Source organism: Lissotriton helveticus, chromosome 6 (assembly GCF_964261635.1).
Source record: "Lissotriton helveticus chromosome 6, aLisHel1.1, whole genome shotgun sequence".
Classification (NCBI taxonomy): domain Eukaryota; kingdom Metazoa; phylum Chordata; class Amphibia; order Caudata; family Salamandridae; genus Lissotriton; species Lissotriton helveticus.
The window spans coordinates 999,742,935-999,887,113 of NC_136067.1; the positions used below are offsets into that span (position 1 = coordinate 999,742,935).

The 144,179-nt window shown below is 43.7% G+C and overlaps 2 protein-coding genes across 2 annotated transcripts; both read left to right on the plus strand.

Moving 5' to 3' along the window:
* Window positions 1–33,810: 33,810 nt before the first annotated feature.
* On the plus strand, window positions 33,811–93,696 carry TMEM242 (transmembrane protein 242). The gene is made up of 4 exons (XM_078648639.1): window positions 33,811–34,029; window positions 45,410–45,510; window positions 54,897–55,034; window positions 91,475–93,696. The coding sequence occupies exons 1-4, from the start codon at window positions 33,924–33,926 to the stop codon at window positions 91,586–91,588; spliced, it is 459 nt and encodes a 152-aa protein (XP_078504765.1). The 5' UTR covers window positions 33,811–33,923; the 3' UTR covers window positions 91,589–93,696.
* ZFYVE19 (zinc finger FYVE-type containing 19) lies at window positions 91,845–93,696 on the plus strand. The gene has a single exon (XM_078648638.1). It carries the CDS (start codon window positions 91,845–91,847, stop codon window positions 93,129–93,131), a length of 1,287 nt encoding a protein of 428 aa, XP_078504764.1. The 3' UTR covers window positions 93,132–93,696.
* Window positions 93,697–144,179: the final 50,483 nt, after the last annotated feature.

Sequence of the window (144,179 nt, forward strand, 5' to 3'; positions counted from 1 at the left end):
TTTCTCTGCTAGCAGAATATCATAGCCTTTAGATAGGTTCTCCCAAAAGAGACCTTTTATTTTCCTAATTTTGTCCACTTCTATACGTAATGTTATTTCATATAATTTATGGGGCACACTATCTCTGGTGTCTGCAGTTTCCACCTGAATGTATTAATTCGTGTCCACTGTCTTCAGAAGATTCATCAGGATCTTGCGAGCTATGGTCACTTCTGCTGCGCTGTCCAGCATTGTCTGGGCCGTTCTTGAGTTGTGTCCTCAGAATCCTCGGCATGTTTTATTTTAATACTGGCTACCTTCTTTTTGGGAAATTGTAATTTTTTCCTTTGATGAGCAGGTTCCTTGTCTTTGGACTTGACGGACTCTTCTTTGTGTTCTGACCGTCCTCTTCTTTCCGATTTCTGTGAGGAAGTCTGAAAAGATCGAGAGGGACGTGTATCATTATCTTGATATCTGTCAGGTTTTCTTAAATTATCCCTATTTCTAAGGTTGTATCTTTTTTCAGAGGGCTCACGTTGTGGAGACCTGCCCCCCCGTTCTGGAGATCTATTTCTCCGTTGGGGAGACCTTCCTCTGGACTGGAACTGTTTTTCTCTGGGAGTGGTTTGTTTGTTACCCTCCCACTTATTTTTTGGAGTAATGAGATTATTTTTAATAAAGCTCTTTTCAGGATTTTCAGTTAGTTGTGGTTTTAGTGGTTTCCCACCCAAACTATCTCTACCTAATTCTTCATAGGATTTTTCAATTATTCTGGCAAGTTCAAAAGGTTGTTCTGCTATATCTGTCTCTTTCAATTTTTGGCGGATCGCCGTACCATCAATTGACAATATTTACTAATTCTCTATATGCTTTTGTTAATTCTTTTAGTTTAACTAAAAGTTCTTCGCTTGACATTCCTTCAATGTCAGGATGTGGTGTATAGCTGGCTAGAACCGGCCCTGTGGCTCCTGGTCTACCTAGTGGACCGAGCCTGGTGAAGTGATTTTTGTGTTTTAGGGCGCCATTAAACCAGAGCTGGTGTTCTTGGTATGTTAGTGGAATTTCAATGTCCTCGAAAGGAACGTATTCCGTTGGAGATTCCCCTACTTTGTAGTAGTGAAAATCGCGTGTCACAGCATGTGCTGCTGGAAAATGTATCCAGGAATAGAATACCTCTGTCTGCAGATATTCATGGGCCTCTACCACAAATATGACTGTACCACCTCTTGATGATACTCCATTTTCTATAAGTTTGTAAGTTACACTCTTCCTTACATTGACTGGTATTAGTATGGCCTCCGGGTCATCTTGCCGGAGACTTGTGTCTTCCGCTAAAAGTTGAGCTGCTATTTTTAGCTCTCTCCCTTTCGTCGTCACTTTCTGACATGTTTTCTGACAGAAAGTTTTTGCAGGGCAAGTATCAAGGAAACAAAGATTAGGTGCACAATATTTTGGAACACTTTATCCTTCAACGTTGACTAAACCAAGAACTAATACATAGGATTCTCATCCTACTAAGTTTTGGCGGATATTAACCTTTCACCCACTCCAGACGTCTATTGGAGTTTTTATGGGGAAAAGTGGTCTGTATGAAAAGCTCGACTGAGTTACTCTAGTATCTAGCGTTAAATTATCGCCTTACCAAACGTTGGGCGCCATGTAGTGTAGTTCCTATATTCCCAATAGGCTCTGTGCATTGGGAATATAGGAACTACATAAACGATAGTTTAGATGTAGGACTTAGGTCGACTAGGTCTCTATTGAATATGTTAATTATGAATGCCAGCTAGCTCAGAGGTCGCTAGAAACTTTCTCGAGTGAACAAGGAGGTGTTAACTTCCTTGAATAGACAAGAAGGGATTAGTTTCTGACAACCGCATAAACATGACAACTTTGCTCCCTCCAGAATAAGGAGTATATCTCCAGAGTCGCGGAAACAATAGATAACTATTTCACTCAGTCAATCGTGCATGCTTAGTTCCACCAGAAGTGCAGAGAAACAGAGAGACAGGCGTTTTCAATAAAAGTGGTTATTTATTGAGCAGTCTTCTTTCTCATGCAAGAGAAGTGAGTTGCTACAATTGCAATACTTGTCATAAAGTAAAGTGCGTACAGTAAAAGGTGTATTATAAAATAATACTGTAAAAGCATGGTATGGTTTCTAAGCCATACGTTATCTAAAATAGATAAAATATATACATAGATAAAATCATGACTAAACGTACTCAACTGGTGCTTCTAAGATACGCCTACCCCGGTGTACCTAACCTAAGCCTAGTACGTGGGAAGGAGTAAGTGAGCTGCAGTTTAAGTTAAGATAGTTTTTGCCAAGAATCTGAATCAAGAATACTCTAAGGATCTAATCAGCTCTGTACCTTGGTTATAGAATGAAGGAGGTCTTGTATCTCTCTCTCAGGACTCGATCTCCCAGCAACCCGCAAGGATGACTGGAAACACTGGAGCTGGATTTCTCGGCAGGAGAAAAGACAGCGTCTCTCTCAGTGCGTCAATTGGAGGGTCGGCTTCCTTCGGCACTTGCCACAGCAGGGCGTCGGGCAAGTTGATAGCTGATCTGCTCCAAACCACCGTGTGTTTTGCTAGGGCAGCTGCTGGTATATTTATACCTGGAAGGTGCCGAGTTTGACGTAAGATTGGACATAAGACGTCACTAAGAATTCGCAGTTCTTTCAGGACTCCAGGAGTTCTTGGACAAATCAAAACAGAAGCAGGGGGAGTTTTCGGGCTGCTGGAGGTTTGGTTTGTTTTAAGAACGCGTTGTACTTTCTAGGAGTCTATGGGAGTAGCCTTGCCGTATTTGGACTGCATTGGCTGTGACTTTATATGGATAGGATTCTTATGCCTTTATAAGGACATGATTTATTATAACCACATAAGGGCATAAATCAGGAATATTTAAATAGGGTCCTAGATACGTTCACAACAATGGATAATCATGATACTGTATTTTTGACTAAACAGTAGGGATCAAGTGTCAGAAATTGATTGTTAAAACATAAATATGAAATAGGATTTTGTTCACTTCAGCACAAGTGATTCAGACTAGGATGTAAGAGATCTAGAAGGTTGTGAGTAATGATAATAACTGTATTGTGCAAAATGTCTAGTTTGCAGACAAGTATACTGTCTAAACTTAGTATTCTTTTTACCATTTCGATGTTTAAACTTTGTTAGTCCTGAAGAAGGCATCAAGGTGTGGAAAAGTAAATTTTGCCATGTCGTATGTGCCTACGTGTTCCCCATGTTATGTCATATGTGCATGATCGATATGCATGTATTCCCCTATGATCGATTAAAGACGCAATTACAGTTGTGTCCATCTCTAGTATGCCAGTTTCCAGTTATCGTGAATACAACGAATATTAGGCCTATGTAAAGCTACGTTGCCACGTTTTACAGTGTGCACGTTAATTCATTGAAAAGTCCCCGTTTCTAGGCCTCAAAAGGGCCCGGACTCAGATTCAGCTCCTGTTTCCTGAACCCTCTCCGAGGAGCGATACAGCCCCCACCTGTATCCCTGACCCTTAGCTTACTTTCATGCCTCGCAGTGCCCGGCTCGGCCTGGCTCTGCCTCCGAGTCTGCCAAGAGTATGTTATGATTCTAGTTATCAGTCCAGCTCTCCTTCTCTGCATTCCTAAGCTACTGAATCGCATCAATAGTTTCCGTCATGATCTAGCCTTTATGTCTCCATGTAAGAGAAATACTGTATTAGTATTATTTAATATTCCTCGCACACACACTACATATAGGATTATGCATGCACCAGTCTTAATGTCTGTTAGCCTTTGCCCTGATAACTTTTGGATTCTATCAACATGTTCTCTAAACACCAGATACTAGATAGGCTTTAGGTACATGTCGCTCTGACACTCCAGACTTTCGTCTCCTCTTCTAGCGCAGAAGTCATAGCCCCCCAGTTCTCCCTAGTAACACGTCATCGCCAGTTTGCGCGCACCACTAGGTTAGAGGCCCCTGCTGCTCAGGTAGCCCCCTCCATGTTTCCGCCCCTTTTATGACATATTCTGTTACGTTTGCATCACATGTTTATGTATACGCCCTGTACACGCCTTCTTGTTACCCACTTTATGCCTTATCTTTTGCGACTGCTACAAACTCCGCCTACTGCTACGCCTACTGTATTGACTGTAATGTATTTGTTTAACTATAAATATTGTGCACTGTTATTAAAAGTTTGCTAGCCATTCCCAGATCCTGCCCCGGCAGCTGCCGGGCCCTGCCATCCCATTCCCATGCAGGCTGTCCTGTTCCAGTCCTTTATGCTTGATTAAAGCCTGTACACTCTAGCTACCTCGTATCTTGACTCTTATTTATTGAGCTAACCGTTTATTAATTATAGTCAAAAATAGTACCGGTAATTAATTATTTATTTACCACATAATGGCGCCCGAATAGGGACTTGCTCTTTCCCCACGCGCCGGAGAAGCCACGCAGGCCCCCTGATCCTCTGCAGCCGTGACGGAACCATACCGTGCACGTGCAGATATTTCTGCTTCAAGTATCCCTCAGGCCCACGGAGGAGACGGAGGTTGCGGTCCAGCGTCCAGACGAGGCGGTGGAGGAACGCGGCGAGTCCCGACCAGATCCCAAGCCGAGAGTCCAAGGTCCGAGGTATCCGGAGGCCCACCTGTAACTGAAGTCCGAAGTTCGTCCGTCCGTCGTCGTAGCAGTCCAGTCCAGTCCGAGGCCTTCCGTTTTTGCTGCCCGGTGAGTACCGTTGCTGGGGTAGTATCTAGACAGGGTCAATTAATTTGTCTCTGGTCCTTGGGTTTGGGTACACAGATCCAACACGAAGTGTCCACTTAGGTGGATGCGGGTCCTGACGTGTCTCTTTATGAGACCGGTAAGTTTCGTACTGTTTTAGCGGTGCATCTAGTCATTCTAGTAAGTTCTGTTCTCGAGAAATTCATGTGTTCTGTTCTCAGTATTCCAGGTAGTATTTTGTCCGAACTGTTATTTTAAAATGTCATTCCATGTGTTTTCAATGTCGTGGTATGAATGATTTGTTTTCTTAAAGTTATTATTGTGTTTATTGTGTATTGTATTGTGTCCAGCCTTAGTTATGCCTCTGTTCACGAAGTTACGTCAGTTAAAAACTAGAAAAGGTCTGCTCGAAGAAGCAGTTCCTGTCCCGCCTAGGGACAGCCCAGGTCATTTTATGTACCAAAAGCATGGCATAAGTGCCATATTATATCTAGATTTATGGGTGGAGTACACCAAACAATTAGAGGAAAAGTATAGATGGCCCGTATCAGGTACGTGGGATGCCGAGTGCATCATGCGAGTAGAAGAAGCATTATGGAAAAAGAAAGCCAGACAGTCCCAGAAAGATGCCATCGAGTTATGGTGCAAAGAATCTCATAAAAGAACAGAGAAAGAAATCAGAAAGTCAGAATTAAGTAGAGAATCCTCTGAAAGAGCCCAAGAAAGGGAATTAATCGAAATAGGTGAACGAGTTAAAGCCGAACAGTCAGACAGACAGAGAAATGCCCTCATTAAGGGTATGTATCCTCTTCTTGCCGAGGGCTTGCCGAAAGCAACCCCGGAAGCACCATGTAATTTTCCACCGCCATTAGTTCCGATTAAGCTACGTCACAAACCGACCGCAGCTGATATTTTTCTCTCGTCCTATTTGGACGACACAGTCCCAGAATATGCAAATCCTGTAAATAATGTAATTCCTGTTCTTCCAGCCACCGGGGCACCTGTTACAGTACCTGTTACGGTACCCCCGGTCCAGCCCATAGTACAAGTTCCCGCTACATCGGTCACTCTGCCAGCACGAAGAGTATCAGTCGATGATTCCAGTTTAGGGGCCGCGGGAGGAGGTCCTCCTGGTACCCCGCCGCCACACAAACGTGTAACGTTAGTCGAGTTACATGAACGTGCGTTACAGCGTACGCCCAAATATCAGTCCGTCGCAGATATCAGACGAGCTCTTACCGAATGCCGTTATGATCCAGTTCCAGGCGATGATAATATGGTTATATATTCATTGCGTGTAAGACGGGTGACCGAGTATTTGGACACCCTACCGAATATGAAAGAAGATCTAGACAGAATATATCGTTTCATCCGTACAGGAGACGATCCAGAAAGTATTGGTGAAATCATGTCACTAAGGAAAGCTGAGACCCAGCTCATGCTATTAAAGTTTTTAATCAATTGTTTAGTAAGGGAACAAGATTGTCCGACTAAAGATCCGACCGAAATGAAAGTTCTGACAAGGTGGAGTGATAATATAGCCGAGGGTAGACACAAGACACTCAGTAGTATAGAGAGTATGTACAAGAAAATTCGTAAAGAAATAATAAGGTTACACGTGCAACGTAAAACAGCACAAGTAAGCGAGAAGGAAAACGACTCTTCTACTGAAGAGGTAGACGACGAGAATACCACCAGAATAGCGTATGTAGGTAAATCTAGATTTCCAGACCGACATTTACGCCTAGAACACAAGAAAGTTTTTCCTCCTCCAGCACCAGAACAAGATTCTCTAGAACAAGTATTTCAAGCTACCGATCACATTTTGAAATCACGAATCGGTTATAGTGAACTTAGTACCATGCATGAACAAGAACTAGCCCGATCAGCAGTCCGATGGATTACTGATTCTACCACTTTTCCAGACGAAATAGTGGCACAAATGTTTCTGAAACTGCCCCCAGCCGAGCAGCGACTGGTGGGTATGTATATGATCCAGCACCTCATTACACTGTATGAGGGACAACATTCTGATCCAGGTCCGTTACATGATGTTCTGAACGAGTTACTCCAGTATAAATGGAAAGGTTTAGGTACCGATTTAATTAGTGTTATTCTAGAACAGCGCCACAAATATAGAACGTTTTTGAATCCGCATTTTGTTCACGTCTCACCTCCAGAAAGTAAACCATTTTACATAGATAGACAGCATCCGTTACGAGAAGTACATCCAGTTAGGACACCGGATGGTGAAATGCAACGAGTATTTGTTTACACCCCTGTCACAAAGATGGAACTCTTAGAGATGAAGAAATTAATTCCCTGTCACGACAAAGATCCAGCAGGGTTCCATCGAGAATTAAAAGACATGCTCCGTATGGGAGAATACACATATCCAGATATCATTAAAATGCTAAAGGTCCTGTTGCCCGCAGGGGTATATGAAAAACTCAAGGAAAAAGAATGGGAGGTGGGAGAGAAAAAGATTGATTGGACAGCTCTAGAAGCTGAAGATAAAATACGAGTACCAGGTACCGGTCTTGGGGACAAATGTAAAGAATTGCCAGAGTTATTGATTCAGGTTTTGCCAAGGTTACTAGCCACGAAAAAGGAAGATTGGGATGCAATCTCAGCATGCAAACAGAAACAAGATGAAGATACTAGTGATTTTTATTCTAGATTCGAGAAATGTTTCATTATCAACAGTGGTTTAAAGACAGGTAGCGAGTCATACCCTCATCTTTTTGTTACTAAACTAGTCGAGAATTCAAGCCCACAAGTTAAAAATCGAGTTTTGAAAGTCGAAAGTACTTGGCAAGCTAGTACCCCGTCACAGATGCTCCAGATGCTCCAGTATCACCAGAATAGAATCAGGGAAGAGCAAGAACACGAAAGGAGACGTATGAAAGATACGAAAATGAAAGTACTAGTTGCACAATCTGTTCCACAAGACAGTCAGAAGAGGGGTCCGAATCAAGCCAGTCATCCTGCAGCTCCCGTTAACGGGACTTGCAATTATTGTAAACAGCCAGGTCATTTTATAAACGAGTGTGCAGTTCTGAAACACAATATAGCTACTGGTAAAACTAAAGAAAGGCCACGTCCGCCTAGACAAGAGCAAGTTTCACAGACTTCTCAGTCACCACAGAATGCACAACAGACAGTTCCAGCACCGCAGCCTATTGCTGCAACACAGCATGTTACACAGCAGATGTACCAGTATGCTCAGTCCGAGTATCCAGAGTATCAACCGTATTCATGAAACAGCCTAGAGAGGGAGGTAGGCTTGCCTCTCATCGAGATACCTGTAGATCAAGAGGGTCCCTATGTACACAGTCAAGTATTAGGGAAAGACAGAAAGTTTTTGATTGATACAGGGGCAAGTAGGACTACTATCAGTCATGACGAGGTTCCAGGGGCTCCGCTCTCAGGCTCTAGAAATGTTTCCCTTGGATTTTCAGGAAAGCCTATTGTAAACGAGATATCAAAGCCAGTTACTCTAGAAGTTGGTCCATTGTCCCGAACTACTGATTTGTTACTTACGAAGTCATGTCCAGAAAATTTGTTAGGCATCAAGACGTTAAAAGAATTAGGTGCAGTTATTTGTTGCTCCCCAGAAGGAATACGCTTGTTTTTAAGGGATTTTAAAGGTCACTATGTATTACGAGATTTTGATCCAAGATTGTCAAATGTACCGCAGCATTTATGGGCGCAAGGTCCAACTGATGTAGGTTTTATGCAAATCACACCCCATCGTGTGACTCTCAAGCAAGGTATAGTCTTGCCACGAATCAGACAGTACAGATTGCCACCTGAGGCTGTAGCAGCCTTATCCAAAATTATTGACGAGCTCATTGCTCAAGGAGTGGTTGTAGAAACTGACTCCAATGTATGTAATTCTCCTATCATTCCAGTCATGAAACGTACTGATCCAAATGCACCTCCAGTATATCGATTAGTGATTGACCTTCGAGAACTTAATAAATGTATCATACCCCAGTATCCAGTAGTCCCAGATATTTCATCTCTGTTGACAGCTATTGATTCTGAAGCTGTATTTTTTACTGTAATCGATCTCAAGAATGCATTTTTCAGTGTTCCCATTCATCCAGACAGCCAGTACCTTTTCGGTTTTTGTTTAAATGGAAGGAGCTATAAATTCACACGAGCTCCTCAAGGTTTCACAGAAAGTCCTAGCATTTATAGTCAAGCACTTAAGAGACAACTAGACAATATTCACATGCCAGCTGACACTGCCCTGCTCCAGTATGTTGATGATCTACTGATCACAGCCCGTTCTGAACGTGATTGCGAGCGAGCGTCACTTACAGTTCTGTATTTCCTAGCCGAGATGGGGCACAAGGTGTCCCCTTCGAAGCTCCAGTTCTGTGTCCAGCAAGTGATCTACTTAGGCCACTTACTGTCCAAGTGGGGTAGGCAGTTGACACCAGACCGTATCCAGTTAATAGCGAGTCTTCCACAGCCCAAGACACAGAAGGAGGTACGTGCTTTTATTGGCCTTACTTCTTACTGCAGACAATGGATTCCTCAGTATGCATTTCTAGCAAAGCCACTGATACAGTTAACGACACAGGAGGCAGCCGTATCGACTGTTCTCCCTTGGACATCTGAACATACACTTAGTTTTAATGAATTAAAGAAAGCCTTATGCCAAGCACCCGTTCTTGCTACACCGAACTACAGTAAGCCTTTTACACTTTTTGTCACAGAACGTAATGGTACTGCATTATCTGTTCTCACACAAGATCAAGCAGGACAATACAAGCCTTGTGCTTATTTTTCGAGCACATTAGATCCAGTAGCCCAGGCTTTGCCTGCGTGCCTCAAGTCAGTTGCAGCTACAGCTCTAGCAATCAGACAAAGTGATTCCATAGTATTAGGACACTCCCTGACAGTACAAGTTCCACACTCCGTGGAAGTTCTTTTAAACCGAACCCAGACTCAGCACTTGACAATTGCACGTTTAACAGGTTATGAACTGACACTGTTCCAGCCACACATAGAAATTAGACGCTGCAACGTTTTAAATCCTGCTACACTGTTACCGTCAGTTACTTCACATTCTGCCACACATGACTGTGTGGAAGTCATTAACACTATGACTAAGCCAAGACAAGACCTGACAGACATTGCATTACCTAATCCTGACCTGACACTTTATGTGGATGGTTCATGTATGAGAACTAGTACAGGAGAACTAGTAGCCGCGTATGCAGTGACTACTGAAACAGAAGTTATTGAGACACACCGTATTGACACCCTGTCTGCTCAAGCAGCAGAGCTAGTTGCTCTGACCCAAGCCTGCATACGTGCCAAGAACCTGAAAGTAAACATATATACAGATTCACGTTACGCATTCGGAGTTGTACACGACTTCGGAGTGCTCTGGCAGGAGAGAGGTTTCATGACTTCTCATGGAACCAAGATTCAGCATGGTCTCCTCATTCAAGCTCTGTTAGATGCAATACATTTACCGACAGCTATTGCTATCATGAAGTGCAAAGCACATACGAAAGTTACTGACATCATTTCCCAAGGTAATGATCTAGCCGATCGAACAGCCAAGCTTACAGCTCAGACTCCAGACATTCCAGTTAACAAGACACAGACATCCACTCCAGAACAGACTACTTGTATGACAGTTAAAGACCCTACACAAGATGTCATAGACATACAGTTACATGCTACTCCTGAAGAAATCAAGAAATGGTCCGAACAAGGAGGGGTCCAGACAGATCAGGGATGGGTGACGAAGGGAAAAGCCACATGGTTTCTCCCCGACTCTATGGTTCAAGTCATTATTAACACCGCACATAGTCCAGCACACCTAGGAGAAAAAGCTATGTTAGACAGTATACAGAACCTTTGGTTCAACAAGCATTTACGAGCTGCAGCCAAGCAGAAAGTCCGTACTTGTATGATATGTTGTCAATTCAATCCAGGTAAAAGTGTCCCGGTGGAACAAGGTGGATTCCAACCCCCTGACCACCCTTTTGAAGTCCTCCAGATGGATTATATTCAGATGGAGCGATGTCGAGGTTTCAAATATGTCCTTGTAGTTGTATGCGCTTTGTCCAGGTGGACAGAAGCATACCCAGTTCCAGATTACACAGCCGCGACCACTGCCAAGCAGTTGGTTCGTGAATTCTTCCCCCGTTATGGACTCCCTAGGGTCGTGTATTCTGATAACGGCCAGCCATTCTCATCTGAACTCATGAAGCATGTTTCCCTTTTATTAGGGTACCAGTGGAAGTTCCATTGTGTACGCCATCCCGAAGCAGCCGGTCTCGTAGAGAGACATAATCAGACCCTGAAAATCCGTATTGCTAAGATATGCAAAGAGAAAGGTGTAGACTGGCTAGTTGCCCTGCCAGTTGCTTTATTCTTTATGAGGATGGTTGCACATTCCAGATCAGGTCTGTCCCCTTATGAGGTCGTATTCGGCCGCCCCCCAAATATGTGGGGTACACCTAGACCCCGCAGTATTACAGATGTTTCCAGTAATATGCTGACAGATTACCTAGCTTCCTTGATGTCTGCCCTACACTCTTGTCGTTCACAGGTTGCCGCTGCATTTCCAGACAATACCGAAGTGAAACCACATGAGGTCATTCCAGGCGACCTCGTGTTGGTCCGGAATTTTGATCGTTCAAGTCCGCTGGAGCCCCGTTGGAAGGAGCCACGACTTGTCCTTCTGACCACCCGTACGGCCGTGAAGTTGGAAGGCCGCAAGGGTTGGGTCCATCTGTCGCATGTCAAGAAATTTCATGGACTCCGTGATAAAACTTTTGCCAAGAACATTTCCAAGGACTGTTCCTTTTCTAAAGACTGCCTGAAACCAGACTCTAAATCAGACATTAACACAAATCCAGAACTGAAAGTTCCTCTGTTAGAGAAAACTCCGCAGCAGGAGTATAAATTAAAACTCCGGTCTAGTAAAATAAGTCAGCCAGTTTAATTGTCTAAGTCCCCCTCGGGTGAAACGGTTAGACAGGTATCTGACATGTATGAGATAGACCCCCATAGTGAGAGAGTTAGTCAAAACTCTATCCGATGTATCGTTTTTCTAAGTTTTCTATTGTTTCTAAGTTTGATGGTTACCTGCACAAGTTATGCATTGCATTTATGTTTTCCAATTTCGCATGTAAATAAGTTTTCTAATGCTACAGTAGAGCACACATTTAGTGATCTGCCTCCTCACGAGTTATCCTATCGTCTTGCTATGAGAAATAACACATTCATCAGAATGTTACACTATTCACACCAGACCAGCAATGCCACTAATTGTTGGGTGTGTGGTCGACTCCCCCCTTTCCAGACACCGAAGGGAGTTCTGCCACTCTTTCCTTATCCGTTTTCACATAATGGTTCGTGTGGAGCATGGTCCACGTTAACGTCATCCTCAAATGATATGTCCCTTCTGAATAGAACATGTTTTCCAGACAAGCAAGGTCTCTCCCATAGAACAGGGTTAGATCTAGAAAATGACGTATATAATTTAGGTAATTATTCTTCGAATTTTATGGTCCTGAATGTTCAGTCTGATACTACTCCAGACTTACCTGCTATTTCAGTACTACCAGTCAAAGGCGAATTATGTGTTAGAAAGAATGGTTCTGCACATGTAGGACATAGTGATTGTACTACTACTGTCGAGTATAGTGACAGTGGGAAATCTATTTTCAAAGCTTCACGTCATTCTTATTTTGTTTGTGGTCAGACCGCATATGTTCGTCTGCCCCTCGATTGGGATGGAACATGTTACATTGCCTTCCTACTGCCACCAGTTTTTCTAGCCCCATCTGATTATCACAGAAACACACATCTAGTACACGTTAGACATAGAAGGGAGATTGAGTCCCCAATTGTCGATCAAACTGAAACTACTCTAGAACAATATCAAGACTTCAATAAAGGTTTCTTCTTCTTTATAGGACCTGTCCAGAATAGTAAGTTAATACGTAGATTAACCAGAACCCTTGAAGCAGTAGTGAATGAGACTACTTCTGCTCTAGGTAACTTAACCGAAGAGCAATCTGCTGAGATTTGTCGTGCTCCAAAATCGTCTCGTTCTTGACGTCATACTGGCCGATAGAGGAGGAGCATGTAGAGTCATCGGATCTAGTTGCTGCATTTTCATTCCTAATAACGCGCCGTCTGTTTATTCAGCTATAACCAGACTTCATAAAATTGCCCATCAGTTACACCAGAATCCAGGCACCTGGACATGGTCCGGTTGGCTCTGGAGTATCATATCTGCATGGGGATGGAAAGTATTGTCATTTCTAGGTATTGCAGTAATGATCATATTCAGTTGCTGCCTCTGTATACAATGTGGCCCTGCGATTTGCGGCATTTGTGCTACCTCTTGTATTCCTAGTCCTAAGTCCCGTTCCAAGACAATTCGAGACGAGCAAATGATGCTGTATGAAATGATAGATGGTATCATGAATATTGATGTTTCCTGATGGAAACGTAGGGCACAAGGAGGGAATGTGGAAAAGTAAATTTTGCCATGTCGTATGTGCCTACGTGTTCCCCATGTTATGTCATATGTGCATGATCGATATGCATGTATTCCCCTATGATCGATTAAAGACGCAATTACAGTTGTGTCCATCTCTAGTATGCCAGTTTCCAGTTATCGTGAATACAACGAATATTAGGCCTATGTAAAGCTACGTTGCCACGTTTTACAGTGTGCACGTTAATTCATTGAAAAGTCCCCGTTTCTAGGCCTCAAAAGGGCCCGGACTCAGATTCAGCTCCTGTTTCCTGAACCCTCTCCGAGGAGCGATACAGCCCCCACCTGTATCCCTGACCCTTAGCTTACTTTCATGCCTCGCAGTGCCCGGCTCGGCCTGGCTCTGCCTCCGAGTCTGCCAAGAGTATGTTATGATTCTAGTTATCAGTCCAGCTCTCCTTCTCTGCTTTCCTAAGCTACTGAATCGCATCAATAGTTTCCGTCATGATCTAGCCTTTATGTCTCCATGTAAGAGAAATACTGTATTAGTATTATTTAATATTCCTCGCACACACACTACATATAGGATTATGCATGCACCAGTCTTAATGTCTGTTAGCCTTTGCCCTGATAACTTTTGGATTCTATCAACATGTTCTCTAAACACCAGATACTAGATAGGCTTTAGGTACATGTCGCTCTGACACTCCAGACTTTCGTCTCCTCTTCTAGCGCAGAAGTCATAGCCCCCCAGTTCTCCCTAGTAACACGTCATCGCCAGTTTGCGCGCACCACTAGGTTAGAGGTCCCAGCTGCTCAGGTAGCCCCCTCCATGTTTCCGCCCCTTTTATGACATATTCTGTTACGTTTGCATCACATGTTTATGTATACGCCCTGTACACGCCTTCTTGTTACCCACTTTATGCCTTATCTTTCGCGACTGCTACAAACTCCGCCTACTGCTACGCCTACTGTATTGACTGTAATGTATTTGTTTAACTATAAATATTGTGCACTGTTATTAAAAGTTTGCTAGCCATTCCCAGATCCTGCCCCGGCAGCTGCCGGGCCCTGCCATCCCATTCCCATGCAGGCTGTCCTGTTCCAGTCCTTTATGCTTGATTAAAGCCTGTACACTCTAGCTACCTCGTATCTTGACTCTTATTTATTGAGCTAACCGTTTATTAATTATAGTCAAAAATAGTACCGGTAATTAATTATTTATTTACCACAAAGGTGTCACCAAAACGCTGCGTTGAATGTTTTCTCAATAAAGTTTTTAACTGACATTTTTTTTAGATTGTAACCTCTAGTGGGAGGAATATCAGTCTGTTTATCGAAGCAAGAAATAGCTTAAATTGTATGTTTTTACTATATTTTTATGGTCAATAAATTGTTTTGAGATTTTTTTAACAAATTACTTGTTTTTGTCTTATGCTAGATCAGTTGTTGGTACTCACATAGAAACTTGTGCAATATGAGATGACAGATTGACATAGACACTTGGTCCAATGTGAGGGATTTCTCCTCTTGATATTAGAATATAGGGATGTTGTTTACTTCTGTCCCAATGGATGGATTGACACAGTTTTTCCTGAACATACTCATCAACTAAACTGATATGAGAGCCTTTCCATATTTGAGAAGATTTCGAGCTTTGCCATAAATTTGAGTGCTAAGACTTTGTTGAATTTGCTCAAACCACTGCTGCTATTTTTGATTTTCTGCAGCTAAACGGTCAGAATTGTTATTATCCATGCCATCTGACACTGGAATCTCTTCCAAATGCAAGTGTATATACACTGTGATTCTTTCTATTATCGTTTTGATATTATTTGCAAAGCTTATTTTCTTAAACCTGCCATATTATGTTTCTGTGAAAGACTATAAATCTACTGCTACTATTTGTTCCAGAACAACTAAAAGAAATAATTCTGATTCTACTGATCTGAATGACGACTCTTTAAACAATGCTTTGGGAATATATTTTATCTCAAATGTTTATACTAATCTGTTTAGAAAATATGTAATTACTCTGGATGTTGGTGATTGCACATTTGTACAGAAATACCTTCATCTGTTGCTGAAGGTGTAATGTACCATAGTTTACCTTTAATGTATGGCATTTCTTGCAGTGTGTTAGCTAGCCTGTTTTATCGTACTGATCAATTGCAGTATCATTACTCTAATCAAGATTGGATCTTTTCGGAAATTACCAAGCTTAAACAAGGAAATACGCCTTCTGAAGCTTCAACAATTGAGACTATGGGTTATGTATTCAGACCAACTCAATTCTTGGGCATGGCTTATGCAGTTAGAAATAACCTAACATGTAAATTAGTGAGAGCTGAAAAGAACTTTATAGATTTAGTGGAAACTAGAAGAGAGAATGTCAAAAATTATAATAATGCATTGCCTAAATAATTCTATGGAGCTTACCGCAAGATGAAAAGAAATCACAGAGGAAATAGTTTCATTAGCTTTAGACTGGCAACATAAAGGCAAACTTTTTATATAAAGACAGAAGTCAAATACCAATGCTGTTTTTGTAGTACTTAGCGGATGTGAGCATACATTTAAAATGTATCAAAACTGGTGAAGTTATTTAGAGGTGTAGATCCTATTTTCCCTGGAGTGTACTATATATGTGGGAAGAGTGATTTTTACAAATTGCTGAAAGGATGGTACAGAAGTTGTAATTTGGGAATAGCTTTTCCAAAAATGTATAATGTTACACGAATTAAAGAAGACTTAGTGGGTACAAATACAAGAATGAAAAGAAGTGCAAGTGCAAGTGAGATAGTAGGTGACATACTTGGAGTTCTAATACTTTAAATAGGAGTAGCACTAAATTATCAGAAAATTTGAAAGCTGTCTGCTATTGTTGGTAAACTTGCTACCAGTACAACAGTTTTTTTTGTGTTGCAAATGAAGAAATTATAACAATAAGATTAATGGTGACTCAAAATCGAATTGCCCTTTATAGCCTTCTCACGAAGAAAGGTGGAGTCTGACGATTCTTAAAAGTCCAACATTGCTGCTGTAAATGCCAGACAGCAGTAACGATTTAGAGGGTTACATTATAAACATTACTGACTTAAACAAGGACTTGAAAGCAGATGGTGCCTGGGAAACGATAGGTAAAGGATTGTCAAAAGTTAGCAACTGGTTGGGAAATTTAGGAACTGGATTGGTGATTTCCATCCTGAGACCTTTAGTGGCGATCTCTTTGTGCATAATGCTGCTGATATTTAATCAATCAAATTTTGCAGATATAAAAAGAATAAAAATTGTGGAGTGAAAAGAACAAGAGCTAATCTTGAAACGGAGGATGAACAATGTAAATACTATAATGAAATAAAAGCTTTGGAGGAGAGTAGAAGGAAAAGTTAAAGACAACACACCCATAATCTGTGACAAGATCTGATGTGATAGATAAGGTAATAGCTTGATTTGCCATCAGAGGTGGACCTGATGTAGCATGATTTTAAAAATCATAATACACAACACATTTACTAATTTAAGACATGAAAAGCTGAATTTGCACTTTGCATATGTTAGATATAGTGTCAAATGAAAATAAGCCAAGTGCAACAGAAGGAACGTAAAAGTGTGCTTTAAGATGCAAGATGAAGAAAATATACATAAAAAGTAATACAAATACATATAAAAGAGTTTCAGTAATAAGTTTCTTATGAAATGGTGCTTATTAATCTGTATTGATGGAATTATGCCATTAATAAAGTGGCCTAGTGTTTCTAATGCTTTCTGTTTGAATGCACCATTCAAAAGGCGGTACAAAAACGTGTAGAAACTATATATGATTTTGAAATTATACATAGCAATACTAGAGATTCTAAAGTTTAGGAAACATGAAAAACAAATTTTGTGACGTGAATTTAGAAAATTATACACAAAAATCGTGACAGTAGGGTATTTCTAACGTTAGCTATCTTCATGTAATAATCTCTGATCAAAGTTCTATATATTTTCTATTTGAATGGATTTAATTACATTATATTTGATGTTGGTTTAGAGCTTATTTCATTTCAAACATGTGATGCTAACTTGAAAACTTTTTTTTTTAAACGCTTTTTCTCTAATGTTGACCGCTGAATGTTTCTTCAACATTCACAAAGAAATATTCCTGTGGAAATAGGATTTCAGCTATTGCTATTGAGTGAGTTTATATCTCTTTTTCACCGATGTTAGGTCTATGTGGACTTCCAAATCTCACTTCTCATGATCAGCATGTGAAAGCATTTCACTGTTGCAAGTGTCCTAGGTGACATTATGTGAATTTGAGCATACAACAATTTTTGATGGTGGTGGGATGCTACATCACCGGTATGCTGTTAGAGGCTTTATAAAAGAAGAAACCTCAAAGGAAGGGTATCGAAAAAAAATTATTTTCCTTTGGCGAGAGAATGTTATGCAGACCCCCCAGGATTTCGTGATTTGCAAAAATAATCGTGAAAACAGCACTTTTGCAAAAATGCAGCGATTTTTACAAAAGTGCTCACAAAATATGTTTTTTTTTTAAACCTGCTGTTCACCCTCTCTTTACTGGCTCTATGCTGCCACTGAGCCAGTAAAGAGAGGGTGAGCAACAGGCCAGCAATCAGCAGAGGTGTTAAATTCCACTGCTGTCTGCCTTTGAAATGCACCTCTTCCCCTCCTGAGCAAAATAGCTTGCAGGCCACCTCACACATTTGTGTGCACCATGCGGACCCTTGAATGGCTCTCCTGTCACCCACCCGCCAGTGCACTTTTCTCGCTGGGCTTCCCATTGTCTTCCGTTAACCCCTAACCTCCCAATGTCTACTAATTGTTTTTTTACCTACCCTCAACCTTTTCTGCCACCACCCCTCGAACCCTGCTGCCCTGCATGCATAGGATTATGTCTGATGCTAAAAAGAGGTTTCATGTTGTAATCTGCTCTCTTTGACATCAGACACCCTCCGATTCCAGGCGCTGTGCTGCTGGAGACTCTGCAAAGTTACAGACTGTGACATCGTGAGGTTTCGAGCAGGGACAGAGCAGAAGCCTTTGTTTTTTTTGTGGCAGGCATATTTTTTGCCCACCACAAAAATACCACACATTTTGAGATTTTGGGCTGCATATTTTGCTTTTTTGGCTGTGAAATTTGCCACCCAAAGCTGCAAAATCCTGGAGTTTCTGGCTATGCTAAATAGAAGGGGGATCCCCAGCTAATACAAAGCAGGTAAGCCGGGAAAATACAAAATGCAAAAAGGAAGAAAAGTACCTGCCGATCAAAATCAGACATAGGCCTAACATAAAGGTCCTTCGATAAATTAAATACCCCCGGAGCCTAAATGAATCATATCAGAACATGATAACGAATATATAAAAGTTTTATTACATAGAAAAAACTTTTTTTTATCAATACATAGTTATCATGTCACATAGGGAGAATTTTTTTCATATAAATAAGGACCAGATAAATCAACAGTAAAGTCCCACATACATACGGCCTCTCTCATACCATCATACATACCAAAATACCATATAATTCATACCACACATAAGCAACACATCCATAGGTACATAGCAGTCAATAACTGATCTGATTGTGAAAGATGGAATACAATCATCAGGGTATAAAACCAAGGTCGGTCAGGTTGTCCCCAGATGAGAAGAACGCCGAAACGCGTTTCGGTGTAAGGCCCCTGGCGGGGCTACACCTTCGTCAGGGCAGAGATGTACAGTTTCACAGTGGTGCAAAATATCTGTAGAAATAATGCACAGTTCAGAAACAATCAAAACTGACTAATTCATTTAGTTAAAGGGCATAGAGGTTCAGGGGTAGAAGTACAAGGATATCTTATATAAATAAGGAACAAATAATGGAAGCCTGGAAAAAACTGCAAGATTCACATTAGGTACACACACAATAATTTTACATCAAAAGAACAAAATACATCACATCACCAATAAGTATAGCAGTGTAGGGGTAAGAGAAAAGGTACAAATTAGTAGAATTACGGGGATTGCCCCTGTTTAGCGGAGGCGGCAAAGAGTGAAAACCAATCCAGATTATTAAGATTTAGAGCTCAGATGAAGAAGCCAAATAAAATATACCAGACACCAATGAGGTGACAAAGACAAAAAAGGATAAGTGCAGTTCATAACAACACCCTAAGTGATTAAAACAAGCATGCAATAAAATATTTAGCTCAAATTAATATATACCAATTAAAATGGAGGCACGCCAAGTTTCAAATAAATACACTGGCCTCACGGGGCCAGACCATTATGGGATCCAAGCGTTCGAGGCTTCAAAGCAAGATCTGTAGGGGGAACATAGGCCGTTGAATGTAGGAAAGGATATTTCTCGGGGTTCCGGCATAGAGATGGTCAAAACAACCCAATAAAGGCCTTAAATAAATTTTTATATACAGAGAGAACCTACCATGAATGGTCAAAATCGTTAGCAGGGAGTCCGGTCAGTTAGGAACGGGCGTCAGGAGTCGGAAACGAATAAGCCGATGCGTCTGGAGGCACCTTTCAGGGATAAGTGGCGTTCATAGGAGTCTTTCAGAATTCTATAAGATAATGAAGAACTACCTAGTAAATTAATTCAAAAATTGCGGCCAAGGAGCGTCGGGTGGGCAACAAGAAAAACCTCGGAGCACTCACACGACTAACTAATTACTTGTAGGCCAGAGCTCATCACAGTGGTTAAAAAAACGTCACCTGCACTAGAAACAACCAGACTATTGGGAAAGCATAGGCCAAGTCATCCCAACCTATATACAATGTAGTGCACTTTTTATATACTAACAAGGTCGTAAGCCTGCTCGGCACACGAGCAGTGGCCCTAACTAACATCGCCTGTCAATAAAACGGCCTCAGGTGTTGTGACCGCGCACACACGGCGCCCAATATATCTATCCCATTCGTTTTGAATAAACATTCGCCCCACAAGTTGGTCAGATAGCAGCCAAAAACGTGCGAAGGATGGCTAAGACCCCCCTCTCTCGTATCTCACCAGCGCAAAGCCCAAATATTAAAAGAGTTACGGTTGGGCCACCATCTGTGCCGACTTCCCATCCCGCCACAGTACATCCAACTCACCGAAGATGCGTCGATGATATCCGCAATATATACACTTCAGAGGGCCGGTAAGTCCACTCGAAGTTTCTTGCAGCATCAGGTGTCGAGATAATGTAAAATCGGCATCGGATTTAAAAGTCACGGACAGGCGTAAGAAAACGTCAGGAAGCATCAGAATAGAGAACATAGAGGGAGGACTACAGGGCCTATGATAGCAAAGTCAGGTCAAATGGCGGCCATATCGTAATTTCAGCTCAACCTATAGATAAAGAGTCAAAGGACCGTAATATACATGCTCAAAGGAACAAGAGAAAGGGAAGGGCAATCGAGCTGTGTAAGAGGAAAAGTCGCAAAGTGAACACCAAAACTCTCCAAGTCAATAGAGGAGAGAAAGCCAACGCCCACATGGGGGCTACAATTCGATAATTGTAACTGATAAGAAGCTTCTAGATCTACAAAACCAACAGTTGGGGATTAAGCAGGGTATTCCCAGAATACATCTATGGGATCATTAAAACACAAGAGGGTGGGGGGAGGGAAAAAGGGAAAAAGTGGAGAGTGGGAGGGACGGGGGAATGGGGGGGGGAATTGGGAAAAAAGGAGACCGGCTAGATCAGATATTCCAGCATAATTTACCAAGGGGCATAGCCCCAAAGGGGCACAAAATGTAGGATAAGGACACAATCCCAGCCGGGGGGGTCCGTTACAGGATAGCATTAGCCCATGGGCAGTCCTCATTGAGACCCCTTTCCACTGTGTTGAGGAGGTATATCCAGAAAACCTCTCTCTTCTTGCGTACGGCCGTGGGGTCAGAGCCAGGGTGCACCTGAATTTTCTCCAATACAAACCACTTAGGGTCATTCTTGGAGTGATTGTTCTGGTGCCAATGAGCCACAATGGGGGCACATAATTTGTTTGTCCGTATATTAGATTTATGCTCCCCTATCCTAAGGTGCACCTCTCGTCCAGTTTCACCAACATATGGGAGATCACACGGGTACATAATAATGTAGACCACATTATAGGTGCGACAGTTGGCCATTTTAGTGAGGGAGATGGTACGGGAAGAAGTGATAATCGTGTCCCCAGTAAGGGCATTAGGGCAGGCCTGACAGTTACCACATCGGTGGTTACCCAAGATAGGGCCCAGGCCATCGATGGATGTTTGGGATGGCTTCTGGGGTTCCTGACGTTTTCCTCTAACAAGGTACTTCTTTAAATTGTTATTCCTCCTGAACGCAAAAATGGGTTTAGGCAGATGTTCTTTTTCATTGCCTAGGTTGAGGAGATACCAGCAGGAATTGATAGCTTGTCTTAATTTGTAGTTCAGATTGGAATGTCTGGTTATGCAAACTATTTTATCCAAGGGTTCTCGGTTCTTAGGCTCAAACATGGACTCTCAATTATAATACCTCGCCCGTTTAAACCCTTCCTTGATAAGTTTATACAGGTATCCACGATGAATCAGCTTCTCTTTGAGGATATCAGCTTGATGGAGAAAGTCCTTGATAGCAGAACAATTTCTCCGAATGCGGAGGAATTGGCTAAACGGGATACTATCCCGCTGGCAGCGCGCATGGAAGCTGCCATACTGCAATAGAGTGTTCCTAGCAGTAGGTTTAGTGAACAAGGATACGTAGATTTCGGCTTGGGGGTTATTTAATTTATTGAAGGACCTTTATGTTACGCCTATGTCTGATTTTGATCGGCAGGTACTTTTCTTCCTTTTTGCGTTTCTGGCTATGCTGATCGATTTTTGAGAACTTTCCCTTCTTTGGACTGCCTTGCTGATGCTACAGTCGGTAACTGGTGGACTGAAACCTTCTTTGCTGAACCATTTTTCATTTCCTTTATTCCCTTAAATAGACTTGAATTTGAACCCTTTCCCATTCTTTGTAGGATTCAAGCTCTTCGAAAACGAACTATCCTTAATGGTGGTGGGACTCTGTAACTCTGATTTTATAATAACCCTCTGATAAAGCCTGCCGCAGTGTTCGACATTTTTATACAAGCTGTGATATTCTTAACTGAAATTCTCAAGTGATTGGTTGTGGCAATGAACTCCCTACCTATAATACCATAATCATATTAATCTAATTTCTGTCTGAGTCTATTTTGGAGTCTTGTTGGTTTTTCCACTTGAACTGTGCTATTCTACAAAAAATGGTAATGTGTTGTATGGAGAATTAGCGTGCTCTGACAGAACATCAAGTGTTATTTCTTTTGTTTTGCGTTCCTAACTTGACTTAACTTCAGGAGGTTGGGCCTTCCTGTTGACCAACCTCGAGGCAGTACCAGGACCGAACAAGGCTGTGGTCTTGTCGGCTGCCGTGCAACGTGAACGCCAACGTCTTGTCGAGTCTTGTGTCACATGCACACTTCCGGTTTCGGATTTGCAGCGGGTGAACGCAGGAGTGGAGAACAGCTGGGAGGCTGCATCAACGGGTTACTACGTCCCCGTATCCGAAGAAAGCGCAAAGAGAGCATTTTAGGAAACTGGAAACGAGCTACTGGCGAAAAAGGGCGTTGAGGGTGTCCCAGCCACGGGAACCCCCTGGAGGGGGAAAGGAAGGCCCTCGCATTCAGGGGGGAGCTGCAGAAGGGAAATAACCTCGAGAAGGGGCTATTTAAGACGGTCAGAAACACGGCAAGCCTTATACACCACAGCAGAGGTCAGCGAATTTGGGGATTTATGGAATGCCCCTCTTAATTTAATGTCATAATTTCTTAGCAGGCCAGAGAGCTGTACTGGACAGGGCAAAGTGGAGGTGGTAATTGGTGCTGTTAATTAGCGGAGGAATTAAGTAACTGAGAGTGGGCAAGGAGGCGGAGTATTACCAGCACTGTTGAAGTGGAATACGAGGAGAATACCTCAAAAGAGCTGCAAGACCAGAAAGATACTTCGGACTTGGACATAAGGTCAAGTGCAGATACAGGTATGGGTCGATGGGTGAATCAAGGTTCCAAGTCACTAGAAGAATTGGTGCACAATAGCTCATTGGGCTTGGATATATCGGCAACACCCTCTGCCTCATTGCTGGACATAATGTTAATGTTGCAAAAAAGAAATTGTTTAAGGAAGGGCACTCCTTTTTTAAAAAGTTTTTCTGAGTTGTTTTAAAATAAACTACTCTATGCGTGCTACTGAGGTTTGCACAATGTCCCAATTGAGCTTAATACATAAAATCAACAAACCAAGCGAAACCGCTTGCCCTCAGTGCACTGTTGCTTATCCCTGCTGGGAATTCTAAAGCAAAGCTAATCAAATTTCTTTCATGACATTTAGCAAAATACTCAACATTTGGTTTTTCTCAATACTTTTTTACTGAAAGTATACAATTGATCAGAACATTATTAAATTTCATAATATTCAGTTTACATTTACGATACATTCCTTTAACAATCCATTGTTTCTTTCGAGAAATGCCCAGTTGCCCTATGCATTTCGGGCTCCACGGCCCTTCGTAACCATGGAGGTCACAATCTATCCTCGTTCCTATCTTTAAAAAAGGGGATCGCCAATTGCCCTCTTGTTACCGTCTTACTCTTTGCTGGACTCTCTGGAGAAAGTGGCTGGGCGGGTTATTTTAGAGCGTCTCCAGCAGTGGGCGGATGACAACAAAGTTTTATCAGACTTACAATTTGGGTTCCTTGAGGGACTGGGCACCACAGAGCAAGCCCTTAATTTGTCTCTCCTAATAGGTAAATATGTAAATGAAAAAGGGGGGGCTCTGTACATGGCGTATGTTGATTTGTCGGCAGCTTTCGACTGTCAGCCATACCAAACTATGGTCCATTCTATTGGACATGGGGTAGAGGCGTCACTCGTAAACTTTTTACACAAATTATACTCCGACGCCACAGCTAGAGTGAGGTATGGCGTGGGGGGTGAGTTAACAAAGTCGTTCAGGGTAGAGAGAGGAGTTAGGCAGGGCTGTGTCCTGGCCCCGTTTTTATTCAACCTTTATACCAAATTCGTCCTGGGCTTCTACCTCTGCTCCTCCCAATAAGCCCCCCATATATTGTAATGCTGATGCCCAATAATATAACTTTATATCGGGTAGCGCCCATCCTCCCCTTTCACGTGTTAATGACATAAATCTGAGCGCTCTCCTTGTTTTCCCCTTTGCCCAAATAAACCGGTTGATCATATGTTCACAGGTCTTAAACCACTTATTCTCAACAAATAATGGGATCGCTCTGAATATGTATAAAGATTTTGGCAATACCATCATTTTAACAATAATTGTTCGCCCACCAATTGAGAGGTGTAGATTATCAAGTCTGTCTAGTTGCTTCCCTACTTTAGCAATTATTGGGGCTATATTTTTTTCCACTAAGATATCCAGCTCAGCCGTAATATTAACTCCAAGATACACCCCTGTTTGAACCACACAGATGTCATTACACTGTGCATAAGAATTTTTAATTATCTGTGTCTTAGAGGTATTTAAAGCGTATCCCGAAATACGACCAAACCTCTGTGCCTCGAACTCTATCTGCCCAATAGCCTCCGTCGGGTTTGGTGTGATCACTGCCACATCATCAGCGTATGCAAGAATCTTACAATGCCCCAGATGTGTGGGCAAGAGAGTAATTCTCTCACAGATCTCTATCCTACGGATTAATGGGTCCATATACATTGCAATTTGGTACATTAGCTATTTACGGATTAGTTATGGGAGCGGAGGCAGAACATTTACTGTTGAAATTTACAGACGCAAGTTATTACAAAAGGACAAGATTCAAGACTATTCTAGCAGCCTATAAAATATGGAAGTCATTCACTAAGCGGTTTGGCATTGGAAAATATAATACTTATACAAGGTTAGAAGGCAACCCAACTCTCCCTAGTGAGGTGTTTTCTGATACAGTTTTTAACGATTGGGGGAGGAAAGGAATTCGGAAGATTGGTGATATTTTAGATTCACACTGCATGGTTCAATTTTCAGAGCTACAGATACGCTACGGCTTAGACACAAGACAGTTTTTCAAATACCTTCAAGTAAGAAATTTTATTAATAAAAAAAAGGGGGGCCCTGCGGGCTTTACAAAGAATCCAATATTGGAGGTCATACAAACAGGTATAGACTGTACGATTAAGAGGTTCTATTTAGAATTATCCAACTTAAAGAAAGATGATTTGGAAAAGTGGGCGGATAAATGGGCAACTGGTCTAGGTATAGACCGGGCCCAGTTTTTCCTATCATTAGATATGGGACAAAAAACTGTTGTGCTCAGCCTCATTACAATCCCAGCACTACAAAGTACTGTACCATCTGTACTATACACCAGCGAAAATTGCCCAATGGGGAGCTATATCAGGTACTAGATGTTTTAGATGTGGCAGCTTACAGGCTGATTTAGTACATGTCTTTGCATCATGTCACCATCTGGAAACAACCAAGAAGGGTATAGAGAATTTTCTAAACAATGCATTAGGAATCGAGAGTGTATTAACTCCATCAATAATATTACTAGGAGTTGAGGCAGAGGGGCAGATACAGAACGGAAGATTTATTTTCTTAGCAATGGCAGTTCTGAGGTTATGTATAGCTACGGCATGGCTTGATCCCCTGCCCCCAACATATCATCAATGGTTAGCCAAACTACTCTCAATTTATAAGCTAGAATTAGCTATATATGCTAGGAAGGGGAAAAAGGGAAGGAAACTAGGTATACAATTTTGGGAACCGATTTCTCGATGGAAAGAAGGAAATGTTAGCTGATAGACATTGTGTTGAGCTGTTGGTGTTCGGAGTTTTTTCGCTTTTTACTACCTCTTTTTTCTTTTCTTTTTTCTTCCTGATTTCTATCTCTCTCTGTTGTTTTTTTTTTTCTTTCTTTGAGTATTAAATTGTAATTAGATGATTATGTTCTCCAGTAATTAAGTCGCGATTTAAGAATGTAACAGCATGTAGATTAATGCATTTATGTAATGAGTGATTTTATATATGTACTTTACATAATCTTATTTGTTCTTATTTCTTGATTGTGCCCTGTACATGTCATATAAAAAGGGGTAAAAACTCAATAAAAAAATACAAAAATAAATTAAAAAAAACCTTTATACCAATGGCCTGGAACATGCCATGGTAACAGGGTGTCAGGACTTTCCTACCATTAACAATCGCCCAATACCGGCGTTACTCTACGCCGATGACGCTGTGATTCTAGCCCGCACCCCCTTGGAATTACAACGTGCTCTTGTGAGATACAGCACTTTCATGGCCAACCGGGACCTGAAAATGAACATTAAAAAAACGTTGGTCATGTCTGCAGGCCCCAGGATTAAGAAAATGAAGGCCATTTTATAGACAAACAAAAACTTGAGAGCACAACCACATATTCGTATTTGGGAATTGTTATTGATCACAAATGTTCTTGGAAGCATGCCATTGAGTCGAGGAAATTGCTCTTCATGAGGGCAACAGTTGCCTTGGTTAATTTTACAAGTAAACTGGGTAGAAGGCCTACTGTTGAACTCATAGAGATATATAAGGCTAAATGTTTAGCCACTGCAATATATGGGGCTGGAGTGTGGGGATACGGGTAGGTTGAAGCTCTATAAATGGTGGAAAATAGTTTCTTAAGATTCCTTCTTGCTGTCCCACGGGGCAAAGCAACCTACGTATGCCATTTGGAACTATTTGACAGACTTAGTTAAAATCCAACCTCTTCTCCTATGGCACCGTATCTGGTCCTCTAGTGAAACTATTTTCTGTCAAAGGTTTATACAGGACTGTATTTCCTTAGAGAATGCCCATAAGATTGGATGGATAGCCTACATCAGTAAATTTCTTAATGTCTTGGGCATGGCACAATATTCAGACCCTCCAGTGTTTCGCGATTTCGCGATTTGCAATAAAATCGCGAAATCGGCAAAATAGCGCTATGACCGCGATATTTATGTTTTTTGCCGCAAAAAAAGGTCTTGACAGACAGCTCACAAAACGGTGACCTCTGATTGGCTGTACGGGCACACGTCATTACGTCGTGCCGTACTAGCTAATTTAGAGGTGATTGAGTAATTGTACACGCATTGTGGATTAGAGAGGCCAGGACAGTTTATGGCTCCAGCAAGACTGCCACCTGTGAGTGGGGGCATTGATGAAGGGGGCTCCCGACACCTCGTCTGAAAGCGCAAACACGTTACATTCAATTCAGCCGTTGCCGGCAGGACTAAACACCAATCTTGCTGCTTTACAGCAATCACAGCCAACAATGTGCTTTCAGATTAGCACTCACGTAAATTTTACAGGAGGTGCTGTTTTTAACACGCCCTGTAGAAAAGATGAAAGGTGAGTCAGACACAGGCGGGCACCTAGAGCCAAATTTCGGGCGGGGGGGGGGGGTGCTAATTATTCGAACCATAGTTAGAGTGCCTGAATTTACATGTAAATGGTCTTTTACGGACCTGTTAAGTACTCGGGGGCGGCTGCAATTAGATCGTCTTGGATGCAGGCAGCCTGACCTTGCTCTCGCCTTCTGATGTGTATAGAGAGAGGGAGGGGGGGGGGCTGAGCAGGTCGCAGGTTTGGCCAGTACAGGAGAAACAAGTATGTACGTGGCCACATTTTACTGTGAGCTGTTCCAGCTCAATCTTTCATCCTTCCGAGGGCGATAACAACTGAGTTTCAATTGGTTTATGCGCAGACCATGTCATTTTAATTGAGAGCTGTAGGTCGACTAGAGATGAAACTGTGGGACTGGAGGATGGATGGGTACACTTTTAGGAGGGAGATTTTGGGGCAGAAGTGGGAGAATTGTATTCCGTGATTGTAGAAAGGAGCAAGCAAGGCTTTAATCAAAATATCAACTTTCCAGTGAAAGTAGTTTATTGCTTTCTTGCATAGGACTTATCGGCGTGGAAATCCATCTTTCTATTTTGGAATTTTAAGAGTTCGCGTTGCCCAGGGCAGTATTTGCATTTCAGATTTGTGCGAGTGCATTGCTTCTTTAATTGTGTACAGACCAGCACAATACTTTGCCACAATTCAAGGTTGACTACAGTGGTTACATTCTTTTGCTTGCTATTGTTCTATATATTCTGTTGATGTATAGGTTTGTGTGTGATAAATTAGCAGTTTGTAAATAGCTGTTTGAAGGGTAACATTTGCTCAAATTGTAATATTGATCCTGTTTAATAGGGTTATTAGACTTTTCCCAAAGGTGGCTGCCAATCTTTTTTTGCACGTTTCTTTGTATTTGTTTAAAGAGAATGGAGAATCATGCACATCCACCCTCATTAACCCATGCCCGACGCCAGGCTGCCTTTTGAGGAGCATTTATATGTGCTCTGCATGCACCAGTAGTCCATAGACAAGCCCTTCATTCCCAAGTCCAGGGACTGATGGGCCCCACATATCTTCTGGATCGGGGCTTGCAGTGGTCACTAAGGGTGGAGAGGAACTCAACCCCGCTCCATAACACCATCTAAGTGGTGCCTGCGGGCTGAATGGAGGACCTCCAGTTGGATGTCACGACCTCATGAAACTAACACCAGCTCACCCAATATTTTAAGGGTTTGTGGACCTGGCACATAGAATCCTTTGCTCTGAGGACCCGCAACTAAAACACTTACGCTAAAAATCTGTGCTTAGCATAGTGTGCTGCCCGACTTGTATTTTGCTGTTTCTGTCATTGCATCCCGATATGTGATATAAAGTAACATCATACCTACAACAAGGCAGGACTATTGGCTAGGTCAATGGTTATTAGTTGCATAAGATAAATAATTGCAACTATGGCTTGTTACATGTAATATTGAAAAAGCTTCCACTTAAAGCCCTAGTGACACTACAATGTTGCTGCTCTTGCGTTTCAAGGAGAGAAGGGAAATCCAGAATGAAAATGACTCTTTAAAGGATTTCCTTCCCTCACAACGCTCACCTGGCATGACGTCAGTAACTTCTCCACTATTCAGATGCTCCAGGATTTCGTGATTTCGCGGTTTGTCGCTAAATCGGCACTTTTGTAAAAATGCCGTGATTTTTACAACAGTGCCCACTAAGATATCTGTGTTTGTTGTAGGGAAAACTGCCAAATAAAATGCCGCAAAATTGCAGCTAAATTTCCATATTTGTGCCGCTAAATTTCCATTTTTGTGCCGCTAAATTTGCTAATCCATGCCGCTATATCCTGGGGGGTCTGAATATTATCATTCTCCCATCCTAATCGCTGAACTCCCGAAGAAAACGTTTAAAAAACTTTGCTTGCCGCATTTAGAATCACTGCGGCTGGCAAATGAGGTCAGCAAAACTACAGTTCAACATTCGTTATTAACCCAAACAACTTTGATTATCCAACCTTACCTAACTTTTAATTTTTCAAGTCATGAAAGACTTTTACTAACTAGGTTTAGATTGGATATTTTTCACCGTCTGGTCACCTTCCCTACAATTAACGATTGGGCAAAGTACTTACAACCATGTCCTTGTGACGACATCTCCGTCCAATCCACACAATCCTATTTTGTAAGTTTTACCGCGCACCAAGGAGACTCTGGCTTATGCCGATTTAAAAAATTATGGGTTTTCGAAGGTGTCGCCCCGCTTTCCTCACTCTCCAACTTCTGGAAATAGAGTGTTTTGCTAAACCCATAGAAAAATTCTTGAGTTTTATTAGGCATAACCTAGACTAAATTGGGATTTTCGTTTTGACATTGTCTTGTTCAACTGCCAAATTTGTATCTGATTTTATTTGAATTCAATTAACTCCAGGAAGAGCATGATGTTTCAATGCAACAAATCACTTGCCCTATGGCTGGAGTGACCCTTTTAATTAGGCACCTTGCACTTTATGTTTTGCTGAAGCTTCGCGCGCTGGAGTTCTGTCACAAAAAATCACTGCTATGATTCTATTACTGCCATTAGGTGAACTGACGGACCCTGTGATGTTTTAATGAAATTATTATCCAAATGATATCTTATTATGAATGTCAATCTTTTAAATTGTATTTATATGTAACATGAATGTATACTGTGCTTATATGGCTGTTTGATACATCCAATAAAGCTTATTATTGAATTGAGTTATCCCTGCTGGTTTCTGAAAGGTTAAATGACCGTGTGATTGTGGTGAACACCTATATACAATGGGCCTCTCAAGAGGAGTATGAAAGAGAAATGGGGCTATTTATACCCAAAACATCTGACTACAAAATTAACAGATTAATCTTTAGTGAAATTAGCTAGCTTTCAACAGAATGTAACCATGGAGGGAGCTAATGATCAGACGGTTTGCCCCCACAACTGCAGTATGGAGCAGAAATTCTATGTCTAGGAGGGAAAAGTAAGTGGGACAGTGAGGAAGGGAAATGATTAAATGCATTTATGTCATTAACTAGCTCATCGATGATACAGGCAATTATGTTGGAGCTAGACATGACATCATGGAACGTCCAGGTCCAAGTGTGATAATTTGAAGGTGAAAATTGATCCACAGTCCTTGCATATTGATGAACCAAAAAGTGCACTCAAATCTTTAGGGAAGGTAAAGTCTAGACTCATTGACATAGAGTACCTGATACAAAAAAGAGTCAGGGCAATTGATGTTAAATAGTTGGAGGAAAGAAAACTGGTATCCCTATCTAGACACCTAATCAATGGCTCAGAATGGATTTATTAAGGGTGAGAGTTGGTATTAATCCTGCTCGATCAAATGACAAAATAAAAAGGGAACTGATGCAACCTGATGGTAGATGTTCATGCAGAATAGGCATGAAATGCAAATGTTTACACATTTTAATGGATTGTCAAAAATTGTTAGACCTGCTAATAGTTTTTACGACCAGTTTTCTTAAAGTATGGCACTAGGTCACATGCGCAAGCAATTGAGCTCCTTATGGACATGCATTATCTCTATATTGCAATAGCTGTGGCAAAGTTTAGCCAGGCTGTTAAAGGTTGTTTATGGAATAGGGATTGGAGGATTGGACTGAGTAATGATAAATAGAGATTTTAAACTGTATAATTGTAAACGTTTCTAAATAGAATTTTAGTATTTTGGTTCACATATGTGTTATTTGAATATGTTCATAAATTACGTATGGAATTGTTTCTAACAAAATTAAGATTGATGCTAGGAAAATTATTTTTTTATAATGTAATGAGATGATGAATTTGTAATAATTTGTTAGAATTTTAAACAAAATGCCATGTTTTATGCGGTTTAAAGACTAACGGTCTAAATAAACTGTTGCTATTCTTTATTTCTACAATATGGTTTTAATAGTGGTGTACCTAAATCTGATCTCAAAGTTGTGAGTCGGCTGCCAATTAATGACCCTCATTGGACAGCTAATGTGGTGTTTGGACACCCTGACTTCCACCCCTTTTCTCGGCGGAGAAAGATTTATCAGAGGATCATTGCCTCTGTGGTAAGTGGAAGTGCTGCAGATTGTCTAATCGTAAGGGGCCAGGTACGGTTAGGAGAGTAAGGGTATAATAAAAATGTTGCCACGCTTGCACTGCAACATTATGTTCAACAAACCCAAGAAATTTACTGAGAAAAAAACCCACATATGTTAAATAGACATGGTAATGTGCTCTTCCCGAATAGTAAAAAACAAAAAAGGGAAATTAACTGGAAAAACTAAAAGTTAATGTGTTGCTATAATTAGGTAATATAAGGTGCAGCTCGGTTGTTGGATCTGGCCCAGGTATCGTGTGAACTTAACCCCTTGGCTGCGGCGGCAATTCCGCCGCAGCGCTAGGGGGGAGGGGGGCCGCGCGGCGCCCACATGCTCATGACGGAACCGCTCTGTCACGAGCCTCGGGTGGGCTGTGCTTGTGACGGAGCGGTTCCGTCACGGCCTCGCCCGCTCAATAGAACGCACCGCACAGGCACGCGGAGCGGGCCGTGACAGGACCGCTCCGTCACCAACACAGCCCACCCGAGGCTCCTGACGGAGCGGTCTCGTCACAAGCATGGGAGGGGTTAAAGAACCTACACACCCCTACATATCCCGAAGAGTCTGTCGGATGTAGTGGGATAATGCTTTTGTGAATCGCTCATAGACTGGAGATTACAGATGAAAACATTGTCACAAATAGCTGGTTTTCCTACTCATTTTCATAAGTTTTGTATTTCAACAGTTTATTTGGGTACACATTGAGGGATCTACACACATGACCCTTTGATGAATTAGAATCTTGTCTACTTTATCTTTTTTTAAGAAATGTATAGCTTTCGGGGATCACACTTCACACCTGTTTCCACAACAAACTGCAATTAGGCTGAACCACAAAAAATGAAAAAAGATCTATCTCTTAGAAAAATGCAAAAGCTCTGGCATTTTTTTACAGGTCTGCTTATTCTTCAAAACTAAGAATATGGTAATCCTAGCACAGCAAATATTTATTTGATGCCCTTTTAGCAAATAATACCAAATGCTTTCTTACACAGCACTTTTTGACCACTTTTTCTCATAAAAAACGAAATTCATGTGGCATATCTGTATCTCCATGACCACAGGTGAGTGTTCTATGTTCTATGATGCATCACCTGGTTTCTTATGTATTCCAGAATAGTGGGTGAGAGATCAGTTGTCTGTTGGACCTGTTGGTAGGATTACCTTCTCTGTACCTGCTTGAATAAATATACTACTTAACCTTTTCCATGGAGCAGTCATCATTACAATTCACCTTTAGAATCTTCTGCATGTTGGAAAAAGAAAGCAAGTTTGATGCGGATACTTCTTGTTGAAAAAATATGAAGATTTAAAAAATGAGCTACCACTAACCCAAAATGACTGACTGTTAAGCAGTATAAGCTTAACAGTCCCGGGTTCCAGCATGCTACCTTCGCCCACCACCACCCGGCCGTTTACCCATACAGCTAGTACCAGTTGGGGGATCCCTCCAGGCCCAAGAAAGCCACCGGCGAAAGCACCTCACCCTGAAGGCCTGGCTGAATGAGAACTGCAAGCACCCCAGCTAGGGTGAGAAGATCATACTCAGTTATAATGTAATATATATTTGTCCAACCCTAATCACTTCAAATTGTCTTCATATGTAATCTTTAGTGAATTAGCAACTTGCATATCTGTAACTCTCACCACGAGTAAGTGTAGACGTGTCTACAGCATGTATCTGTTTCATACCCCTCCCCCGTCGTGTGTGTCAGCCCGGGATGAGACAGCTTCCCAGGCACACACAGCCGAACCCGAGCACTTCACAGGTCTTTTAAACAAATGTTGACTGTTTAATGAGGCTTTTGATGCCCCCCCACCCCAGTGCCTGCAGCTCCACTCTGCCTTTTGCGTGAATATTCACCCCCCCCCCCCCCCAGAGATTTTCCCTCAGTCCCCCCCTTAAGACTCTAGTTGCGCCTATGCCTTCGGTAAAGCACGCGCTATTTCAAAACGCATACATAAATAAACAAACATAAAAAAACATGGCTTCGCAACAGAGGTAGAAAGCCCTAGCAGAGGTTAACGTAAACTAAACATATCTGCGTTCAAACTTAAACTTCGCCGCACTCTACTATCAACCTAGACGCGCCCCCTTTCCCCTCCTGATTTGGCACCTGCGCAGTGACAACCGGGGGAGCCAGCAAACTAAAGGCGCCTGTGCGGGCGCCATATTGTGTGTGCTGCTGGAGGGGCGGAGGTTCTTCGGGTTGCCACCCCCTGCCTTCATGGGCTGGGCAGCGGGTATGGCGTCTGCTGAGTCGCAGGGAGATACAGCAGACGCAACAACAGTGTACCCCGACAAAACCAAGGACAAGCTGCTGCTCGTGAAAGGTAAAGAGCTCGAATTAAGACCAACCAATAGGAGAGAGCACGATTGTGCTTTGTCATTTCCTGTGCGTACCCAGGGCGACTTGAGTAGGAACCGTGCACAGCGGCAACGGACTGCCTACGGCTCACATTCAGTGCTGCGCTCGATGTGCACTTCCTCTTCCGGATTCACCTGACCCCATCAAATATTTAACGAGTTTTGAAAGTATTTTGCAAACTGGGTTTCCTTCCGTACATCCAAACAGCATTAAATCCAGAAACGCTAGTTTGTTCCAAAAATTGGCCATCGAGTACGAGGGATTAAGGTGGAAGGTTCAGGTTCAAGATAAATGTAAGAACAAGCATTGGCAAAACCAATGTTTCACGGCAATCCGGGACCTGTTGGCATTGTTAGTGTTCCTGTATTTTAGCCCCGTGTTATGGAGTGGCTTAACCTGTTGGCTTTGCTTGCAAAGACGGGTGAAAGCAGGATGTCTTAAACAGACAGATGGCAAGACGAGAGGGGCCTCCGGCAGACTATAAACAAACTTCACGTGTGCTCTTCACAGTCCAGATAGAGGAGGCAAGATGATGGTATCTGTTCTCCATTGTGTGGGTTCAGCTGCAATGCGCCTTGAAACAGTACACGATTGTAACTGTATTTATTTAGTGCTTACTACCCCTAATGAGGTGTTGAAGCATTTTATACTGCAAGAAGTACACTGCTCTAACATAGCTGCCAAGGTTTCAGATTGCTATGTGTGGCATTTTCATAATTCCAGTGTAATTAGGAGTGGCATTTCAACCACTATGAGTGACACTATCCGGCGAGGAAAATAAAGCAATAAAGACGAGGAAAACATATAAATATCAGAGATTACACCCATTTGAGCAACAAGAAACTAAGAAAGTCTTAAAACTGCTGCAAATCACCAAAAATGGAAGGGCACTAACCTAGTGCTTTTGTAAACTGTTACTCGTATAGCCTTAATTTAATAATACCGTGTCTCTAATAAAGTCAAGTGAAAAAACAGGAAATCCCTTGAGAACCAGTACACACAAGTAAATTTCACACAAGTATACTATTGTTTATTTTCATGCGTAATATAGGATGTACTTTTATGAAATATTAAGTAAATCCCATGTTTTTTAATTGTTAACCAATGGCTGATATTTTGCTGTGTTTTTAACTTAAGAAGATACTGTATTAGGCTTAATAAACTGTGTCTTACATTTTTTAATTGAGTAGTAATATAATTTTTCTTTGTACTTTGTGGCTTTATTGTGGTATGACTGGATGTAGTGAATGTGATGTGAATTAAGTAGACTAATAGTATACTTGTGTGAAATGTACTTGTGTGTACTGGTTCCTAAGGGATTTCCTGTTTTTTCACTGTACTAGTGCCCTAATCCCTTTGGCGCTAAAGGGGCCCCTCTTTTCTACTTTTACGTCTAATAAAGTCACAACACTACATTGCTGCACAGAGGTGGGGCAAAATAAAAACAAATGCAGCTGCCGATGTCTTTGAGAAGTGTCCCTGTGAGTCTGTCTGTGTCACACTCACTGGCTCATGGCTCAGCCCACTGCCTACACTCAGCTGCTGTACAGTAGCAAAGTCAGTCTGTCCCAAGTCACGACCATGGTGAGGAGCCCCCAAGAGCTCTCAATTCTTAACTGGCACTGCTCGGCTAATGTGAGAGATGTTCCTACCCTAAACACCGTCTGCTCAGCCTCTCCCGGACTTATGGCACGTGTTCATGCGGAGTTCTAGCGTTGCCAGGCCATAGCAATAATTACTGGTGGCCCGGGCTGGGGCGCAGGCTGACAGATACACTGTGCATTGTCGTGATGCCTGGTGCGTACTTGCTGTGTGTGTCTCCACCTCCAGATCCAAGTGACCAGAGACTGAGGCTGGTTAGGTGGGGCAGGCTGCAGTGTTACGCGGCGCAGCCAGCCGCCTGCCGCAAATTAATCCATTCATTCCCCTCACCTGGAGCACACCATCAAAAAACCGGGCCAGTACTCTCAGCTTTCCCATAGCGTTGCGTCTGTGGTTTATGTTGCTGAAATATGTTGTTTTCTAGGCAAGAGTTATAGGTAAAGATCTTCTTTTATTCCAGATGAAGAAACACCCACAGAGAAACACCGCCGCTCGACTCCAGGACTCCGGGCAACTGACTATCGTTGCCCAGAGCGCTAGAACCGAACGGAGTGACAGAACATCAATAACAAGAGGCAATCCCTCGTGCTGAGCCCAGCACGAGGGAAGACATATACTACAACTTCTCCCTCTTTACAACATTTCAAAGCAAAGAAGGAAAAGAAAGCAAATAATAAGAAAGCAAATACTTGTGAACAATGGCATCAAAAACTCTTTGAATTGAAACATAAAATTAAGTTTCAACTTAAAACATAATCATTGAACCTGACAGGTAACCTCCTACATCGAACAGATGTAGCAGAGGCTTGATGTGAAACCTCCCCTCCAATTTCAGAATGAATGGAAGAAGGTAAGGGAGACAACAATGAAGAGGAGGGAGTTGAATAAGAAGGAGAGGAATCAGTTAATGATGCAGATGCATCTGACAAAGGACAGGATGAAGGTGAGTTAGCAGAACAATGGGAATCTAACCAAAAAGACCAGTCACACTGATCAAATTGTTCTTTGTTCATACTTAACAAGGAGCGAGCCTGTGAGTCGGACAAATGAACCAAAGCTCTCTTGTTCCACCATCCTCTGCTGCCAAGTAAAGCAGAAGCCCTACTGACAGCAGTTACCTGAACTGGGGTGGAGAATTTAGATATACCTTTAGCAACTTTTCTTGGGTTTTTAATGGGTTTTTAATGAGTACCCAATCACTAATTTTTAGGACAATAGAATTGAAACGTTTGCCTGAATCATGTTTGTTCTTCATGACAAGTTGTTTTTGTGAGATTTTTTCAGATAAAGAAACATTAGAAGGTTGAGAGATCTCAACATTTTTCTCAGATAACCACTTGGGACACAATTTGGTGTGAACATTCCTATTTCTCAGTAAGGAAAAGGGAGACATCCCAGTTGTACACCGAGGAGAAATGTTGTATGACCAAAATTTTTCTTCAACAAAATTCTTTACATCATTGTGGGAGGAAATGGCGGTTTGAATAGCATCTTTGAGAAGTCTATTAGCCCGTTCAACTAAACCGTTTGAAGTGGGCGAATAAAGTGCGACTTTGAAATGAACAACATCATGTTCTAGTAAAAATGAGTCAAATTTTTCGGATATGAAATGGGAACCATTATCGGTAACTACAACAGAAGGACTACCTTCAATGATGAACAGGTTCCGTAAAAATTTTATGGCATTGGCAGAGGAGGGAGAGTCACAAAACATGTGATACAACCATTTAGAATGATAGTCAATCAAAAGAATGATATATTTCATGCTATGGGGAAGGACATCATACGGACCAGAAAAATCCAATCCAACCTTTTCCCAGGGTTTGACCGGAAAAGGAACAGGATGAAGGGGTGTATTAATGAGTTTCCATTTCTTATCCGATAGTAAACATTCATTACATGAATCAATGTAAAACTTAACCTGGGACTCAATAGAAGGCCACCAATAATGGGATTTGATAAGTTGAGATGTCTTTGTTATGCCCAGATGCCCTTGATGTGCAAATTTAATGATGTCGGGTCTGACGTCAGAGGGAGGAACAAAAACATCATGTCTCATTATCAAATTGTCAACCAGAGAGAGTTCAGGAGCAACCATGGAAAAAGCTTTCAGCTCATTAGACAATTTCCTATTCTCAGGCCAGCCTTTTGTAATGTATTGTGCAACCAATTTTAAAGTGTGATCATTCTCATTGGCTTTGGACCAAGATTCTTCTGTAATGCGAGGGCACAATTTGGTGGCATCAAGAGTGGCGACTACACACTCCACGTCACCAAACCCTTGAAAATCAGATGAATCATTGAGTGACATACGGGATAAACAGTCAGCACGAAAAATTTTACCACCCGAAATGTGCTTAATATTAAAGTGAAATTCATGCAATTTGGACAAGAGCCTGACAAGTCTAGAAGAGGCTCTTCCTAGGCCATCCCCATTAAGAAGTTGAGTGAGTGGCTTGTGATCGGTAATTAAATCGAATTCTCGCCCCCAAATGTAGTTTTTGAATTTTTCGATGGCCCAAACGCAAGCCAAGGACTCTCGTTCAATGGTGCTATAGTGGGTTTCAGAAGCTTTAAGTGTCCTAGAGGAAAAAGCAACTGTGTGTTCTCTACCAGAAATCCACTGACCTAATACGGCACCTAAACCAGTCAAACTGGCGTCAACCATAATGAAGCATCTGGCAGAATCTTGAAAAGGATGTAATGCGGGAGCACCGACAATCATGTTTTTGATGTTGGTAAAAGAGGCATCGATATCTTCAGACCAAGAAAATTTAGAGCCTTTGCGAAGCAAGGAACGAAGAGGCTCAACAATTTGAGCATAGCCTTTTACGAAACGGGCATAATACTCCGCTAAACCCAAAAAGGAGCGGAGGGCATCCTTATCTTTGGGGGGAGTAGCATGAGTGATAGCCTCAATGAGAGAAGACTTGGGTTTAATGCCTTCAGGAGTAAGAGTGTGACCCAAGTATTCCAATGATTGAGAACCAAATTTGCATTTGTCAGTTCTGACAGTCATGCCGGCTTCATTGAGCTTACTCAGAACAGAAGATAAATGAGACAAATGGGAATTCCAATCAGGCGAAAAAACCAAAATGTCATCCTGATAGGCCTGTACTCCAGGAACAGACTCGAAAAGGTGGTCCATTATTTTTTGAAAAACACTAGCTGCACTAGCAAGTCCAAATGGGAGTTTTAAGTATTTGAAAACACCAAATGGGGTCACAAAAGTCGTGAGATCTTGAGAAGATTCAGTTAGGGGCACCTTATGGTATGCCGAACGCAAATCAATTAAAGAAAAATATTTTGCACCACCTAGATTGGCAAGGAGGTCGTGAATTTTGGGGAGGGGATGGCAATCAACCAAAATACTTTTGTTTAATGTGCGTAAATCGGCACACAGCCTAACCTCACCATTCTTTTTGCGAACGATAACGATGGGTGAAACCCATTCAGAAGAGTCTGAAGGTGCAATGATACCATCCTTTTTAAGAGAATCGAGTACAGATTTGAGCTCATCCCTGGCACTAATAGGGACAGGGCGAACTTTATGAACAATGGGCTGAGCAGAAGTTTTCAGCTTAATCTCATGACGAAAGCCTTTGACAGTACCTGGTTGATTGGAAAAAACTTTAGGAAATTTGTCCAAGATTTGTTTAATGTCTGACTCATGATCATTAATGAGAAGACAATCAGGAACAAAAGGTGGAACAGGAGAATAATCCTCAGGAGGATCACCTACTCTAATGGGATCATCCGAACCAGGAACTAGGTAGATACCCATTTTGGCGAGATCTTGCCAGCCAACAATATTGCGACCCTTAATTGCGACATAAATCTTTGTAATGATAGATCTGCCAAAACATTCTAGTCTATAGTCAAAATAGCCAAGCATGATGATATCTGATTCACCAAATGCCTTGGGGCTGAGGTCAGATTCAACCAAAGAAATGGAATTGTTCCATTTTTCATGAAAGAATATATCGTTAAGAATGGTTATTGGAGATCCAGAATCTGCCATTACTGTAACTTCAATGTTCCCAAATAGTGCAGAGCAGTATGGACCTTTGACTAATTTGGAAGCATCAATGAAATTGCAATGGATAGATACAACCATGTCTTGGAATTCATCAATGCAATCATCCAAATCAGGACATACAATATTATTAATAGAAGGTCTGGATGTCCTTTTGACAGATTTGCACATGCCCTGGAAATGACCCAATTTTTTACATACAACACATTTTTTTTTTGCAGCAGGGCAAGAAGGATTATTGGCAATATGGGATTTAGAACCACACCTGTAACAATAAGGGTTAGGTTTTCTTTGTATTTGTCTAAAAGACTTATTCATACTAACTAAATTAACAGAACTAGAATTATCAAATGAAGAAGTGTGAACAGAAGTATGAGGTTGATCTTTCTGAAGAGCATTGGATGTATTGATGGATCTTTCAATGCTCTTAGCAATGTCGATAGATTCTTGAAGAGTGGGCTTCTTGCAACTTAAAAGGCGTTGTTGAATCTTTTTTGAATAACACGCAAATACAAATTGATCCCGAATGTATATGTCAGGATTAGATTCAAATTCACATGTAGACGCTAATATTCTCAATTGGGCAATGAACTCTTCAACCGACTCATCTTCTTGTTGTCTCCTTTTAAAGAAATGGTGTCTTTCCAACATTTCATTTGGTTCTTCACCATAGTGACGAGCTAAGCGAGACAAAGCTTCCTTATATTCGTCCCAACTATCACCAGCATCACCAGATGGAGGAGAAGACCTTGGAAGATTCTCAAATACATTTTGTGCAGCCACACCTAAGCAACCATATAAAATGCCAACTTTCCTTTCAGGAGCAAACTTGACTGCGTCAATTGCCACCATGTGATTGGCAAAAGCTCTAACCCACTGACGCCAAGGAATAGTTGGTTTGCCAGGAAGTTGTAAGAAAGGTGGAGGTTGAGCAAATTGTTGATTGGAAGCCATTGGAGGTGAGTTGTGGTTATTTTAATGAAATGAAGTTAAAGAATTGGTAAAAATAATGACATATGTCAATTAAATGAAAATATTATTGAAACATTAGATGAACTGTGATTGTCATTGATGCAAACAAGAATTAATAAATTTGTCATACATAAAAATGTGGCGAAAATACCAGTATTTGACTCCTCGATGAGAAGAAATGTCAAGGAAACGAAGCGAAGGTCGTGTTGTAGCGTCAGGTATCAGGAAATTGACTCCGTGTGAAGATTAGCGCGGAACGTGTATCTGTTAGCTGCTGTAGCTAGGCAACCAGCTAAAATGGCTGCCGCGCACCAGCGTGATGACGTGGAGGCGTGATGAGGTGGAGTGCTGGAGCGTCGAGTGTATTAGCGTCAAGTGCGCGTAAGGATTGATGACGCGCAGTAGGTGATGACGCTGAAGAATGCTGTGTACTCACGGGCTGAAGCTCGAGCTCAAAGCAACCGTCACTGTCAATGGCGAGCTGAAGGGAAATCCATGGAAATCAGGCAGAAAGCAAGTTACCGTCGGCTTGAAAAGCAGGTAGATGCGAAGTTCTTGAAGAGTAAAGAAGCGTCTGGTCGGAGTGGGAGGGCGGGTGTAGAGGGAGTAGGCAGAGTATCTCCTGGTGGGTGTTTAGTAGGTTCAGGACCCGCTCTTCGCCAAATGAAATATGTTGTTTTCTAGGCAAGAGTTATAGGTAAAGATCTTCTTTTATTCCAGATGAAGAAACACCCACAGAGAAACACCGCCGCTCGACTCCAGGACTCCGGGCAACTGACTATCGTTGCCCAGAGCGCTAGAACCGAACGGAGTGACAGAACATCAATAACAAGAGGCAATCCCTCGTGCTGAGCCCAGCACGAGGGAAGACATATACTACAGTTGCTTTCCCTCGGTGAGAGCGATAGAAGGAGGTGCCTAAGCCAGTACCATAATGGGGCCTCATAGCGCAGCGCAACATCGCGGTGTAAGGAGTCTTCTGCATGGGCTTCTATGAGGCCATGCCCGCTGGGGCCATCCAATGCACAGGGACCGGAGATCGATATTGGCGTCTCCTGCGTGCGCTGCCAGTAGATGGATGACTGCCTGCACGCTGCCATTGCCCAAGGGCCGAGTCGGCGACTCACCTCTATGTTACTTAGCATCTTGCACGGCGGCGGGCGACCATTAGACTCGAGTCTGTCTCTCGTGCTGCCTGCTGCTCACTCTGATTTCCTCTTCCTCCTCCAGATGTGACGGCACTCTACCGCCGGCACATCCGGATTAAAATCCCGGCCCCCATGGTGCCACGGTGATTTACAGCAGTATCGACTGCTGAGAGGGCAGCCCCTCCCCCCTAATTATTGTGAGAGAGTGTGACGAGTCTGACTGAAGCCGGGCGCCGCGCCGGCGTCGCAGGTTGCCGCATTCATTGTTTCCAGGGAACAGTCCCAGCAGGTAGCTGCCTTGGCAGAGTCAGTGCACACTGGTGGTGCACCTGGCAGGTGGCAAAATGCGTGACAATGCATTTCAGTGCGGTGATGCGGATCACCGCACTGAAATGCGTGAGCGTCACACCTGATGCGTGACGCTTGGCAGGACTGCTCTAAAGCCCCATGATTAGTGTTTTTTTTTTTGTTAATATTGGTTATTGAGATTAGTATTATGCCCGCAAAGAAACTTCTCCATGGATTTATTCCAATTTCTTTGTGCCAAGTACAGAATAAACAAATGGTTCCTGTGACAATAAAGAGTAGCAGCTTATTTTTATTTTATTTTTATTTTTTGCATATTTATATAGCACGACTTGACCCGAAGGTATTGGAGCGCTTTACATGAGCACTATATTTACATTACACAGTTGTGCACAGGTAGATTAAGTGATTTGCCCAGAATCACAGGATGTGGACGCGACCCCGAGGCTTGAACCCTGGCTTCCTGCACCGTGTGTTCATCGAAACAAAGTACAGTGAATTTTTACAACCATCATTCCATATGTATTGTACAATGCAGGACTTGTTTGGTAGTAGGTTGTGCGGATTCCAGTAATGTTTCAACTCGCAGGGTAATTACTTTGAGAGATGCTTGATGTAGCAATAGCATGTAGTGGGGATTACTGGAATAGCGGATGCACCTGTGCGTAAGTTTGAGTGTGCATAGAGGTGGCTTTTGGAATACGTATAAAGATGAAAGGTATACCCTTCTATGGGTTTAATATTTGTTAAGAAGGGGGACCTACTGTGTTATGAGCCCTCCGAGGAAGTGAGACAAAACCACTTAGATAGAGCAATGGAGCTTACCCATACAAACCACATATTCTGGAAATTTAGTTCTGTGGAGAAAACAAAAAGAGTGCAAAAATCAGAAATAAAATAAAAATTGGCTCAGACATGGTGGAAAATGAGACCACAACCTGCATCAAGTGCTAACCGGCAATTGGAAAAAAAGAGTAACTGAAAATCACGCCTGAGCATGAGCCACGGCAGAATAGAACTACAAGAAGAAAAAAGTTGTTCAGGTGGAATGAGCACGTGCATTTTGTTTGTGTGATTCTGTTAATTTCTGTAGCTTTAGAAAGTATAAGAAGCACAGCAGGCTCCCATGCACAATTCTTTGAGAGTGTCTCTTGTCTAAAAGCTTGCACAGTCATTAGGCTAAAAACAATTCAGGCACTGTCACCTTCTGAACTTTGCGCCTCAATGTCACAGATACCATCTTGCACGAAGTGAGGACATCCCCAAAGAAAACCAAGCAATGATATAACAATTGAGCCTCTCAGAAACCATTCTCAGCTGGCAGAATCTCATGTCACACAGACAGAAGTACAGAGCAGCCTGAGACGGAGGCGCATTATAGAACATTCACTGCCTGCAGGCTTGGAGAGAAGAGTCACTTTGCAGTTAACTCACAAGCACAGACTGCAGTTTTAGAATCCCGAAAAGACAGTAGTGTTTGTGTGTGAGTTGTCAGCAGTAGTCACACATATGGATAGTGCCATGCAAAAGTTTGCCCCTTAAGGTGCTTTGCACCGAGTTCTCAAAACAAAACCGTGAAGCAAAGAAATAGAAGTGCACCTCCATTTTGTGATGTAGAACGGGTAGATGTTTCAGCTTTTGGGATCATCTGCACTCTTGTGTCATGGCGCCTTTTGAATTTGGGGGACTTGTTTGTCTTTTCTGATTTGTGTGATCTTAGAGGGGTTAGGTTTGAGCTGTATGCATTATTTACATCTTGCACGTTTACATTTTTTATGCATCAGATGTGTGTTTTTTACATCTTTCAATCTTGCATATGGATCTGTTCGCTAGGTATTTTATGAATGCGCGGTCCCACCTAGCATTCATTATTAACGTATTATTTCATGTCCAACTTCAATTTATTTTCCATGCATAATCTTTATGCGGTATGCCCCTATTACATCTGTTGTTTTCTTTTTTATTTCTAAAGAGGGAAGATGTGTTGTATCTTGTGTGCTGCAATACATTCTCCCCCAGTGCTCTGTTCCTGGCTACTCAGCCAGGGTAAGTGTGATGTGTGCCTGGTTGAGTGAGTGTCAGTTAGTGAGAGTGGGCTGAGCAGCATGGAGGCTGCTCCTGGTGGGGCATACTTTCCATCTTACCAGTTACTTGGAACCAACTGTGACTTAAACCTTTCTCATGACCTACTTTACTGCCTACTGGATTATCTACATGCAAGGAGGTTACTTCCATTCCAACACATTGCCATAGAATAAAGTTTGGGCTGGACTGTTTCCAGGAGGAGAAGTGTCAAGACTGATTTGCATATGTTGGGTCCAAAGTGGGTTGGCATAGTGAGCAAAAGAATGATGGATTTAACCCAGATGTCTTGACTGGGGGTGAATGTTTGATTTATTCCGCACTCCATCCATCATTTGTTGCTGTAGCACTTTTCGCCCTAAGTGGGCTGGGTATGCCCAGACTTGTGCCCTTTGCTCGCAGGGCCACTGGATTCAAGCTAGCCTGGCGACTGAGGTGTGAAACCCCGAAACTGGACCCAGGATGCTTGTTTCCGGTCCAGTGATAACCCGGCTTGGCAGTTCGGCCTGGACTGCTCCCATGAGGAGCAGGGTCAAGACTGATTTGCATATGGCTGGGGTGGCGTAGTGAGCAAAAGAATGATGTATTTAACCCGGTGAATGTTTGACTTGCTCAGCATTCTGTCCATCATTTGTTGCTGTAGCACATAGTATAACATTCCACAGACCCCATGTTAAACCTTTTTATAGCGTTCTATCACTTAAGTACTATAATAATGTTTGAGATTGGCCAGAGAGTGCTAAAGACATGCTTTTCTGTGCTAAACCCTGTTTTGATTAAATAAAGCAATGACTGGACAATTATTTGTTTCTAAAGTGATTGTTTTATCTTGTTGATCTCTAACCACATCCTGGAGTAAGCCTTTGACATCTCAGTTGCGTTACTTTGAGAGAGTCCAGTGCTAAAACAGAGAACTTGGTAATGCAATTTGGGGTTCAGTAGTAGTTTTTCCCCAGGACACAGATGCAACACACCGTTGTAGCACAGTGAACCCTGTCTGCCCTTCGATACCAGGGACCAGGCCTTTAACTTTAGCATCATTTCTGTGTACTTATCGTAACTTATATTTAAAAAATATTACAAATAGAACAGTTTTCAGCAATGTTTTTTTTTTTCTCTCTCGCTATTCTACCTTCTAGAGTGTTCTTCAAACAGTATAAAATGTATTTACATCCACATTTCTTTTGAATGCTTTTCAGGTGGACTTTTCCTTGCTAGTGCGGCCGCAGTTGGAATGGTGGTGGGCTTCGGTGCAACACTCTCTCTTGCAAAAAGGAAAAGCCCTAGTTGGTTCAACAAGGTCTGTTTTATACTAATATTACAGTACATTCCCTCAGATATTTTCCCACTGCATCCGCTAGATCTTCAGTGAGTCCCACAAAATTAAAGGTCACCATTGGATAGTTACTTTGAAGAGTTCTAGGGGTACATCATTACACATATGTTTGAATCTGGTGCACTAATAGAAACATAGATTTTACCAGTGATTATAACAGATTTTCGTTACTGGCCTTCAACCCAGATTATATTATTAATCTCATTTAAAGGATAGATTTCCACAGGGTGTCTGTTTGCGATTTGCACAGATACTAATGTAGTATTTTCACAAATCTAATTTTGTCTGATTCGTAGGGGGAGATGCTCTATTTTTTGACTGTCAACTGCAGGACCAGTTTTGGTGGCTATGATCTCTCCTTAGAATTATGCCACTTCATTCTTAAGTGCTGGTCTGATATCTTCGGTAGTGTCTCTTGGTTTTGTTCTATCCCTCCTTGACAATAAATACATAATTTGGCATTTTAAAACTGTTTTGTTATTAAATAATCCAACCCTTTAACTAGTGCCTCAATGTTTTTGTTTGAATGCAATGGTTAATCTGAATAACCCTCAGTATGCTTGTGTGGTTTATTTTTTAGTTTTAAAAACCTATATTTGTTTCTCCCAAATGCATTATGCATTTGGAATTTTCACATGTTCTTTAAAAGCCTTGAGAACTCATCTCCTCCCTCCCCACTCTCAATCGCATTTGGAGCCTAAATTGCTGATTATCAGACGAGGTACAATGTGGCCTGGACTTTCTGTCTAGCTCCAGTTGTGGAATTTTAGGTGGTAAACTTGTGAGTTTTGTCAGGAGTATGGGGCTAGCCTTCTGTGTTGGGAATGCACAAGTGGAGATCAAAGGTTCTTCCCTACGTCTTTCAGACAAGACTTTCAAAGCACAGTTGACCACTGGGTTAATAATAACTCTGTTGACATGCAGGTAACTTTTCCTGTCCTCTCCATTGTGAAACCCATTCTAACTTGAAAACAGGTGAATGTAGGTTTCGGTCAGTTGGAAATATTAGATTCAACACTGCTTTGTAATCTCGTGCGTATGTGTTGTACCTCGACTAGGTTCGTGATGCCCTATCCTGGCTTTCAGTGCTAGTCTGTGTTTAACTTTGACGAATGCATCCTTACAAATCTCTTGTTTCAGTTTCCTCTAGGATCAGTTGAAGTTTTGAAAGCTATTTTTCATCGGATTTTTCTGTTTTTTTTTAAAGGAGCACGTGTCTTGGAGGCAGGATGAAGGGAAACTGACCTATCTATCAGACAAGCTCGTGACCGTGACCTAGTTCTCTAGGAACAGTAGCTTACAGATTCCCACAGTTTCATCAATGAGACCGTATTGTCAAAGCTGTTGTGTGGCAGCTGGTTTGATGAGAGATTACTGCAGCGCTTGTCTTGAGGCTTTGGAAGGGTTTGTGCAAACATCATCTGACGGCATATTTCCAACGCCACAATTAGTATTGGTACAGAACACCCTAGAGGCGCTGACGTGTGACTCAGTCAATGTTTTTGCACTCTTTTCAGCCTTTTCTCTTAAGCACGACGAATCTTAAAGTGGCTTCTTCAGAACAGTTTGCATTTGTAAGGGGCGAATCTACCAAAAGTTTTGGAATTTTGAAATTGCTATTTATAGCATTAAATGAGTGTCCCATACCGTAAACACAGTGCCCCATTGTGCTTTAGCTTATTGAACATTGTCCCTTCAAATGCCCACGTCCTGCTATACAGGAAATCTCTGCCCATGATAGCATTTGTCTGGAGTTCTGCTGTTTCTTAATATGTAACGGTTCATGTCTCGGTTGACCTCCAGTTTAAAGTTGTTTTTCTTTCTAGGAAAAGGCGCATTTAACATGTTAAGGAAGTTATTTGCTTTTCTAACGTTAGCCAGTGTTCATTATTAATGCCAGTGAGCCCATTTTTGACATTTAATATCACAGATCACATGCCGATTTATCAAATATGTTTACTCCGTATAAAGTTATCAAATGCAACTCGCCATTCTTTTTGCTGGATGCCAATGTATGCTTTTGACTCTGTTTATCTTCTCTTGTGCTGGGTTCTCTTATGCTGCATATACTTTCTATGAAAACTCCAATAGATGCAACCTGTATTGAATCTCATCTTTCTGTTAGTGTGGTCAGCAAGCTTTATTTCACAGCTAGCAAGATGGCAGACTTTATTGAATGGTGGCCTGTGTTAGAGGCTGGCTTGTGCTGCCTCTGGAGAGGGACAGGTCATCATGTCTGTGATTCAGTGTCTAAGTAGAGAATAGGACTTCCTTCAGTTTTAATTTTTTTCAGAGGCTGAGCAGTGAGAAAAAGTTGACCTAATATTGGAAGTGCAGATACAATGAATGACAAAGCCTAGGTGTGCTTCTGCTTTTAAAGACTGCCAGTTGCGTTTTTTTAATTTTAGTTTTAAATGTATTTTATTGGTTTTTCCAACACAGGAAATAACAGACATTTTGGCATCTTGCAAAGACTGGCGGTATGTGATGCTAACGGGACAGACTAGCAAGTCTTCCCTAAGTGAGATATAAAGAGCGAAGCACATACGCCAACTACGGTAAACAGTATCATGAAGGCAGATATTATTCGATGTAAAAAGGCAGAGCAAGATAAGGAGCAGCCAACAACCCTTGAACATCCCGAATCCTCCCCCCCCCCCCCTCCTCCCCAACCATCCCAACCAGTGTGCCATGCGTCAAAAAAGAGTCTGTACTTCGGCTTAGAGAGGTTAACTTCCATGTGCCGGGGATCACCCGGGATTAGGTGTGGGATCTGTGAGGCGCAGAACTCGGAGGTATTTAGGACATGTGATCTCATTAAATTCCTTGGACAACAGGGACAGCAGTGGCTTCCACGTTGTCTGAAAGGTGGCTGTGGAGTGTGTAAGTGTAGCATGCATGCGTTCCATCCCAAGAGTGAACCAAAGTTTATGTAACCACCCTGTGTGAGTGGGTGTAGTCGCCGAGCCCCATAGGGACAGGATATGTTGCGTGGCCGCCTGCATAGCAATTCCCATTTGACGGCCCCTTAATGATTTCAAGGGGAATGTGAGTGCATTGGGAAGCCCCAGGATGGTATAAGCTGGGAAACGCGGGACCTCGGTGTCAAAGGAGGAGTCGATGTCATCTAGTACCGCCTCCCAGTACCCGCGGACCTCTCGACATTCCCAAAGGAGATGAGTTAAGGTGCCACGTTCCCCACAGTGTCTCCAACATTGTTCGCTACGTGATGGGTTACCCACATGAAGTCGAACGGGGGTGAGGTGCCAATACATTGCTAACTTCACTGCGGACTCTCTCGCTGCCGTGTTGCATGTGGTATGTGAGGCCCTGTAGTAGATATCCTGCCATTCCCTTGACGTGAGCGTTAACGAGTCCAGGTCTAGGATGTGGCTGAAGGCACAACTGGGATATGTTAGTTTCATCAAGTCTGTTTTCAGTAGAAGCTCACGAGCTAACAGGACTTTAATTTTGTTTTTTTTATGTACCCTTACATGACTTACCATCAAGATGATGTAGGTTGCTGAGAGACTTTCAAGATGTTGGTGACATGCATAAAAAATTATGGAAGGTATCAATCCTATCAGAAGACTTGTCTTGCGTAGTAGGAAATGCAGAACTAGCGTTCATAGATCATAAATGTTATATCTGTACAATTTCCTATATCGTATGGAATGTGACCTGCATCGAGCAGGCACGTTAAGATGTTTCGCTTGTTAAAACCTACACAGTGCTTTCTCTGTCTGGCGTTCAACAGTATGGGAAAGTCTTGTGCTTCCTGACTGTAATTTGTTAAAGTCTCCTGGTGATGCCAAATGTGGGTGAGAAAATCACTGTTGACTGAACGCCGCATCAGTGTTGTGTCGCATCAGATATTTTTAGACAAGGATGAGTTGAAGGAAATAATTGAAGACGGTGGCTTCCATAAGAAGATTGAAGGAATTTTACATCCGCTGTGGTTTCCATTCAGTGTACCCTCAGACTTGGTTCTAAGTAATGGAATGCGATTCTACAGAATTGCTTTTCCATTTCCCTCTTACATCTGGGAAAATTGGGATAAATTAAGAGTGCAGTAAGGATTTTCTATAGATTTAGCCTGCCGACTGAGCCTGTGCCTCAAAAATCGGTGTTTTCAAGATTTAATTTCCACAACCACCTAACCTAATGCTGAACCTTCAGTGCTTCAGCATAAATGTATGCTAAGCCAAGAGTACCACACATACTTTGGTGTTTAGTTCTGTGGACTGTTTATCCACTATTTGCTTACCTTTTTTGCAAAGATCCTACATGGGATAGCTGCATGAGGGAAACAAGGATTTAAGAGGATGACATGCCCTCAATGATTTTCCGAACTATGGGTAAGGAAAAAGGAAGATTCTATCAAGTAATAAGGATCACGCTATTCTATATTTTTGTAATAGTCTCTGATAGGTCATCAAAGCCCTCATTAGTGCACAGACAGTTTGTTTTTGTAATCATTTGAATGAGTGGGCGTGAATGGTGCGGGTTCTATGGGGTTTGGTCGTAAGTTAATTGTCCTTTCAAGAGATAGGATCTTTTATTAAGCTCTGCGACCTAATTTGTCTATCAATCTAAGATGAGGATCCAGTGAGTTAGAGAGGATGGTTGCTTTGATGGTTTTCCCACCATATTTGTCTCTATTGTGCTTTGTGGGGCAATTCAAAATTGTATTGCTAAATCTAAGCTCCTGGCCTCGTTGTAGAGGGTCATGGTTTTAAGGTACTTGAGAACATCTCCCGGAACGGATTAAAAAAATAATTCCAGAAACGTTGAATTATATGCACCAGTCAATTGAGTACTTTAAGGGCTAGAGTAATCAAATTTCCTCATATTGATATAGTCTTGTAGCTTGCCTTTGTATTCTGTCCCTTTTTTTCCACGGAGAGCATATTGCAGTCGACTAGTGAAAATAAAACCATTAATCTTGCAACTTCATTTTTGTGGTCTGGATGTAATAGAGAGACACTTTCTCAGCCTCAAATTGTGAAGATATTCTTGGTTACTACATTGATTTGTTGACTAAACAGAAGCTTGCCGTCGAACTAGACTTCTAGAACGTATTGCTATACATATCTTACTTGTTTTATGGCATTTCTTTCTTCCTTAGGCCAGTTGAGATGTAGGCCAGAGATAATTAGGTTTCGTATAGTCCTAACCTCTGTTTCGGAGCCACTGCAGCATAAAAGTTTTCCGTATATTAAAATATATATGGCTTATTATGCCAGTCTCCACCCCACGTATAAAAAAGCAAGCATAATTACTGTGCTTACTGGGTTCTCTGTCCGCTTTCCCCCCCCCTCCCCCGGGGAGGGGGGAGATCAGGGGCTACTGCCTCCTTGGGGGGAGGGGAGGGGGCGGGGGCAGAAAGACTGCCATCTCTTTTGGGGGAGTGGGGGCATTGGCATTCCCATTCTGGGCAGCCCCCACCCCTGAATTTTAAACAAATGTACCCCTGGTGTCTAGGTAGCTTTCTGCCCCCTCAAGGGGGCATATAAGTGGCTGTTGCCCATCTGCCTCCCAGGGGTGGGCAGAAAGACTCTGGCAATTTTTTGGGGGTGGGGGTATTGGCATGCCCATTCTGGGCAGTCACCACCCCTACAAATAAATACATAGTCCCTAGTGCCTAGCAGAAAGACTGTGGCAATATTTTATGGGGGAGGGGAGCAAAGGCCTTTGCCCAAGGGGTTGCTCCCCCCTCCCTGTAGGCTAGTGGGTGGATCCCTGCTTGGGGATCGCCCTCCTTGGGTGATCCCCAGGCAGGGATTTACTAGGGATGGGTACCATTGGAAAGGGGAGATTCTCCCCTTTCCAACAATACCCCTCCCAAGTGTTTCGGTGCTCGGATGCTGAGAGACACCCCCCCCCCCCCCCCCCGAGCACCGAAACATTGAAACTAAAACTAAGTTTCTGTTTTGTTTTCAATGTAATGACTACAGCGCTCCATGCACACGATCATCATTACATTGAAATTCCGAAACTGGCATCCCGAGGCCCTAGAAAAAAGGAAATCCCTCTGCTGTGTGGATTTAGTGCGCCTGTGCACATGACGGAACAATTCCGTCATGAGCACAGGAGCAATGGTGCTCATGACGGAACGATTCCCTCATGAGCACTGAAAGGTTTAAACTATTAGCTAGGCAATAGCATTTATGAAATCTCCTTAGTCTGTTAATAGTCCAAGAAAGAGAGAGAGAGTGAAAGAAAGACCTTCCTCCCGATTGATGTTTTAGGAGTGACCAAAAGGAAACCAGCCAGTTCATAAGAGCACAAGCAAGTTTAATTCAGTGGGAAATCGTGTACCATGCCTGTGTTCCAGGATGTGGAATTTTCCCTCCTCTAAATCTTCCTTATGCCCTTTGAAAGGTCTCTGGTAATATCACCAGCCTACCATAGACTCTAACCCAATGTGGGAAAGGCATCCAAATCTCCCTGGTTTTCATGCTTCTTCACTCCCTGAAGCCTAGCTGTTCTTCATAAAAAAAATTAGTTCAAAATGTGCTTTTATTTGCCCATACAGGCAGAAGTGTTCAGATCAAACGTGCTTTTATTTGCCCATACAGGCAGAAGTGTTCAGATCAAACAATATAATCTGAAACTGTTACCTTAGCCCCCCTCTCCCTCATTAGCACTAGTTGATAGACCATCGTACTCCTCGGATCCCTGCTCCACTCTGCTCTGACTTTGGGAATTGAAAGACCTTTCATCCTTGTGAGATAGCAATCCCGTCCTGGCTGCCATGCCTTAATTTGGAGATTTAGTCAGAAAATGGTAATGAAGAGAACCAGTCCTATGCCAGCTCAGTTGTGCCCATAAAGATAAATTCTTCAACACCGATCACTGCGACATATTTTTGCCTGTATGGTTTCTATTCGACTATTAAGTTACCATGGGGTTCCAACTGTGGATTATAATTGTGCTTTTAACTTTGATTTTGCCTCTGCTGCAGTACTATTAGATGAGAGCAGAAGAAATGCTAGAGGGTGCATAAGTAGTGCTTCATTTTTTACTCCTCCGATTAGTAGGTATTGACACCAAGGTGTGCACACACTCCACGAAATAAGTACACTGAACCGGACAAGTTGATTGTGCCCTTTTGCAAATATAACTACCTGGCAATGACGTTAATTCGGTCTCTGTAAATATAGTACGTAGGGAAACAAATAAGTGAACATGTTATCCCACAGTCCTGTAGCCTATTACCCTATCCCAGCCTTTGGTGAAGTGTTTTATGCAAATACGATCACTGAACTCTTCTTTGAATATGCATGACACGATAATCTTTTCCTCCTAAAAGTCAAGACGTTATTTATGAGCAAAAGGTAGTCTAGCAATGACTAACAGTACACAAGAGTACCTTCCTTCATGTTCAACATCACATACTGAATACGTCAGAATGCGTCTTCACTTCCTAATTAATCGAAATGTCATTTGAAAAGTTAAACCAGTTAATAGCTCAGACATGTAACACTTAATCAACAAAAACCTGTCTGTTGAAACTCTTGAATTGTTCTAAGCCACTGGTATTTACTCGGGCCACATTCGAGGCCAGTGTTATGTTTGCCCATTATGCCACTCCCGCCAGAGAGCAGCCAAATGCAACTGTGAGCTTGTTCTTCTCTGAGCGGAAAAGTCGATTCTGGGCTACCAGGACATGTTCCATCGAGATGGCAACCTGTGACCGGGTGTAATTGCATTTTCCCTTTTCAGTGATGTGAGATTGAGCCCCATGGCACAGTGAACTCGGAGCCCACAAAACCATATCTCACTGGTGCATCTGGCTGTATCTTAGAGAATGTGGTCATGTGATCAACCTTATGTGATGTGTGACCTGTCTTAACTCCTAGCTTGACCCCATTGCAGGGGTCAAGGGATCCCCTGTTTTTCAATGTTGCTCACAGACTTAGTGTTTCAACAAACATGTTTAGACTCCTCAAAAATCTGAAGTCTGCGTTTTCTTCCAGGCAGTCATTGACGTGTTTGCAGTAACCAGTAATTACTGCAACAAAAGTATGGAAGGAATGCTTGAATTAATCTCTGGCAGAAAGATTGATTCAAGCATTCCACCCGTGACTCTTTTGTTTTCCTAAGTGTAATTACTAGTATGCCGGATGTGAGTTCTATGCTCCACTTTGCCACAGCACTAAAACCAAACCCCACTTACCAGGCCTAGCTCAGCCGAAACTGTTCTGGGGTTGCTTGTGTTGCCGTTCATAGGGAACCTGGCCTGACAGCTTGGGCTGGGCTGTTCCTATTGGTCAGGACCAGTGCTGATTTGCAAGTGGCTGTCATGATGGACAAAAAAAAACAATGGACTAGAAAGCAGCCTGAGTAACTACTAGTAACTGAGATTACTCTCTCGCTTTTGTTTTCCTCAGTAGCCAGGAATTGCACCACGGGGTCAAAATGCATTGCCTCGCTAATCCCAAAATTCATCACAAGATACAGTTCGTTGACATTTCATCCCAGTTGGCCTAATGTGTATGGACGAGGTATGCAATATGCTGCCTCTGGATGGCATGTCGCAGAGAAAGACCTCACTGGCTATGCCGTTAATGGACGCTGTTTCTCCTTGAATGTTTTTCAGAGTGTAGTGAGGACTCCATGCAAGAGTTGACTGCACTCTGAACAATTCTAAAGATGCGGCCGTAGTAGCTTAGTATGTTAGACCTTGACCAGAGTGTGAAGTCACCAGCATTGAGGTCCACCCTGTGCTGCATGAGAGGAGGACCGCACTGTGCGGTTTCTTTGTTAATCAGAAAAGCTCTCTGAAACTTTATCCATAATTGCTGACAAAGCAGGTCCTGTGACTAGTTACTCTACTGATGGTCATGTGCCTGTCACACAGTATATTACTAGCTTTAGCCATTTAACAGGAAGCTTTCCTGCAAACTTATCATAAACTTGCTTTCCCCTGCCTTCTAATATGGGGTGTTACGAGGCCGGGCTCTCGGCTGTAGTCTGAGCATAAGCAGGTTCGAGGGTGTCACCTGGTGGAGCCAGATAAATAATTTATATCATAAACCTATGAATGTAGTCCATGGAGGTGGCCAGGTCATACATTGCGACACCTTCGATTTCAATTTTAAAAACATGGAAAATGAGGTTTGAAATGGAATGCTGCAGAAGCCCTGCTTTAAGGTGTTTAAAGGAATCTGAGATTGAATTGAATGGTCAAGTTACAGTCTTTTTGATGTAACTAAATCTGCTTCATTTGAAGTAAAAGACGGTTGTTGAGGATGGAAACGTGCAAGAGATGTATGCAACAGTGTTTTGCTTTGTTTAAAAATCTTTTTTTAATTTTGAACTGACTGTATGCCTCCTCATTCTAGGGTATTACTGCTACAGCGGCCTTACCAGAGAGTGGTTCATCTCTTGCTTTACGTGCCCTCGGTTGGGGATCACTATACGCCTGGTGCGGAGTCGGACTCATTAGTTTTGCTGTCTGGAAGGCACTAGGAGTGCACAGTGTAAGTATTGCACCGGTGTGTGGAACACTTCACTTCAGGTTGTACACATTTTTGCATTTGAACAACAGGTCGGTATGACGTTTAACGATTCATCGATGTATGCACCGCACTTATGGACCTTGCTTGAAGCTTTATACATCCATTAAACTACGAAACCTATGTCCTCACTACTTCATATCCTCATTTCCATGATTATTAGGGGGGATTGAATAGAATTATTCCTACCATGCAGAGAGTTTTTAAAAAGTGTCTGTGTATGTGTGTGTGTATGTATATATGTGTGTATATATATATATATATATATATATATATATATATTGATAGTAATGTAATATGTGAGGTCATAAGTAGTGCATTGCTGGGTTGTAAGTTATAGTTAGCTCAGGTAACTCTAACTGCTGAATTTCACTGGTTTTGTTCATGCGAAATCTGAGCTTAACTGGAACGTCCCTGTAAACTTTGTTTTTTTTCGGCTAATGACTATGGTTTTTGAATTCTATTTCCTTCCTATTACGTGCCTGTAACCTTTTCTTTTTATTTTTTTAAAGTGAATTAAGATTTTATAAAATTTTCATAACATTTGAGAGTGTGTGAGTGAGTTCATGAGTGTGTCAGTCTGTGAATTGGTGCATGAGTTGAGTACTGCTTTACAGATTGCGTGTTACAATTACTTTACACGTGTAATCAGCTCTACTAGTCACAAATTTAACCACTTTTACACTGGTTTTGTTTAAATATATTTTGTTAAATGCACATAAAAATGCCATGGCATACACCTTATATGCAGATACTCAGAGTATAATAAGCTATTTATTACCATTGTTAATGAGGGAGATGGGCACTTAGTAGGCACCTACTTGTGTACCTTAATGATGTAAACATTCATCTTTATGGCTTACAGCAGCAACATGTTTGTTTAGTTTGGGATAAAAAAGAGACTGCTTAGTGAAACAAAGTCCGTTATAGAACTGCACAGTCTAGCCTTTATCTATGTGGTCTTCAAATTTATTTATGCACAAAGAGCATTTGTCCTTGCACGCATTATCTACCTGTACAATAGCTTTCAGCAACCACATATTTAAGGAGAGATTGCTGGCATTGTTGTGACTATTGGTTTAAGCTTCTGTCTCATGACAGAAGTCACTTGTAGTATATGCATTGTTGGCTTCATTTTTCTGTATGAGGTAAGTGGAAATAGAAGATGCCCAAAGTAAATATTGCAGTTTAATGTGAAATAATTACTGCCTTCAGTAAAGTGAGCTCCGATGTCCAACTCCTGAGTCTAAAGGGTGGTATAAGCTTATTACTTTACCTCAAAAGGTGAAGAGACTTAAATATTAAAACGCATATAAACATTGTCAATAGAATGCTGGGAGGGATCAGCCCATCAGAATGATTGGAATACTGACATTCTGAGGCTAACTAAACTCTGTTTATACCCTGAGCCGAGGACAATAATCCTTACATTGCATAACAGGTTCTTAAAGTAAAATGTAAGGTTGTGCCCTGGTGCATTCTAAGAGTCAACTCTGCAGTAGGTGGATTTGTCCACTGGTCTTTCTTATTGGAATCAGAGCCACTTACCTGAAGGATATACACTCAGAAAAGTTTGTTAATTCACTGGTCTCCCTGGGTTGCAAATTGGTGACCTTCAGATTACTCCTAGATCTCCGGGATTTGAAGAGGTGACTTACTGATTAAACCTAAATCTCTACAGTAGGTACATTTGTACACTGTAATATCTGTTTTAACCTACATGCGGTGTTTATTTTCAATAAACTTCAATAGGGGAGAGAATCCCCGCGGCCCCCTCACTGGAACGATTTTTGCCCCGAAATTTCCATCCCCTGGGCTCGACCTCTTGCTCCTGTATGCCCAGGGGACTAACCAGGGCACCCAGTGTAGTATGATGGAAACTGCGACGAGAGACTGAAGGCCCCGCTGACCCTGCTGCCTCATCACCTCCAGCTGGGCCCAGCATTGCTCCTGCATGCACGGAGCTACTAGAAATGTAGCTTCCTGTATGTGGGGGCACTCTTTCATTTGGTTCCCTGCTTATATGAAAGTGGGCAGTTAAACCGAAGAATACAAAGTTCCCAGCAAGCGGAAGCAGTTTGAGAGCTCCCACCATCTGGGGGTAGTGTTAGTGTTTGCTCTCGCTTGGCAGTGGCTGTCATAGCGTCCTCCAAGCAAAAGCTAACTGCTATCTACAGAGGGTGGGCACCTCAGGAGATAGCAGGAGCCTGCCCCGAGGGGAGGGAAGGGAGGTGGCGGTCCCCAAGACCATTCAGTACCTCCCAAACTCCTGAAAGGATTTACACAAAATAACAAATATGGCGCTTTCTGGACCAAGAGCTACCTTTCTGCCAAATTTGCTGTAATTCCGCCCAGCAGGTCTGGCTGTAGGTGTGTGTAAAATCCCTAAGGGAATTAACATGGGAAATGATGCACTTTTATTTTACTTTTACTTTATCTCAGCCCCCGTTTGACGGATCGCCAGAAACGTTCCATGAACAGCAACAATCAGCGGGGCACTTTTTTTATTTAAATTTCGTAAAGATTCGTCAAATGGCGCCAAAAGTATGGGCAAGTCAAAAAACTCTTTTCCGATGGAAAATAGGTCCAACTATAACTACCTACTGGCTCCTTCTAGTAGATTGTATGTATGTGGTGAGTCTGTCTGCAGCTGGCTTAGCTGAACAATTTGGAAGACAATTGACCTAGTGGTTTGTGTGGTTTTTTTTCTTCATCTTATTGACTTAGGTTTGGCATTGATGAGAAGTGTGATATAAGGCAGATCTCTTAATCCCCATGTTTCTCATTGTAAATGTGTACTGTGCAGATACCATCCCGTTGTGGTAACATCATAAAACACAAGATCAAGTTCAAGAGGGTTGAAATTGTTACCAGTACCCAGAGATGGAAAAGTGGGATCATATAATGCATATTTATTTTAGTGTAGATAACCTTGAAAACACAGTTTTCATCAAAGTGCAGCCATCAGTGGATTATGACTGTAATATAAAATATCCTACTTTTCGTAACGAAAAATGTCAATTCTCTGAAGGACACAGAGGCAAGGATTGTGCTAATATTTCTAAATTTCATTACTACAACAGCCTTAAGCACAGCTGTAAAAACTATCTTTCCCAGAAACTATAGGAAAAGAAAGTAGGAAAAACTCTTTATCCAATCACAAACTTTGGTGTCTTATAGTCTCTTGTCAACTCTTTTGCCTTCTTCTTTCTTCGTGCAGTGGTTGCCATCCCAAACCTCCTGCTCATTCCTGTTTGGAAGTTTCATTTCCTGCAAAGATAAAATACTATCATTGTCCTTGCTTCAGCCACATGCATATAATGAGCAAAATATTATCCCTAAAAACATTTTACCACTTCATGCCTTCATCCTGTTCCTTACTTGAACATCCTTTGAAATCAATAATTACTTACACAATATGTTGTGATAAACTCGTTATCTATTCTCAATCTGCCCTATAAGAACTGTTATACTGTCAACCTTGATCTTCTGGAGGTATAATCATCGCCCCCTGGTCCTTAAAAGAATTTAAACTTTCTGTTAAGAAAGTTAGGAAATGTTTTATTCTGTGTCAGAACCAGAGGCTAGCATTATGCATGTTCAAAGCTTACATAGCACTAAAGTTGGCATGTTAATTACTGGTTTAAAATAAAGCCTTTTAAACGTAGAGTGTGTAGACAAATGTACTGCATCAAATATTTCTTTGTAGAGGGCCAAAAGCGAAAACATTTGAGGCCATAGCTCAATGAGCAGAATGTGCCAAATAAACTGATGTACCTATGCCCGCTTCCCTCATAATCCACTTGATCCACCTTTCTATTGGGCGAGGAGACCACCTTAAAAGGTTTGGTGATGGAATTCAGCAACTGTCATTTTCCCTGGAGGACAAATCTTCTCAGTCATGCAGTCATAGGCTTTAATACACCTGACCACATACAATTGGAGTACCACCAAAGGCTCGATATGAGACCACACTGGAATTACATTTTGTTCTCCTAGAGATATGGAAAGTTACCTGGTCTGGGGTAAATTCTCTACCTTCTAGTTCTAGTGCCTGAAACTTTCCAGTTGGAGATTAGACACAGAGGCATGACTTGCTTACCCCATGATTCTTTTTGAGAGAGGTATTAGTTGCTCCTCCTCCTCCTAGAGAGAAAAAGTTTAAGTACTTTAGTGACACCCCAGAGAGATAAATATCTGTGATCTTTCGGAAGGGATAGATTTATTCCCCTCATCAACTTCCTCTCTAGTGGATATTCTCCAACCTGAGGGCCTTCTTTCGCAATATGTTATGGGTGATTGGAATGTGTTTACAGAGCTGGAGACTGTTTCCTCCAAGACTATGAAGCACAGGAACTTTAGTATGTAAACAGCATTGGACCCCTCAGGTTAAACACCCCTCTGCAAACACAAACCCATCTGGGTATCACATACCTGTTATGTCTGCCCATGCCTTTGATCAGAGACTTTTAGCGTCTTAGGACAATCCTGGGTCTTTCCATCATTTCCTTTAATCCTCCAGGCCATGAACCTTGATTCCCCATCCATCACAAAGTGGTGTGGATTCCATAAAGGAATCGGGAGAAGTTCTTGAAATAGGTGGGGACTGATGGGAGAATTCCAAGAAAGTTCTATCAGAACTCGATACCATTATTGTGATCTCATCCACGAGTATTACTGCCACATTTACTTTCTGCCTCCTTACCTGAGCTAATAATCTTGTGATCATTGCGAACTGGGGTAATAACTTTTCCATCTCTTGAAGACAGTCTTTGAGAAAGGCATCTTATCGCTGTGCTTGCATATACGTTCTCCAGCTGAAATACTTGTTCACTTGATGATCCATTCTTGAAGCAAACGGGTCTAAAGCTAAAGGACTCATTCTGTTTTTTATCTTGGTGAATATTCCTGCATCTGGTTTTCCTAGGCTCCTGTCCTGTGAGTGCCAACATAGCCAATCTGCCACCTTGTTGGCTGTGCTAGGGAGGTACTTCACTATCACCGAAATCCGGTTAGTCAGAATTGCCAAAAATTCCTGGCCAGACCTGATAGGGTTTTTGATCGTAATCTCCCTAGATGGCGGATATAAGCTCCGATGAGATGTTGTCCATTTTCAGCAGGATGCTACATTGTATCTTCTCTTTGGTCCAGCATTGCATTGTTAAGGTATCTGCCATTGGTTCTAGGCAGTTGATGTGCAATTGCTGTTCTGTGTTGACCACTGTACTCCTGTGGATGATAACCCAGTTCTGGCTTTACTCCTGTGGATGATTAGCCACAGGCACCTTTGCTGGTGTCCTAATATATGATCATATCTGGATTTGATTTGAATATTGCTCTCCCTTTCCATGCCTCCATCTGAGTAAGCCACAACCTCCTCTCTTCCTTTGCGCCTTCAGTCAGCAAGACTTCCTCCGAATACATCCGGCACCTGTGCAAGTGTTTTACCTTTTAGTCTTAGTAGGGCCCTGTAGTGGAGAAGGCCCGGTAATATGGACTTACTTGGCTATGAAAGCAGTTCCACCAGTCAGGCGATCTACTTTAATAAGGTGTTCTGGTGTGCCATTGACAATTTCCTAAACACATTGCACGTGCTAGATTTACTTTTGGATATGGGATCTCCTAGACACTTAATGTCCCACTTGTATACACTCTTAAAGATAAACAATGGACAGAGCACCATGCGAGATTGAGGTGGGATAAGGACCTCACTGAGATGTTGACGTACAGGGAGTGGGGTGTGTGGCTTGTGACCTGGTTCAGAGATTACTATTACAAAAAAGGCAGCAATGGATCAAGATACAACCGCACAGGTACCTCACTAATGCTGTGGTCCGTAAAAGAGAAACTAAGTTGTACATTGCTACCACAGATTGCACTCCTGCTGCTAAAAGGTGCAAATGAGTCCACTGCAAAAGCAAATGACTTCTATAACATACCACTGATGCCTGGAGTACATAGACATTCAAAATAAGATGTAGTCATTTGAAAAACAGACCTAGTTGTATTTGAAACTTTGACATTTAAGAAGGCGTAGTGAACACAATCCTTGAAAGTTGCTATTTATCCACAAGATGTAATAGTTTGGATGGAATAATACATTTGGTTGAAATCAGCACACCCAACAGGTGTTTCATTAAAAAAGCCTTCCTCGGGGCTGTAATTGTGTAGCACCAAAGGAATATGTATCAAGTTTGAAGCTGCAAGTGGAAAAAGTAAGTAAGTCTCTGAAAAGTGAAGATGCTGATGTGGTGTGTGGCACCCATTCACGGTGGAAGGTGTCAGTCGTACGCAACTGATGTATGTCACTTGTTCAAAATGCACGTAGATACTGGACAAGTAAGTCACTGTGCAATAAAGCCACTGATGTGGTGATCCACAAATCCACGGTGAAGGAAGTCACTGTAATGAACAGTAATGTAGAGTTCACAAGCAATCCGCTTGATAATGGGTGTCCTCGTGCCGAATCCACTCGTTAGTCCGTAGCTCACGTATACTTCATAGGCCTAATGTGTTTATGTGTGACTGCAGCTCATTTTGAATGTCAACGTGCTCTGGGCATCATTTGTATGGTTCAAGGAGTGCCTACTAATGCCTGTGTCAAATTAGCACACTTCTATGTATCGCACGACACATACCTCTCACCAATGCAGCTGAGTGGCCTATAACCGGTTAATAAGATGCATGTCCCAGATGCAGAATGAGGAGGGTGTATAATAGGGAAGAATGCATGTAGAATCATACTGGATATGGGGGGTTAGTGAACGGTCTCTGGAGCGACACCCACATACATCTTCAATTCAATTTTGGGCAGTCTCCTAGATCTCTTTGCATGCATAAAGAAATGTAAAATGAAGTACAAGATGACTCTTCTATGATTAGCTCTAGCGAAGAGGAGATTGGCTGTCCTACTCTACACGAATGGATAGAGGAGAAGCACATACAGGAGGTTAAGACTGATGAAAAGGTAGAGGAGGATTGTCAGATGCGGGCAGAAATGTTGCACAAACTGATCCGGCTGGATGATGACCAGGTATCATCGGCCACACCCTCAAGTTCCATCCACAGTAAACACTGGGGGCAAGTATGGATACAAAACAAGACTGGGTGCTTCTGGCAATTCAATACCACATTCATAATATATTCACAGTATAATGCAAATCCCAGAACAATTACATTAGCATGGACTGGAGGACCCCAGCATCAAACTTCAGACCTTGGACCTATAGTCTTTGCAGTCTATAATGAGACAAAGATCCGGAAGGATGGCTAAGTGGCTGTCCAGCAAATCTGTAAAAGGAGAACCCCATGGACCTCTGTCCGAAAGGTCGCCATACCTGTCGTATACTAATCTGTAGTTCATGCACATCCATCTAATGCTGTCCGGTTCAATCCTTAAGAGTTCTGTTCAGGACTGAAATTTTGAATTAGAGATGTGGTTTGAGCAGGAAGGTAGTTGTGTTGCATCTGAGATAGCTTACCTATTATGTGTGAACACTGAATTCACAATCCGTTGCTTTTCTAGGATGTGCAGCCATAATTACTTTTCAACACTTTGTGTCACAAGGGTCTACTAATATTTTGTTACTAGACCTTTAGAAAGCAGTACTCCAAAACTTTAGTTTTGGCCTTTGCTTGAACCTTTAGATTTTTCATTCATTAAACATTCAACATCAAAAACACAATATTATCACTGATAAAGGTCCTCTTTGAAATTAACTTTCTTCTTTCTTCTGAACTAATGATTCAAATTTTAAAGGAAACTTGAACACGGAATACAGTTTATTAGACTGAATTTCCTCCATTGTAAGGAAATTTTAGAAGAGGAAATTCAGACTGTATTTTATTCCGTATTAAGATTTTTCTCCAGTGATGAGTATTTTCATTTTTCTGAAAACTCTATAAATGGGTCTGTAAATCTCACACAAATATGTTGAGTGCTCCAGGTGGGAACACCTTTGAAATTTGTTGAACATCCACACACTTGCACGTTTTATCGGTATTTACAAAACAGTTGCGTGTACCCAAAACCCTGAAAACAGTGGTAGATTTTCTCATGATAAAGGGCAGCAGTAAATTATTTTCATGGAATTACTTCAAAATTGCTACGAGTGTAGTGAAGAATTGTCCCCACAATATTTCTCTTATGAATGAAAAATAAAACCGCAAAAGTGAATGGTCGGTTGTTAAATTAATGAATGTGTAAGAGTTTAGGCACGTGAGGACACATGGGAAGCCGTGACAGTTAACTTTTCAGATGTAATCCAGAAATTCTTTGCAAGTTCTAAGAAAGTCATAGGTTTGCTTCAAACTTAGCATTATTTTTTCAGGGATCAAATTTCTGCTTGCTTTATGAATCTGGCCATTAGAGTAAATAAAAGCTTTCATCTATATACATATACAATTAACCTTTTTTTGGGGTGAAGATAACTTATTTTTATATTTAGAAATTGTAGCATACCTGCTCTGAGGTCCTCTTCAGTGGGAAAAGCATCTACTATAAATGTGTTTATTTCATTGAATATAAAGTTCCAAAATGTACGACCTATTAGCAGAAATGGTGGATATACTAAATAGTTGTTCTGAATTACAAAAAAAACCTCAATGGTTCACTCTTGAATCCCCCAGTCATTGTACTGCTTCCCATTTTAAGTGATAACTCGCTGACTATAATCGCCTACTTAGTGACTCCTGGCAATCATCATTTTTGCATACCACTGAGAAAATTGCATCACGACCATTATATTGCCATACAAAGAGAAAAATAGAGGGAGCATTGGTCCTTAACCTACCTGGCCGAGTTAACGGGCACTGGAATAGCTACCATTGTGATGGCGGAGCAAGGACCTTAATAAATATTTGGTTTATGATTCAGCAATTGTCTCTCAGCGTACCTGAAAATGAAGTCTCTGCTAATACTGGGCTCAAAGGCTCTGCACCTTGGACGCAGGTAAGAATTAAAAGCTGCAAATCAAACCTCAAATTACTCACCACAGATAAATAATCTTTTATGAAGAGTCCAGTATGAGATTTTGATGCAAGTTTCGAAGGTTTTGTTTAAATATTTTAGTAAGTATTTCTTTATTAAGCATTAATTGTTTATTTTCAGTACACTACAGAACATACAGCATAAAGTGTGTTCCATGTAAGTAAAATCCCTATTCTAAATAATAAGACAAGAAAAGTATCTCAAACACATAAAGAGTTCAAAATTGAGAGGTGAAAGCATAAAGCTTTAAGAAATTCAATTAGCACTTCTCATGACCAATAGTTTGGATTATTCAGTCGAGTCTCCTAAATAAAGCATGGATTCTGACAAGGGGAAATGCATGGGTCTTAGCAAATAGCTCAGTAAAGAAGTTAGAAAAGACTGCTGTAGCGCCAAGCTGCAGAGAGTCTGGGTGGCCGTATGAAAGAAGCCTCCGGAGTGTGGAGAGTGGGAAATCTGCCACGACCCTAGTCTAGGAACACACACCAGTATAACATTTTGATATCTACATCTAATAAAAACGTTGCAGAGGTTCAGCTTTTTCATCTAATAGGGACACATTGACTACATAGGAATGGAAAGCTTCCATTGTCTACGTTGTTGTCACTGTCTCACAAATTCTAACTTACAAATCTTATTTATGAAGAAACATTTAAGTGAATTTTAACTACATTATTTATCGAACTATGGTATTGTATGATTACTATCTCTATGGGAGGATCGAAAACTACCTTTTTTCTATTAAATCATGTTTGTCCAGCACATTTTATCATTTAACTCTTTACTAAGAATGTAGAACTACGGACAGTAAATATGAAAACTAAAAACTGCATTCAGAAACATTTCTAACTTGACTTGCCATGCTATGAAACGCAAATTCCTAGTGGGGTGATAGCACTTAAACACTGATAAAGGTGCTTAGGACCTTTCCCCTGCAGACCTTTATAGGGTAAACAGCATATTTGGAATACTATTCTTTTCTTTACTGGCAGGCAGTGTAAAGATCTTAGAAGGGAATGGAGGCCGTCTAGGAGGCTGATTACAAATCAGCCGTGTTTTGTACCTCCTGTAATTTAGACAGTATTCACTCTTTGGCAGAGGCCAATAATGCGTTCCATAATCCAACCGACTCACCACAAGAACCTGTAGTTAATGTCTTTCTGGCTGTCAAAAGGAGGAATGGCAGAGCTTTCCTCAGTAAACGTAGCATGTGCAAACAGGCGCCTGTTGTGGACAGAACTTGATCTTTCATACTAAGTTTCTGGTCTACCATCATTCCAAGGTTTTTTACTACCTTGCTTGGAGTTCTTGCCTAACTCTGACGGCCACCAATCCAGAGTCCACAGATATTGGGCTTTCCCCAAACAGAATAATCTGTTTTCCCTGGATTCAGCTGAAGAAAGTTATCCGACATCCATCCTGAAATAGTTTTCATTCCAGCCAAAAAGCGGTCCTTCCCTTTTTCTATGACTTCATCAAAGGTAATGACCAACTATGTGTCATCCGCATTCGACAAATCAAACCCTATGCTTTTATAGCTTTGTCCAGGGGTGCCACTTAAATGTTAGTGATGTACTCAAACATGAACCTTAAGTACCCCGCCCAGCCTACTCTTTGTGCCATGATAATCGCACCAAAAAAGGGTGATGCTGAAACAACCTGGTTGAAAGCCAGTGGTTCACCTTATTTTTGAGCTGCTCATAATTTTCTGCATCCCTGCCTTTTAATGGTGAAACATTTGTCATAACAAAAACAGAAGGTGTCAAAGTAGTAGCTGAAGAAACACCTTACATTAGTTTAGACTCCATGAGATCGTTCTGAAGAAGTCAGGGGCTCCCCTCAAGGGACCAAAAGCAACAGGGTCAATAGGGTTTGGAAGAGAATAACCGTGAGGAAAAGGGGACAGGGGTTGGAAAGCAACTATCGACTGAGGATTTGGCTGGGGGACTATCCGCTTATTATGAGAAGCGACCACCGTTAGTCTTAGGGTTGGGTCATTTGGTCCCAAATCTATTGGGCCGGGGGGGGGGGGGGGGGGCGGAATAGGGGGTAGGGGAGTGAGGTTACAAATCATTTGCCCAAAATGGAAGTGGTTGGAGTTTTTTCAGAACATGAATAGTTTTAGCAATTGGCTCATATTAGCGTTGCTTCATTGAACCAAAAATAATGCAAAAGCATACTAACCAATTGGAATGCTAGGTCGCCATTGAAGACAGTGGGTGCTGTAACAGTGGACACATAGTGACTAATACAAGGATTCAGATTATGCATTCCGATATTATTTTGTTCCTTTATTTGTAAAATTATGGCCACTATGGGTTAAATGTAAATAACATCTTGTTCCTTGTGATTGCTGTTTTGCTTCTTCAGTGCCCTAATCTGCAACTCAAACCTATAATTCAAGGAGAGAGCATTTAAGAATTGATTTTCCACTTCATGTACGATTGTAATGCATCTGAGCGGTGTACAGTGCACCGAAGAATACAAAATAGACATTTCAAAGAACAGCAAATTAGTTCTTTCAATTGTAAAGAACAGCAAACCGGTCATAGTTACTTAGCATATAGGAAATTTCATTTAAGACCCGAATAGAGCATCCTGTTAATAAAAAATAAAAAAATCCTGATCTAATCTATATGATGGTGTGTTGGAATAATTGAAGAGGCTCTTCGAAATATTGAACAGTTAATTGTAAAAAATGTAAATTACTTTTTCCGGAATGTTTGTGTAGCTAAGAAATCATCTCACTAAGTTAATTTGAAAACCCTGGCGAATAAACTGAGAAGAGCCGAAAGCTGGCAGTTTAACTCAAAGCTGGAGCAGAGGTTTACAGAGCTCACAGTAGAGCAGCAGTCTTCAACCTGTGGGGCGCGACCCCCAGGGGGGCCGTGGAGTCCTGGGAAGTTGTTCATGCATTTCCAGGTCTAACTTCTGCCTGGAATGCAAAATGTGCTTTTCCTTTTGGACAAAGGCCGGGACCCTTCATTCGAACGTTAACATGCTTTAGCTGAGGTTAATTGACTCTTATGTGCAGCAAAACGAAGAGGCCTGGTAAAACAATCCTTCGAGTAAGTGGTCATGCCAGGGTGTCTGCTTGTCTGAATGACATGCAAATAAGCGCTAGGAGTTAATCTGCAAATGTAAAGGGTGCTTGAGAGTGGTTCTTGCTTTAATTGCTTGAATCACTTCAAGCATGGTGATGGCAGATATGTTTCTTGTGTATTTGTTTTTGTTTTGCTTGGTGGTGCAAAGAGTCAACAGGGCCGTGAAGTGCACGCTTTTAACCATAACTGCATTTAAACAGTGCTTAGTACCCCTGGGGAGGTGTTGAAGGGACAGGTATGCATAAAAACATTATTTATGGTCTTATATTACTCAGATCTACACTTGTAAAGCTTCATTGTATTTGAAAACTATTTGCACAGTTTGTAGCCGTCTATATTATAATGTGTGTATTGCAGGGAAAAAATAACTACTTACACATTCACTGTACTTTCTGTCACAGGCTGTGACCGCATAGCACTAAAATACACAAGTCACTATTCTCCACTGTGCAAGCCAAATTTAATTCTGTGTGTATATGGTGACAAACAGACCTCTGCAGTGCATTAAATAAAAGAGGTTTCATAATGTACTACAGTGCATTTCCCATTGAGTAGATTTATTTTTTATTTAACCTACCTATTATTTCATTAGTAGCTACCTGATGGTGAAAGACCTAAAAAAACTAACAAAATATTTTGGGGCTGATTTATGAGAGGCTTGCGCTGCCGGCGGCACAAGTGCACAAGTGTCTCAATCATAGCTATGAGGCGACGCAAAGTCCCCTTGCGTGACTTTTCATGGCTTCATAGATAAGGAGTAGGACAAATCAGCACAAGTCGCTGCATTGCCTTGCACTGTGTCAAGTAGGCGTTCCATAGGCATTGCAGTGGGTGTTCTCACGCAACACCCATGGATTTTGACGCTGCCCCAGATTTGGAAAACCATGTAAACCTAGGGAAGCGCCAAAACCTTACCCCTCTCCACAGCAGGTGTAACGAGGAGAAATGTTTTCATTTCTTCTGGTTTTTCCTTTCTATGTGTCTCCCTCTTTCTATTTGTGCTGCATTCTGCAGCACACATATAAAGAGGAAACCCCCTCTCAGGATTATTTTTTTGCAGGAAGGTGGCCCTTCCTGCACAAAAACAGGACCTACCAAGTATCACACATCAGGTGTGATACTAGCGCATTTTAGTGCGGTGGTCCGCATAACCGCATTAAAATGCAAGGTCACGCATTTGTAATTCCTCCTTGACACCACTATCTGTGCAGAAGACGAGACAAGCGGGACCGAAATCTCAGTCCTGACCAAACACCTGTGACTCCTGATGAGTAAGCAGCACAGATGGGACCAGTGCTACTCTGGCTGAGTGTGTGATTTGTCTCAAGTGTGCAGTTCTTGAATAGCAGGTCAGGAGTGTCGCGCTGACCTGGTGGCTCATTGCTGCGCTGGCTGCAGCAATAAGCATTCATTATGAGCCCAGCTGCTGCGGGCCAACCGGCACGGCATTCACGTGAAGTGGGGAGGTCATGTGAATGCAACTAACAATGTATCGATTACTCTCACTGAGTGTGCGGCAAGGAGAGCGGCAGTTATGTTGCTTTAGTTTGCCGCTGCCCGCCACGCGTCGCCGCAATAATTATATTGGTGCCTCGTCGATCATGGGCACAGCAGGTCACTGGACATTGAAATTGATCGCACAGAGGCAGGATCAGGTAATGATTACAATAGGATCTAACTGCCTCTGGTGCGTGCTGCAGGACTCGTCACAGCCGGGCTAACAGGTGTGTGAGAATTCTGATTGTATTGTTGGGAATGCTTCCTTTTACTGTCAGCCTGATTCTGTAACTCTCAGCTGTGCTCTCCTAAGCTGGTGCCGCGAAAAAAAGTTAAATAAATATTGGTTAAAAGGCAGCAGCTGAGACCTGCGCTGGTACCTCTCAGCCTACTTAGTCAGTCCCACGTGGACAGAGGCTGCCTGGTCAGACTCAGTGATGCGTGAATTAATTGATTGTGACTCCTGCAAGGCACCTCACATCAAGGAGCTGTGCATTTAAGTAGCCAGCGTGCGTGCTACGTCTCTTACAAATTCCGGTATCTCAAATAGGCGGCAACAATATTATTTTAGTTTTGTGCCTGGGCAGGGCGGTACAGCCGAGCCCTGTCTCTGTTTTTGCTCCAGCCTCCACTGACTGCAACACGTAGTTTCACAGCCGGCGCGTGATAAATAGAACTAATACAGGACCTGCCTGTGCCTGTTCTATATTTAATTTAGAGCGTCACTTACTGCCTGACTGAGACCTTACAGCTCCACACTGCTCACTGCTCTCCCAGGCTGCACTGAGCAGCGCCGCTCAGCTCCGATCATGATCCAGATCTCAATGATCATTACATGTTATTTACTATGGTCTCATGTGATTGAACTATACGTACGAGTCGGACACATCCTGCTTTTCGTTTAATTCTGGTCAGGTGAGGTCCAACTTTTGAACCAACAGTACATTATGTTTAATTACAGCGTCACTGCTCTGCCTGAGCCTGTAGCTAGCTCACTGCTCTCAGGACGCGCTGGTGCCCCAGATCTCCACTGAGCTGACACAGTGAGTGCAGTCCATACATTATTATTTATTAGCACTAAAGGTCTAGAATATTATTATTACAGCCTGACTAACCCTGTAGCACACTGACTGAGTAATGTAATTTTAATTAGCAGCTGAGATCCTCGCTGTTGCCTTTCAGCCTGCTTGGTCAGGTCTTACATACGACAGAGCCTGGACAGACTATTTGTCACTTGTCCGTGCCTTTTCATATCTGGTGGTTTACAGCACTTTCAAGATCTTCTTAGAGTTTCTCGTTGCTCAAATGGGTGTAATGTCTGATATTGATATGTTTGCCTGGTCTCCATTGTTTGATTTTGCTCGCAAGAGAGTGTCACTCATAGTTGTTGAAATGTCACTCATAATTCCACAGAAATTATGAAAATGTCACATATAGCAATCTGAAACCTTGGCAGCTATGAAACAATCCTGCCTATGTTGGCATTAGGCAGCAATTTGTGCGCCAACGCAGGGGGAAAGGACAGGAATGCACCATATTTCATAAATGAGGTGCATTCCTGCACTTTCACACTGGCGTAGGGCAGAGCAGCAAGAAGACTTGCGGTGCTGTCCTACGCCAATGCCTCATAAATAAGGCTCCATGTTTTAGCCACACCCTTGAAGACGCCCCCAAGCTCTCTTACTGACCTTTATTTTGCTAAGCACTGATTAATTTATTTCACCGATGTAAAAATGATTTGCTGTGGGAATTGGGGGTGTTTATGGTTGTCGATAGTTGGCAATGATAAGAAGGACTAAATTCTAGAAATTGTTGTCAGGAGGAGGTCCTTATGCTGAAATTATTTGACAGGGGGTCTCTTCAGCAAAAAGTTTGAAGACCTCTGCAATAGAGTATGCTGCAGAGTTCCATTGTGTACATGATGAAATAGAAATGTTTAATGTTACTTTTCCCTATCGTGGCAGTATGATGGATGGTACCTTTTGCTATTGTTGTAAAAAAAATGATCTCCAAAGCCAGCTGCTGCTGCCCTGAGTGATAGACTAAGCTGTTTTTTTTCTTTCTTAGCCAAAAAGTGTTTGGGTGGAGATCCCGTCTAGAATGCTATGGAGTCTTTATGGTGCTGCGAGAACAAGCTCTTTTTCCTATAGCTTTGTATTTGTGCCTCACTCGCAATTCATTTTATGTAGGTGGTTACACTACATTTTCAATAACAATATAAAATCTGTTGTTACGACTAAAAACTTGACTGTTTGTTGTAAAATATTATTTATTTGATAAAGCGATAACATAGGGTTAGCCAGTAGTGACCATATGACCTCTTTGTTCTCCTCCCAAAGTTTTCCCAATAGGAAACCTTTTTTAATGTTTTTTAAAGCAGCCCTGTTCCTTAAAGAAACACAGGCTGCATTTTTGGGAAGAAGAAGAAAAAAAAAAGCAAAGGGATGATGTGCTGTCCCCTGCATTCCACATTCTGGTGATTGCAGTCGATTTCAAATTGCACCTGCTTGATGAATATTGCTAGACAGGTCATTTTGCGACCATGTATTATTTAATGTTCGAAAAGTATGATCTGATTCATAAAACGTCTGTGCATATTTTGCGGCCTCTTATTTCAAATCGAAACATAGTGTATATATAGCTACTGTAAGCGCTACATGGGGAACAGACTTAGATTTTTGTGAATTACTCTCATTTTGCCACTGGAGGGCAATATTACCATTGTGAATCCGCGGAAATATCCGTTCTAAGAATGCCGAAGTTATTTGCCGAATACACATTATTCTATTGCTTAAGGTTTACGATTCTCAAACCCCATTCAAAACTGAGAAGAACATTAAAAATACTAGTGGACAGTTGCTCTTCAACAGGTGCAACTACACTAAAAATAAATGTACATTAAAGAAACGCCAGACCCTCTTATCGTTTAAAAAAAATAATTCAAATGGCTAGGTTTCCACTTGAGAGATAACTACAGTAGGCACGCTCATTTAACCAAATGCAAGATTTATACATTGTTCTTGTGAGAGTGGCTGTGCAAATTGTTCTTTACTGTTATGTTGACACTCTTGCCAAGTTTAACATTATGGGTATTTTGACACTTCTCAGCTCACCCTTATGTCATTTAGCTTGTGACATAAATAATGCTAGCGGAATAATGCATGAAACGCTATACCGTAAAGAAGCAATCGATGGACCGAGGCAGTCCAAGGCGAGGACCGAGACGGGTAGGGTGTGCGAGTAGCTGGAGACTTAAGGGCAGCATCTTCCCTGTCTTGTTCAGTTTGACTACGCTGAAAGCGTTTTTATTTATTTTTGAAGGTTATAGATAGCGCTTCCCCACCTCAGAGTGCAGCCGGCCATGTGCATATCTACGAGTAAAACAATATACAAAATAAAAGGTAATAAAGTTTCGACACAAGCAACACGTTTTGTAGCCTGCAATATTTAAAGTAGCCACTGGAGGGTGCCGTTGCTCTGTGAATTTCAAATTGTAAACAAAACTGAATGCAGCCGCTTCGCTTGCGACACAATGTTTTTTAACGTCTGATATAACTACCTGGAAATTGAGATAGCAGCTAACTTGGGTGCCACATTAAAGCGGACTTACAAGGCACTGTATAGATCAACTAAAGTATTATTGCACAGTGTGCTTCGTGCAAAATCCTGGGGTGAAATAGCAGTGGTCTAAATAAAAACATCCCACATATTTTTCTTCCAGAGCCTGCGGTACTTGATAGTAATTTTTTTCCTTTTAAGAACTTAGTGAGGGAATGAGTGTGTGTGTGTGTACATGTGCGTACATGTGTGTGTGTGTATATATATATATATATATATATATATATATATATATATAATTTTCACTGAAAAAACAAAGGTAAAAGTGACGTTATAGTTAAATGAATACGTCAGTGACAAGATTAATGTTTTGAACTAGAAATTCACTGGTTTTAGTTAGCAGAGCTAACTATACCTTGTGTCCCTGCCATGCACTTCTTATGACCACGCGTATTGCATCACTCATGATCTGTTCTATGACCTCACTAATGACATCACCGGTGAGACCACTGATTACATCATCCTAGCTTTTGTATGCATTACTTTATAAACCATGATGTCAATAGAGGTGTGAAAGTAACTACAAAATAGCTCACATTATTATTTTTTTAAAGATGTTTTTATTGGTTTGAAAAACATCTAAATCGCAAATCGTTTGATTGCATACATTTCAACACTGTTACATCATTCGTATATTTAAAGGAATCAAAGGTAAATCAGCCATTTGCCCCCACATAATCATCTGTTTTCCTTTCTCATCTCCATTTCCTTGGGCAGAGAGGTACACAGTCCCCCCCGTACATGCTCCATTGCCCCATTTATTATCCCACTTCTGAGGGAAACCTCTGGACTTGAACACCTCTTTTTCTGCTATCATACATTTGTCTAAATCCTGTGCCCAACTTTTCGGAGATGGCACCTCTCCCACCCCCCACTTCATTGCAATTGCTCTTTTTACTAACGTGTACCCTAGTGGTAATTTGTTGCTCCACCTCTAAGTTCCGTTGCCTCCCATATAGAAAGGAGCCCTAGATGTGGTGTTAAGGTAATCTCTTTCCCTAGTGCCCTTTGAATGTGTCTTGTAGCTTTCTCCCATAGTGTTTGTATGTGGGGACAATCCCATCTAATGTGGTCAAAGGTTGCATCTTGATGACAGCGGCGGAGACACATTGTATCTAGTCGATGCCCCATTTTTGCTAGTGTGACCCCCGTAAAATGAGTTCTATGCAGGATTTTTAATTGAATCAAACGAAGCGTAAGAGGAATGGCGGCCTCTGTAGGGGACATCAGTGCTGTTTGACAATCATCATCTTCAATTTGCCCAATATCGGCTTGCCACCGTTATCGATGAGTGTGAAACGGATCCTGCATGTTATTATATAGTTTCCTATATGTCAGCGAAACTGCTTTCTCTGATATAGGTTCATAGAGCAATCTGTCTTCTAGAGGGGATGACTCCAGTATGCTTGCTAGGTCTAAGAGTGCTGCTGTAAGGGCGTGACGGACCTGTAGTTAACGGAAGATCTCCCCCTGAACTAGTTCATACTGCTCCCCTAATTACGCAAATGTTAATATTTTCCCCTTTTTTAGGTCTCGCTGGTGATACCAGCGCGAAGCGCTGCTCCAGCGAAAGACCTATTGTTGTGGATTTGCCGGGAATGGGGCACAGGGGGTGGTTACGCGCTTCACCTCGGCAATTTCATCTCGAGGACCCGCTTCTACAGTCGGGCTTGCAACACTTGTGCAGACTCTCCAGGGCGCTGCAGATCTGCGCTGCAGATCTGTTGTTGTGATCGCGCCTAATGACTTCCGTGCCTCGCATTTTTTTTAGGCAAGTTGCACGCGCTTGACTCTCCAGGGCGCTGCAGATCTGTTGTTGTGATCGCGCCTAATGACTTCCGCGTCTCTAATTATTTTAGGCAAGTGGCACGCGCTTCTGCTGGCCGTGTGCAGACTCTCCTGTGCGCTTCAGTTCAGATGTTGTTAACTAATGTGCTTGGTGATTTTTATTTAACCACGGTGTTAAAAGTCGCAAAGGTACGTTAAAAGCCGCCTCACTGGGACTATGGTTGCTTTTAAATTCCTAAGCATTACCACATCTCAAACTTCGTAACCCTTCTTGTCACCGACAGCATTACGGATAAAAAACTAAATTTTTAAAGCTTTCTGTGCATTCTAATCTGACTCCAAATATAGTTGGTCTTCATTAACAATTTATATGCCATTAGTGTTTGCTTAGCGCTTGTCTCGTATTAAACTCTGTAAATTATCTTTTGGCAGTTGTCTTAGGCAGTCTGTCCTTTTCCAAACTGGCGCCATGCCGCCTTCATTCATTTCCTGCTTTGTGATTCAGCATCCGTGTTAAAAGCCTTATTTTCAAATATAGTAGGTCTTAATGTACAATTTTTTGGTGCTGCTGTTTACTTTGCGCATGTCTCGTATTAAACTCTGTTAATTAGGCTTTGGCAGTCGTCTTAGACAACCTGTTCTTCTTCAAGCTGGCGCCATGCTGTGTTTGTTCGTTTCCTGCTTTGCGATTCAGCACTAGTGTTAAGGGCCTTGCGAAAGGACATCAGAAGCCGCCTTACTGGCACCATGTCTGCTTTTTGACTAATTAGCATTATCGCATATTCAACAGCCCGTCTAAACCAAAGCTACTTTACTTAGTATTTGTGCGCTTTACTATTACACTATATTTTGGTCTTAACACGCGTCGCATCTATGTTTCATGTGAATCTTAGTTACCTTTCCATAAATATTTTCGAGCAAAAGCATTTTTTCCCGTGAGGAAATAAGCCATCATTATTTGTCCACGTTTCTGTGGTCTTGTGTATTACCTCTTCTACACTCTCTAAAACTGCAGCATTTGTGTGTCTTGTATAAAACTCTGCCAGTTCAGTTTTGGCAGTGTGGGAAAATAAGGCGTTCTTTATCTACGTTTCTGTAGTCTTGTGCATTACCTCCTGTTTACTCTCTAAAAACTGCAGCATTCATGTGCCTAGTATTGAACTCTGCCAATTCAGTTTTAGCAGTTTGGGAAAATAAGCTATCCTTCTTTATCCATGGGTTGACTTGCAAGACAGATCTAGAGCTTATTGGTAAGCATGAATATAGCCAGTATGTTTCAAATATGCAACTTTGAAGTACCTTGCAGATGTAGTGTCGCTATTAACAAATATCTGTGCTGCTATTTTCTTGCTCATATCTATGCTTTACCACAACGTACGTTTGGGCGCTGGCGCTTTAAAATATATGGTCGTGCATAATGCTTTTTGCTTTCATACGGCTACCATTTACAGGACAAGTCCAGGCTTCATCCGTAAGAATTAACATAGGCACTATGTTTCAAATTTACGACTTTGAGGTACATTACAATTGTAGTGTCGCTATTAGCACAGATTACCTGTGCTGCTACATTTTTAGGTCGCGCCTGCGATTGCAGGGGCGAAAGCCCCTGCTGTCGCAAAGCGATCTTTTGTAATCATTTCAGTCCTTTTCCCTTTCAAGGACTAGGCAGAGGAGACAACAGACTGTCACGCGCACGCAGCCGTCCGGAATCGGATCAGGTCACGCGCTCCGATCCCGGCCGGCTGTTCACAACACATGCACACGCAGGCAGGCACAGGCAGGCACACACGCAGGCACACACACACACACACACACACACACAGACGCACGCACACCCCCCCCCCCCCGCCCCCCCAAAATCACCGGTAGACGCGTAAGCACTCGCAACACTAAAGGAAGCACTAAAAACCGGAACGTGCAATTATTTCTACAGCTGCAGGGGCGCCAGGATTGCCCAAGCTTACCTTCAGAATTATTCATGTGATGCGGAGCTGCTTTGTCTAATTTGAAACCATCATTTTGTAATTCTGGCTCCATGAATAACGAACGTCTCCCCGTTGCAGAAGTGAAACTTACTTCCCGATGCGGTGATGCGTCGAAGCTTCCCATTGGTCATTGAGCGTAGCTGTCCAATTGGCTGTTAACTTCTTGCTCCTAAAGCTCCGCATGATTGTTTGTATTGGAGCAATCCAGCATTTTTGCTTATGAATATGTCCTGGTGTCAGAAAATTACATAAGGACAAACTCGGCATGGGTCTCTGGGGAAATAGGTGTTGGAACCGGGATCCGACGGGCTCCCCCTACTTTCTTGCACTGTTTGTAAACCCAACCACCTATGCTCCTAATTAATCTATGGCAAAGTTCAGGCACGTGGAGGGGGCTTTTTCAGTTCTTGACGTACTACCTGCCAACACCCTTTGATTTCGGTATTCAAACACATGCGAAAACCCCTTTGGTGAGTATTAATCGTTCAGGAGAAAGGCTCATCCTATTCTGTTAATAAATATATAGCTATATAGAGCGTTTAAGTAGAATGTTCTTTACGGCAAATATGTGTTCAGGCACTTAAGAACCAATCTAAGCTGGTACTGGGTTCTCTATCAAATCTTCGGAAATGTGTCGACGAAAAATTCTTCGGAGGCAAAACTTTCAAATTCGGTGCGGGTAAATAACACATGCGACGCCTCTCTGCATGCGGTAAATACTCACGAGACTTGTGTTTCGAGTGTTTGTTTTATTTTTGGATTTATACTTAAAACGGATGGACATGAGAAGAACTATGTTTTCTATGTCTTCTATACCTTGCTGGGCATGTACTTTCTATTGCGATTTGTTACCTTGAGAAAGGCTCAATCGTTCCGAAAAGCGCTGGGAAGCTGCTTTGCTGCCATGTGCTCTAATTCCACGCCGCTCTTGAGAGCCCATTGTGAATACTTTTTTTAATATGGATGTTCAGTTGTTCATAATGATTTCTTGATCATACATATGGTAACAAAAATGCTTGTAGCACTTCTTTATTTCAATTTTGTTTTGGCACGAGCCGGAAAAGGAGTTGTGTTTTGTAAGGGATGATTTGAAAACATATCAGCTAGTGCTTCTGCTGTGCATATCTTTTTTTAAAGAAAGGAAACGGGCGTTTTAGAACACATGTATTTATTTTTCACTTTTTTAAGTACCTTTTGTTACGTATTTGCTCGTGGTGTCCGAATGTTTGAGGATAGGTTGTAGCACAGCTGAAGCAGAACCAGGTTCAAGACTGGCGAGAGGTTCAACTCTCCCGTGATTCTGGGAAAATCACTCCATCTCTCCTTCCCGTGCCTAAAAAATTGAATGTGCCCGTCTACAAAGCAGCTGGTGCCCATGTAAAGTGCGCTGATACATTCGGGTCGACTCTACGCTATATAAAACAAAAAGTGAAAAATATTTCGTCGTCCACGGTTGGAAGAGGCCACGTTTTTTAAATGTATTTATTTAAGGGTATTATGAAAAGGAATAGCAATGTCGAGGTTTCTTATTTTTTTCTCCAACTTTTGATCGGTTTTGCTAAAGGAAAGAATTCGAATTGGTGTTGAGACTGTTTGCGTGGAAACCTAAGTAATAACACCAAAAGATACTTGAATGAATATCTAGCAGGAATGAGTAACTCGTACAAATGCGGTCTTTAAAATTTTGGTCGGGTGGGGGTAGATTCAGAAATGTTTATGCAAAGTGTTTGAGTTTTACTATAAAAACAAGCATTGGCATAGCCAATAGGTCTCGTTTTTGGGACCTTATAAGTATTTAGTTGTGCAGCACAATATCCTTGGTGCAACAACATCAACTGTTGCATGGATAAACACTTATAAGGTCCCAAAGGCGAGACCTATTGGCTATGCCAATGCTTGTTTACTTATGCTTTACAGCAATGTACGTTAGGGCACTGGCGCTTTGAATTATATCTTCCTGCATAATGACTTTTGCTTTCATAAAGGTACCATGTACAGCTTACTTACAAGACAAGTCCAAGCTTCTTCAGAAAGGCCACACACATGCACACACACGAGCGCACACATACACGCATGCACACAGAGACACACACTACCCCCCCCACACACAGACAGACGCACGCACACAGAGACACACTCGCACACAAACGCGCACACATGGAAAAGAGGTCAGGGGCTGCGCTGGTCTCAAAGATTAGAATATGGCCCGGCAAGGATGACTCCTCATTGACAGCGGTGCATTATCTAGTTTATGATTATCCATTTGTACATCTCTGCGGTCACGTTTTACTATCGTATGTGGCGCAGCATTTTATCTTACGCCCTCACTGAAGCCGTTTCCCTCTGCCTGGGTAGCTCTGCACAGTGCGGGGTTTCTTGATTGGGTGCCACATGAGCTGCAAAGCATGGATGTGGCTGTACGTGCGTCAGAGCAGCTGTCTGCCCAGGGCTGAAAATATGCTTACATCGGGACACTACTACAGAAAATGCAATTGGAATCGAGGCAAGTGAGGGTTCAGGGTGAAAATGCACGCACATTTAAATGCTTGCAAAAGGCTTCAGGGAATAACATCGAGTGGAATCAAATGTCTTTTGCTGGTGAGTTTCTTCTAGTGATTTCTTTGTTTTAGGCTGTCCAGCTTAAGTTAGTCCCTCCCATGGAGCATACCCTTTTTACTGCATTCTTCAAGTGCTCGCTTACTATAAAAAGGCCTGTAAATTGTGCTCTTATCTTATCAAATTTTCTGTGCTTTCGAAGACATTGCTCTTGCATAGGTGAGACCTATTGGCTTTGACAATGCTTGTATTTATGTGTTTTGAAAACCTGCAAGTGGTGCGTAAACACGCACTTTGTACTTATAGTCATTGCTTACAAGAAGCTAGGCTGGCAGTAACTGCGCCTCTTTTACTGCCAGCCTTGCTTCACATAAGCAAGGGATATAAGTACAAAGTGTGTGTTTATGCACCACTTGCATGTTTTCAAAACACATAAATAAAAGGCATTGTCATTTACAATGCCAATAGCTCTAACTCTTGCAAATGCGAGACCTATTGCATTGCAAATGCTTGTTTTACTAAGTGGCCTATTGTGGAGATTCCGATAGTATCTCACCTATCAAATCCCGGTTGGTTACATAGTAATCATAGTTTTTGGGTGGACCAGAATTGAGTGGCTTGAGTCAGTCTGTCCGACCATCCGAGGCATTGATTAGCTTGGTGCCAGTTCTCAACAGTATGGGCTGTTGGGCCCAGGTATCGGTCTTTTCAGACTCACAAGTAGAGGGCTAGTAGCTGGCCCTCCCTGCCCATTTGATATTTATCCAACAGATATGCCGGGTCCATCGGTGAGCGATACATCCAGTGATTCACCACTATTAACTGTGAAGCCCAATAATATAGTCTCATATTGGGGAGTGAATACCTCAATCGTACCAGCCTTTGGTTAGTTTATGCAATGCTATACGGGGCGCTCTTCCATCCCATAGAAGGGTTCTAACTTTGCGCTCTATGCTCCTAAAGTAGGAGTCGGGGACCTTATGCGGACAATTTGGAAAGATATATAAAACCGGGGAAGAGCAAACTCCTGAAGAGGGCAGCACGTCCCAGTAAGGAGAGGGGAAGTGACCTCCATTGTTTAATGTCATTACCCAGCCTCGCAAGAGGGACGGCCAGGTTTCTGTCCTAAAATATCTCAGGATCCGGATATATATATATATATATATATATATATATATATATATATATTCCAAGGTATCGGAATCCCACGGTAGCTATCTCCACCTCATATCCTGAGGGGAGTCTTGGAATAGGACAATGAATCGCAAAAATCAACAGATTTAGACCAGTTGATTGAATAACCAGAATAGTTACCGAAATTTGTAAAAATATATAAGATCCTGTACAACCATCTATGGGGGGACGCTAGATACAGCAGGATATCATCAGCGTAAAGAGATATTCTATCCTCTTGTCCCTCTGACCACTTTAAGTATTGGATCTCCCCTCACCCACTAGGCCAGGGGTTCTAATTAGTGAGAAAATCAGGGGGGACAGGGGGCAACCTTGTTGTGTACCTCTCATCAGGGAGAATGTTCTAGACAGGCGATTGTTAACACTGACTTTGCTTGTTAGATCGGTATAGAGCAGCCTAATCCAATTCACAAATTCTGGGCCAAACTCTAGGTGCCTAAGTACTTCAAAGAGATACGGCCGCTCTATGGAACCAAACGCCATTTTGTCGCCTAGCGACAATACCAGTGTGTCTTCCTCTAGGAGTTGTTTGTGGCCTAGAACATTATGAAGGCGACGGATATTTAGTGCGGTATTCTGGTCTGGCACAAAGCCTGACTAGTCCGCATGGACCAATAAAGGGATCCTTGTGATCAGGCGAGACGCTGGGAGTTTAGCAAGGATTTTCGCTTCTACGTTTATTAGCGAAAACAGCCTATAGGATCTGTAGCTCTCTGCGTGATGATTCCCTGGCTTACGAATAACCACAATGGAAGCTAACCTTTGGTCCTCCGGGAGAGCTACTTTTTCGTAACTCTCATCATACATTTCTCGCTGGTGGGGTGCGATATTTGAGGCCGTTTTTAGGAATTCAATAGGGACTCCATTGGGTCCCATCACCTTCCCCCGATTGTATACTATTTATTGTCAGGCGGATTTCATCGTCTGAGAGATCCTCCCCAGTCTATCCCTGTCTTCTGTGGACAGGTTAGGCAAATGAATATCGGATAACAATTGGTGGGAGTCTTCTGCCATGGCGGTAGTTGAGGTATAAACCTTCTCCAAATGATCTGCAAAGGCATCTGCGACAGCTTGTGGATCTGAGATATGCTGCTTAATACTGAGTGTTAATCTAGGTACCTATCGCTCTTCCTGCTCCCTTTTTCCAGCCATGCCAGCATTTTGCCAGCTCTATCTCATGAGCTAGGAGATCGCTCAGGAGACACACACAGCACAGGCTCTATGAGCTATAGAGCCTGTGCCGTGTGTCAAGCAGTCGGGCCCTTACTCACTCACCAGCCAGGGTTTTATATTCTAATTGCTTAATGTATAGTTGATGGGCAGTACTTTCGCTCGGGGACTGTGCGTGGCCTATTTCGAGCTGCTCGAGCTCACTCTCAAGCTGTACTAGTTGTTCCTTCTGTTTTTGTCTTATAACCCACCTTGAGCGCCAATGTCTGCGCCTTCAGAACCGCTTTTAAGGCCTCCAATATTATTTGTGCTGATTCAACTGAGCCAACGTTTTCATTGAAATAGTGTTCTGCATGGGTTAGTAAGCTCTCTTTTATATTTGGGATTTTGAGCAGCCAGAGGCTAATGACTATTACGTTATTCTGTCTCTGGTTGTAGTATGTAAGTTCCACCCAAACCGGAGAATGATCAGAGATACCTTGAGGTAGGCATCGTGGATTCCGGAGATTACCAATATCTGCCACGTGTGTCAAAAACAGTCTATTCAAGATAGGCTTTTGTGGGCATTAGAGTAGTAGGTGAAGTGGGTTAGGTCTGGGTGAAAGTATCGCCATACTTGAATGAGTCCCATGGCCTTAGTAAACTGACGTATGCGTACTGTGGCGAGCCTGGAAGCACTGTTTATATATCTAAGTAATCGTCCAGAGTCATATTAAAATCCCCACCCAGAATAAGGGTTCTAATTGGAAGATCTACCATGATTTTCCCAAGGTCTGTGAGTGTCTCCTTACCCAGCCCTGGCAGGAGGTATGCTGAAATTATATTGAGCGCTTTCCCCTCCCAACTTGCCTCTAGAACAGCAAATCTTCCCCGGGGGTCTGCCCATGTTCGTATTTGATTGAGTGCAAGACTTTTTGTTGACTAAGATTCCTGTTCCTCCTGGATCCCAATGTGTATCCCGCATGGACCAGGAGTTTATAACCCCAACCCGTCAGGGCCTTACACTTATTCCCACTAAATGTGTTTCCTGTAACAGGACCAGATCAGGGGCCTGTTTTAAAAAATATTGTAACACAATGCCCCATTTTATTTTATCCCCCATTCCTTGGACGTTCCAGGTCAGAACCGAGAGTGATGCTTCTACAAGTCTTCCCACCATGGTTCCATTAGATTGGAGTTATAGGAGCCCAAGAACAAATTGTAAGGAGCAAAGAATTCCATATTTGCTATTTCTGTCGCACCTTTAAACTTTGAGTGACTTTCGGACCAACAGATCTTAAATAGCAACATGACCTCATATCTTGCACATGCAGAGATGCAACGTGTGACTGATTCCAGTATTTCAAACCCTGTGAATTGACTATATAAACAAAACATTCCACCCCTCCTGGCATCCCCCAACTCCTGCTTCCCCCCTGCCAGTGGATGAACTATCCACCCCCCAACAAGGCTGAGTGCCTGTCTCCCCTCCCTCCGTTTGAAGGTGCCTAGTCTACAGCCCTTAGCCCCCGCCTAGATCTAACTATTTCTTTAAATGATTTGTATTACGTGGGGAGACCTCAATCCCTTCATATAGTCCTAGCCCATTGTACAAATGTTATCAATCCTCCCAACGCTGGGAGTGCGCCCCTAGGCAGAATAGGCAGAACTACTTCATTGAAAGATCCTTGCAGTGCTCTACAGGTAGTACATAACCCCATCATAGTCACTTAGCTGTGGTTAGCATTGCTCATGTCACAGTCAAGAACATTGCTGCTTCAACTGCGAGTTGTTGAGTCTGTTTCTTTGCTGGCAGAGTTGCTCAGCGGCTCAATAAGGCGATCTGGTCTATTATTCTGAGGTCCCCTGTGTCTCTCCTTATGGGGTTTCTCTACTCGACGCCAGCCCTCCAGCCAGTCCCATGCTTCCTCAGGTGAGGAGAAGAACCATGTTTTACCGTCGGCTTCTACTCTGAATTTCACCTCCTTGTCTCGCAGCAGTTTTCTAACCACCAGAAAACTGCGTCGTTCATTTTAGGCTTTCATGGTAAAGTCTAGAAAAAAAGGACACAACACTGTTTTCCAACTTGACTGGCGAGTTAGCACACTCCGGTTGGAGTATAGCATCGTGATCTCTGAAATTAAAGACTGGCTATTATCGGTCGAGGGGGAGCTCCTGGCTTAGGCCTCCCCATGGGACTCGATGAGCTCATTCGATAGAGAAATAGGTTGAGAGTCTCGTTGGTTGCTGATTTTTTTAGATTAAATCCTCTACAAACAGATCCACCGCAGGGCTTTTTGGGCGTTCTGGAACACCTAGGATGCGCACATTATTCTTTCGTAGTAGTAGAGTAGCGCTTCCATTTTGGTTTGCTTGTCTTGCAGTTGTTGCAATTGTTGCTTGAGCAGGGAGACCTCTTTATGGAGTTCTGTGGTAGCGTCTTCCACTAGTTTAACTCTGGTGTCTATTTTCCAAAGGTCCGCTCTTATGAGGGAGACCTATATTCACTGTGTCATGACTGGATTCGAGAGAAGTGTGTACACGAGTATTTGCCGCCATGATATCTTGGATCGTTGGGTCGTGTTGCTTGTGGGGGGTGCTTCTTTTCTTGAACCTCAGGGTGGGTGGTGTCTTGATCATCTCCGGTGTTCGCCAGTTTGCTCTGCATCAATGCTTTGTTTCCTTTCCCTTCGGCCATTGTCACTAGTCACTGAATAGGCAAATGCTCAATGACCAGGGATCCGACCCGGTACTCTCCGCTGCCTGCCCAGGGGATGTGCTCCTCTAGCGGCCTGTCGAGTTTCCAAGTGACTTCACCCTTCATCCCTTCCTGACACCTCTCAGCGTCGTAAATGAGGGAGGATATGTCAGCGTGGCTGTGTCTGCCTCGTCGTGAATCCAAGCAATCAGGATGCCCAACCTATGGGCTCACCTTCTGCGTCGGGGGATGTCAAGTGCAGCTGCTCACTTCTATATGTTAAAGCCCAGAGGTGGGCAGAGACTCCAATTGCCAGAAAGTCTAATGCTCCAGGCCTGCCTTTCTATGTCTTCGCCTTTTGGCTTGAATTCTGAACAAGATCAAGTCTGACAAGGCCTAGGTCATCCTCGTGACTGCGGTTTGGGCCAGGAAGAGGTGATGACCAGGAGTTCTGGATATCACCATCTGCCCTCTGAACAAGTGGCCACTTTGGGAGGATCTGCAGTCACAGCAGAAGGGCAGAGTCCTGCACTAGGCCTCTGCAGTCTGCACCTCTATGTGTGGAGATTGAGTGGTAGCACTTAGTTTCCTTCGATCATCCCCCTGAGGTCATTGATGTTGTTCTGGCTGCCAGGCACTCCGCTAGGACAAGTTTATGGCTTGGTTCGGCAGCTGGCAGGTTTTCCCCGCTACAATCTAAGCTGTCTGAAGTGTTTGATTTGTCATTTTCCAAGCAGGGACCAGTTGCATCTTTCTTTAAGGTTGCCCGTTTCATCTTCTTTGTTTAAATTACCTGTCGTGTGAGTGAGCTGCTGGCACTCTCTGTTCAACTGTCTTACACAATATTTTTTCCAGACAAACTGGTGTTGAGCTTTAGCTGTATAATTTCTGCCGAAAGTGGCACCTTTCTCCTTTGGGCAGGCTATCACCCTTCTGACTTTATTTTTTGTCTCACCTAACTCTTTGAAAGCTGGGGAGAGGCCCGAAGAATAGGTTGGGTCGGACCCTCAGGGAAGTCTTTTCAAGGGGAATGTATTGTGTTACATTTTAGTTCACCTCTTCTGGTGCGCACAATCTTGCAAAGGACAAACCACGGGCCTCCTAATTCTAGTGATATACATATATTACCATTAGGTTATTTCTATAAACCATCAAATCCCGAGATACCACTTACATGGGAAGCTACACGAGGCGTTTCAGGGAGCCCAGATTCCTAATCCCAGTGTCCATTCGCTTTGATGCTTTGCGTTCACTGGAGGATATAGATCAGGGGTCTTCAACCTTTTCTGTAGTGAGAGCTACTTCTGATCAGTGAAAATCGTCGTGAGCTACTAAAAGGCCAAGCAACTTGTGCATTTTTTCGAGAGACGCCCCACGCCCAGTTTAATTGATTTTAACCCCTTCGACGCTCATGACGAGCTGAGCTCGTCATGAGTTACGCCTCTCGTACACTCATGACGAGCTCAGCTCGTCATGTAACGCGGGTTTTTCAAAACCGCTAGCGCGCATGCGGTTAAGCCTTTCTTTGGAGCACTTACTGTCGTTTGAACAAAATGGGCCGCAATCCCTCTTTTGAAGTGACAGACAGCCGCAGGTTGTGCTACCTGAAGCAAAAGCTTGGCTTGCTTGGAAGCATTCCTCGAAAGTATAACAAACTACTGCGAGATACAAGCCTATGACCTCCTTTTGTGATTTTCGATCAACCTGTTCACACACTGCAAAAGTTAAACCTCCACATATATTCCTTACCAAATGTGATTTATTAAAGTCTAAATTAGATGTGGTCATTAGTTTTTAAAAAAAGAGACTCATTTTAATAAGAAGAACCGCGATTATTTCCCCTTCACCACATACTCTCTTTTTTGTAAAGTTTAAATGTTCTACTTTGCATTGCATTGGTATGGTTTGTTGGGCCTCATCAGAACAATATAAAACCACAAATATAAATTAAATAAATACCATCACCTCCACAAAGTCGATGTTCCCCGTAATGAACATGGTTTTGAAAGTTGTTTTTCTCCTCATAACGTGCATTGATATTGCCCAGCCCCAGTCCCTTTGGTGATCAGGTAAGAATTGTTGGGAGAGGGAAGATGGGACATGTCATTCTGAAGAATGTGTGGCGTGAGGACATGTTTGAAGGTGCACGGTGATACAGCTGGCCTTTAGCCAGCCTTGCGCTGGAGAGAGTGTCTTCTGGTCAAAAAGTGTCAGGAGGGCAGCGACCTTTAACCCCGAGGAGGTACAGAAGGGTTTGTAGGCAGTGATCTGGGTTAATGGTCACTGGTGGGCGCCAGCAATGAAGAGGCAGATGAGTTTGGCATGATATGGGTAAAACGAGGCGGCGCCTGGGTGGCAGCTGCTGTGCTTTGTTACCCCTAGTAGAGCCCTCGCTGGGTTACGACAAAAGGAACCATTACTAACAGGGGCTTGAAGAACCCTCTTAATCTCTGTAGCTTGCAACCCATACCCTTCCCTTTACACATCCTGAATGAGAGGCTGATTATAGACCAGAGGTCAGCACTGAGCAAGCATCGGTTGAAGGGCGTGTTAATTGAGCTAACTTGTGAACTACTGTCCATGAGACTATGGGGGGGATCTGCACAGCATGCACCAATCAGGGACTCTGTACAACACTGCACACCTCAATGACATGTTGCTAGTAGCACTTTAAAGCACAGCAAAAAGATGCACTCACAAATACCATTGTTACACCTCCTGTCCCCCTGCAGTATTTTATCAAGGCTATGCACCCGAGTTCAGGGAGCACCTTACAATTATGAGCTGGCAAAGCTTTTCTTTTGCGACCTTTTACAATCATGTGGACCTCTCTGCAAATGTACCTACATTATTTTTTCACTTTGCCATTTTAGTAACATCGCACAACCAACTTTTCAGAGAAAACTATGTGGCTTATGAAGTGAAACTTATCCTGCAAGTCGGGGGGAAAAACTTTGCTCGAGAAGAGAGAAGTGGGAAAGAGAGAAGTGGGAAAACTTGCAACCGCCACAAAGTACAGAAAACTGGACCGGCTAAACTGGGAAAAGGAACAACAAACACCACTTCACACTCGAGACCATCACATGCAGTGCTACCTGCTCAGTGCTCCGTCATGCGTTCCCGTTACCCGGGAACGGACAATACTATGCATGCTCAGATTTCGGGTCCTTAATTACATTTTTTTAGGAGTGCAGACTCAGAGCTTCGATTCTTGTGCCTTTGGTAAATGAAACTGAAACTTGGCGACACACTGGTTCTCCTGATTTATAACCCAGAGCTGGAAAGCGGGAGAAAAAGACATTTCCAGTCTTTCAAGAGCCCGCGGCATACCAGCAGCTAAGTACAAGGCGCACATTGCAGCTCCAGTCTAGAGAACAGTGCCAGGCCAGCGCTTACTGTTTGATCTGCTCCTGATGAAATATGTTCCGAACCCAGACAGAAAAAGGCAGGTGGTGCAGGTTCCTAGCAGTTCAATACTGCTTGCGCCACCTGCATGATAGCAGGCTTTACGGGACCTGCTCCTCTGATCCGACCCGCCTGGTGCTTGCTCCGGCACACGTGTCGCACAATCAAGTCTGCAGTGAAAGGCAGGTGGCGAGGTAACCAGTTCAGCAATAGCGTCATAATCTTTGCCCTGCCCCGCCCCAGCTGAGGTCAGTTGGGCCAATCAGAGCAGCTGGCTTTGGTGATGGCAGGTAGCGGCTATGAAAAAAGGCTTAAGAAGAATAAATAACAACAACAGGCTACAAAATTGAGATGCAAAACGCGAGCTACTGATGGGGGTTCGGCGAGCTACCGGTAGCTCTCGATCGACCGGTTGTAGACCCCTGATATAGATTGACTGTACTCAGGAATCCAAGTACCTATAAATTCTGAAGTGGAAGGGCTCAGTGCGGAACGATCTTTTAGCCCTCCCAGTGGGTACTTAGACGGTCAGTCTCCTAGTTGCCCCAATGTTTGTATTCGGCGAGAGGCCTAAAAAAAGTTCGAGGGAAAGATCCCATTATCTGAAGAAACTCTGGATTCCCCAAACATCCCTCTGCACCCTAATAACATACCAGAGGATGCTATTATGACCGATATAGTTAAACATCCTTTGAGTAGTAAACCCGATCTTTGCAATGTTCTTTCTTGGAACATTGCTGGTATATCCTCCAAGTTAAATAATCCTTTATGGGGGGAATTGATTAGCCAGTTCGAGATCTTGTGCTTTCAGGAGACCTGGATGAAGGAGGCATTTCACCTGAACGGTTATAGGACCTTCTATCACCAGCAGTTAGCAGTTTGAGTGGTAAGTCTAAGGGTGGGCTTTGTACATATATATCATGTAACATAAACTCTAAAAAGATAACACTGTATGCACATAAGTATTTTCAACTAGTCACATTGTACCTAGACTCTATAAACCTGATCGTAGTTCTTAATCTATATAATAATATTCCATCTGATAATGTAAGAGCTGTGATTTATAACATGTTAAAAAGGCTAACAAATATAGGCAGAAGTAAAGATTTAATGTTGATTCTGGTTGGGGATTTTAATTGTACCTTATGTGCAAACGCTGGGGATAAACAGTGTGAAGCGTTTAATGATGAAGGGGCTTACGTATCCCATTTTGGTCATTCTGTTTTGGGGGATCTATTTAATGAGCTTATTTTTGCCCTCTATCTGGGATTCGCAAATGAAACATGCCCAACCCCTGCTCCCATGCCATGTACATTCAATGGTAGGGGCCTTTGCTCCACCATTGATTATGTAGTAGTCTCTAACAATCACGCACACACTCCATTTTTTTTATGTTGCCGAAAATTCCCGCAGTGATCACTTTCCTCTCTGCCTAGTATCTCACTTCCGTCCAACATAATCTCAAGAATGAACAAGAACAATTGCTTGTCAGGTAACCTAGCTATAAAGAGTTCTAATGGTTTTTCCCTGCGCTGGTCCTCGGTGGATCAAGATGCCCTGATTAAATCAGTGGTGGGCAAAACTAAACTAGAGATAGAGATATGCCTGAGTGATACACCCACTTCAGAAGTTATACTAGCCTCTTTTCAGGCTATCTCGAAAGCCATCAGGGAGTCTTTAACTAAATGGAGAAACACCAAGGGTGCTAGCAAAGGATGGTTTGATTAAAGATGCACTCAAGCCTATTCTCATTTAAAAAGGGTGCTACATAAAACCCCAAGAATCAATAGTGAGGTAAAGGTGGCCAGAGACGCATATAAACTAGCGATCAGGGATAGGAAAGCTACAATGAAGACGGAGCTGTGGGGTGCATTACTTACTGAATCAGTGCTCAAGGATAGCGCGGCTTTCTGGGAAGTTGTTACGACCCCTTTCCTAGCTAGGGAGGACAGCCCATCACTAGAAATAGCAATAACAGAGGAGCAATGGATCAATCATTTTACTAAGGTCTATCAGGGCACGGCAATTCCTGCTCTGACGGACTGCCCCGCCCAGGATGTCTGTAAATTGAACCTCCCCTCACAAGCGAATGCACTAATGTTTACTCTGGATGAGGTGGAGCGAGCTCTGTCTGCTAGCAAGGGCGGAAAGGCACCTGGCCCCGATGGGGTTCCAATAGACCTGTTTAAATCTGATATTATCTTGTGGGGACCTCTCTTGTCACAGGTATTAAATGCTAGCTGTGTAGCTGGTTTCCCACCTACGTGGGTAGAATCAACTATTGTCCCCATTTTTAAAAAGGGGATAGACCGGATCCGGTATGCTATAGGCCCATTTTACTACTAGATGCTACCACAAAAGTAGCAGGCAGAATAATTTTGGAACGCCTTCAGGTGTGGGCGGAGGAGAACTCTTGAGCAGGGTCTGAACCTATCTCTTTTAGTTGGTAAATACACTAGGGCCAAGGTGGGAAATCTATTTTGAGCTTTTGTTGACCTCACAGCAGCATTTGATTGCGTGATTAATAACAAACTATGGTCAATTTGAAAAGTGATGGGGTCGATCCACAGATTATTTATTTTCTTAAACGTTTTTATAGTGATGCCACTGCTAGAGTGCGCTGTGGTCTGCAAGGCGAATGCTCGGCACCCTTCCCGATTAAAAGCGGAGTCAGGCAAGGTTGTGTCCTTGCTCCGTTTCTTTTTAATCGGTAAATAAACGGGTTGGGTGTGGCCCTTTTAAATGACAATCGTGACTTCCCCCAAGTGGCGGGCGACCTATTTCAGCCCTTTTATATGCAGATGATGCAGTACTGATGTCCCGTACTAATATAGGACTGCAGAGGGTTCTGGATAGTTTTTCAAGATTCATGAATGAGCTCGGCCTAAGAATTAATTCCTCTAAGACTTTTATCATGCAATGCGGTACTGGCATCAAAAAACCTAAAGATATTTTTGTATCAGGACAAAAGATCGGGTCACCAAGAAATGTTCATCTTTCGGCATTCTCTTTGCCCACAATGACTCATGGTCTCAGGTGGTATCTGCAAAAAAATTGGGATTATTGCGCACCACATCTGCCATCAGAACCTTTGCAATTAAACTTGGTAAAAGACTACTCGAGGAGCTTATCAAAATATAAAGCTAAATGTGTCTCTGCTGCAATTTACGGGACTGGGGTTTGGGGACCAGTGGACTTGCTTCCCATCCAAAGAGTAGAACATTCTTTCTAAAATATATCTTATCTGTTCCGAATGGCACTTCCGCAAGCATTTGTCACGCAGAGTTGGGCCTCTCTTTTGTTTCAGATTTAATACAACCTGTGCTGTTCTGGCACAGATTCTGGACAAAGGAAGAGACCAAACTAAATAAAGACATCATTCGGGACGTTTTCAAACTCGATGGGACATTGAAAATCCCGTAGATAAGCTATGCTCGAAGGTTCTTTCAAGATCTTGACCACCCAGAGTACTTTACGAATCCCAGTAACATCAGGGAAATAACTAGGAAGGAACTAAAATCAAAGGGCTTGTCTCTGCTAGACACTGCCAGACTATCAACTGAAATCACAAAACGTACAGTCCTGCACAACCAGTTGATTTTAATTACTTTTAACATACAACCCTACCTCACTTTGGTCCTGAGTGATTTTGACAGGTTCCTTTTAACTCGCTTTTGCTTGGGAATTTTTTATAGATTTGTTACTCTGCGAACGACTGGTCCCAAGTCTTACAGCTGTGCCCTTGTGATAAAATGTCAAAAGCAGACCTCGATTCATGTTATTCTTTTTTGTAAATTTTATTCTAACGCCAGAAGAATGAGCATAGTACCTTTTCTAAAACGGTTTGGGCTTCGCCAATGTAGACCTGCCCTTCTGGCAATTATAACAACTAGACAATGTACATATTGTTTTTAGGATGGTAACTTATTTGAAAAAGGTCTTGCGTCTAAGGAAATAGTTGCTTCTTCCTTAAATGTTTCAGTTTTAAAATTCAGGAAAGCTTGTGGAGTTTAATAATGTTTTATCTCGCAATTAACCTAATTAATTTGTATAAATGAATTTCATAGGAATTTTAATATTTGTGAAATGCTGCTATTATGCTTTTACGATTGTTTGTTTTCAATCGAATAAAGCTTTCGGACTTGACTAGTGTTAGTGTGGGGCGTTGCTATCCTTTGCCAATTATCCTGCATCTCGTCTATTCCCTTTTCCTGTTTTTTAAGTAATGTATATATGACAGTCACCCATACTAGTCGGAATTGTCTGATGCCGAGTATAGTTTTGGAATGCTGTTGAAGATGATTGGTTACAATCTAATACCTGCTAGGCAAATTATTGTACAATTTCAGCAGAAGTAATGCATTGGCATACTGTTTACTTTTAACTGCTCTAATGTATTGTGTTTTTCTTATTTTTTTTAGTTGACAGAATTTCGGGAGCAAATGCAATCAAAATTTCCAGCAATTCCAAAAAATCCAGAGCAGCCTGCAATGCCAAACTCCTTTGACTGGGACGAGCTATTCAAATCTAAATAAATAGCGAAGAAAGCTTGTACACCTCTCTCATTACAGCTGCATTGGAACGATAACTGCCAACACAATACTGATTTAAGCTGTACGTCTGTTTAGCTAAAACTTTCTGAAGTTAAATCTGCTGACAAAGAAAAATCAAAAGGAATGTAGTGATGCGAAATCCACTGACTGACAGATTAACATAAAATTAAAGAAAACCCATGAAATATTGTACATCTATGTTTGTACGTTGTGGTGCATAACACCTTTACCTGTCATCATGGACAGAAGATGCTATGGTTGTGCCTCAAAGTTTACTGTCTTCAAGAAAGAGTGTGGGTGCAAGAACTGTGGCAAGTCATTTTGTTCTGGATGTATTGGGTTTAGTGCAGTTGTTCCTCGCTGTGGGAACACCCAGCAGAAAGTGTGCAAACAGTGTCACGTTGAGCTAACTGGAGGAGTGTCTCAAAAGAACAATACGGCGAAATGGTCTCCACCAGCGAACTATAAAAAACGGGTGGCTGCTTTAGAAGCTAAGCAAAACCTGCCAAGTGGTCCACTGTCTGGTCCTGTGAGAGCCCCTGGAATACAGGATTCACGATATAAAGGCCTTAGCAAAGAAGACCGAGCTATTGCGGAGAGGCTGGACAGATTGAAAGAGGAAACCAAGCCCAAAAAAGCTGTGTCTGATGCAGAGATCGAATCCAGGCTTGCCGCCCTCAGAAATGACCCTCTAAAACCTATTCCCACCACTGAGGAAATGGGAGACAGGCTTGCTGCATTACAGGGGGTAATTCCTCCATCGAAAGTTCCTAAACCGGTGCACCAGCCACCAGATACTAGAACTGAAGCACAAAAGGCTGCAGACCTTTTAACACAGCTCACAGAGGAGGTGGCCATTGATGGAAGATTTGAACCAGCTGATGGTGCCGCACTTCCAACCATGAACAATCTTAGCCAAACAGGTGGGCATGACGATTGCAAAAGCTTTACTGTGGACCTAGATCCAGAGCAGCTACAGGAGGAGAAAGAAAGATTACTAGCTGAGGCTGCTGCGGAACTGAAGAATGAAAACACCAGGGATGAGAAGATCCTAGAAATTGGAAAGAGACTAGCAATTCTCCGAGGTCAAAACCCTGATGATGTAACCATAGATGACTATAAGCTGCCAGACAGTGATGATGAAATGGAAGAAGCAGCCATTCAAAGAATACTTAAACAGCTTACTGAGGAAGCGAATCTGGATGAAGCTAGTGGCTTCAATATCCCAGCAGATAACACCAACATAACAGATCCTGCAAAACAGAACCCTTCCAGAAGGACAAAAGCGAAGGCCCCTGTCCAGCCTACCGGAGTTTCGACAAAAAAACCTGTTCAGTTGACCAAGGCAATGGACAGTGATGACGAAGAACTGCCATGGTGCTGCATTTGTAACAACAATGCTACTCTTCGATGCCATGGCTGTGATGAAGACCTCTATTGCCAGCGATGCTTCCTGGAAGGGCATGATAAGTTTGACCGTAAGGAACACAGAACATCCAGCTTTCAGCCTCCTCGTAGGCGGTAATATGACCTTAATCTCTCCTCTTGGAAGAATCTACAATTTGGCTAGGAGGGAAGAAATGTTCCGAATCTAGGTACGATGGGAGATCACTGGAACGGTTCACGAAAAGGTTAAAATGTTGCTTTAATACCTCTTCACACTTTTAGGTTTTCTTTTGTTGTCAATGCTTATCAGAGTCTAAATGACTAGTAGTCTTTCACTAACTGAATTGTAAAATTCAAGGATAACACTACTTGGTTGAAGACTTGTAAATGAATGCTTAACCACTGATTACTTGTTAACCATACACATTTTCCAGCATGATTTTACATTGAAGTACACATGCATTTCCCAAAAAACGCATGTGCACATGGACATGCATAACATTTTCCAAGTTGTTTTTTCTTGACGTTTTGGTTGGGAGCTCCAGTGCATATGGCATAAAAATAAATATGCCTGACACCCTTTCCCCAAGTGCAATAAACTGGCTGCCTAGCGGGATGTGCAAATCACAAGTGAGCCGTGTGAAATTAAGCCCACAGTTTTTCTGGAGTAGGCTATTCATCCGAATAAAGTTTATTGAAATATTCATTAACGTGATGTTATTTTCTGTTCCATTTTAAAAGAGGGAAGTTGGCTCATGAAAAAGAAGCTTTGATATTTGCTAAAAAACATAACAAAACATCATATATTGAATGGAAAAGCATGGGAAATTAAAATGAGATGGCAGAACTGAATGAATGAGTTTCAAATTGCATAATAGAGCACTATATCTAGGGCACACTTGATCTGGTGCTAGAAGGGATTGTAAATCGTGAGTGCAAGTTTCAAAGACCACTCTCCTAATGTGTTAGACACTTGGGCGTGTCTAGCCTGCCTTTTTCTACCATTTGAGTATATTGTTGTTTCAGTTAATTGGTATTAGTAATAAATTGGCTCTGATTCATGTAAAGCTTTTCCTAACTAATAACTATTTTGCAGACCTTATATACTCACAGAACACACTCTAGCATGTTAACACCTTCATTAAAGATCACCTTTGAGTCAGTTAGCACCAATGTACAACTTTCATGAAGGAAAGTTAGAAATGCTCCTTTTTGGAATGCCACCGCTTCACCCTCCCTTGGAGACTCTTGCTCTGATCTTATACATTTTCACAAAATTATTTTGATATTTGTGAGTAAAGGTGCCAAAAGTAAATTGTGAATTCTCCCCCAAGTGTCTAAGACTAATGTGTGTCTTTCCAGATATCCTATTGTGTTAACATACATCATATGACCTAGTAATGTGCGATCAGCCTATAATAACTATCATTATACTTATAATACATGTAAATGAAAACAATGAACAGAATCATGCACTTTAAGATATATACATATAAATGATATTGTGCACACAAATGCATTGAGGGGTCAAAAAGGAGGAAAATAGCAAAGCACAAGACCCTCCTGGATTGGTAACACAACACTGAAGCGAATATATATGAATCATTCTAGCACCTGCATGTATATATATATATAATATATATATTTTGAACACCAAAGTAATCCCCTTACCGAGGGCACGCTATTGCACAGCTGGTGCGAGTTCACAGGGATGGACTTTCCCTGAAATTAATTCACCTCCAAACAATTATACTCTCACTCGTCCAGGTTTTTTATTTGATCATTGTGCCATCACAGCACACAGCATAACAACCTACGCGTTTCGATCACTAGATCTTGGTCACGGTTACAAACATTTGTCCTACTTCACTTTCAGACTTTTATACAAGTTATTCATGTCAGCATTATTATGATGCATTATGGTCTAAAACAACATACTCAGACCCAAATGCTTTCTCTTATAAAAGCAACAAATTATCCTTTACCTCTAGAGGCTTCTATAGAGGAAACCGTTCCAGAGGTAGGGGTAAAGGCGCCACACTGCCTAACACCCCTTTTCCCTAACAAACAGTGACTTGTCCACACTCCCTCGCCCTCCCCCGATCACTTAACACCTGTCGGGGAAAGACTTCAACAATTTCTCCCCATTTGACAATTCGTAACAACTGACAAATGGGTGATTGACATTATCCGACCTAGTAATTGCCTGGAGCTTACCACCAATCCTCCAAACCTTCCACCACGCAATCACAAGCTATTGTCTGACCATTTACAGTTACTCAAACAAGCGGTGCAATCTCTCTTAGAGAAAGGAGCCATAGAACCAGTTCCATTACAGTGCCATGGTTCTCTATTTTCTAATCCCCAAAAAGGACGGCTCCTTAAGACCAGGTTCTTCCTCTTCTACAGCAAGGCGATTTTATGTCTACACTAGACTTAAAAGATGCATATTTTCACATTCCTGTTCATCCAGCTCATCGTAAATATCTCAGATTTGCGATAGCAGACAAATACTACCAGTTCAAAGTACTCCCATTTGGAGTAACTACAGCTCCCAGAGTATTTACCAAATGTCTAGCACTAGTAGCAACTCTTCTCAGAAGACTACAGATTCATGTCGTCCCATACCGACTGGCTCATCAAAGCCAGCACACACTAAAAGTGCCTAGAACATGCTACACCAACTCTACCAATTGGGTTTCACGGTCAACTTGCAAAAGTCTCGCCTACAGTCTTCACAGATACAATCTTATCTAGGAGCCACTCTTAACACACACACACAGCTCTAGCCTCTCCCAATGTAGCCTGAATTTGCAATATCCAGAATCTATTGCTGCAGAACCAAACCTAGCCAGTCAGGACTTTCGTGTGGCTACTAGGAATGATGACTTCATTCAAGACTACACATGCGTCCACTACAAAAATGCTTAGCATGTCAGTGGAATCAGTCACAGGGTCAATTAAAAGATGTAGTGTTGGTAGACTGCCCCACCCATCGCTCTCTGCAGTAGTGGAGCCCACAACATGTATAAACAAGCATTGGCATAGCCAATAGGTCTCGCTTTTGGGACCTTATAAGTATTTAGTTATGCAGCACAATATCCTTGGTGCAACAACATTAACAGTTGCATGGCTAAAAACTTATAAGGTCCAAAAAAGCGAGACCTAGTGGCTATGCCAATGCTTGTTATTTTCTGTCGTCAAAATGTTTTTTTTCCTGGACACCAATAATTTCATGCAACAAATCTTTGTAATAGGACATGAAAGAAAATGATAGGCTTTCTGAATAATCCTGGCTACCCAGGCAATGAATTACCTGAATGGAATGAATCCTGTAAAGTCAATGAAAGAAGTTGATGCTTGTAAAAGAATACAAGGAAGCTTCTAAAACCCGTTCTTCAAGCAGTAATTCCACATACCAAAGCGAAAATCCTTTAAAAGAACAAATAAGCATACATTGGACCTCACTTGCAAAATAAGTACATCCAAGTTCAACAACTTAGGGGGTGAGGCCAGACACGAGATGCGGTACAACACTGCTGCCGAAGCTCCGCCTTTAGGACCCGATGCTTAAGTGATCCTGACGAGACAGGGCCTCTAATGCTCCTCGGAGTGACCTGAAAGTTGCCCCTGCAATCAGCAGGCTGAACATAACCTCCCTTGGTGTAAAGACGGCAGATCCTGTTTCCGAAGGGCAGTGGCTTGCTACCTTGAAAAACAAGAGTGGCCACAAATGACTGGTAATGAGAGAGTTTCTCTGGAACATCTAATAAGAGGACTGAACCCCATCGGTGATTTAGGGGCAGGGCCTTCGGGGATTGTGGGGGGGCACTAAAAAACAGCTTGAAGACGGGAAGATGTGCGGGGACCTGGCCGAGCGCGAGTGACTGATATTTTCAAAGGTCACTGCGCTCACATCCACTTGGCCGTTGACCCTACCCATCAATTTTCGTCCTGCAATGTACAATAAAGTACTTTGCATTGAGGGATGCGCACAACTTAAAAATATACATACTTTTAGAAAAAACAATCAAACTACAACGATTTATATCCCAAAAATATATTCAGAGCCTATAACCGATATGACTGCATTTTTTTTACATTTACATAAGTGTATTCCATTTTAAATGTCATTTCCAGACACAATTACAAAATAGTTAATAAATAAGAGTATTAGTAATTGTTCAGTCCATTAAACGATCATTAGTTTTGTGTTCCCATCCATACGAAGAACTTTAGTGCATATTGCATGAGAACATATATTTCAACTTGTTCCGTCAAGTTTGAGTTGCCTTTGACGTCCAGTTGCTCTTGCGAGACTTATGTGTACAACAGAAAAGCAAAACTACAAGTACCAGACAGAAGGCATAGGAGAAACAGACTGCCTTAGCTACAGACACTTGGTATGGGCCACAATCAATAATGTGCGGGGCTGTAATGTTGTGCCAAGTATAGAACTAAATCTCTTTGCACAACGCAGCGTAAAGCACAGATCCATTCCGATTGGACACCCCCGCCCCAAAAAACTCAAGGTAAGCCCATCATCTGCTACCAAATTCACACACATTAAGATAACACAATCAGATTCTATCCATTTTAAAAGCCATTTTACACACGTGGGCCTGCCAACTAACACGCGTCTGCGGCCGGGTGGCGCACGATTTCACACGGGACCACACACGGCGACCCCGTGTAGGCACCCTATCGCAAGGGGAGCTAGACCCCCGTTCGTAGAATATCTTTCTATGACAGGTGTGAATGCTTCGCACAGCAGGGCTCTATTTTTTTGGTTACCCAGATGAGACATTCTTCCTATAGGGGGAGGGCAAATGAAAGTTATTTAGGCATAGAAGGGGGTCCAAAGCCCCACTCGCCATGCCCCGCCCCCTTTCTGAGCGACAGCGCAGCGAAACTTAGCTTAAGGTTGGCACTTGGCAGGTTTGCTAACTGCTCCTCATGTGATGAAAGGGTTCTGGCTACCTGCCTCCAACATAATCATTACCGATTTGGCAATAGTGGCAGTGGCTCCATTACATATCATGCAAACACTTAATGCCGGTCCGGGCTTTCAGCTAACAGCACTTTGCGTGCAGGGAATTTTAAAGCCCGCAAGTGCCAGGTTAAAATTGAAACTACAGGTCCCAGAATGCAACGTGTTGTTTGTTGGCTGGAAAGGAAGGACAGGCTGGCGGTGTCTGTCACATGACATGATATCACTTGACAGGGAGACAGCCTCCTCTGTTAGTAGACCCAGAGTAAGCCACCCTGTTTAGATATTTAGTAATGCTGCTACTGCGAAGAAAAAATGAAAGGCAGGGTGGCATTGGTTTAAAGTTTGCCGTTTTGGGACAGATTCTCGGCTGTCCAGCAGTTCCCCTGGGCCATAAGCAGGCATCCACTTCTGTCATTACAGCTGATTGCAGCAAAAAGACAGAAGTGGATGCCTGCTTGTGCCCCGGGGGGACTGACATAAAAAAAGCAAGCGCGCTGCGCCTCATGCTGGCAGCAGGGGGAGGGAGAGAGGAGGGGGCCTGCGCCTGCTTCCCTTCCGGGAACGAGCGCTGACACCATATGTCTGCAATTTAGTTACAAACATATGGTGTCAGCGCTCGAGCCCGCAAGGCAATAGCCACACGTGCACGCGTTGCCATTGAAGGCAATGGAACGCGTGCACTGTTGTGCCTTAAAAAGGGTACCGATGGCTAAAGGTCTCCCATGCAGCGCGCATGCGCTATATAGGCGAGACCTAAAAAGGGTGGCCTTTCATTGACCCTGTTCTACAAATCGTGCTTACGGCAGCCGCATTTCTCACAGGTTTTGGTGCACATCTCCTTCATTGCAAACTTCGGGATCTCTGGGACGACAAACAAAAACGTCTCCACATCAACAATCTAGAGCTTCAAGCAGTATTTCTAGCGCTGAAAGCTTTTCAGTCTCATCTCACAGGCAAAGCTATCCTATTCCACACAGACAACATGACAGCAATGTACTATGTACAAAAACGGGGAGGGGCACACTCTCTCCAACTGTCACGCCCGTCTTAGACGATTTGCAAATGGGCAATCCATCACAAAATTCAGATTCTGGCAGAACACCTTCAAGGTGTGAGAAATCAAATTGCAGACCTCCTCAGCCGATGGATGCAGCAAATACACGAGTGGGAACTTCAACTCCAAGTTCTCCTTCCATACTTTCAACAATGGTGATACCTGCAAATAGATCTGTTCGCTACAGTAGACAACGCACAATGCCCAAACTTCGCCTCCAGGTTCCCACACCCTATCTCCAAAGGCAATGCCCTATGGATTAATTGGTCAGGGATATTTGCCTATGCTTTTCTGCCTCTCCTACTCCTGTTTCTGGTTCTGAAACTCAGGCAAACATCACACTGATTTTGGTAGCTCCCACATGGGCCTGTCAACCATGGTACACCACCCTGTTTGAGCTGTCGATAGTTCCACATCAAAAGCTACATCTCATCTCCAGTCTTCTCACTCAGAACCATGGAGAAATCAAGCATCCAAATACCAAGGAGCTCAACTTAATGATTTGGCTCCGGAGGTCATAGAGTTTGAATATTTACATTTGCCACCAGACTGTATGACTATTCTGAGAGAAGCAAGAAAACCTACAACCAGAGCTTGCTATGCTGCAAAGTGAAAACCATTTGTTGTCTGCTGTAACAACAACGTTATTTCTCTACATGCCTATGTTTAGAACATTATATGTTACCTTCTGCACTTACACCAATGTGCGCTAGCTTACACATCTATTCGATTCCACCTGGCCACAGTAGCTGCAGATTTGCAGAACAGACAGCATTTATCTTTATTTAAAGTTCTTGTCATTAAAGCCTTTATAGAAGCACCAGTATGGGATCTTAATGTTGTACTTACAAGACTTATGGGTCCACCCTTTGAAATATTACACAATTGTCCTTTACAGTTACTTTCATGGAAGGTTGCCTTCCTCGTTGCAATTACTTCATTAAGGAGAGTTGGTGAGTTACAGGCATTAACCTTAGAAGATCCCTTCTTCCAACTCCATAAAGATAGGGTAGTTCTTCACACGAAGATTCCTTCCCAAAGTAGTTTCTGCTTTCCATCTGAACTAATCAGTTGAGTTACTTGTGTTCTTTCCTCAACCTGATTCAGTAGCAGATCGTGCTCTTCACACACTTGACGTCAGAAGAGATTAATGTATTATATCGAAAGGACAAAAGATTTTCATAAGACAAAGCAACTGTTTGTTTCATTTGCACCACTACGCAAAGGCAATCCTATTTCTAAGTCTACCGTTTCAAGATGGATTGTTAAGTGCATTCACACTTACTATGCAAAAGCTAAAAGAACTTTATGTATACCTAGTGCTCATTGCACTTGGTAAATAGGAAATCTATGGCCTTTTTAGGTAACATTCCTATAGCTGACATTTGTAAAGCAGTAGCAGCATGGTCTACACCACACACATTTACCAAACACTATTGTGTGGATATACTAGCACTCCAACAAACCAATGTTGGGCAAGCAGTCCTGAAGACACTTTTTCAGACAACTGCAACATCTACTGATTAGCCACCACTTTGGGAGAGTACTGCTATAAAGTCTCTGCAAAGCATGTGTATCTACAGCACACATGCCTCGAATGGATTGTTACTTACCCAGTAAGCATCTGTTCCTGGCATGTAGAGTTGTCAATTCACATGCACCCTCCCACCTCCCCGGGCACCTGTAGTTGTTGCAGTTCTCATTATTTACATTATCTACGCATGAACATCTATTTACTACACTCACTTACTCCATTCTCACCCTCTTGCGGAAAACAATGAAGTTGATGCCCATGCTCACTATCACCGAAAGGAGGAGTCGCCTTACCTTGTGACTGGAAAGACTTCTTCGAAGAAAAACTACTTTCAAACCTCCGCACCCAACACTAAATTGCTGGAGTAAGCAAAGCATGTGAATTTACAGCTCTACATGCAAAGAACAGATGCTTACTGGGTAAATAACATAACCCTTCTGAGTTTTTTAATCTTGTCAAGTCCTCTGATTCCCAGATCTCTGCCCCATACAGCACTTCGCCCAAAGCCACTTCTCTAAATACCTCAGTAACTAGAGAAACAACTCTGTTGACCAATGTTTTATGTTTCCTGGGGATTGCCGCTGATCTATGCGATAAGAGGGTTTGGCTTTTTTGGAGTTGGATGTCCCAAGTTAGTTTCTCCATGAACCTAATACCTAGGCAATCAAGGCTCCTAACTTGGTCAAGCGTGGATCCTTCTACCTTCAAGCTGTATCTAAATAGACTGCGTAGGTTTATAATCATGAACTTTGATTTGCCTGGATTGATCTCCAGACCCCAAACACAACACAACAAAATTGTACTGTGTCTATGACACACTAGAAACAAGGGTGTATCTAGAGCCTCAGAATATGGGCTCTGGTGCAAGTATGCCCTCAGATTCGTAACTTATTGGGAAGTCATCCTTAATGGAAAAGGAAACCTCACACACTTATTCGTGTCATGCTTCATCATAGAAATCTTTTCCCCGCCCTGGTAGGACAATGCCACCTGGGCGGACTCGACCTCCTCGAAGCCTGTCTAGTTAGGAGGGAGTTCTTGCATAAATCTTGGTGGGCATCTCCATAAAACATGGGATCCAGATGAAAACTTTAAAAATACCTTAGAGTTCCCAGTGGAATATTACCTATATTTGTGGGACTCTAGGTAAGATTAAAAACGAGAAATACATTTGAGTATTGGAGTACAATGTCTCACCCCTAAACTATTGCCAACATATTTCTTCCCACAAAAATTAGCCAAGCGGTCTAGGGCATTCGTCAGGGCACCAGATTCCTAGGGAAATACTTATATTAGGTTCCTATTGGAAGTCGTTGGATAGTGGTATGGTGAAGTACTAATGAAGTCCTATCATAGTTACCTGACTGTATGTGGAATACTTATTTCCTGCAATAGGTAAAGTACAGTACAGTACAAGGTACATTAAGAATTCTCAAACCTTAACCATACATCTAATAGTTTGTGTCTAGTTAGGCTCTGGACATCTAAGTCCTGTGTGATGCCTGTGATCACTATCACTAGGTGACCATGCCTACATTCTGTTAGACGTGTTTTTTTTTTTTTACAAAAGAAGTATACATCCTTTGTTCTATATAGTGTTAAGACCGCTAGCCTATATGTCACTACTTCTAATATTTTATTGTGATTAGTATCACTTGTCTAAAAAGAAGCATACATCCCTTACCCCTTAGTCAGGTTCTACTATGCTCAAGGACACAGAGAGGGCGGGGGTCCTTTGTAGTCAAACACTGTCACAGAAAATAAGGAGAAAAAGAAAAACCATGTATGCAAACTAGTGAACCCTTATTGCGCACCGCCATGGAGAAATGAACGCGTCACCAAATGGCCTGATTGTCACTAATGAGCCCAGAATCTTCCTCGAGGATAAGGATTGGTCACTCGTGGCATGAAAGTGCACGAGGGACTGGATGATCTTAATTATAACAAGCATTTACAATGCAACGGTTTCGCCTTTGGAAAAGTTTGAGCTATTGGCATGGTAAATGACAAAATTTGTATTTATGTGTTGGTTTTGAAAACAGATAAATAAATGGTATTGTCATTTACATTGCCAATAGCTCTAACTTTTCCAAAGGCGAAACCGTTGCATTGTAAATCTCTGACCCTTTCCCCCCTCCTAACAGAGAATGAGCCGCTCTATGATATTCTATTCATGGACGATGTCTGGAGTCTGAGATTGGGCTAGGGAGGAGGAGGGAGTATTGGGATGTCGCTAGCAGTGAAAAGCTTAAAGGCTGCCGTTTGAGTCCTTTGTGTCCCTGTGGGGGAGGGAGGGGTTATTCTGTGCAGCTTTATGCTAATAGAGGTGGAGGGGGTCAGTCTGAACGCGTGGCTCGTGGCTTCTTCTGTACACACTTTCCAACTTAACTTTACTTAATACGTAAGAGCCCCCTCCCAGCCCACCACCCTTCTAAGAGGCTGATGATGTGGGGGATGGGGCAGCGTGAGGGGAGGATGCAGTGCACTGATTATAAGACTGTCCAACGTCTCGTCACTTCTGGGTGCTGCAGGGAATTGTTCATCTTTAAGGCTCAATTCACAATGTTCCAAGCGTCAATGGAAAATTTAAATTATATGGAATGTTCCTATCAGGAGAGATAATACACTGTCACAGTGAAAACACGGAGAGCGGGAGGGGGGGAGGGGGGACGGGCACACGGAGAGCGGGAAGGGGGAGGGGGGACAGGCTCACGGAGAGCGGGAGGGGGGAGGGGGGACGGGCACACGGAGAGCGGGAGGGGGAGGGGGGACGGGCACACGGAGAGCGGGAGGGGGGAGGGGGGATGGGCACACGGAGAGCGGGAGGGGGGAGGGGGGATGGGAGGAGGGAGTATTGGGGTGTCGCTAGCAGTGAAAAGCTTAAAGGCTGCCGTTTGAGTCCTTTGTGTTCCTGTGGGGGAGGGAGGGGTTATTCTGTGCAGCTTTATGCTAATAGAGGTGGAGGGGGTCAGTCTGAACGCGTGGCTCGTGGCTTCTTCTGTACACACTTTCCAACTTTACTTAATACGTAAGAGCCCCCTCTCAGCCCACCACCCTTCTAAGAGGCTGATGACGTGGGGGATGGGGCAGCGTGAGGGGAGGATGCAGTGCACTGATTATAAGACTGTCCAACGTCTCGTCACTTCTGGGTGCTGCAGGGAATTGTTCATCTTTAAGGCTCAATTCACAATGTTCCAAGCGTCAATGGAAAATTTAAATTATATGGAATGTTCCTATCCGGAGAGATAATACACTGTCACAGTGAAAACACGGAGGGGGGGAGGGGGACGGGCACACGGAGAGCGGGAGGGGGGACGGCGGGAGGGGGGACACGGAGGAAGGCAGGACCACACGGAGAACGGGAGGGGGGAGAGCGGGAGGGGGGACGGCGGGAGGAGGGACACGGAGGAAGGCAGGACAGCAGCAAGCACTCACCAGAGGTCGGGGCAAATGATAAAATGAAAGGCAGCCAAAAAAAAAAAACACACAACACGCCCCCAGCCGCATGACGTGTCCAAAGGGGCTGGATGAGAAAAACATCCAAGGAACGCCCACGAGTTGCCTCGAAGGATGACTGACGCCTCTGTTTGCCAATGGCTAGCGTCCATTTATGGAGCTAGCCAATGGCAAACAGAGGCGGTTCCGAACATCCATACTGTTGACAAAAGTTTTCGATCTGGGAGGGGCACTTCGTGCCCTCGCCAGGTCGAAACCTAAAAATGGCAAAAAGGCTGTCCGATGCCTTAGCCGTAGAGATGAAAGCCAGTGAAAACAACCTAAAAGCTAGTATGACTGCAGCAATCTTTAAAAAGAAGCTTGAAGAAACCAATAAAACTATCACAGAATATCGTGAGTACCTGACCCAACAAAAAATATCAACATTTCAGAAAGCTCTTACATTTTTTTCACATGAGACGACCTACCCTTATACTAGGGATGTCTTTGCCCCCAAGAATAGAAGTTCAAGTACTGAGGGATCCTCCCGTAACAGCACATCATCAGAATCAGATGGGGAACATAGGAATTTAGATAGACATAGACGCGGAAGGCGCTGGAACCAACGCGGTTTCCAGAACCAGCAGAGATTCCCCCACCCAATACCTCAATTTAGACCAACCCCAGGCAAGGCGAGAGCGGTGGGGTGGTTGGGTGGGGGGGAACTATGGAGTACCGCCCAACTATGGTCCTCTGGCATTTATGCACCCTCAAATTACACCTTGGTACTACCCTAACCAACCGATGCCTTTTTTAGATCGAGGCTTGGGGAGGGGCTTTGGGAGAAGAAAAGGAATCTGTTATATTCTGGTCGTCTCTTTCCCTGCTGCTCAGCCTGTGTGTGTGATGTCATTAGAATGTTCGTGTATGCATGGTTTGAATGTGTGGCCAGTTTGACTGAGTGGGGCTGAGCAGCTGGATGCTGCTCTCGGTGGGGCCTTCCTTACTACCTAACTTATAACTAATAAACATACTTAAGAACACCTACAACTATTGGATTTGCTTACCTTTCAAAGATACTTTCATCAATGTAACAGTGGCGACGATCGTGAAAGAACTACGCGCGCAGGAACTATATTTGAAACATGGAACTACAAAGATGTGAAGAAAAGCTTTAAAAAAAAGACAAGCAACGCTTTTGATGCCCCACCGGTGTCATGTTACATCTGACAGCCTACTGAAGACATCCTTTCTAAAGGTATGTTTCGAGCGTTGGACTTTGTGTGCCCTATTTGTTTAAAACTTGCTGATTTAATTATCGGGGCCGTCGGAATTTCACAGTAAAGACCGAGCCTCAGCGTGAAGCAGTAATGGACATTGCGTGGCTGGTATGCCTGGAAACCTGTAATGCCTTTGATGTTAATTGTTACGATCGGGTCCCAGTTTAAAGTGACCAAGTTATGTGTTGTCGGGGGCAAAGATCGGGCCACGATGTTAAAGTTGGATGGTACCAACCTTTCAGCAGTTTGTGTGAGGCGGCAACTTTGAGCAATGTTGAAGAGACTAGAAATGTTTATTGCGGAAATTGGAGGTCAACATCGAGCCCCGGAGTAAAGTGCTGACAACTGGCATAGTGAGGAATACAGCAATCGGGGAGCTCTGTTGTGAAGTGATTAAGCTGTGAGCACTTTAAGGATGTTGCATGCGACTGTCACCGATGCAACTGTTGGACTGAGTCACACATCAAGTTTGAAGTTTTGAAGTGGGTTTTGCTTGTGTGTTCCCATGTTTTGCCCCGCTACATAGTAAGTAATCTGACATGTAACAAACTTTCCTGAAGGGGTGTACATTTGAAAAACGTACCTGTGACGTACTGTAGCTGATTCCTCGAGCACCAGCCTGTTAGCTCCAAGAATCTTTGGCTCTATTACGTTGTTCAGATGTTCCACATTCCGGCGACAGTGAGTGCTGATGAAAGACGGTGATTCATCACGCAGTCATCTCAGAAGAACCTGTGAACGTAACCAGAGAATGCTCGCACGCAACGTGATTACGTTTTCTTTACTTGTCCAGAAGCTACTGTGACGTGCCTCAATTTCTAAACAACGCTTCTACAACAGGTTAAAATGCACGGTATTGCCAAGTGTGAATTTTGCAGAGTCAACGGTGGGTACATTTATTATTTCAATTTATTATTTTGCCAAGCTCAGGTCTTACAGCATTATCGTGACAACGGTGTCTACTTTTATTATTTTAATTTATTCTGTTGCCTTCAGACTCGTAGCTTATAGTTATATGCTGCAAATTGTTATATTTTTGGACATGGATGTCACATAATCTGTACCATGTTTAATTTTGGTGTGCGTTTGGGGTAGTCATGGAAGTCGTGTACCGTGTGCTGAGTCGTGGAAGTGCTAGATTTTTCTTTTATTGTAGTGAACCACATATGTGCTCAATTTATTTGAGATGTTCATTCCTAGTTGTATTTGCTTTAATTAGTTGAGCCATTTAAGTGCGCAATTTGAGTTGGGATGCTCAATTTAATTTATTTCTAGTGATTATTAGTAGGAGCGTGTGATATTACTATACGTTTTGGAACTACTTTTGGTAGGTGATGAGATTTATTTATGCTGCACGTTTTTGATGAACCACATTTTCTTAGTGCTCTATTCCAATAGAGGAGTTCACATTTTTACTGTGAGGAGTCGTGCAGCAACTACTTTTTTCTTTTATTGTATTGAACCACTTTTGTGCTCAAAATGTTTTGAGTTGTTCAGTTCTATTTTGAATTTTCTGAAGATTAGTTTTTCCAGTTTGGACTTTTAGAGTGTATCTTTTGCGGAGCCACATAGGTGCTCATTTGTTGAGGTGCTCATCCGTTTCAGGTTGAATTATATGGGCCTGCAGAGTGCTCAGTTCTGTTCATGCTCAGTTTTATACATGATTTATATTGTTGAACCACATCAGTGCTCTATTCAGTTAGAGGTGTTCAGTTTTACAGAGAGCCGCTGGGGAGTCATGTACCCCGTGCGTTGGGTGTCATGTACCCTTTGAAGTATGTTTTGCCCTGGTATGTGTTTGAAAAGTCATTTGGGGAGTCATGTACCCCGTGCAGAGTGTTGTAACTTGAGTACATTAAGTTGGGGAGTTATGTACCCCTTTGATATGTGTTTTGGGTATATTTCTATTGTAGACTGTGTTGTGCGGTGTGTTGCTTAGCTTACAACTGCTGCGTCCTGTCTTTGGGGTGCCATTTTTATTTAGTTTTGGTTTCCTTTTTATTGCTTTTCGTGACAGTCTGGCCAACTGACATGATTTGTGATATTTAGGTTTTTGGTTTGTGATGGGGGATGGTGGTTATGTGACATCTAATTTGTCAGATTGAATTGTTATGGGATGTTTTTGCATTGGTTTTGTGCGAGGTAATATTATGCCTCTTTTCATGTTTGTGCAAGAATTCCTGCATTATGCTATATTGCTATTTCATAATTTTTTATTTGTAGTCATTCATTTATTTGTTAACTGCTTATCTGAAATCCTGACCTTGTCATCGTCAGGGCATACTGTATTTATTTTCTCTTGCTTTCTTTTGTTTTCATGGTTTTAAAGGAGGGAGATGTGTTATATTCTGGTCGTCTCCTTCCCTGCTGCTCAGCCTGTGTGTGTGATGTCATTAGAATGTTCGTGTATGCATGGTTTGAATGTGTGGTCAGTTTGAGTGAGTAGGGCTGAGCAGCTGGATGCTGCTCCTGGTGGGGCCTTCCTTACTACCTAACTTACAACTAATAAACCTACTTAAGAACACCTACGACTATTGGATTTGCTTACCTTTCAAAGATACTTTCATCAATGTAACAGAATCACATGGCAGAACCGAGAGGTAGGTGGGACAAACGTGCCAGTCTGGGAAGAACAACCTAGCACGACAAGTCTTAACACACCCACGAAACGTAGTAATGAACCTCAATAACCGTACACTCACTGAAACAGGACAAAGTCTTGAACAAAGGGTTAGGCTTTGTCCCCACACCATGGGGTGATATTTTTGAACTTAAGATTGAAACAGCTGAGTTTTTTTTAGAAAGGTCAGACTCAAAGTTTTCTTTGAAAACAGACCTTCTGCAGAGTATGACAGAAACACTGATTTATGACAGAAGTTGACCTTCATACCTCCAGCGGCAAGTATGCCTGTAGAGGCTTTGACTTTTGAAAAATCAGTAAACAGGGAAATAGACAACCTGACTGAGAAAACTAATAATGCTTTCAACAATTTAAGCAAAATTAAGAGAAGAGCTTTAGACTCTCTAGGCAATGATGACTCCATAGTCATAAAACCTGCGGGAAAGGGGGAATCGATCGTGATTCTCCCCAAACAAATGTACCAGGATGAATGCCTAAGACTACTAAATGTTACCCGACACTTTAAGCAACTTAATAATGACCCCTCTAATGAGATAGCAGAGGAAGTTGCTTTTATAGTGAAACAGGGCCTTGACAACAGCTGGATAACAAAGCATGAAGCCGATTTTTTTACTCAAAAGGAACCAAAAACCCCATACTTTTATACTATACCCTAGATGCACAAACAAAAATTTCCACCTCCGGGGAGACCTATAGTCTCAGGAATTGGTTCAATCCTCCTTGAACGTCTGTCTGTGTTTTGTGATATCGTCCTACGGGCCTTAGTGAAAAGTATGCCATCTCACTTACAGGACACAAAAGATGTCCTTAACTTGATCAAAGGACACCCGTTTGACACCTCTAAGGAGATTCTCCTGAGTTTTGATGTAGAGTCACTTTACTCAAACATTCCACAGGAGGCTACCCTACAAGTTGTAGAAAAAATCTTAAGCACCACTGTATGAAGTTCCATCACCCTGCAAGATTTCGTATTAGATCTGGCACACTTGGCACTCACCAGAATATTTGGGGAATTTGAAGGGCAGTTTTTTTCTCCAGGTCCATGGTACTTCCATGGGGAGCATGTTCGCTCCAAGCCTGGTCTGCCTCTATGTCCATGCTTTTGAGGCACAATTCATTTAGTCTGAACAACCCATACAGTAACAACATACGCCTGTGGAGGTGTTACATAGACGATGTGTTGGTGGTATGGAGAGGTACACAGGATGAGGCAACAATGTTTGCAATGTGGCTTAATGCCCAGGATCCACCCCTATGCTTCACAATGTCGATAGGAGGCACCAAGCTCCAATTCGTAGACCTTCTGATACAGGCACGCCATGGTGAATTGATAACAAAGGTGTACTACAAACCCACTGAGAGCAAACATTTACTGCCGTTCGATAGCCTCCATCCACGTAGTCTATGGGAAATCTCCCGGTGGGTCAGTTCCTCCGATTATGACGCAATTGCACAGAAAAAAAGAATACAAGGAACATGCTAGGAAACTAAGTCTCAAACTCGCAGAGGAACAATATCCTAAGAAACTAATCAAAGCAGCTGACAAGAGAGCCCTCAATAATAACAGGGACCTACTTCTGGAAAGTTGGAAAAGACCAGAGAAAGATAACATCATCTGTGTCTCAATATATAATACTCTGTCCAAGCCTTTCCAAAAAATAGTAAAGCAAAATTGGAGCATACTGACAACCGGGGGTTTGAGGATAGAAAAACCAATGTTCTTCTTGTTAGGAAGGGACCAGTATTAAGGATTTGGTGGTGCACACCCACCTGAAAAAACAGATACAAATGAACACACAACTGATCCAGCGCAAACCCTATAAATTGGTCAGGGATAAATACTCTATGACTTCACAATACTTTGGCCCATACACATTCATCTCAATCCCTGATGCGCTGGGGTCTAGTTATGTACCTTTCTCCAATTTTCTCCTACTGCAAACATCCTGTATTTTATATTTTAACATATGTACTCGACTTTCCATCTATTTGGTCGATAAACCAACTAGCTGAAGAGTTGATAAAAGAATCACAGACTCTTTGGTAAATTTCAATAATTGTATCTAGCAATTTAAATGCTCAAAGCAAACGTTATCAAACTGGATCACTGGAAACCTCATGAGAGCAACAAACTAATCACAGCAGTAACGGAAATAACATCTCAAGTATACGTTGCAAGGAGTAGCTAGATGAAGAGACATAGATGCAAATGAAATAACTTGACATTAACCATCAATTTCAGAGGGATAGAGGAAGAGACAAAAGCACAGAAGTTGATATAACTGAGACAAATAGATTTCTGCAATGTAAAATACAAACCCAATGGATCTGTAAAGGGTAAACCACCACCCAGGCCTAGGCAGTAGTGAGGGACCCCTGAACTAAGAGTCAAGGATCAAAGACTCTGGAAATCAGGACAGGACAGGAACAGCAAGGCCTCTCAGCAAACAGACGAACAGCGTTGCACTCCTCTCTTGGACACCTCAACCTACGCGATCTCTCCCGACGTCTTTGCCTGAACCACACCCTCCAAAGCACCTATTCTTATACTTTAAAATTACATGTTCGTCCCACAATAGTTGCGATCTTCACATTTTCTAAGCAAGTGATTAGTTGTTTTATTGAGGTGGAATGTCACCCCATCATGAAGTCATCCTTCCTTCATCAATACTATTGTTAAAATAATTTTCCCATCCTCTGTCTCATAAGTACATATGTTACAAAAATGGTTATACAGTTTATTAAATTCAGTGACTATTGGTTCCGTTTCCCACGGCGACACTGGCTTGGCTAGCAGTCAACATTCTTGTCCTTCACCAGTTCCGGCTCTTTCAGCTTAGTCCAGCATTTCAGCTACTTGGTCACGTAGTTCTTACTCGGACACAAATCCACCCTCCCTCTAGTCCAGTCAAGTTAAGAACATGGAGGACTCTTTTACCACTAAAAGAACAGAAAATAGACATTTATTAGTGAAACAATAACACAATTTTCACTGTTTACCACCCATTTTGCATTAATTCATTATTAATGTGTCAGCCTGGCATAGCTTAAGCAGAAAACAGCTTTATTTGTGAGTTTAAAGCATCATACACCATGCATTTTATGAATTACACATGCAGCCATGCCATGCAAAACCCTTTAATCCATTCTAAACACAAGATTATTATATTTACGGTTATTTACACATTAATTCTGATTAGTTCATGCATATTTGCAAAGCAAGCTTCTCACATGTAGTGTAATTGTGCACATTAGACACTACTTACTGTTAGTACGTATTATAGTGGTGTTCAATCGAGCAGGATTATTTTCGCGAAATCCTGCTCCATCACAGCAAAGACTCGGTATTACCCACACCCCCTCAGTAGGGCATTCACCATGTGGGAACTGTACTGCGTGTCCTCTGACAAAAAGAGTTACAGAGTTAGACATTGGTTTGAAAACACCATGGAAATTAAAAAACATCACGAATTGCAGCTCCAAAAATGTGGTATATATAATAAAATGCCCATGCAAATTGCTCGATGTGGGCATGACAACCAGGAAGATATGCACAAGAATCTTGGAGCACAGTAGCACCATTTGGTGCAAAAGAGAAGCCACCAAACTGACGCAACACTACTTAGAAGTAGGTCATAACAACTGCGACATGGAATGGTACATATTGGAAAGACTGAGACAAACATGCCCTGATATGAGCGGACCCTTGCTACTGTTTGAACAGAGATGGGTGTATAGATTACGCACTGACAGACATGGTCTAAATAATATCATCCACTGGGGGTGTTTAAATGTGAACTAGGCAATGTGCACCCCACTATACTTGTATATGCCACTGAGCACTAAGTACTGAACACACGCGGTACGGTGGGAGGTGACTTATCCAACACCAATGGACAAATGTGATAATAGAAGCACGGATGGGCGCTAGTGGATAGACACTAGTTTGTGAGATAAATTCAATACAGAGATGGCTTTTCTAATACAGAAAATGTAGGGACAGACCATAGACATCTTAATTGTAGTGTACTTAGTAGGCTGAGTCGAGGTGAACATGATACCATCCTGGCCTGTAGACAGCTCATATTGTCTATATGAATTGAGGCAGTGACGGTGATTGCCTGAGGTGGAGAGAGAGGGTGTTCTAGGTCTTTGCTGTGAGGTAGGAGAAGGATCTTCCTCCAGCCATGTTATTACAGATACGTGGGACCATAGCTAGGACCAGTTGGGCAGACCAGCGGTCTCTGGTGGGTGAGTGGAATGCAAGGCAGTGGCCAAGGTATGGAGGCCCCATGCAATGTAGAGCTTTGTAGTCATGTGTGAGGAGCTTGAGGGTTATTCTTTTGTTGACTGGGAACCAGTCGAGGTCTCTCAGGTGGCCGGTGATGTGGCTGCTGCGGGGGATGTTGAGGATAAGAATAGCAGAGGCGTTCTGAATGTTCTGCAGTTTCTTGAAGAGTTTCTGGGTGATGCTGGCATAGAGTGCATTGCCGTAGCCAATTCTACTGCTGATGAGTATGTGGGGTACCCTCTTTCTGGGGTCAGTGGGGAGCCACTTGAAGATCTTTCGGAGCAGGTGTAGCTTGCGGAAACAGGATAATGAGACCGCATTGTTCTGGTGACTCTTGGTGAGCGAGGAGTCCAGGATGATTCAGATGTTTTTTGCATTGTCTGTGGCAGGTTCAAAGTGCTGCGGGCCACCAAGAGTCATCCCAGGTGGAAGGGGTGGAGCCCATGATGAGGACTTCAGTCTTCTCTGAGTTGAGTTTGAGGCAGCTATTCTTCATCCAGGTGGTGACAGCCTTCATTACTTTGTGGAAGTTGTTCTTCGCAAATGTGGGTTTGTTGGTGAGGGAAAGAATCAGCTGGTTCGCATAGGCATAGGATGTTGAGTCCATGGTTCCTGACGATGGCTGTGAGTGGGCCATGAAGATGTTAAAGAGAGTGGGGCTCAGGGAGTAGCTCTGTGGGTTCAGAGTGGTTCAGAGTGGAACGGTGGTAGTCTGACTCTCTGTGCTTGGCCGATAAGGAAGGAGCAGATCCATTCCAGGGCTTTGTCGTGGATGCCTGTGTAGTGGAATCTTGTGCATAGGTTACACTGAGAGACTGTATTAAAGGCAGCTGAGATGTCCAAGAGAATGAGGGATGTAGTTTCGCCTCAGTCGAGGAGGGTGAAGATGTGGTCTGTAGTGATGAGGAAGGCCGTCTTGGTGCAGTGTGTTGAGCAGGATGCAGTTGAGGTGGTCGGGTCCAGTATTAGTTGGTCATGCAGTGGGTAGAGCTGGTGTGTGTTGGCAGCTGAAGGTGCAGCTGCAGTTCCGGCATGAAAAAGGGCCCAGGGTGTCATTTGGCGATGTCTGGAGGCAGGTGGTATGGCATCCCGTGTTGAGGGTGTAGAGAGTGCTGGCATTGTAGTGGTGGATGGTCTGAGAACCAGGGTCAGTGGCGCAGCCAACATAAGTAGTGTGAGTGGAGGGCTGGACAGCTGGGAGGTGGCAAATTGAGAAGCGGCACTGGAGGGGGCGGGCCACCGGAAATGAGCATCGGCAGGGACACGGAGGGAAAAAGGCGCAAACAGTGGAAAGAGGTAAAAGAGAATAAAAAGTGAAAAAAAACGAAGAAAATGAAAGCAAGGAAAAAGAAAGACAAAAGGCAGAGAGACCAAGGGCAGAGCAACATCAGAGCCGAGAAGCTCTTCACTGGACCACCCGGCTTAGGGTGGAGGAGGGCATCGAACTCAGACCAGCAGGGTTCAGGGGCAGCACCTACCTAGGCAGAGCTGTGCGGGAAGGGAAGCAGTTCGCTGACAAGGTCAGTGCGATTGCTCCTTTCACCATGCAACAGATGCCATAAGTAGTGTGGGGGAGAGCTGGACAGCTGGGAGGTGGAAAAGCGGTAAGTGGCACTGGAGGTGTGGGCCATGGGGGATGAGCAGGGACACAGAGGTAAAAAGGCACAAAATGTAAAAGAGGCACGAGAGAAGAAAATGTTTAAAAAAATGAAAAAAAGCAGAGGAAAATGAAAGAAAGGAAAAAAAGGCAGAGGGCAGAGCAGAGAAGCTCCCTACTGGCACACCAGGGATGAGGCAAGCAAGGGTCAGGGGCAGCATCTACCTAGGCGGGCCATGCGGTTCATTGACAAGGTCAAATCATGGGGAGTGATCCTGTTCCCAAGAGTCTGCGGATATTCTATTGGTGGATGAAGAAGAAGAAAGAAAATAATGTTGTGACATAGACGTGTGTGTATATATTAGTGCATGCTTCTAGCGTATTCAGGCCAAAATTTACAGATTCCTTCCCTGAATATCTGTTGGAGACTCTTCTTTTGAGTTTCTGATGCCTTTCTTCATAAGAGGCTGCTTTCTTAGATTTTGTCATGAATTGTCTGCTCATGCAAGTCCCACTGCGTAAGTTTGAGCGGAGAATATTTTCCAGCTTATGATACAAAATCTTTATGCTTTTATCCTGATTTTCACATCAATACTCTTTATGGGTATCTAAACTGACACCCTTTCTCTCCTAATCCCAAATTAATTTACAATAGGTTGTTTTCCTTTATGAAGCACACTTTTTGTATCATTTCTATACTGACTGTGATTTTAGGCAATATTTTATCCTATTTTATAATCAAATATTGATTAATGGATTATACAAACTTTTAATACTGAAACTTGTCTAATGAATAATTAGATGCTCAACTAAACGATTTGAAAATAAATATTTTAAATCACACTAACTCTCTTTATTTACTGAATATAAAGTCTTTAATCATTTGTTTATGTAGATGATTTCTCCTCATTTTTCGTCATAGACCATCAAACATCCACATGCCCAGTGACAGGGGTTATTTAATGATTACACCCGAAGGTTGAGATACAGAAAACCCTGCTCCATCACAGTGGAATTCAGGCAGGAAAAGCCTAATAAAGAATCCTGTTGGGCAGGGAAGTCTCAAGCATGAAAACAATAAGTCAAAAATCTTACCAAGAATCAAATTGATCTGTTTCCCTTTTTGCTTGATTTGGTCATTTTATCTACTACTAGTTGTTTAGTGTTGCGATACAGAGAGCCTATTCAGGGATTGCAGCAGATGTTATTCCATCACATCAAAAACCTAATAAGGCCCTTGACTGGAGTTGAGTTAAACCAAACAGCTTATTCTGTTCAGAATAAAAGAAGACAAAAATTAATGAGACTTAATAAAAAGAATCCAAATTAAATTTCACACCAGAAACATCTAAAGCAAAAATAACATCTTCAAAGGTTTTTGGTCAATACAAAGTGTAGTAAAACAGTGGACAAAGGTAAAATGTGCTCTTCCAAAGATAGACTATTGAGGTTTTTGGTTAGAGTTGCAGTGTCAACAGGAAATATAACTTGAAAGAGATCTATGCCACTGACTCTGGCATCTTCTGTCCTAAATTATTCTATATTGTACGTCTCTAATGAGGATGAGTGTATGGAAGAAATGTAGGCCCACATAAGACAACAAGATCAATCCACTATTACAGCAATACCAACTGAACCATTATAAATTTAATAAATGGTGCAAAATATTCAGGAGCACTGGACCAAGAGGTTCGTTACCCCCATCCTTTGATAAATCAGGGAGTTTGTGACCAATAAAATGTTTTTCTAATGTACTAAAATCATTTAGCATTCAAAAAGTTTTTCGGGAATGACTAAATTGCTTTCAAAATTATAACTGATTCACAATTTGAAATGAATATGTATAGGAAGTCCCTTCCAAATTGTGGATCCGTAGCCTTCGTATCAATGGTTTGTGGCAGGAATTCCGGACCTAATTTGGGGTGGTAACTGATTCACATTTGCACCTCCTCCCCTTTGACAATCATAGTGACAGGTTCAGGGGATTAGGCAGCGATCTCACCAAAGCTTTTCAAAATGGAAAACCTTTTTTTTAAGTAGCCTTGTCTTCTTTATTCAGGCTACTTAAAAATCAATTTTGAAATACTTTCACATGGAGGGTGGACTGCTGTGCCTTGCGGTCCCAAAGCTTGAGTGAACGTTTTTTATTTTTATTTCTTTATTAGGTGTTCCTCCATATCAGCAGACAATATACAATAATCAACATCAATCACTTCCGCCTCAGCCAAAGTGGAGCACGTTTTTGCAATAATACAAGTCAGGAATTAGACCACAGGTCTTGTCAGTGGAGTAGTCTTCTCTTTCAATGTTCCTTTTCAGTTTTATGAACATCATTAAAATGTAACTGCAACTCAACTCCCCCCTACCCGACCAACCCCCGACCCCCTTCCCGTCCCTGCCCTCTCCCCCGCCGGGTCTGGGTAACTCGAGGTCTATGCTTCGTATTGTCTATACTAGGTCCCCTTGTGTCTGCTCCCGGGAACCTGGGGCCATTCCCCCTGCAGAAGGCGTCAGCTCTGAACTTGCTTGTGTGGATTGTGCGGTGTGTCTCGCTATCTCTTGGATCATTACTCCCCACGCCAGCAGCACTTCCGGTAGCTTGTTCTCTCTCCTGGTTACGGATATGCACTTCTTCTGCTAGTGCTCACTCCCTCGAATCTGTTCTCAACTTCACCACTAGTGGCCCCTGTTGGGTTAGCCAATGGATTGCGATACGCCTCTTTGCTATAACGGGGTCCAGAACCAGGAATCGCCTACTCGTCTTGCACTTAGGATCTCGCGGAATGAAGCCTAATAGGCAAGCGCGCGGGTCCAGATCAATTACCCATCCCGTTATCCTGGTCAGGTCCTCTAGGACCATCCGCCAATATTTCTGGATTGTTGGGCATGACCACACCATGTGCGGGAAATCCATTGGAGCACTACGACATCTGGGGCAGTGTAGGTCTCTGGAATTATCAATGGCCTGAAGCCGTTTGGGTGAGAGATAGGTCATATGTATTATGTTATATTGAATTTGTTTAAAACAATTGCATACCAATACCTTCCGGACCCCTTTGTGTATCTGTTCCCAGTCCTGAAGCACAATCTCTTGCGGACACACCCGCTGCCAAGTATCCTCTATCTTTAGGGGCTATTCTTCTTATCCTCTCGTAACGCCCTTTAGAGGTGAGTAATAAACTTTCGCCCCCCAGCCATAGCAACCAGGGTGTGAGTGTGCTCTAGGGCTTCTGAGAACGAGGGCCACAGGTGCCGCACGGTTGCCGCTATCTTAGCATACTACAGAAACTGCCCCGATCCCAGCTAAAAATTACTCACTGCCTCTTGATAAGTAATGAATTTATTATCCGGGTAAAGATCCGATAGCATCAGGCAGCCCCCATCTTTCCATTTATCCGTGGACATCACCCAGTCTATGTGAGCAAAGGGTGGCATGAGCCAGAAGTCCGCCTCCGGGGCAAACGGCCAACCCCTAAACAAACGTAGTGTCACACGGTTCCACAGTGCCGCTACGAGTTTCACCAATGGAGGACTCGGATCCCGCTGTCCCCCCGCCCGCCAGAGAAGCGCTCCTAGCTGTCGATCCCCATAAGTACCCTCTATTAGTGACCTCTCCCATGAGTGGTCCGTGTCCAGCCATGCTATGGCATGTTGCAATTGTGCTGCAAAGTAGTAAAGTTCCAAATCTGGGACCTCTAGACCCCCCCTTCCCCACCTATGCTTTATGATCTCAAGACTAACCCAGCATCTCTTCCCGTTCCACAATAATAGGACCAGGAGTGCATCCAGTTCCTTGAATACTCTGTGCAGGAGTTCAAAAAAGGACCCTTGCATTGTATAGAGGCATTGAGGCAGGACCACCATCTTTATCTAGGCGATCTTCCCCATTAGGGAGAGGTTAAGTGTGTTCCAAAAGGCAATACTACCCCGTAGTCCACGGATAATCCTCCCCATATTATGTTGATAAAATATGGCCTCAGTCCTGCCGATCCACATCTTCAGATATAGGAGCGTGTCCGCTGCCCAAGGGAGTTCCATCACCAGATGCTGGGCTACCTCCCAATCACTCTCTGATCCAATCGCGTAAAGTTGCGATTTCGTCTTGGTGACGGAAAGCCCAGAGGCTGCAGCAAACCGCGCCAGTGCAGCGATCATGGTTGGTAAGGATTGGGTCAACCGAGTCAGGTAGATGAGCGCGTCATCGGCATACAGGGACACGACATGCTCAAAAACCCCAATCCATGTGCCCTGTCCTTCAAGTAACACGTGGAGGTGGCAGGCCAATGGCTCCATTGCCAGGGCGAACAGCAAGGGGGAGAGCGGGCATCCTTGCCGCGTCCCCCGTGCTATGGGTATTATGTCCGACACATACCGTCCCGTGCGACCTCTTGCCACCGGATGGGTTTAGAGCAATTTTACCCAGCTGACAAAACCCTCACCCAGGCCCATTTTTAGAAGCACCTGCCATAGGTAGTCCCACCTGATCAAGTCGAACGCTTGTTCGATATCTAGAAACACTAAGGTGCTCTGTTGGGCCCGTCCCTCCAATGTTTGCATAACATGAGCGAGGCAACGAATATTCCGCAGCGTGTTCCTGCCCGGTATAAAACCGGACTGGTCTTCATGAACCAGTCGCCGTAGATATGGAAGGAGCCTATTGGCCAATACCTGGCTTACAATTTTAAGGTCCACATTCAACACTGAAATTGGCCTATAAGAACTGGGGAGCAGGGGATACTTCCCTGGTTTCGGAATCATTACTATCAATGCTTCCCTCATGGAATTTGGGCGCTGTCCACACTCTCCGGCCTCTTCGTGATTTCCAACAATTTAGGGATCAGGACCCCCCATATTCCTTATACAGTTCCGCCGCCATGCCATCCATCACAGGGGACTTAGCAGTTTTCTCTGGTGGGCGATCGCCGCCCGTATCTCCTCCCCTCTAAAGGGAGCTCCTAAAGCCTCCTGACTCTCCGGGTTCACTTAGGGCAGTTCCACCCCGCCAGAAAAGTCTCCACCACCTCAGGGGCCACAGGGGCGTCGGCGTCAGAGTATATTCTACATAAGTGGTTCCAGAATGGTTTGTTAATCTCGTGTTGTGTATTGACCACCCGGCCAATGTCATTTTTCAGTTCCAAAATCGGGAGGGGTTGCGTCTCCGCCCGAATCAGGCGCGCTAACAACCGACCTGCCTTATCCCCTTCTTTATACCAGCGACGCCTGCTCACATTTTTATTGTATTTGCCCAGCGAGTCTCACACATCCCCAATCTTCCATCGCATTTCTTCCCATTGAGCCGACCTCTCCTTATTTGTGGGAAGCTCCTTCTCCAGAGCCGTCAAGTGTTCCTCATGCCGGCGTAGGTCTGTTTCTAGTACTTTTTTAACCCCCCACCTCAGTAGACATGCATACCCCCGTACCACCACCTTCATTGCATCCCATTCGATCGCCCTGGTACTAGCAGAGCCCCAGTTCATCTCAAAATAGGTTTCCAGCCCGGTCAATATAGCTTCCTTATAGGTCAGGTCCCCAAAATCTTCATTGTTGAGCCTCTCTAGCGGTATCTTGGACCGTGGTCCGCCCAGCGAATACGTTATTAGTAGTGGGGAGTGGTCAGACAAGTAGCGGGCCAGTTATTGCGTTTCCGCTATCCGATGTGCCGCCATCCTTTGGATAAAAAGTAATCTAGTCTACTATAGGTATTGGCAGCAGGTGTGTGGCACGAGTACACCTGACGATCTGGATTGCGATGTCGCCATACATCCAATAAGCCATAGTTTTTAAGCATCTGGCCCATGGCTTCTCTGGTTTTGGGTTTGGCTTCTAAGTTTGGGGGTGTCTGACTAATTCCCCATCAAGGGCACAATTAAAGTCTCCCGCAATAATCAATTCTGTGTCTGGATCCAGATCCAACTGCCCCAAAACTCGACTTAAAAAACCCCCATCATCACTATTCAAGGCATATATATTCACTACACTGACACTACGCCCATCCAGCGTCCCTTCCACTATCACAAACCTCCCCCCAGGGTCTTGTTTGGTATGCAAAGCCTTAAAGTGAACCCCCGGTGCCACCCATATAAGCACCCCCCTGGCAAACCCCGAGTAGGAGGTAGCGAAAAATTGGCCCCTCCATCTCCGTTGAACATATTTAAGACAGTCTCCCCATAAGTGCGTCTCCTGAAGCAGAGATATACTTACGTCATAGCACCTGAGATATGTTGCCACCCGGATCCGTTTGACCCTATTATTGAGCATCCGAACATTCCACGTCATTAGTTTATACCTCTGTGTGTCACCTTGCATGAGTTCGCAGCTGTGCGTGGTGTCGCGCCCCACAGTCTTGTAGGGGACACCCTATCACTTTGTAGCATGACCTCCCATAATATGATCTTCACAGACCTCTACCCATACAACAATGCCCAGACCCGGCAACATCCCTAACAGAACCAAAATGTAAACCCCGGCCCCCCAAACCCAAAGGCAGTTGCACTTCATTCTCATAACCCAATCCTGGTCTGAGGACTCAGAACCCCGCCCCAAAGCACCACCCGCCCCCTGATTCACCCCACCAAACTTGAAGTAGCTATTATCAAGCGCCTACTTTCACAAGATAGGAAACCCCCTTCTCAACCACCAAAATGTAACCGACTGCCTGGCACCGCGCGACCCCGCCAGACCAATGGTCTAGCCGGGTCACCTCAGCACACTACAGCTGGCCATTCCAAAAAGGTACATTAGCGAGATAGTGTGACCCCCTCAAAAACTTTTCTCCCAATCCCCCCCCCCAATTGTGTCCCCGGGCCCTTGGCCCCCCCACGTAAGTTCCTCAGTTAAGTCCAGTGCCCCTTGGTGCAGAGCATGTACTCACGGTGTCCATGACCCAGACCCCCTCGATCACAGCTCCAAGTCCGCCAGTCAGCCATTGCCAGAGCCCTCACCCACCTGGCCAGTGGCACCCCCCAGGTCCGATTGTGTTTCTTGTACCAAGCATAGCAGAGAGAACTGATTTTGTGTGGGAATCGCCTTCCGTTACGCGAGGAGTGTGCCATCGGGTACCATTATGCAGCACACATAGAAGGAGGAAATCACCATCAATGGGTTTTTTTGGGTGCAGGAAGGAGTCCCTTCCTGCACACCAACAATAATCCTTACTATGCAAGCACCTTTGCACCATGGTGAAAGGGTGACTGCATTGACGCTAGGCAGCCTATTGTGTGCCAGTGCAAAGGAAAGCACAATGATGCGTTGTATTGTAAATACGACGCATCCCTGCACTTTCCTAATAACACAGCTATGCGCAGCAAGATGGCTTGCAGTGCCATGCTGCTTCATTATCTTGTAAATATACCACTTACTTTCCCAGCAATAAACGTGTTTAGTGCTAGAAAATCACTCAAAAGTAGTGCATAGCGCTGCTTTGTATTCATTAGCGCCAAGGGGGCGTACCATGGGTGGTCATGGGCATACCCAGGCAATCACCAAAGGTTTCTGATGCTAAGCCCTAATTACTTTAAAAAGTAGAAAGTGTTTGGCGTGAGAAAATAGCGCCCATTTTAAATACGCGCTATGGGGGAGAAATGCTATAATTTCTCCTTTCTTTCCCGGTGTACTACACTGTACAGCACTCGTACAAAGTGGTAAAAGGTTTAAAGTTAGTCTAAGCATAGTATTTTCATAGAAAACCTATGCTAGACTCACAGAGACAACCTTTCACTATGGTGCAAAGGTGTGTTCGGGGCAACAGCATCATATTTCTGCACCAGCACTAGGGAGAGGGGAGAAGAGTGACATATTTCTGTGAATATAGTGCTCTCCTTTTCTCCCCTTCTCATGCACCACAGCATTTGCATCTGCTGCATTGCTCCACATGGGAATCAAGTAAATCTGCCCTTCAATCACTCAGGGAGACCAAAATGCTGCTGCATGCCTGATTTTGGATCTAAAAACATGATATTCTGTGAATTGACTTTGATATTCAAGCAAGCCAATTTCTTGTCTCCTTGGTGCACTTTTAAATATCTGAATGGCTGAGCCACTGTCTATTTAGCAGAGAAAATCAGTCTGTATCATTTGTCAGGTGCTTTGCACTCTACAGAGTTGCTGGTTTTCTGTGATCTTCAATACAAGATGGACAACCTGGCTGTCGCGAGGACGGGATCCCTGGCCTGGACGGACGGGGCTTACCTTCTAACTTCTGTCCGTTTCCGCCCCGTCCGCAGGATCCCCTTGATGTGGCGTGGAGCGGGTCCGAGCTGCCTTCACTGCCGCCGCTGTGGTCCCTCCCATCTCTGACGTCAGGGGGGAGTCCCCTGACGCTTCCACCGGTCAGCCTATCCGGTGCGTCCACGTCATCGCCGACGGCCCTATCAGCAGACCCGGAGGAGAATAAGGAAGCGCTGGAGACGTCCACAGGCGCGATACCTGACGGGAAGACGCCGACCCGCAAGGAGAACGCCGACGCCGAGGGGACCGGACAGAGAGAAGTACCAACGCCGGATTCACAGAAGGAGAGACGCGACCAGCCAGGAGGCCCACAGATCCACGTGCCGCCCTGCCACACTTCCAGGGGAGAAGTGTGGCTAGCCAAGGTACGAGGGCGTGTACAGGGGTTGTTCACTGCACGGGGTGGGACAGGGTAGGACGAGGGTGGACACGGAGCCCCGCACTCACACGCTTCTAGCGACGCTGTAAACAAGGTGGTGGAACCTGGTGATCCCTCACTTCCCCCTTCCCCCCCTCTCATACTTATCCCTTGGTCACCTCACTAACGAGGCTCTCCTGTGTCTCTTTTCTCCCTGGTGGTATCCGGAGCCTTGAAACCCCGAGGAAAAGGACGACGGGACCCTGCATACCTCTTTCCACGTCCAGACGCCTCAAGAGACTGGAGGAGCCCTCAGTAGACCGTGTCTTGGCCACAGGGCAAGCCCCTTCTGTTAACAATAAAGACCTTGTTTGGACTGCACTTTGTGGTCGAGTCCTTCCTTCCCCGGCCCCTCCATCACAATTGGCGAGCCAGATAGGAGCATCAAAGGAGCCCCCCCATTCGACACAGGATGGAGAATATACTGACCCAAATGGAAGCAGACCGGAATGCGTTCACAATGGCCATTCAAAGCCAGTCCGAGAACATACTGAAACTGGCCGAGGGCCAAACCCAGTTAATGACTGTCCTCGGACAAGGAAGGGCCACCGCCCCGCCCCCAGGCACGGTGGTCCCATTGCAGAAATTCACCCCGGGTGAAGACCCCCTGGCATTCTTCTTGAACTTCGAAAGAGCAGCAAGAGCCAGTGCATGGCCGGGGGATAGGTGGCCGTTCTACTTGGCGCCCCTGTTGATAGGGGAAGCACAGGCGGCCTATCAAACGGTGAACCGAGATGGTACCACTGCCTACGCTGTAGTCAAACAGTATATCCTTGATAGGCTGGGGGTGGACGAGGAAACCCATCGCACTCGGTTCCGGCAAGAGAAAGGGGCACCAGGAGATTTGCCCAAGACGCTGTTCTTCAAGTTAAAGGAGGCCGCCGATCTGTGGCTCAAACCCCAGGACGGTAACATAGATGCGATCATGAACAAGATATACCTTGAACAGTTCATTGAAGCACTCCCTTATAGCACCCAGCGGTGGCTCAAACAACATGCGGGACTAACATTAGACCATGCCATTGAGATGGCCACCTGTTACGCTAGGGCTCAAGGGAGACCGTACGTGAGGGAGCCCGAGAAACCTCCTAAGTCCCTACCTCCCGGTAAACCGGAAAAGAAGCCACTAAAACCCCTACCAGAACCACCTAGGTTGCGTGTACAAAGGCCAGAACTGCCAAACACAGGACCTCAATGTTATGATTGCGGGGAGTGGGGACATATAGCCCGGTATTGTAGGAGAAAGAAAGACAAAGAAGACGAACCAATAGACGTGAGCTACGCCCCCAGGTCCATCCTGTATGCACAAGAAACCGGAACTACGTTTTACGTAAGGGTTTCCCTTAATGGCACTGTTATAAGGGCACTGTTGGACTCGGGATGTAAACACTCAGTCATAAGAGAGGAGTTGGTAGATCCCTCAGCCCTCATTCCGGGGAAGCAAGTTCATATCCGTTGCGTACACGGTGACGTGAAGACTTATCCAGTAGCATCAGTCACTTTATACGCTCCTTCAGGAAAGGGACAACAAGTTACCTTGGGGGTTATGTCTAGATTACCCGAATCCATCATTATAGGAACAGATAATCCCTCCTTTTCTGTTCTGTTACTTGAGGCCCTCCAACACTTGTCTCCTCCCCAGGATACCCTACTAGCCTCAGAACCATGGGCTAGGGATACTCATTTTCGGACGGCCCAGTTGAATGATGCAAGTCTCACCAACGCGTGGCAGGTAGCACGTGATGGGAAAGATCCGTCCACCAAAAGTTTTCCTACGTTTGTGGAGAAAAATGGATTGCTGTATAGAATCGCCAAAGCTGGTGCGGAACCCCAACTGTTGGTTCCGAACGACTTTCGCGACCAAATACTGTTCTTCGGTCATGCCCATCTGTTGGCCGGTCACTCAGGGACAGAAAAAACAAGTCAGGCCATCTTACGTCATTTCTTTTGGCCCGGTGTTTACGCCCAGGTCCAAAAATACTGTCAGGAATGCCGGATATGCCAAAAACGAAATCCCTACACTCCACCTCCTGTACCTCTGGTCCCCATGCCCATCATAGGGGTTCCGTTCGATCGCATAGGAATGGACCTTATTGGCCCCTTACCTAAATCCTCTCGAGGTCATCAGTATGCCCTTGTACTTGTTGACTATGCAACTCGTTATCCAGAGGCCTTTCCTTTGAAAGCAGCCACTTCAGCCGCCATAGCCCAGAGGCTCGTGGAAGTGTTCTCCCGCATGGGTTTTCCCCAGGAAATAGTTACGGACCAGGGCACCCCTTTTGTTTCCCGTCTGATGCAACAAGTGTGTGGGCAGCTAAACATCACCCACATTAAAACCTCTGTGTACCACCCCCAGACAGACGGATTGGTTGAGCGATACAACGGCTCCCTAAAACTCACCCTAAAAAAACTTCTGTCTGGGGACGGGAAAAACTGGGATCAGTTGCTGCCCCTTGCCCTCTTTGTCCTACGTAGTCAGAAACAGTCCAGCTTAGGGACTTCCCCGTTCGAGATGTTGTTCGGAAGAGCCCCAAGGACTCTTCTGGAAATAACAAAGGATAGTTGGGAAGCCGAGGGAGCCCAGGAAGCTGAGGCTCTTTTAGACTATACCCGCCAGTTGCAGACCAGGTTACACAAGCTCAGAACGTTGGCACACGAACATTTGGCCATAGCACAAACCAAACAGAAGGCCTTTTATGATAGGGGCAAGAAGTGGAGAATACTTGACGTTGGTGATTGGGTTCTCATCTTGTTACCCTCCTCGTCACACAAAATGAGAAAGGAATGGCAAGGTCCCTTTAAGGTCGTCCGAAAAATAGGGAGAACCACGTATCATGTCCAGTTGGGAAGGGGAAAAACTCAAATGTACCACATTAACATACTCAAGAAGTGGTTGGGCAAACCTCCCCAGAGCGTTAATGTCGTATCTCCGGTCCCAGACGTCACCCATACGGTTGGGGATACCCCTATAAACCCGGAACTGTCCCCGGACCAACGGGAAGAAGTCAGGTCTCTTCTGTTGTCCTTTTCGGGTATCTTCTCTGATCGACCAGGGCATACGCATCTGGCAGAACACCACATTCCAACTCTCTCTAACACCGTGGTAAAACAAAAACCCTACCGAATCCCCGAAGCAAGACGTCTTGCCTTCCAGAAAGAAGTGCAGGACATGCTGGATGCCGGGATTATTGTGCCCTCCCATAGCAACTGGTGCTCACCGGTGGTCTTAGTCCCAAAACCGGACGGGAGCATCCGTTTTTGCATTGATTTTAGGGCAGTCAATAGGGTGTCCAAACAGGATGCGTACCCATTACCCCGGGTGGACGAGCTGCTGGAGCGCCTTGGTGAGGCCCGTTACATCACCACAATAGACCTCACCAAGGGCTATTGGCAGATACCACTAGCAGAAAAAGACAGGGAAAAAACAGCCTTCTCTACCCCTTCAGGACACTACCACTTCACGGTTCTGCCTTTCGGGTTGCATGGGGCGCCAGCCACGTTTCAAAGGGCTATGGACACCCTACTGGCTCCGCACTTATCTTACGCGTCAGCCTACCTTGACGACATTGTTGTGTTCAGTAAAACATGGGACGAACACATAAACCATCTCAGGAACATTTTGTCTAGCCTAAAGGCGGCCAATCTCCACATCAATGCGAAGAAATCCAGAGTAGCGTTCCAGCAAGTCAAGTACCTGGGTTATCTTCTAGGGGATGGCCGTATCATGCCTCAAACCGAAAAACTCGAAGCCATCAGGGCGTTGCCGTACCCGTCCACAAAAAAAGAACTCAGGGCTTTCCTAGGGTTGGTGGGGTATTACCGCCGTTTCATTTCCCAATTTGCCCACTTGGCCGGTCCCCTCACTGACCTCCTAGGTAAAACCGTCAGATCCTCCTCTCTACCGCCTCCTTCTTCCGCCCACACATCTGCCTTCTAAGCCTTGAAAGACGCTCTGACTTCCTCCTCTGTCCTGGTGTCACCTGACTTCTGCAAACCTTTTATTCTTCAGACTGACGCTTCTGGGGTTGGTATCGGGGCCGTCCTCTCCCAGGAGGACGAGCAGGGTGTGGAAAGGCCTGTCCTCTTTATCAGCCGCAAGTTGTTTCCTCGTGAACAGGCCTATTCTACCATCGAAAAGGAATGCCTGGCTGTCAGGTGGGGGGTCGAGAAACTGAAGTACTATCTCGAGGGGAGGCCCTTTGTTTTGTACACCGATCATGCCCCCTTGACCTGGCTCCAGCGTAATCGGGGAACCAATGATCGGATTCTTCGTTGGTTCCTGGCTCTGCAGCCGTTTCAGATTGATGTACGGCATCGGAAGGGTTCTCTGCAGGGGAACGTTGACTTTCTGTCCCGCTTTCCTGTTTCCCCCGATCGGGTCACTCCTGGGGGTGGGATGTGTCGCGAGGACGGGATCCCTGGCCTGGACGGACGGGGCTTACCTTCTAACTTCTGTCCGTTTCCGCCCCGTCCGCAGGATCCCCTTGATGTGGCGTGGAGCGGGTCCGAGCTGCCTTCACTGCCGCCGCTGTGGTCCCTCCCATCTCTGACGTCAGGGGGGAGTCCCCTGACGCTTCCACCGGTCAGCCTATCCGGTGCGTCCACGTCATCGCCGACGGCCCTATCAGCAGACCCGGAGGAGAATAAGGAAGCGCTGGAGACGTCCACAGGCGCGATACCTGACGGGAAGACGCCGAGCCGCAAGGAGAACGCCGACGCCGAGGGGACCGGACAGAGAGAAGTACCAACGCCGGATTCACAGAAGGAGAGACGCGACCAGCCAGGAGGCCCACGGATCCACGTGCCGCCCTGCCACACTTCCAGGGGAGAAGTGTGGCTAGCCAAGGTACGAGGGCGTGTACAGGGGTTGTTCACTGCACGGGGTGGGACAGGGTAGGACGAGGGTGGACACGGAGCCCCGCACTCACACGCTTCTAGCGACGCTGTAAACAAGTTGGTGGAACCTGGTGATCCCTCACTTCCCCCTTCCCCCCTCTCATACTTATCCCTTGGTCACCTCACTAACGAGGCTCTCCTGTGTCTCTTTTCTCCCTGGTGGTATCCGGAGCCTTGAAACCCCGAGGAAAAGGACGACGGGACCCTGCATACCTCTTTCCACGTCCAGACGCCTCAAGAGACTGGAGGAGCCCTCAGTAGACCGTGTCTTGGCCACAGGGCAAGCCCCTTCTGTTAACAATAAAGACCTTGTTTGGACTGCACTTTGTGGTCGAGTCCTTCCTTCCCCGGCCCCTCCATCACACTGGCGCATTCCCAGGTTTATGAAATCTTGTAAATCTGAGAATGCGCCAGGTTCCATGGATGTTGCGTAGGAACACCCACAGCAACACCCATGGAACGCTCCCTTCACGCAGAGTAATGCGGTGGGCCATATTTACAAGGCCATTAAAAGCCACACAGTGTGGATTTCCGTGGCCTTGTAAATATGGACAGGCATACTGCGCGCAAGGGGCTTGTAAATAAGCTCATAAGTCCCAGACCCACAAAGTGAAGAAAATACAGACTGCGATATTCACCTGTGAAGCAGCAATGCCCAAAACCCTGCAGGACTAGTTCATGGGCTACATCAGGCTCAGCTTAAAGCAAGTAAGAAACAACATCTTTGTTTCGGAAGCAGAAATGAAACATTATTGGGCTGCAGCATGGTACAAGAAAACTCACTATTCACATAGACGTTTTAAGGCATGGGCAAAATAGGCAGTCGCCCAGGGTCCCCGCATACCAAGAGGACTCCTGGGAAAGTGGACGGTTTCTCTTTTTTCACAATTTTCCTTACACTAATGTCTCTGTCTTTAGCTACACAGTGTCATAATAAGGATTTTTGTGGCCTAGGCAAAATATTCTAACTGTTTTTGTATGACCCTATTACTAAACGTTTAGCAAATGATTAAGCATTGATTAGCATCATAAAATTCAAAGTAGCTCCAGACCGGGCCCCCAATACCTTAAGACATCACTGACTATTCCTTATCATGGGGCGTGGGAGATGGGGCAAAATATTAGTCTGAATATCAACCTCTTACATCACCACCCCTTGTTGTAAATAACCTATGGTATCAAAGCACAAGAGCATTTCTTCTCTGGACCCACAACACATCACAGTATCATTTGGTGGAGTGGTGTGGCTCACTGGTTAGAGGCGGCTGTCCCGTAAGCAGAAAACGGCCCGGAACCAGGGTTCAAGTCCCGACGCGGCAGGGTCGTGGACCAGGGTCAAAACGGACTCGATAATTCTCGCCTCGGTGTCTACTCTAATCAGGGAACACACTCGGCAACTCTGGGCATTAAGCTTGCCTCATCTCTACAACGGCCCCCCACAGACGCCGGGGATGCCTAGTTTCACCTTGGAGATAACCAGAAAGGGACCATCTCACAGGGAAAACCAGGACGGGTTCCCCAGCGGTCTTCAGCGCCAGGATACTCCATGGAGTCGCAGTGCGCTTTACAAGTACACCCACATTTACATTTTACTGGCATGCAATTTATAGATGTATATGAACTTGTTTATTCACTCTATAGGACACAAGTATTTTTTAAGACTGAGGGGCTTATTTAAAAAGCCCCTTGCGCCGTAGGTGCCTCACTTTCTATGACGCTCCGGTGGCGCAGAGTGCAGACCCATATCTACGAGGCCACGCAAAGCCACTTTGTATGGTATTTTATGGCCTCATAGACATGGTGTAAGGCAACGCTGCGCAAGTCGCTGCATTACCTTATACTGCATCATGAAGGTTTTACATGGGCGTTGCGGGGGGTGTTCCCACCCAACACCCATGGGTTTTGATGCATTCCCAGATTAACAAGGATCTGTAAACCTAGGAATGCATCATAACTGTACACCTCTCCAGGGCAGGTGTTACTAGGTAAAATATGTTTATTTCTCCTTGTTTTTTCCGCTTTCTATGTGTGCTGCATTTTGCAACACACACAGAAAGAGGAAAACGCCTCCATGGATTGTTTTTGTGCAGGAAGGATTTCCTTTCTGCACAACAACACGGCCGAGGTCCGTGCAGGTCACAGCTGTGGGGCCGGGTGGTGGGGATTTCGAGGGACGTTGCCAAGGGAAAATTAAATAAATAATTAACTTTTCCTTGGCATCGTCCGTCTGACCCCCCCTTACCCGGCCCCACGCTGATACCTGCGCAGACCGCGGCTGGACAACCAATCCTGCCAACAATGCAGACGCCCTTGCACCATGGCTCTAGGCACCATATTGTGTGCCGGTGCTGGCTGGTATCTCGTAAGTACGGTGCATTCCTGCCCATTCTATTATGGCATAGGGCATCGTGGCAAAAACACTTGTGACGCTGCCCTATAACAAATCATTGTAAATGAGGTCCTTGGTACTTTAGCGTAGATTGTGCTTTCATCGACAACAGTTACACTAAGCAATTGGTTATTTGACAACCTTCACCAATCGATCACTGCAGTTTTTACCTCTGAAGATCCCAGCTATGTCACAATTCTTGACCATGCTGCTGATTATGAGATTGTGATTTGATGTGAAATTTCACAGCTCTTTGCCAAGCCTGCAATGCAGCCTGATGGGCACTCCACTGTTTCTCTGCAAGACATCTATTTCAATTATTTTCATATAAAACAAATGTAGCCTTTAGGGGCCATTAAAAAGTAATTTCCCTAGCTTGGGAAAGAAGAGCTCCAGGTTTTCACAAGACTGCGAGACCAAAGGCTCCACGTTTCGTAAACCGAGACAGCTTCTCACAAGATGGCTTTTGTTCAGCCTTCAGACGGGAAGGCTGCTACCGTGGGAGTGATGTTGATTGGCATATAGAAAATACATTTGGAAAAGCAACGGTAGACACTGCTATTTCGAAAAGTGTGACAAATTACACCACACCTTTTATTTTCTTGTTTGGCAAGAAGATTTAATTAAATATTAAGGATTATGTTGAATCCTGGCATTGTGCTGCACCCTAAGACCTAAATCTCTCAACATTCGTCCTACCGCGTCTGACGAGCAGATTGGGGTTTTACCCACATTCCACCCTACGGGGTGGGGGGGGGGGAGCATGGCTGCTAATCAACATGGCAGTTCCTATTTACATAATAAATGGATTGGGGGCCAACATGAATTAATTCCAGTATATTTTAAAAACAAAATCAGGAATGGGGTGAGTGCCAGCCCATACTGACATCAGGCCGTAGCCCCACTCCTAAAGCCACAGAAGCCTTTCTTCTCTCCTTATGGGAAAATTAGTGCAATGCCGTCCTCCCCAAAGGCACCAACGTATTACCCCAAACCCCCCCATGGGTGAGGGGGAAAAGCCCGCTGGATTACAGAGATTTAGGGAAAGAAATCAGGTTGGAGCACACCTGTCCTGTCATGCTTCCCACTCCTGAATCCTCAACAGTCGTTTGCTCCCCCATGGGGGAGGCTGATATGAGAATTACCCTCAGTCTGTCCCCTCCAGGGGTGATAAAGCCAACTTAATGACAGGATTGGCATAGGGGCTGGCCCGTCCTGGCATCGGGAAATACCCCCATCTATACAGCCCCAACATTCTTTTTGCCAACCCTGAGTCCTAGAACCTGAATACTGTAGCAAACCCATGACAATAAAGAGGAAAGTTGGGTTCTTTTGGATTTAATTTGACGTAAGTGTGAACAGAGAGGGGTTAACTCTCTGGTGGGGGATACAGTTTAGTGCCAGAAAGAGAAAGTGTCAACCCCCTTTTGTCTCTCACTCTTTTCTGTGATGGTCTGGTGGGGTTTCTGACTCCCCTGGGATGGGTAGCTAGGTAGCAAATGCTCTGGTATGGCCACCAGGGGCGCCGAAATAGCAGAGGGAAAATGTGAGAAAACTAGCACTGGGTACTAGGACATCTTGGCATTGAGCACCAGGTAGTTCTTCCTCCAAGGAAAGCACATGTGGAGTTTTACCCTCCGTCTCTTCCAAGCCAAATGCCAAAACTAAACTCAAAGAAATCCCATTTTCCCCTCACTTGCAATGGCTGCACTATTCAGGCTTTGAGTCAGCCAGCAGCTAGGGAACTCCACCAACCTCAAGGGAATCCAGGGTGGAGTGGCTTGAATAGACCCCAACACATTTCCCTAACTCAAGAACACTGTAAACCCAAAAGTACATTGAAAAAAAGGCTACTTTTTCCCGGATTATTGTGCCAGAAAACTCAGAGATTTTCTGCGAATGACCAAAGACATACAGCTATGCTTTCTCACACTTCTCTTTATTGTAAATTGCTTCCTATGTCGGGGGGACCTAATGCACATCATAGGAACACACCAAAACTGTAATTGCTTGAAGACCGTATTGAAACCACATCGACTTAACATGGTCCAAGTTTTATCTGGTTCCTGGTGTGGGCAATAGGTCCCCTACCTAAGTGGGAAACCGTTTGTATTAGGAAAAGGCTGGGAACACTGGAGGGTAGGAATTCTGTGGATTCCCGCACAATCTAGAACTTTCCCCCCCAGAAATGTGAGAAAAATGTTTGATTCTAGCCATATTCTGTTTGTGTTGCATTATTGATAAGAAATAGGAGTAGAATCCATACACGTCACATCCCCTTAGTCTCAGCTTGGTGTCCACTTATGGGAAATGTCTGGGATTTCCCTGTGTGCCAATTGAGCCTGAGCCCTAATACTGCACTACCCTCATTGCCAGTATAAATTAATTTCAAAAGAAAAATCTTGATCTTTTAACATTGCATTTTAGGGGCATTTCCTGTCGCAGGCAATGGGCCCAGATACACAAGTGGGGTACCATTTTTATTGGGTGAAGGGTGGGAATGCTGGATGGTAGGAGTTTTGTGCAAACACACAGAATCTGGAACTTTCCCTTACAAAAATGTGAGGAAGATCCATGTTATTTGCAGGACATTCTGGGTAAGAAAACCAAGTAGGTTCAACACAGGTCAAACCAACTTGGACTCCCCTGGGCATTTGTTTATCAGAAGAGTCTTGGCTGGTAGATTCCCTAGGTGCTGACCAAGTCCATGTCCAAATGGCACAGCTACCCTCATTGTCAGAATAAGAGAATTTCGAACTAGAAATTGTAATGCCTCCACTTAGCATTTTGGGGTCTTTCCTGTTGTGGGCGATATGCTCACCCTCAAATGTCTGGGACCTTTTGTAACAGGTGGTGTGTGGGAATGCTGGTGGTAGGAATGCTGGAAATTCAATGAAGGAGTTGTTGAATCCAGGACTTGGCTGCGAGGTAGGAGAAGGACCGGCCTCTACAGCAGCTCTGGCAGATGCGGGGGGTGTGGGCCAGGGCAAGGGAGGAGGAGCAGAGCTCCTGTAACGTCAGGCGATGGCTTATGTAAGAGGGGCCGAGGTTGTCGAGGGACTTGTAGGCGTGAGTAAGGAGCTTGAAGAGGCATCTTTTTTGATTGGGAAACCAGTGGAGGGTTCTGAGGTGGGGGGTGGTGCTGGATCTTCTGGGGAGGTTGAGGATGAGTCTTGCTGCGGTGTTCTGGATGGTCTCTAGGCAGTTGAGGAGTTTGCTTGGTGGTTCCGGTGTAAAGTGCATTGCTGTAGCTGAAGCAGCTGGCAATGAGAGCTTGGGTGACTGTTGGAGGAGGGGATCAATCGGAAGATCTTGCGGAGCATGCGGAGGGTGTGAAAGCAGGAGGAGGAGACAGCATTGGCTTGGTTCTTCATTGTTAGTTGGCTGTCCTGGATGATTCCTAGGTTGTGTGCCTGGTTGGAGACAGCAGGTGCAGGGCTGAGAGTGGTGGTGATGGACCACCAGGAGTCATTCCAGGGTGAGGAATTGCTTCTGAAGATGAGTACCCCCATCTTTTCTGAGTTGTGTTTTAGGCAATTGGCCCTCATCCAGTTGGCAATGTTGGACACGGTGCTCTGGAAATTGGCTCTGGTGGTGTTGGTGGCGTCTGTGAGTGAAAGGATGAGTTGTGTGTCATTAGCGTATGAGATTATGTTGAGTTCGTAGGTACAGGTGATGTCTGCTAGAGGAGTCACGTAAGTGTTGAAGCGGGTGGGGCAGAGGGAGGAACTCTCAGATGATATTCTTGGATTCGGTGGAGAAAGGTGGTAGGAGTATCCTCTGTGTTCGGTTGGAGAGAAAGGAGGCTATCCAGTTGAGAGCAATGTGTTGAATGCTCGGTGGTGGAGTCTGGTGATGAGGGTGTGAAGGGAGACAGTGTTGAAGGCTGCAGAGAGATTGGGGAGGATGAGGACCGCCATTTACCCCAGTCGAGTAGGTGTTTGATGTCATCCATAGCTGCGAGTAGGGTGGCCACACTGCTGTGGTTGGCACAAAATTCTTATTGGGAGGCATCAAGTAGGTTGTTCTGTTCAAGGTATTCTGTGAGATGGCCTTTTTCAAAACCTTGGCAAAAAGGAGAGTAGTGAGATGAGTTGGTAATTCTTCAGCTCGCTGGGATCGGCGGAGGGTTTTTTCTAGAGAGGCTTGATTTCGGCATGCTTCCATGCGACGGGGACGGTGGCTGTCATGATGGATGTGTTGAGGATCTCTGTGAGGATGATGCTGATTTCTTCTCTCCCTAGGTTGTAGATGTGGTCAGGACAGGGGTCCAAGGAGCACCAGAGTGGAATGAGTTCATGATGGCAGTAGTGTCTTGGATCGATAGCTGTTTCCAGTTCGATAGTCAGTGGGTGCCGGTTGCCTCTGTGTGTGCATGGAGGTGGTTAAGATTGGTGGATTTGGGGCTCAAAGTGCCTGTAGAATCTGTGATCTTTTTTTGTGAGTAGTCCGCTAGGGTGTTGCAGAGGGCAGCTGTGCAGGAGTACTGTCTGCAGATGATGAAGTGCTCTTTGGCGTGGTTGTCGCTTGCCTCATTGCTGTTGGTGAAAGCCTCCTTCTTAACTTCCCTGAGTTGGCGGCGGTAGTTGTTGAGGGCTGATCTGAAGGAGCTGAGATCAGAGGGCTTCTTGCTGGAGCAGCAGCATCTTTCTAGTTTCTTGCTGTCACGTTTGAGCACCTGTAGTGTGGGTGTGAACCAGCAGTAAATTTTGCAGGTCTGTTGCCGGGGGTGCCTTTCATTGCTGCAATGGTGTCCGTGGCGGAGGAGAGCCTCTTCGAGAAGTTCTAGACTTTGCGTTCAAGATTGTTGGAGGGGTCGAGCTTAGTTGCTTGGAGGGCAGAGGTCCAGAGGGGTTTTGTGATTTTGTTCCATTTCTAGCAGGGTTGGGTGGGCGGTTTGCTCAGAGGTCCTGGGAAACTGGATAAGCCGGTGAAGTGGACAATGCTGTGGTACATCCAGGTTAGTTCTTTTGTGTGGGAGAACTTGATTCTGTTATTGGAGAAGAAGATAGGGTCCAGTGTGTGTCCTGTGATGTGCTTGGGAGTGGAGACCAGCTGAGAGAGGCCATGGTTGCTCTTGCTCTCCTGGAGGGAGGTGGAGTTGGTGTTTTGGGGGTTTACGAGGTGGAAGTTCAGATCTCCCAGGAAAATGTACTGTTAAGAGTCAATTGCCATGGGGGGTTATGAAGTCGGAGATGGCGTTGCAGAAGCTTGGATGGGAGTCCGGAGGCCTACAGGCGAGGGAACCTCTGATGGTGGTTTTTGTGTCGAGTCTGATCTGAAAGTTGAAGTGTTCCATGATCAGTGTGATGTCGTCATGTGAAGTTGTGCATTGGAGGCTGTCTTTTTGGATGATGCTGATGCCTCCGCTGTGTCTGCCGGTGCGGTTGCGGTGTAGCAGTTTGTAGCGAGGGGGCATCGTGGTGGCAATATCAGGTGCCGATGAGAGGCTGAGCCAGATTTCAGTGATGAACATGACGTCGGGGGCGAGGGTGGTTATGTTGTCCTAAACGTCCATGGTGTGCTTGCTGAGGGATCAGGCGTTGAGTAGAGTGCAGATGAGCTTCGGGTTGGATCAATTGAATTTCTCTCTTCTTTTGCATTCCAAATATATCAGTCTGTAACAAACTCTGCATTTTTCAAAATGCCCTCTGAATCACATATTATGGGTAACTCCAAATTCTAGTTGTACAAATAACTACTATTCCGAATCTCAATACCTAGAGCACATTTCAAAAACACATCCCTTCATTTTCATTCATAAGACTTTATCGTTTGAGACAATGTGCGATCCGTACACAATGAAAAATCATTATAAGCTGCATCTCAGTTATTGTCTTTGGGTAAAGTTTGTTTTTGAACAATTAATAAACACTATGGGTTCTATCAGGATGGCGGGCAGACTGGAGTCAGGTACAACTAGACAATTTGCTGCTGAAAGATGTTAGAAGAAAAGAACTCAGCTACGGTGCCTTCATCATTTTCGCTCGTATGACCCACATCCATCTATGGAATATAGCTACTGCGATCACCAGGGACTCGTGTGCATCAGATTTAAAAATGTGTAGTGCCTCTACCCTTGACCTTGTACCCAGAGTCAAACAAATAGGTCTAAGCCATTTGTTCCTTGGTGACCTATAAGCTGGGCAAACAAACAGAACGTGTGCTAGTGATTCCTTAAATTATGGGCATGCAATACATTTATCGTCATTCGAGGGATGCCATTTACTGGTGAAAGATTTCACTGGGAGGGAGCCGACTCTAAACTGATGATACAGTTTCCTATCGTTAGGTAGAATGATAAGATCCCAGGTTACATAGCTCCATGTCCCTTAAAGTGTGTTTTACCTTTCTTAACCAGGAGATCTTATATGAGCAATCAGCCCCCCTTGTTTCAAGAAGTGCTTGGGCATACAGGGCCAATTCGGGGGTAACCCAGAGTCTTCGCCAGTACGCCACTGGTCTAATGCAAGCTAAGTCCTCGATTTTGGTACAGCCCAAATCTAGATAGAGGGGCAGCAAGGATGTTGATTGTGTGAGACCTAGTAATCCTCCCACAAATTTGTTCTGGGCTGTAATCAGGGGAGCTAAGTCCTCAAAAACCCACAGCTCTGCTCCGTATAATACTGAGGTACTAATTTTGGTTTTGTATATCTTTAAAACTGGGGCCACTGGCTTGTTCTTTAATCAATACTCCAGTCAGTTGGGCATGTTTAAGAGCCGACATATCAATTTGGGGTTTCCAATTTAGTCTCCATTCTAATGTGATGCCCAAGTACATAAAAAGGTCTGTCTGCTCTAAACGGACATCATTCATAAAAAACTCTCCCTTTAACCACTTTACTTCTGTGAAGAACCATGAACTTGGTCTTGTCTACATTTACGACCAGTTCGTGATCGTGGCAGAACAGCTCAAACCTGGTGAGGACTGCCTGCAACCCTTTTTGGGTCTTGGAAATTATCAGGGTGTCGTCCACGAACATCAGCAGTGGTATCTACATGCCTGCTAGTGTAGGGGCGTCTGTGGGAAAGTTAAGAAAATACAGCACAACCCTGTTATTAAATAAGAGAAAACAAGGTTGGAGCTAGGACGCACCCCTGGTGAACCCCTAAACTTGTCCGTGACGTCCCCCTGCATGCCCCAACGGACTTGAGCATAGTTAGAGTTGTGTAGTGCAATTAAAATGGTCAATATTTCTGATGGTATCCCCATATCCAAGAAGACTCTCCACATTTTGTTACGAGGCACCAAATCAAAAGCGGATTTAAGATCGATAAACACTGCATTAATTGTGCCCCCCCCTATGATGATTACCCACCAAAAAATATTCATAAAACGAAAAACATGATCGATAGTGCTGATTTGAGGACGAACCCCTGCCTGCAGTGGTGACATTATATCTGTTTCATCTATCCAAGTCTGGATTCTGGATAACACCAGCCTGGCAAAGATTTTTTGAATACAATCAATAAGGCTTATAGGCCTACAGTTGCCAGGTTTTGATCGGTCCCCCTTTTTAAAAACCTGGATGATTTCTCCTCCAGACCACGTTGGTGGAATAGAAGCCCCACAAGCTATGGCATTGGCAAGAAGCTGAACATAGCTCACCCAGTTGTCCTCATCATACAAAAATAAATCCGCTGGTATACTATTAAACATTGGGGTCGGGCAGTGCTGTATTCAGCACCTGCCACAATGTTAAAAGGGCATGTTGTGCATTTGCATGCACAATGTGACAGTCACCGCGAGATGCCAGCCACCATGTGCATGCAAATGTCGGGGGTACCATGGGTACCTCCCAACTGCAGCCACCCAGTCCCCCCCAATCACCTGGGGGCACACAACGGGCCACCAAAGGCATTTCCCGCTTGCCTTTCCATTTCCATTGCGCAATAATGCTGCAGATGGAACTCTGTTTGGGAATCGGCTGGGCTGAGGTTAATGAGAATATCTCGTGTAGCCTTAGCGAACTCTTGGATTCCGAGCTACATCATATATTTGATCGTTTTACAAAGATTAAATCCAACTTGGCGAAGCCGCTGGCTCCCAAGACTTCCACTTGTACCCAGTATCTGGTTTCCGATCTGTCCCATATGTCATTGCATTGACAAATGTGCCCAGGACTATAGAGGGCAATATGGAAACCACTAGAGGCCTAATAAACAAATTCAGCCATTGGCTGAATAATAACATCACTGGCAACTGAGACATGTATAAAGAGATCTTGGTGGATAGAAGGGTGGGAGGCATTGGGGGCGGGGGTCATGGAAACAGTGGAGATGTCATTGTGGTTAATTTTCGTTCCCCGAAGGTAGTTCAGGAAATACTGCGTAATGCAAGTATGGGAATGGTCAAATCTAGTTCCATCAAGATAGTCCCACTTGACTTTTTCTATACACACTGTGCAAATCAACCTCCTACTATTAGTAGTATTGTTCCCGGTGAATCTTCGTGTTTAGCCCCCACTATCAAGTACCACTCTGTAAATGTAAATGTAAATGTAGTTGAGCTTATATAGCGCACAGCTACCTGCAGTGGGTTTCCCGGCGCTTGCTTAGGGAACCCTTCCTGGTATTCCCCTGTGAGATAGCAGGGTATCCACAAGGTGAAAGTCAGGCATTCCGCCGCGAGTGGCCGTTGACTAGCTGACTAATAGATCTGCTCCACTGGTTGGGCATGGAAGATATTGATTGACGGTTCAGGAAGGTGCCAGTCTGCACTGGCTTCCAGGAGGTGGACAGGTCACTTGATAATTTAGTTTCTACTACCCAAATGCCACCCTCTCCCCGACAGAATCTTCCGCACACGGTATTAGGATCATTGGAGAAGGATGGGGTTCTTTGTAATTCTAGTGACTCTGTACAAACAAATAACACCTCCTCACATGATCAGTTGTGTGTAGGACCCGGCAGCGCGAATATTGAGGAGGCTCTTGTTAGTTTAACCTCTGTTCGCCAAATGTCTCTGAGTTCTTTACAGAACCCTCCCACTTTAGGGTCCTGTGTGAGCTTTGGTAACGATGAAGGTCAAATTGACAACGTATGCTTGAACATTTTTAAGCTGGAATATAGCGGGTGTAGCCTCAAAGATTTCACTGGAGGGATGGCGATTCTTCATTATGACTTATGATATATGCAAGAAACTTGGGAGAGCAAGGACATAGCATTTGACAGGTTCACGTGTTTTAGCTTTCCCGCTACTGCTTATATAGCTGGCAGAGCTAAAGGGGGTTTGTTGGCCTGGTTCAAAGTGGAAATTGATGGTTTTAATTGTACATATATTCCAGGAACAGAGTGAGGCGCAGGTCTTTTGTCTTACCCGGAAAGACACTAATAAGTTGTGTTTGGTAAATTTTTATAATAATAATTTCACATCCAAATATGACTTTCAAGGCATATTTGTGCTAATTGACATGCATGTGGAAAGAGAGGCTCATGTGGAATGCCCCCTTAAGCTGCTGGTGGCGGGGGACTTTAATGCAAAGTTGGGGCATCCTCCGTCCCTTTCCCCAACTACCTCTGATCCAATTTCCCATGAGCTGGACCATAAAGTGATGGGTGCTAGGGGGCAGGTTTTACTTCTTACTTGCTGGAACGGGGTTAGACCAACATATCCCTACCTTTATAGGACGAGGTGCAGGAAGCACCATTGACTATATATTTGTCAACTGGAGCATGGTACCCCTTATTAAGGACTGAGGTCCTCATTCAGCCATACAGCAATCATAACCCTATCGCTGCGAAGATAGTGCTACCACATATGGGACAAAAGCCCAAGCTTCCATCTACTTGGGTATTATCCACTAAGGACGCAGGGCATAGGGTGGTATGGCGTAGCGTACAGCGAACATGAATAGCATAATGTTCCAGGTGATACCTATTAGTTTTGCCCTGGTGCATAGCTGCAATTGCATACCACACGTTCCAGCCTGTATTTGATGTAGTTTTTCAACTTGATTAGATATGATTAAAGTTCTACTCTCTAGACCTATTACTCAGTCACGCCAACAAGCACATTCATGGTTTGACAGCGCATGCAGAGAAGCCAATATAACCTTACGCAGGGCCCTAAAGCAAAACTCTGGAGATCAGACTGCGATTAAGGAAAGCAGGAAACTGTATAAGCTTGCTATTAAAAGAGAGAAAGTCAGCTCTGAAGGAGGAGAAATGGGAGTCAATATTTATTATATAAATTTTAACCCAATATGAGCAACATTTTTTTTCCGGTGCCATACGGGTAGAATTTTAATGAGTAATTACGTTTTTGCATTTAGTATTGTGGCCCATAGACTGAATACGGTCATCAAAAAGCACATCTAGGAATAAGAATTTATTGACGAATATGTTTTTATTGTTTGTTATTGAATACGTATTTATCCCTGTTTTAATGTTTTACATTGTTGGGTATTGCAGTTTTAAGACTAGGGGCCAGATGTAGGTCACCCAATACCGGTCGGTAACGGCCGAAATTACCGAATTTCGGCCATTACAGACCAGTATTGGGCTTTCCAGATGTAGGTGGCATTTTTTGTAGGATTTGGTATTTTACCAAATCGGTAATTTAAGGATTCGGTAAAATTTCGAATTCTTAACATACCGATTCGGTAAATTACCGAATCCAGGATGTAGGGAGCACTTAAGTTAGTGCATTCCTCAGTTAAGGATTCATTATTTACTTGGTGGTAAATAATGAAAACCTTTGAAAAAGCATTTTTTTGCTTTTCCAACAGTGCCATGTTGCAGACATACAAGCCCTTAGGGCATGTATGTCTGCAACAAGTGCACCCATACACAATTGAGGGGTGCAACAGGGTGTCAAAGTGACACCCTGCCACCCTTCAATGTTTCCCCCTTTTACCGAATCAATATTTACCAATTCGGTAATTGACATTCATTCTGAGGCCCATAGGAATGAATGGCAATTACCGAATCGGTAAATACCGATTCGGTAAATACCAAAACTTACCGATTCGGTAATTTTTACAGAAAAATTACCTACATCCCATTTACCTGTTCTTAAATACTGAATCGGTATGATTCGGTATTTAAGAGTAGGTAAACTGGGATTACCTACATCTGGCCCTAAAGGTCTAAATAAACATTGCTTTTGACTGACAGACTGACTGACTGAGTCAATAGTGGGTGCATGTCGCTCTAAAGATCCCCAACCTTCTGGAAAGCAGTACGGCCAGTCTTATCTCCCACCCTACAAGCCGATAAAGTAACTGTTCATATATCAGCTGAGACTTGGGTGATGCATTATGCCGCTCTCTACGCTACTGAACTTAGTGCTGCTGATGCCCCAGTGCAGTTGAATTTAGCATACCCAAATCTTGTTTTTAACAAGGGGAAGTCAGAAAAGCAATTCTTAGCAGTAAAGGTAAGAAGGTGGAATTCTGTTGGATTTATTCAAGGATCAAGGAAGACCCATTATTCTGGACCCCCGTGCTCACTGCAGTTTTTAATTCAGTTTGTATTGAGGGAGTGCCAAAGTTGTGGCGTTCATCCGTTATAGTCCCTGTTTTAAAAAAAGGAAACATACATGATACCAAATGCTATCGTCTGATTAACCTTTTGGATTCCTTCGTCAAAGTAATTGGGAGAGTTGTGCTTGACCGCCTGTGGGACTGGATTAACATAAATCATATCCTGTCCCCCAGTCATTATGGGTTTAGGAAGGGGTTAGGTACAATCGAACAGTGCCTCAATCTCCATCTTATTCTGGCTAAATATAAATTTGCAAAGGGCGTTTCCACTCATCTGGCATTTATGGATCTGACCAGTGTGTTTGACTATGCCTCACGCTCCAAGTTGTTGGACATTTTAGTAAACATGGGAGTCGATGCGGGTCTGGTCTCCTTTCTGAGGCTTCTCCACCATGATCTTTCCGCTTCAGTAAGGTATGGTAATGCTGGAGAATGTTTAGAGCCATTTAGCATTAAGCGTGGGGTACCCCAATACTATTCCTTTTGGATTCCTTCGTCAAAGTAATTGGGAGAGTTGTGCTTGACCGCCTGTGGGACTGGATTAACATAAATCATATCCTGTCCCCCAGTCAGTATGGGTTTAGGAAGGGGTTAGGTACAATCGAACAGTGCCTCAATCTCCATCTTATTCTGGCTAAATATAAATTTGCGAAGGGCGTTTCCACTCATCTGACATTTATGGATCTGACCAGTGTGTTTGACTATGCCTCACGCTCCAAGTTGTTGGACATTATAGTAAACATGGGAGTCGATGCGGGTCTGGTCTCCTTTCTGAGGCTTCTCCACCATGATATTTCCGCTTCAGTAAGGTATGGTAATGCTGGAGAATGTTCAGAGCCATTTAGCATTAAGCGTGGGTTACCCCAATCCTATTCCTTCTTTATATCAACGATTTGGAGATCACATTAGCTTTGGCTGGGGCTGATGTCCCACAAGTGGAGAACAAGGCTGTGCCAGCACTGCTCTATGCAGATGACGCAGTCCTTTTGGCAAGGACTGCGAGTGGCCTACAAAACTCATTGATATCTATGCTAGTTTTATGAAGGATCTGGGTTTGGAGCCAAACTACAAGAAAACTTTTATAATGATATGTGGCCCCAAAAATACTAAATCCCGCAGTTTGAACGTAGAGGGCAAAAAGTTGGAGATGGTTAGTTCCTTTCCTTATCTAGGCTTGGATTTTGATGAAGACTATATGGGACACTTGCATAAAAAATAGAATAACACGATATACGCAAGCTGTTGGGACCACCTTATCCCTTGCAATGTCTATAGGTAAAAAGCCTGTTGCCCCAATTTTAGCGATTTATTATCGGAAATGTATACCGATTTTAACATATGCATGGGTATGTGAGGATGCAGGGATTTACTTGCCATCGAGACTAAGGAGAATAGATTTTGTCATAGAGTTTTAGGAGTCCCCCCCTCATCGCCGCACTTTTCCCTCCATTTGGAATTAGGTCTTGATTATGTCCAAGATTCTATAAATGGAGCCCCTCCAGCCACCTGGTGCTCTATTTGGGCAAACGAAGAAGCTGATTTTAACCGGGCAATTATTAGAGACTGTTTAAGTTGTACCCAAGGCCTTTCCATTCCCTGGCTTCACTATGTTAAAACCAGCCTCTCAGAACTTGGTTGTGATTCACTGTTTGAGCACCCAGAACTAATTGGCAACGGGGACCGACTGTCACGATTCCCTATGAAGCCTCCACTGGAAGCTCTGGGGTCATTTTGGCGCTATTCGCCTAAAAAACCCACCCCTTTCCCGTGCACCAGCACTCCATTATTATGTGTCATGAGGGTGTGTGTATTTCTTACTGTATTCATAATGTATACTCGAAACCTGAATTATTAATGTACACTTCGTAACTGATTTAGAGACTGCATTTAGTTTACAACATGTCTTGTAACATTTTTCTTTGAGATTTAGTTCAGCAAAAGCGCTTCGGTTTTCATTCGAGCAGGGCGCTTCAGGCCAAAAGCTAGAGAGCGAGCGTTTCTCTTGCGTGCGCATCAGCCCGTTTAGACTGAGCGCACGCATACGTGGGGTGCGGCTGGGTGCGGTCGAGTATTTAAACCACACCCAACCTTCTGGAAGACGCTTTGCCTTCCGCCAGCTCAGAGGAAGGTCGTGTTGTGCTCCCTCTTTCTAGAAGACGGCTGCTTACCTGGAGAACGATCCTGGAACTTCAGTCTTCAATCCTCGGCATCTTCCTGAATGATTAACAGCTCGGCACTTCCATTTCTGCATCGGAATCTGCAAAGACAAAAGAGATAAGTGTTATTTCTTCCTAGTTTAAGGCGCCCTTTGCAAGAAAGGTATCCAGAACAATTTTTGGAACATTCAACCAAGAGACTTCACAAGGATTTTGGACTTAGTGATTTTTATTAGGTATTTAGGAGTGCGAATTGTTTAGCAAAAGAAAGGTCAGGAGGTGGTCCGTGTAATCAGAAAGAAGATATTTCTGAATGTCATGCCTGTTATGTTTTCTCACTTTGTGTAACCTTTAATTCTAGAAAGCAAGTCACAGAAGTAAAAGACACAGATTCTTATTGTGAGTAAGTGAAGAGGGGAGAGAAGCTTGTTAAAAAACAGAAAGGGGTTTTGTAACTGAAGGGTTAGAAGGGATTTTAAAAAACCTGTTTGTTTATTTCAGTGACTCTCTCTCCAAACGACTACGTTAACCAAAGGACAACATCACAGGGGACTGAATACCACCCGACTCAACTCACAAGCAAGACAAGAAAGACATACTGGACGAAAGACGGACAACAGCTGTACGCAGGTAGGCGAAAGTTGGAACTTTTAGAAAGAGAACTGAAGATAGAAAGTAGAAATCTACAAAAGAATTGAGCATAGAGTAAACTTTAGGTTCTTGTTGTTTCGCAGGTCGTCAGCAAGAACACTTACGTCCAGTACCGGCTCTCCTCCCCAGTGTCTAGCTAA

Excerpts from the sequence above, each read along its gene's own strand:
- TMEM242 (XM_078648639.1), top strand. The coding sequence starts at position 33,924 with ATGGGCTGGGCAGCGGGTATGGCGTCTGCTGAGTCGCAGGGAGATACA. Across the intron at positions 34,030-45,409 it reads CAAGCTGCTGCTCGTGAAAG|GTGGACTTTTCCTTGCTAGT; the intron begins GTAAAGAGCTCG and ends AATGCTTTTCAG. Across the intron at positions 55,035-91,474 it reads AGGCACTAGGAGTGCACAGT|TTGACAGAATTTCGGGAGCA; the intron begins GTAAGTATTGCA and ends TATTTTTTTTAG.
- ZFYVE19 (XM_078648638.1), top strand. The coding sequence starts at position 91,845 with ATGGACAGAAGATGCTATGGTTGTGCCTCAAAGTTTACTGTCTTCAAG.